The sequence below is a fragment of the Hippocampus bargibanti genome, linkage group LG04 (assembly GCF_051943395.1).
Source record: "Hippocampus bargibanti isolate YZ-2025 linkage group LG04, ASM5194339v1, whole genome shotgun sequence".
Taxonomy (NCBI): domain Eukaryota; kingdom Metazoa; phylum Chordata; class Actinopteri; order Syngnathiformes; family Syngnathidae; genus Hippocampus; species Hippocampus bargibanti.
The window spans coordinates 27787369-27922447 of NC_142737.1; the positions used below are offsets into that span (position 1 = coordinate 27787369).

The window sequence follows — 135079 nt, forward strand, 5'->3', positions numbered from 1 at the left end:
ATCTTGACTACTTTTAATGACTTTTTTATTACCCCAATGCCATGTTATCAGTCAAACCAACAAAAAGCAATTCAATATATTGTGGATTTTTTGACATTTTTCGTTCCCTAGTACTTTCTGTATTTTGTAGGTGTAAAAGTCATTGTTTTGCAATACTGGAGGAAACGCAAACACCTGAGGTCCAAATTTACGAGTAGCAAATGACTGAGCAATTCAGAGAAGCTCCTCTTACAACTAATCATGGCATCCACCTGTTTCCAGTTAGCCTGTGTGATTTTCCAAACAGGCGTTTGATGAGCTTCGTCTCTGACCACCTGCCCGAGCTTTGCTGCTATCAAATTCAAAATTCATGATTATTTGCTAATACAAAAAAATGTTTTAACTATTTAAAACTATGTCAGTTTGAAAGTTGCAGATATTTTCTCTGTAGTGTATTCAATTACATTTATGCGAAACCAAGTCATTGATTTCATTTTTTTTATTGCTATTCAACACAACACACCAACCGACACTGTAGGCGACTGGTTGACATGCAGTTCACCATGCAGAGGTGCAGGGTTTGACCCCAATTCCACCCTTCCTATGTGGAATTGGTATGGTCTCCCTTTGTTTGCATTGGTTTTATCTGGGTACTTTGATTTTTTCTTACATTCAAAGAACACACATTACGAGTGAATGGAACACTACAAATTGTCCCTTGGTGTTAGTATGGGGGCTGCCAGTTGTTTGTCTCTGTGGCCCTTGCCGAGTGTACCTGTTGACTGCTGGGATAGGCTCACTGCAATGGATAAGCACTCACCATTCATTTTGATGGAGGTAGAGAAATGGAGTCAAACCATGTCAGGAGAGCACTCAAAAACTGTGTTACCCTCTGTGGTCTTTTAACAAATGTCAAAAGACAAGAATATGGAACGAAACCAAAAATCCTGAAGATTCTAACAGGAGAGAAGTAGCAGTACCTTACTTTGCAGGGGTTTCTGAAAAACTACAAAGGGTCCTTTGGCAACAAAAAATTCCTACTTATTTCAAACTGATGAACACTTAAAGACAAAAGATAGGCTGCCAAATGAAAAACAAAGTAATGTAGTTTATTCAATACATTGTAAAAATGAAGATTGTAAAGAGCAATACATTGGGGAGACTAAACAAACTCTCCAAAAAAACTATCAACATCAGAGGGATAATACTAGTAGGCCTCAATCGGCAGTACATATGCACCTAAAAGCTAGCAACCACTCATTTGACCACAATAAAGTTGAAATCTTAGCGAAAGAAAATAGATGTTTGGAAAGGGGAGTAAAACAAGCTATTTTAAAAAAACAGCAAAACCCTTCACTAAATTGCCATGGTGGTGTGAAGTTTAATTTGGATTGTGCTTACAACACACAACTGAAATCGTTACCACATAGGCTTAGTTATGTTGATGAGGTGATACCAGAGCTAATGGGGCAATCAGGCTAGTCGTAGACCATAATCAGTCAGGACAATATAATTAATCAGTGTAGCGTCAGGAAATAGTACTCTGCTCTCCCAACTTTCGAGCAGGGACATATAGCAGAGGCTGGCACCGCCACCTCTGCACAGTAGGGATATCTATATATAGGGCCAGGGCTACCAGCAACATTTTATTTCGCTGCCGAAGCCTGTTGGATGAGAAGCGAAACATCCAAAACCTTCAAAGAAGTACAGATGACGGCTAAAGAAACCTTTTCATTGATTGGCGAATGTTCTTTACCTACTACAGCAATTAATTTAAATAAATTTCAGCGACCCATTCTGTGTTTGGCATTTGCTTTTTATTTTAATTTCAGCTAACCTAACCGTTTGTTTTGGCTTATTTGAAATATGCAGAATTTAATTGACGTTGAGAGTCAATTTTACGCCTTTTGTTGATTGTCACCATTTTAGAAATTTTTGGTGCTCTTTGAGTCAATTAATTACTCATATAGTATAGTCCCGGAAAGTGTCTTATAGTTTCCGTGCACGGACTTGCCTGGCTGTTGCCTCGCGTATGTTGCGATCCGGCTCGAACGTCCAAATAACACCAAACTGAAAATCACACAAGGAGAGAAGATATCCCTGTTGATTTCACTTGCAAGGACACGACATAGTACAGAGTACAGCGTTCTCATCTATTATAAACAATCCTCCTGCCCTTTTGCCTTCTATTAACATTAGTGACTGGCCTTGGTAGATAGTTTCTCGTAAGCAGGAAATTATTCTAATCAAAGTTTCAGCTGGGTCATTCTGGCAAGAATGAATGACTCTCTGTCTATGTGTTGTCATGTTATTTATTATTATTATTTTGTTTTTTTTTTGTTCTTTTGACTTCACGACAGCGCCGCGAGAGTGGCTGCCTTTCCACCAGCTCCTGTATTTTGTTGTTTTTCCTCATCTCTCACACGAGCTACATTCATGTCCTCTTTGACAACATCCATAAACACACCTTAGGTCTTCATCTCTCGGTCTCCTGCCTGGCAGTTCAAGGCTCAGCATCCTTCTTCCGATATAGTCAGTCTCCAAACCACCTCAGTCTTGCCTCTCTGACTTTCTCTCCAAAGCCTCTAATATGACTGATATTCATTATTGATCGTATTTAAATGTAAAGAAACTTTGTGGCTGTGAATCAGAATCACAATAATGTTTATTGACAATGGTATGTAAAGACACAAGGAATTTGTCTCGTGTAGTCCAGGATGCACTAGTGTCATTATGAACAAGAAAATGACAAATATGGATGGACATTCCGCAATGTAAGTGTACCGTTTTTCGGTGGTACCGCCGAAAAAAAATTCCCACCACAGCTGTGGGAAAATGTGCAAAGTATCAACCGGAGCTAAATTGATCAATGGTAGAATACAATGAGTTATACAGTTAGTGCAGAATATAATAAAGTGACCAGTAGCAATATTTGTGAGCCGATATATGTGGATTTATGCAGATACCCTGGAGCACTGTGTCTGGTTTTGTGGAATATATCGGAGTGACAATGGTTCAAGTAAGTACAAAGCTGGAGCTACAATGATTTTTGTGGCAATGCTGTTCCACAAGGTTGTGAAAATTTGTAAGAGCCACTATTCAAGTAGATTTTAGTTTAGGGAGCTGATGACTAGAGGGAAGAAGCTGTTTAAGTGTCCGCTGGATGGATCTGTTGTGTTAGCCTGAGGGAGAATCTGGAAAAAGGTGATGGGCAGGGTGCAGTGGGTCCAGTAGGATTTTCCATACCCTTGTCCTTGTCTTGTGAGTGTCCTCAAGACTAGGTAGGGTGGTACCAATGATTTTTTTCCCGCTCTAACTGTCCATTGCAGTTGGGTTTTGTCTTTTTTTGTGTGGCAGCCCCAAATCAAACTTTGATGAAAGATCACAGGATTCATTCGATGACTGCCGTGGAGGACTTGAAGGTTTCGACAATTGGCACAGGGCAGTCGGGTATTGTAAACGGCAGCTGTGGTAAAGGATGTTTCCTGAAGGAGAATCTAATAATACATGGCACACGCTTTTATGGTGTGTGACGATTTTTTAACCAGGCAGTGTTTGAAAGTTTTTTTTCCCTCTCCTATATTTCTTTTTAAATGTAGTGTATGTACTGTTCACCATGTGGATCGGGCATAAAGGAGGACCTTGGCCAAATTCAAACTCATGGCATATGCACTGTTAGCCGCATGTGCCAACCAATGGATAACCATGTTCGCCCAATTCTTTATGTTCACAAATTGAGATTTGAACACATTATTCAAATAAAGAGAGGACAATTCCAAAATATAAAGAGAAAAATGCCTTCCAAATACTAAATTAATCAGGTAAGCTAAGTTTGATGTCTGAAATGTACAGAAAAAAATGTGCACTTCGCAGTGACGTGCGGTGAGGTTCATGGCTGGTGAGGCACTGACGTCATCATAGTCAGATTTACAAACATATTTACTCTACAGAGTAGTTTATTCACCATTTGATTGGCAACAGTTAACGTATTTTGTTTACAATTTCATGTCAGCATTCTTTATATATACAAACGGTAGCATAGAAAAAAATAATTAAAAAACGTTTTTATCATGTTACCTTTACTTGTAAATGAAGTCCATGCGCCGCTCCTTCTGAAGAAAGGCATGGATAACTTCTTTGTAGAAGCCTTCCTTATCTTTCTTCAGTTTTAAAAGTCTCTCTGTCTCAACGGAGATCACTGCCAGTGAAGAAAGTCGTCCTTGAAAGACCTGTTCCGACTGTATGTTTTCAGTGCTGAGAATGACAATCTCGTCTACTTCTCCAGCAACAAATGGGGCTGCACCGATCTCCTTTTTAATGTCATTTCTAATGACATCGCCAACTGCTTCAATTAAATCGTTCTGTATTCTGTTTCACAGGCTAGAAACTACAGTGGATGTCCCAAAATGACTCGCTAGCGAAAGCATGTAATAGTTCAACATAGTAGCCACGATTAGCGGAGCCTTTACTTTCATCATTTCCACGAAATGCCAGCTGTTGTTTGGCAAGGAAGCAGGTGGCATTGATGAGATCTTTTAAAATCTCCCACTTCTCCTTTACCTTAGCATTGTGGATGATGATGTTGAGTCTTCGCTCATTTTTGATGAGGCTCCGTTGTAAATTTTTCAGGTCGCAAGATCCCATTTGAGTCCAGACATTGTCACAAGTTGAGAACAGAAGGCAGGAAAAGCAGAAAAGGCGGTTTCTTGCTGGACATCCACACAGCCAGCCTTTTCGTGTGGACCAGTCCGCCTGAAAAGAGCGAGTATTGTGTCCCGTTGTCTGAAGCAAACCTTTTAGCCCCGGTGTTGGTCTTCCTTTAATTATTACCTCCTGCTTCGATTGAAAGTCCAGTTTAGAAAATTCTTTCAATTTAGATATGTAATCCTCCATTCTGAAAGTGAGGCCAAGCAACACAAAAAAATGACTGCAGGGTTGCACTTTACTTGCTAACTGTTTACTGTAGCTTTCTGTCTCTAATTCTATTATTCTGCAGCCGCGGAGTCGGAAGTATCTCTGGAGTCACAAGCGCCCCCTGCCTGTCATGAGGCGGGAGAACTGTTTGCCTCACCTACGCACAGCGTTTTGATAAAAATAAAACAAAATAAACACTGTAGTACAGTGCTTATCATGTACAGTGACTCTACATTATATACACCAGCTAAACTGTAGAAATTTAGTTCATATACTAAACGTGTTTGAATGCTTTAATAGCGATATGGAGAAGGACAGCAATGCGGTCTCACTGCAGAGCAAACCAGCACAGTAAGCATAGTGATTGCGCAATCCATGGTGAGGCTCAGCCGGCTGGTGCCCCACTGCTCGTCTCTACTTAGTATTTGAACGGTAAATGTGAACATTCAGCGATTTTGAAAAAAAATCCTAAAACGGTGAAGTTAAATGGACAAGAACTTTAAAGTACAAATTACTAAATACATATAACTGTTTAATTTATTTTTTCATTTGATATTTCCATGACAGCTTTCCATGATGACAGGTGAGGCACTGCCTCCCCTGCCTCCACTGACTGCACGTCACTGGCACTTCGGAAAAATGCAATACGACCCCAACCTCCACCCTACCAAAAAAGACCACCCATCTCACAAATCCAGTATTGTTTGAAAAAACGTTTTATTTTTTGTAATCTGTATGTCGATGTGTGTATATATGTGCATATTGATATCTGCAAACTCTCATTCTTCTCATTCGCTAGTAACAGCGACTCACTTCGTTGATTTATTTCTGAATGGATCAGCTGTGGAGTTTAACTGTCACTTTTTAGGACGAGCGACGCTTACGTATTTTGGTCAATTGTGGTTGCTGTCGAGTGCGATTCAAAATCGACGGTCGTTTGCGCATGCGCACTAGAGACCGTGGAGGGGCGAAACAGATCGTGACTGTTTGGGCTGGGATCCTGCCTGTTACTTTATTCGTTTTTTTAACGTGTTTTTATGTTTATTCACAATGCCGTGTGACAGCCTGCGCTGGGAAACATTACAGGCTCTAAAAAATTCACCAAAGGGAAAAATCACATTCAACCCGTATTGGTTGGCGAGAGGTGAGGTAAGTGTCGGTTATTTATTTTGTGAAAGATCAGTTGAGCTCAACGGTGGGTCTGGAGGCTTTAACTCACATTTTTTTTTTGCATTTCCTTGCATCAATGAAAGTATTTGCATCCCTGGTACTTTGTTGTCGTGTTTTGTTGGGTTATTTTCTGTTACATTATCTTTTTTTGTTTCGGTGATGAGCATTTTACAAGCGTGGCACAAACAAACGGCTTAATGCACGGTTTTAAGAGCCCTCATCCATGTGATTTTTTTTTCTGTCTCAAAAATAAAACCTCAGCACGATATATTTCGTTTTTCTACTTCTTCCTTTCCGTTTCTCTTACTTTCATCACTTTGCTGTTGTGAAATGTAAAGTCTCCTTTGCGAGACTAATAAAGGCTAATCCAATCCGACCGAGTAATGCAGCTGTGTTGCATTGTGTAAGCGGGTTCGGTAAATGATACAACTTCTGAATAGAGTTGACGTTCTTTATTAGGACGCTGTGTTGTTTGGAGGGAGAAGGCAATTGACATGTGTGCCTCTCGTAGGCTCTCTTCAGACTGACTTGCAGCAGTGCGCATGCCCCTTTGGTCTATAGCCAGGCATCACTAGTTGAACATGCAAATACGATTTGCTCATATCATTACAGCAGCATGCTGGGAAAGTCTGCAAATGTTTATCCTCAAACATTTATTAATAAAACCAGTGCCAAATGATTTTCTGAAAACCTTGTGTAATTCTGTTTAATTCACTGAATTCATGTCATTTCCAGGAATGTTTTTTTTTAAATATCGGTTTTGAGTATTATAATATTTTTTACTCTTAAGTTTTGTGTTTTGCAGGACATTTTATCAGGTTATCATGACACGCTCAGTTTGTCATCACAGTCTGGAGTCATACTACAAAATCTCAACTGCAAGTCCCCACAAAAGGCAATTGGTTTGAGTTTTAACTCTGGTCAGTCCAGCCCTGGGCTAACTGCCTCTGTGTCCTCCAATGGATCGAGCCATGAAGTCACAGTCAAAGAGAACACCATCGGTGTAACACAACCTTTGAAGGCTGAGCAAGAACAGGCAAGTCTCATTTTGAAGAGGAGAAATAAAATAATTGTTTCTTTTACAGTGTTTAATTTGCATGACTTTTGTGTTTCATATTTTGATTTGATGAATAGAAATGTCCTGTGTATATCAAAATGTCACGACAATTAAAAATGGTGGTTGAAGTCAAGCTGAATATCTTGCCTGGTGATTATTTACATGAATGTCTTGTCTCCATGCTTTCACAACAGAATTATGATGAAAACTACCAGGCTCCAAAAAGCAATGACGATGAAATCATCAGTCCCTTGTCCTCACCAAGTTTGTCCTTACCCTCCCCTGAAGCCATTGCAATTGCTGGATGCATTGCTCGATTTGAAGAGAAGCAACATGAAAAAGCGAAGGTCCGAACCTTGTCATGTATTTTCCTCTCATTCTGGTTCATATGGGAATGCTGTGATTATTTTTACAGGAGGAGTTGTATTATTGAGTGAATGTTGATGTTTTTTTCACAACACATTGAATCCCAATGGTGTACGTTCATTTGTGTGTGGCTTAGATGGCAGTCACAGTACGTCAGGACCAGCTCGAGAAGATGGTGTGTGTGGTGGCGAGTGCTGAGTCTGAGCAGCTGAAGCGCTTTGAGGAACTCATGGAGTTAAAGCAGAGACAAGAATTCCAGAGCATGCTAGATATGATGGAGAGAGAGTGAGATTAATTGATCAACATATGAAAGTATGTCTGCTTGGCTTTTTTTCATTTTCTTTGAAATTTCTCACCTATAGAACAAAAGAGAGCATTGGACGTCAAGAGAAGCTGAAGGAAGAGCAACGCCACAGATTGAAGGTATTTTCGCAGTGTTTATTTCATCCAAGCCGAGTGTATCCACATGCGATGTATGAAATACTTGGAAGGGGTACGACAGGGGTGCTCACACTTTTTCAGCATACAAGCTACTTATAAAAACAACCAAGTCAAAATGATCTACCCACAACAAAAACGCAAAACATAATTATTTTCAAAGGTTTTAAGGATTCGTTGCATGTACAATGTATGTTGATGTACCTTGCATAACTGAATAAGCCAATATTACACAACACATATAATAACTACATATACATAACATCATAAATAACTATTAACATTTTTTGTAATTACCTGAGTTTACTTTGATGACTTGCACTGAATTGAATCAGCCAGGGATGCATTGTCCGTACAGTAGCTGCTGACAGCCAGCCTCAAGCACATTTCCAAATGTTCATCATTCATGGTGGAACGGTATTTGGACTTAATGATCTTCATGTAGGAAAAGGCTGACTCACATAAATAAGTGGAGCCAGTACTAACTCCGCGATCGACCAGTAGATCGCCATCGACGTAACGGTATTTGGACTTAATGATCTTCATGTAGGAAAAGGCTGACTCACATAAATAAGTGTAGCCGAATAATGCAGTCAAGGAGGTAGCACATTTGCTCATGTTAGGGTACTTTTCCTGTGTGAGTAAGTTACAGAACTGCCCATGAGCCCTGGACTTCAGCAGTGAGAACACTCACAATGTCCGATGTCTTTCCACATTTGCTGGGTTAAATCCTCAGCCGTGGCTTCACAGCGCTGTGTAACTGTATGTCTTGAGAGCTGCAGAGCTTTGATTGAAGATAATATTGCTGCCTTATTTTTAAAGTCTCTGAACAAGGAGTCAGCTGCTTCAACGAATGCTTCTTTTACCATCTCTCCGTCTTGGAAGGTCTTATTGTTTTTAACGATGGCGTGACTCACCCGGAACAATGCTTCGCTGGCGGCTTTCGCTTTTGAAGTATATTGAGTGAAAAATGACTGCTGTCCGGACAACTGGGATTTTAGTTCGTCCACCGTTCTCTTTCTCAGCTGGCTTTTCGGCTTTTACATGAACAGTCCGAAAATGCCGCTCCACATTTTCCCATTCCGTATGAAAGTAATATTTTTTGCCCCCTTACTTGATACAGCTTTTTCACTCATTTTGATCACCATATGTTTTAGCAAGGGCTTAAAATCTGAGGTAATTCGCTGACTAGCTTGTAAATTTTGCTGCGTTTAGCGCCGTTGTTTATGCATGCACGGCGACCTAAAGGTAAAAATTCAGTTGTCATCTGAATGGGTGCCCTGTATGTCAATCAAGTGACGGGACGTTTGATAGGCTGACAAATGTTTTTTACTGTCACGCTGCGATCGAGCCGTACTACCTCCGCGATCGACCAGTAGATCGCGATCGACGTAATGAGCACCCCTGGTGTACGATTTCCATCTAAATGTCTTGTGCTTTCACTCAAAGATCCAGAATCTCCGCCTGAGAGAGGTGGAGCAACAGCGTCTGAGGGAGGCAGAGCTGGAACGACAGCGGCTGGTTGAAGGCAAAGAGAGACTGCGGAACCTCAACTCCATTCAAGAGGAAATCCTGCAGCTCAATCAGCTTTTGGAGCCCTCAACCCAGACTCAAACCACTGTCCTATCAAGTGTTGGCACCTACAGAACTCGCGGGAACCAACTGTGCTCCCAGGTGTCCGAGGTTGTTCGAAAGACAGCAGAGGTCAGTGTAATACTTTTTAATAAATAAATAAATAACACATCCGACTTAATACAGGTCACATCCGACTGACGACCGGGTTCCGTTCTGACAATATTGTCTCAAGTCAATATGGTCGTAAGTCTAATTCCATTCAAATTGTTGAATAGAGACTTGGTGCTTAAATGACTTAAAAACTACCTGATTCGGGCGCCACAGGGGCAGGCGGGTGTGGGTCTGGGTCACCGGTGTTCTACCGGTTGCAATCTCCCCGGCCTTTGATCATACGACTTGTCTTATTCATTGAACTTTCTTTACAGGGGCAATATCCCAGCGTGGAAGACATGACTGTGGCGGAGCGGGCCCTACATGAAATGAGGACTCAGATCCGATTAATGCAGGAAGAAGCAGTCAAAGCTCAGGAAGAGGAAAAAAAGAATGAGTTGGCAGAGTCTCAGAGGAAGCTGGTGGAGCTGAAGATGCAGCAGGAAGCACAAAAGAAGGCGGAACAGTTGGCCAAAGAGAGAGCACAGAAGCAAGGTGGGAAAATCAACTAAATGTCAGACAGTACACAAAAAAAAAGTCGCTCTCACAGTGAATGTCGTGATCTGCTGCATAGCGTCATTGCATTGATCGTGTGATTGGCTGGACACCTATTACACACCCTATCCATAGCACACCGGCTTCACAGTGCAGAGGTCGCCGGTTTGCGTCCCGGTCCGGCCTCCCATCCATTTTCCGTATCGCTTAGTCCTCATTAGGGTCGCGGGGGGTGCTGGAACCTATCTCAGCTGTCTTCGGGCACGAGGCGGGGGACATCCTGAATTGGTTGCCAGTCAATCACAGGGCACACAAAGACGTAAAACAGTCACTCTCACACCTGGGGACAATTTGGAGTGGTCCATCTGCCTGCCATGCATGTTTTTTTTTTGACTGTGGGAGGAAACCGGAGGACCCGGAGAAGTCCCACGCGGGCCTGGGGAGAACATGCAAACTCCACACAGGGAGGCCGGACCGGGACGCAAACCGGCGGCCTCTGCACTGTGAAGCCGGTGTGCTAACCACTCGACTACCGGGCCGCCCCCCTATCCATCCATTCATCCATTATCCGTACCCCTTATTCCTTACTAGGGTCGAACATGCAAACTCCACACAGGGAGGTCGGAGCGGCGACCTCTGCACTGTGAAGCTGGTGTGCTAACCACTCGACAACCACTAGGCCCACACAGCCTATTGATTTAAAAAAAAAGACATCTAATTCATTTGCAGTGAGCTCAATGCGCTACATAGGTTCTCTTGTGCGCTGAGAATGTGCAACCAGTCCGCAGTTGCGCATCTTAGAAGGAACATTGGCATCGTTGCATCCCTGGTCAAAATAAATCTAAATGAAAAATCCCTTTTGCTGTGCTGGCTCACGTCGGAAACTTTGCTTGTCTCGATGCATAAGCCAATTATCTAGCTGCCGCTGCTCCCTGGAAAAGTACTACACGAATACAATGTCAGGCGATAAACCTCACAGGTGTACATCTTTGATAATTTTCCCTGGCACACATGATTTAACACTTATTTAGTACAATATTTTAAAATATTTTCATGGATGAATTTCTAAGGCGTATTATCCTTATGAAGCATTATACAGACACTCCCCACCTTACGAACGAGATGCGTTCCGAGCGGTCGTTCATAACGTGAATGTGGTGAAGTTGCTTCAGTGCTATATTTTGTATGGACTATATGTTTAAGTCAAACACTGAACGGGAATGTTTAAAACACAGACACTCTAACAGTTGTAATATATATTCACACCTACTGTAGTACAACGACATATCCTTGGGTCTTCAGTGAGCCATTACTGAAGCTGCTGGCACGTAATAACTGAATTAAATGCCAGTAGCCATTATCTTTTCTTATGCATCATGATTCGCCTCCTCCTCGTAGCCTCAACTGGGAAGAGGGACTTCTTCCCTGCCCACATACTCCATGCAACCAATCGTAAGCGATCACGACGGATCGGGGCATGAATTCATTGGCAACACTTGAGCATAGCTGATTGATCAGCCTTGGTCTCCATTGCGTAAACATCCAGCCTTGAAACCTCCGATTTGTCTGTGTGTGTGCGTGCAGCACAGTATGCAGCCAATCGCAAGCGAGCTCGGACGGGAAAATGCGCGCAATACAAAATGCAACTCATAGCATCTCTGTCCAAACATTTTCCGACATACAGTACCTGCAAAAATGTTCGTATGTACCATTTTTCATTACTAGAATGTACGTTGGGAGCGTCTGTATATCAAATTGTTAACTGAGTTTTTTTTTTTTTTTGAGAGAGAGAGATGAGAGATTTTGCGCTATTCTGCTAAACCAGGGGTCGGGAACCTATGGCTCTTTTGATGATTGCATATGGCTCGCCGATAAAACTAAATACATATTGTCGTTTTTTTCGCCGTTCATTTCCCGTTGGGGCCGCAGTTGGCGGAAAGCGCAATTTTGATTGGATGAAACTGACCTAGAACGGCCGAAAGCGCCATTTTGATTGGATGATAGTGGCCGTCATGTTGAAAGAGGTAAACGCCCCTTTAAATGAGCCCAACTAGTGCACTTCAGCGTGAATGCACCGGAGCATTACATGGAGAGAAAATGTTCTGATTCTAATTTGCAATTAAACAATACAATACAATACGTTGGTAGTTCAACAGCTGTAAACAAGTCATCACTTTGCTGCTGTGAAATGTAAATTTCTCCACTGTGAGACTAATAAAGGCATATCCAATCCAATCCAATACTTGCCATTACCCAAAACGTTTTTTACTTGGCACTGGCATAAAAGTGACTCTGTCCTTGACCAATGGGCCCTCCAATGTAATGTTGCAAACCACTACGCCAGAAATGCTTAACTGCTTAAATTCTTAGATTTGACCACGGTATTCTGCTAAAAGTACTTCATTCACAACATTCTTAGAGATGGAAGCAGGAAGTTGGAATAGTCCTGATATGACGAAAATATGGACATGGAAAACATGGGTGGGTGAGGCGTCCTGACAGAATGACACCCTTTGAGATATTGTCTCAATGAATACTGACAAGTGCTGGACTTTAAAAATCTATGCAGGCTTCTTGACATATGCAAACTCAAACCACAGTGAAGTAAAAAGGCCCAAGTGAGCCTTGAATGATTTCTAAACCGAAGTGATTTGAATATGTGGTCTAGAAGTGTTGGTAAGGTTAGCGCACTCAGATTTAAAACAGAAGCAGTGTCTGTGACTTGATGCTTCTGGGTTTCGAGTAGGAAAGGTTGAAGCCTGAGGCATAATTTTGTTGCTCATCACTGAAGAATCTGTGTGATGCGACTTGAGCGGCAAATGTGTCTGTGTCTAACGGACACTATTGTGTTTGCCGCTGCATCACTCAGAAGACACATGACTTTTTTTTGGTTACTGCACAGTCCTGCGTCCTGCCACTTTTTAACGCTTTTGTCAGCGTGACTGTAGAAACAACTGTATTCTTAACTGTGGTGAACACAGCTGCATGTTCTCATTTACGTAGTGGGTAGTTCGAGCCAAGTAAGCCTCCTCGTTCACATCAGTTGTTACACTCACTGCCATAGCTCGCTTTACTACCATGTTCACTCGTTCCTGTTCCACCTGGCACTTGTTGGGCACCATTTCTTTCGTGGTCTGAAAATTCAAACAAATCACGACATTTAAATTTCAGAAGGACTCAATTGCCAATATCAACCATTACGAAATGTAACTTCCACACAAACTCTTCTTGGTGGCAAAATATGATTGTTGAAGGACCTGAATCAGTTGACTCTCCACAATGCTGAGCGGCTGGCAGCCCTTGAGAATAATGATCAACACTGTCCCATCAAACAACTGCTGCTTGGCAGCTTGATTGTTAAACATGAAGTGGAGAATAAATCAATAATAGTTACAGATTCCCAATTAATTATCAACAAAACCACTGCAAGAAAGTTAGAGATCAGCTGACCTTATCCTGGGATCTTCATTCTCACGCTTGGACTGATAATTGCCTCAGCATTGAGGGGGTGCTTATGTTGGTCGAAAAGAGCTCAAAGAGCAAATGTTGCATTTCAGCCACATGAAAAATAATGCAAATAGCTTATTCTCTGTAAGGAGATTAAATTGGTCACACGGCAGAAAATTTTAGTTTCCCCTGGAGCTACTCCGTTGTCCAAAACAACATCCAGAAACAGTTGAATTTTGGATTATTCCAGAAGTTGCATCCCGTTGACAGATGCACTGTCAACGGGATGTCAACACTGCCATTGCCGAATTTATTCGGGAATTGAAAATGGAGCGCCATTCTTGAATTTGTTTGAGTTTTAGTTTTTCTTGCGGAGTGGTGCAGATAAAGCGCTGTTCAAACCTCTGGCAATGTTTTTCACTCCCATGCGGGGGCAGCATTTGCCTTTTGTACAGCCGCCCCCAATTGCACCTCATCTCACTCCAGACCCATATAACTTAATAATTCACTCTTTTTTTCTGATGGAAGAAGATAGTCTAAGGGTTTTAACACTGTATTGAATGTTTATGTGGTCCAAAAACCCAATATTTTGTGCACATTTTTGCATGTCTGGCAGTAAATGAGTTAAAAACAGTTTTCTGCGGTTTAGCCAAGTCCACGCAGATCTTTACAGTCTGAGCCATTATTCACAAATGTAAAAGGCTGGCTGTAGTGAGAAAAAACGTTATCCAGGACGGCAAAAAGGATTCATCTGGCATGGTTAAAAAAAATGAATGACATTACAAAATTGTCCTCAGTTAATGTCAGTTTTAAAGAATTGACCATAGAAATGACACTGAGCAAATAATGGCAACCTTGAAAATGTTACCAGGTAATTGAACATTATATTGTATTGTAGGAAAAAGAAACACAGGATCATCAACTGTTTGCCAAGAAAAATGTCAAGCAATGCAAGACTGAGAAATATTCTGTGAACAGACGAGACCAAAGTTGAACTGTTCCGTTGATGTGGGGCCTGTCTGATCTGGTGTAAAAATAATACATTTGATGAAAAGTACAGCATCTTCTTGAGTTCCTTTCACCTTTTCCTGTTGGGATTACCAAAATGTTTCATCCTTTTCCATCAAAGTCTATCTTTTGCATCCTCCTGTCGAACATCTCTCACTGCCCTCACGTCTTTGCTCACCACATCTGTCAACCTTCTCTGAGGTTTTGTGCTCGCTCTCTTTCCCGGCATCACCTTTCCCATCACATTTTTACCTGCTCGCGTTCTCACTTCAAAATGTGTCCAAACAATCTCTGCCTGTTTTTTGTAACTATGCCTTCAAAATATCTTACTCTGGGCTGCCCCCCTGATGAGTTAATTTTCAATTGCATCCAACCTTGCCACATCCAAAGAAAAACATCCATTTCATCCACGACATCCATTTCTGTTTACTGACATTGCTTCACCACCATATCTCTAAGCATGACGGGCCTCACCACAGTCTTTGTGGCCGCCATAGTTGTTACAACCGGGTATTGTTATGCGAGGGTCATTTCCGTCATGTATTAATTCATCGTTGACAATCTGCAATGTTTTTTTTTTTTTTCTTGGCTAGACTTTAATGTCAACCACAGTTTGAGCGGATTGATTCACACAAATGTCGTCCAATAGGGCTGCAGAACAATGCAGACAACACCACATTGAAGTGGTACAAGGAGGTACAGGAGTCTCTCGCTCAGTGCATTCAGTCCATTGAACAACTCAACTCAAAAGATGTCCAGGTTAGTCTGGGCACTTAATCAATGACGTTCTTTGAAAGCTAGCGTTGTTTGTAGTAATTTGATACACTCCTTACTGTTTGTGTAGACAAAGAAACTAAAGTTGGAGCTCCAGAAAGCCGCAACCATACCTATCAGTCAAATTTCCTCCAATTCTGGATCTCCGCTTCGAGAAATATTTGAAAAGGTCAACAAGCTGCTGTCTGGACATGCAGTGGTCTCAGGAGGGAAGTCAATTTCCACCTCCCAACACCCACAGGGCTTGGACTTTGTTTTTTGCAAAGTGGCTGAGAAATTTGTGGTGAGTGCTTTTTTTGGTCTGTTAAGAAATACTCGAAGTTTGCAACTTCCTACCCCAGCATGTGCTTTATTGTTTTAGAAACAAGGTGAGGAAGAAGTGGCGTCTCATCATGAAGCAGCCTTCCCTATCGGTGTGGCAGCATCTGGGCTCTGGCAGCTGCACCCCCGGTTTGGTGAACTCTTCCTCGGCCACCTGCACAAAAAATGTCCTTATGCGGTCCCACATTATCCCCGAATGAAGGATGGCACACCTGTGGATGAATATCAGAGGTCAGTTGCTCCTGCCACCCTGCGCATGTTAAAGGTTTTTCTCTAATGCCGCGCTTCGGCCAAGCTTTATCGCACGTATCTCACTTGCATTTGTTTGCCCGGTCACTTCAGAGAGGGGGTGTCCTTCCAGCAAAAAAAAACTCAAATAACAAATAACGATTGCCTGCTGATATTCAACAGTCCATCTGATATATTCAAAGGACAACCGACGTCACTTTTTTGTTTCTTAACTGACATCAGTAAAACGTTTTATAGCGTCTAAAATACCCAAAACACGCACTATGATATTTTTTATTCAAATGCAAAATACCAATAACAATGACTTAAAGTGTCCAAAATCTGCAAAAAAAATTGAGCTGCGAATTGGGCATTTTCAGAAAGTCCCGCCCCCAGTTTGTGACGTCACGCCAAGACATCTTACATTGCTTGAGAATCGAAACAATGGCTTCAGATTCGGAGAATATGCTTTCTTGTTACACCTCCAGTGATGAATATTATTCAAATAGGTCTGAAGAGGAAAGCATACATGTTTGCAATCGAAAGAATTTATTCCATGCCGTTTTGAGGCAACATTGGGGAGAAACGATCACCAGAAAAGAGGCACAAAATGGCGACCTCCTGGGGCCACCTCCGTTTCCACAGGCTGATAAATTCCTTATATGGAGCTTGGACACCCTCTTCTGGCTGCTTGTGGGTGCAACACAAGGTTTTCAGACCAAACAATATAGCAAAATACACTGACGTGATGGAAGGACTTCTACAACGTGCCTTTTTTTCGGTCAGGAGGCGTTTCTTTAGTGACGTCACGTACAGACTCGTCACCAACTCAAAAACAAGACTTCCTGAATATTCAGCGCGAGTCTTAAAACGTAAAATATAGCTATATGCGGTGGAATCTTTTTAAAATACGCTCAGTAGAAGTCATTTGAAGCCAGTCCGGAGACGTCGGTTGTCGTTTAAGGGATGCATGTGACATACTTCGTCGTTTGGTGGCACTTGTGTGCTCCATTGGCAGAATATGCCAAAGAAAAGCACATTGACCAGAGGTTTGAAATTAAGCGTAATTCAATGGGACTTACAATATAATTAGTTGTTTATTTAAAATACATATTTAAAGCAAAGCAGCTTGAAACAGGTTGAAAAGCAGCTTCAAACTCACCATGCTGATTACTTGAAGGGTTGTAATGGCATGCAGATGGTTCGCTGGCTTTGTTTTTTTCTTTAAACATATGCTGCATTCATTAATTATAAAAATACATTTTATTTATAAGTGCCTTTGTAAACACTCAAGAACGCTTCACAGTCACAAACATAAGAGCAGTAAAACCACAGATGATGCTATAAATAACAGAGGAGATCAATCTAAACTAAAAATGTGATTTTAAATAATTGGGTATTGAGATGGGACTTAAAGATGGGAAGAGAATCCATCAAGGATACAAAGAAGGGCTTGATGAAGAACAACTGCACACCAGATTAAAATCAACAAAGAATGTTTGAAAGATGTGCAACACAACGTGAGCTCGAGTAAACAACAGCCGTCAATAAGAATGGGTCGATAGATGACATGTCTCTTTTGAGCTGTGTGCCTTCACAATGCAAATCCTATGTCCATGCTTTCCATTGACTTTGTGTGGTCCCTGCCAAAATTGCCGTCAAGTGGGCATGTTTGTTTTCCAGATGCATTCTGTGTTGGAAATCGGTGACAACAGCGGCACAATTTAGAAATACCTTGATAAGTCTTTTCATATCGTTCATATCAAGTCTGTTAATTTCACCACAGCGCCAGTAAACCACAGTGACCAATTCTGGAAGAAACAGACTTTGACAGTTACTCTGCAGAGGGGCATTTTGCATTTACCATGGTCTGGCTCGTACATCTTAATCCCATTAAATCAGGGTCTGTAAAAATTGGGATTCTACTGCTGTGTTCTATCGCAAATTCACATTGTTCATTCATGTTCATCGCATTGTTCACTCCATAATGAAACATCCAATGTGTACAAGATTTTATTTTTAATGAATTGAAGGATGGAAGTAAATGTAATCTTACTTGTTATGCCTGAAAGTTACAGTCAAAAATATATGTGCTTTGTTGTTCATGCAGTCTGAAAACAGAACACATTTTAAAAGGCATCTTTTTCCTCAACAGAATTCTTGGTTACCGTGTTGATGACTCTGGGGTTGAAGGCCAAGACAGTTTCCTGAAAAGGATGTCTGGCATGATCCGCCTCTACGCTGCCATCATCCAACTGAAGTGGCCTTTTGACTCCAAGCATGCGGTAGGAACACGTTCATTTGTTTGGTTTGTCTATTTACACTTAGCACAAGGTCATCTATCAGTCATAATTATATCATTCACTGACATGTATCTTTGAATGTTGTGACTCGTTTAATTTGTTTCACTCAGGTTGGTCACATGATTTCTTTTTTGATGTCTTGGTGAGGGCAGAAGCTGCATCTTTTTCAAATTGTTTATATTTTAGTCACCCACTCATGGTCTGAATCATGGTTGGCGCTGGTTGGCTCAGATGCTCAACATGGAGCCGATTGCTGACATCACTGCGACACTACTGTTGGACTTTCTTGAGGTGAGTCCTACTTCCAAAGACTGCACAATTAATCCAAATGTAATGGTAAATATAATTTTGTCCTCCCACGATCTTTAAAACTTCATAATCAAAGAAAAAGGATTAATGTGCAGAACTGTGCGGTGTGTTTACAAGTTTCTATCCTTGTGAAAGGGCTGAAACGCACCATATTTCTTACATAGCATGTACATTTATATATATATATATATATATATATATATATATATATATATATATATATATACGGTGAGACCTCAGCTTACGGACTTAGTTGGTTCCCAGACAGTGTGTAAGCCAAAAAATGTGTTCACAAAACACATTTTCCCATAGGAAACCATTAAAATTGGAATAATTTGTTCCCAGGTTTGCATAAAATATACTTTTCAACAAAATTAGCCTTAAGACTACACACAACATACCTTATTTTATGTATAATAAATGCGCTATTGTAATGAAAGAAATACACTGCATAATAAAGTATAATAAAGTCACTTTATTTACATTTGTGATGGTCATTGATGGCTCTTAATTGACACCTGTTGTTTTCGGACGTGTAAGGTCTTACAAAACTGAGGCCTCACATTATCATTCATCATGTTGATGATTTGCATAGCCTTTTCTGGATGGAACTGTTCAATAAAAGCCTGCACAAATCAAATCCTCTGTGTTGAGGACCTCATTATGGTCAGCACCAAGCTCCTCGATGTCATCTGCATCCACTTCGAGTCCTGTAAGTACTGGCAGAGATTTTATTACAACAAAAGGCGTGAGTCCGATGATTCCACGGACGCGGAATAAAACGTGTCATTAGTCACGTGAAAGCATCGACTAAATAACGCCTTTTAGGCGAAGGATGATGGCAATGGTGGAAATGGAGAATGTTACTCTCAGGGTAGTGACACACAGCGTGAGAGATGTGTCAGGCTGAGATTCACATGACAGCCACAAATGCACACCGCGTTTAATTTTCATAAATTTTATGTTCGTAAAACGAAATGTTCGTAACACAAAAAGTTCGTAAGATAAGGTCTCACTGTATATAAATGTGTGTGTGTGCACTTTGTCACTTCGAAGTCGTTTGTTATTGTTCGATTGGTTCACCACTAGCCTACAACTTCTGTGTAAGCTCTCAGTCGTACAGGAGTGGTCCATCGATGAGAAGGTTTCTTCAGCCGTCATCTGTACAAAAGTGAAGGTTTCGGACGTCAGCGAACTAAAGTGACTAGTTCGCTGACGAAGCCTCTTGGATAGGAGGCGAAACGTCCGAAACCTTCACTTTTGTACAGATGACGGCTGAAGAAACCTTCTCATCGACAGCCTACAACTTGTACCTTATAATCGAGTGAACATCAAAACTTCTGGTCTCGGTCCACATGTCCCATCCAAGCCCAACATAACAATATCAACATTCAATGTTTGGGGATGTATGGATATGTGGCTATAATTAGTAGTTTCAGTAGTTGGATAAACCGCTTTTATATCAATAATCCTTTTCTGGATTTAAATCTCAATCTTCATCTCCCCACACACATGCACACAATACTCATACAGTCCTACGATTGCATTTTAGGTGCCATATTGTACCTGCAATACGTACCTCCATTTGTTGTTTGGATTCCAACCCTTTTCTTCACAGCACAGAGCTGGTGTGCCTCATTTATCTGTGTTTCTTTCAGGTTTGCGGTCATGCTTTGTTAAAAACCTATCAGGGTCAGTTCTGGAAAGTCCTCCTGCTTCTGAAAGAGCAATACTTACCCAGGTACTCACTCGCTTGGACTGTTAGTTTAGGGACGCTTGATCATTTTCCATGATAACTCAAGTCTGTCTGCCCACCTGTTAACAGAATTGAAGGCGTGACAAGCAGTGGACAGATGGCCTCGGTCTCCCGACTTAGAAAATTCCTTGAGGTAAGAGATGTCCTCTTAAAATTTGCTTCTGTGTGTTCGGCTCACTCTAAAGCAGGGGTCGGGAACCTTTTTGACTAAGAGAGCCATAAAAGTAAAATATTTAGAAATGTTTTTTAGCGAGAGCACACACATACGCGGTCCCGCGCACACATGCACACGCGGGCGCGCACACGCAGGCGCGCACACGCAGGCGCACACACACACGGTCGGGCGCGCACACACACACGCATGCGCACACACACACATGCAAGCACGCAAAACGCACGCACTCGCAGCCACTTTTCAACAAAATGTCAGAATGTATTATTTAAAATACCTTTGTGATAGTACTCACCGTTAACATGAATGGTATTCCGTTCCTCGTGATTGGTAAATATCCAGCCAAACGATCGGGTCCATCGGCGAAGTTACTGCTAGCTAGCCTACACACGGCTCATAAGCTTCCACACTTGCTATCTGCAATATACTTCTCACAGGAGTATATTGACGCTAACGTTAACATGGGGCTTGTTAAAATGTCACTGACATTCGACTGATTTATCGATGGAATTGTTTCATTGCAAATTAGAATCAACATTTTCTCTCCTCAAAGGCGAATGCTCCGGTGCATTCTAGCTGAAATGTACTCGTCGGGCTCATTTAAAGGGGCGTTTACCTGTTTCAACATGACGGCCAGTATCATCCAATCAAAATTGCGCTTTCCGCCAACCTAGGTCAGTGTCATCCAATCAAAATTGCACTTTCCGCCAACTGCAGCCCCAACAGGAAATGAACAGCGAAAAAACGAGAATATGTATTTAGTTTTATCGGCGAGCCATATGCAATCATCAAAAGAGCCATATATAGGTTCCTGACCCCTGCTCTAAAGAGACTACCACTTGAATGTTTTCTTTACTAATGGAATGCATGAGTAAGTGAAGTGATGCATTATAGGAACATCATATCTGAAAAGAGATCTAAATTGTTTCCCAAAAGAAAAACAAACCTGTCCTATTTATTAACCAATCTCTTAATTGGTTGATTTATTAGTTGTTCTCAGAGTTTCACTGTTTTTTTTCTCCATTTCAATGTGTTTCTTGTGTCCTATCCATAGAATGTGTTTCAAGAAGGACAGATCAGTCCACCCAAAGGACAACTGACATCCACGTTCTGGAGGTCATGAGGTTGGAAGAGAATGCATTGACTTTGGTAGAAGCTGACTGAAGCAACATTTGAAATATTGCTCAGCAACACAGTCACCTTCGAAGCCCATGGAAAGAGGATGCCAATTTTGATCTATGACATCTACAGGAAAAAAATGAACTAATATCTACTTCAAAGCCATGATGAATGCAGAGTTGACATTATCACTGACTGTATTCGTGGTTGTGTAATATTAATTCATTAAAGATATGGATCTTTTTTTTTTTTATCGGTTCAGAAATGTCAATGCTCCAATAAAGTTGTTCTAGGACTTTTCATGATTCAAATAATGAATCTTAGGTAACATCAAATTAAACTTTTCATTTGGAATTAAAGTCACGTGACGATGCAGCCAAACGAACGTTCGTTTGGCAATTTGCATACTCGGCAGCCAATCAGAAACCCTCTTCGGACTACACCCTGACCGAAAAGTGTACTTGAGAGTTTTGAAAGCCGATTAGAAAGAGGAGTCCACGTAGCTTTGAGCAGACAACAAAGACTTTATCAACATCGCAGGGATAATACAAGTGGGCCTCAATCGCCAGTACATATGCACCTAAAAGCTAGCAACCACTCATTTGACGACAATGAGGTCAAAATTTTAGCGAAAGAACATAGATGGTTTTAAAGGGGGGTAAAAGAAGCGATTCTTATAAAACAACAAAATCCTTCATTAAACCGGTCTGGTGAGGTTCAATTTGGATCGTACAATAGCCTGCTTAGGAAAAACAGGTTAGGCAACATTCGTAATGCTGATGAGGTGATACCGGAGGGTGTGGGGCAAATAGGCCAGTCGTTAGTCAGGAATGTAGGAACAATCAGTGGAGCCACAGGGAGTGTTCGTCTGCTCCCCCAAACCTGAGAGTAGGGACCTATCATAGCTGTGTCCGGCGCCGCCATGTCTGGACATTAGGGATATTTAAATAGGGCCGATACGACCAGTCAGACTTTAGTTCGCTGACGAAGCCTCTTGGATAGGAGGCGAAACGTCCGAAACCTTCAAATTTGTACAGATGACGGCTGAAGAAACCTTCAACCTTCTCATCGATGAGGGATGGATGTAAATCTCATGGACAGCTTCTCAGCTTTTTGGCCCAAAAGGATCTCATTGAAACACAAAGTTGCTCCAGCTCGTGCTCACTGTTCCAGCTACTACAGCATCAGTGGAGCGGTCATTCTCAGCACTGAAAAGACTGAAACACAGTCTGGACAGGACTGATCAAGGACGACTTTCTTCACTGGCAGTGATCTCCATTGAGACGGAGACTGAAGAAAGATAAGCAAGTCTTCGACAAAGAAGTTATCGATGCCTTTCTTCAGAAGGAGTGGCACATGGATTTCATTTATAAGTAAAGGGAACACGATAACATTTTTTTAATTCTTTTTTTCTATGCTACAGTTTGTATCCAGTATATAAAGAATGTTGACATGACATTTTAAACAAAACTCGTTCACTGTTGCCAATGAAATGGTGAATAAGCTACTCTGTGGAGTTTATATGTTTGTAAATCTGACTGTGATGACGTCAGTGCTTCAGCTATGAACCTCAACGCACGTGACTGCTGGAATTATACATATGCAAGATGGAAAACTGAATCGGTACAACATTGCTGGAGAACACAAACGGCCGAGAGAGGAAAAAAACAGCTGTGACACAGAAAAATGCGACTCTGATCAAGTTAACGTTCAAATTGAGTATATTTTACTTGACATTAAAACGGATGCACCGAATATTGGATTGATGTTAATTTAATTCTTATTCATTGTGTTATAATGTTATTTTTCAATGTTAAAAATTGTGTATACAAACAATATAACACTTGTTATACACGCTGGAGAGATCAGAATCAGAATCATCTTTATTGCCAAGTATGTAGAACACACAAGGAATTTGTTTCCGGTAGAACACGCTGCACTAGTATCGTCGTCAAAAAAACTGCTAAGTGGCACTATACAGTTCCATTTTGGCTACTGTTGAAAGAGTTCAAAGAGTTAATGGCTTGGGGGAAGAAGCTGTTTAAATGTCTGCTGGATTTGGTGCGCATGAATCGGTAGCGCCTGCCTGAGGGGAGTAGCTGAAAAAGGTGGTGGGCAGGGTGCGGAGGGTCCAGTAGGATTTTCCGCGCCCTAGTTTGGATTCTTGCAGTGTGCAAGTCCTCGAGAGTGGGTAGGGCGGTGCCAATGATTTTTTTCCGCCGTCCTAACTGTCCGTTGAAGTCAGATTTTGTCCATTTTTGTGGCGGCCCCGAACCAAACGGTGATGGAAGAATACAGGATGGATTCGATGACAGCCGTGTAGAAATGTTGCAGCACCTCCTGTGGCAGGCCATGCTTCTTTAGCAGCCTCAGGAAGTACATTCTCTGTTGGGCCTTTTTCAGAATAGAGTTGGTGTTGACCTCCCACTTCATGTCCTGGGAGACTGTGATTCCCAGGAACTTGAAGGTCTCAACGGTTGACACAAGGCAGTTGGATAGTGTGAGGGGTAGCTGTGGTGATGGATGTTTCCTGAAGTCCACAATCATCTCAACTGTCTTCAGCGTGTTCAGCTCCAGGTTGTGACGGCTGCACCAGAGCTCCAGCTGCTCCACTTGTTGTCGGTACGCAGACTCGTCGCCGTCTTTGATGAGACCGATGACCGTGGTGTCGTCTGCGAACTTTATGAATTTGACAGCTGGGTGCGTTGAGGTGCAGTAGTTCGTGTCGAGAGAGAAGAGCAATGGAGAGAGGACGCATCCCTGCGGGGCTCCAGTGCTCGTGGTTCGTGTTGTGGATGATATATTTCCCAGTCTGACCTGTTGTGTCCGTCCTCTCAGGAAGCTGAGGGTCCACTGGCAGATCATGGGGGACACACCAAGCTGGAGAAGTTTGGGGATGACGAGTTCTGGGATGATGGTATTGAACGCAGAGCTGTAGTCCACAAACAGGATCCTTGCGTAGGTTCCTGTGTTGTCAAGGTGGTCGAGGATGTGGTGCAGTCCAATGTTGACTGCATCCTCCACAGATCTGTTTGCCCGGTAGGCAAACTGAAGAGGATCAAGCAGAGGTCCGGTGATGTTCTTTAGGTGGTTCAACACGAGGCGTTCAAAGGACTTCATGACCACAGACGTCAGAGCAACAGGTCTATAGTCGTTCAGTCCCGAGGGTGCTGGTTTCTTTGGAACTGGGACGATAGTAGACTGTTTGAAGCAGGATGGGACTTCACACTGCTCCAGGGATCTGTTAAAGATTTGTGTGAAGACCGGAGCCAGCTGGTCAGTGGAGACTCTGAGGCAGGAGGGGGACACTCTGTCAGGTCCAGCAGCTTCTTGATCTTCTGCTGCTTGAAGAGCCGTCTAACGTCCGGTTCGTGGATCTGTAGGGCAGAGGGCGGAGATACGGTAGTTTCTGGTAATGGTGGGCAGACCAGGGAAATGGGGGTGTCCTTTTCAAATCGGCAAAAGTATGTATTTAACTCATCAGCCATACCATTGTTGTACACTGCTTGGGGGGAAGGTAAACGATAATTTGTTATTACTTTCAGGCCATTCCACACCGATGCAGAGTCGTTAGCGGAGAACTGTTTGTTAAGCCTCTCCGCATAACTTTTCTTTGCGATGTTAATTTCCTTCGTCAGCCTGTTTCGGGCGAGTTTGTAAACTGCTCGATCGCCGCTTTTAAATGCGGATTCTTTCTCTTTCCTAAGCTGCCTGAGTTTGGGAGTGAACCATGGCTTGTTGTTGTTGAATGAGCGGAAGGACTTTGTTGGTACACACTTGTCCTCACAGAAACTGATGTATGATGTTACAGTGTCTGTGTATTCATCCAATGTAACCGTTGAAGTTTCAAAGACGCTCCAATCAGTGCAGTCTAAGCATTCTTATAGCGATAACTTTGCGTCATCTGTCCATGTTTTAACTGTCTTGACTACCGGTTTTACACATTTGAGTTTCTGTGTGTATGTGGGAATTAAGTGGATTAAATAGTGGTCAGAAAGACCCAATGCTGCATGCGCAACAGACCGGTATGCGCCTTTGAGTGCTGTGTAACAATGATCTAGAATGTTTTCTCCTCTGGTGAAAGAGTCAATGTGCTGCTTATATTTGGGAAGTTCACAGTTTAAACGTGTTTGATTAAAATCGCCCAAAATGATCAGGGGTGATTCTGGATATTTTAGTTTGAGATGGTTTACATGGTCCGCTAGCGTTTGTATACACGCGTTAGCATTAGCTTGTGGCGCGATGTACACGGCAACGAGAATAAAGGAAGCGAACTCACGTGGCGAGTAGAATGGCTTGCAGTTGAGAGACAGCGATTCCAAACCAGGGCTGCAGTGTACATCGAGCATCGTGACATCGGTGCACCATTCTTCGTTGATGTAGAAGCATAGTCCACCGCCTTTGGATTTCCCCGATTGCTCCGTGTCACGGTCGGCCCGAAGGAGACGGAATCCGGGTAGGTGTAGTGCGGAATCCGGGTGGCGGTCACTGAGCCAAGTCTCAGTGAAGCACAGCGTAGCAGAGCGGGCAAACGTTTTATTGGTCTTTGTGAGAAGCAGAAGTTCGTCCATCTTGTTTGGTAGTGAGCGTAGATTAGCGAGGTGGATCGATGGGAGCGGCGTTCGAAATCCACGCTGCTGTAGCTTGACGAGCACGCCGGCTCGCTTCCCCCTCCTATGCCTCGCAGCTGGCCTGGTAAGGCCTCGGGATCCGCAGGATGAGCTAGAAGAGGTGCCTGGGGAGAGGGAAGTCTGGGCTTCCCTACTGAAGCTGCTGCCCCCGCGACCAGACCCCGGATAAGTGGCAGAAGATGGATGGATAGCACTTGTTAAAATTAGCTTTTTTCACATTTTTAGGTCTTGAAAGACTGCTTAAGAGATCGAAGATGCGGCACTTCCTCTTTTACATCACTTACGTCATAGTCGTGGATTTTTCAGCACAGGCCTACCTCTGTCTTTGTGGTTTATGTGAAAATAATGTGCAATGACTGTTAATTCGGTCTGTTGTAGAAATCGCATCCTTTACCAAACTTAAAACTAACCCAGCCATTTGTAATGCGGAAAATCCAGGAACAAATCTATATACATTTATGTAATTGAGCCAACTTCATTTCGCTCACAGGTGTGACATCAAGAGGCTGATAAAACATGATGGTCACTGCACTGTGTGTTATGCTGCCGACAATTAAAGGTCACTCTAAAATATAAAACCTTAGATGTCACAAAACAAAGGGTACGCCGAGTTAGCATGCGGACTGAAGAAATGTTGGCCATGACTGCGCATTTCTCGACCGTCCGCCGTCTTCAAAAACATTCATCTCGATTTCTCAATAGTGTTTTGATATGCCCCCTATCAGGTTGATAGATCGTCTCGCCAAAAGAGAAGTCACAAATAGTGACTTAGACGATTTCTGAAAAATATTTGCACGGTGAGAGTCCTTTTCTATTACTGTATGTGGGGAAAATTCCAGATTGGGTGTACAATGCAAAGTGTTTATAGTTGTGGTCAATAAAAGTATCCACAGCTTTGCACCTTCTCTCAACAATTTTAGCCTAAAAAGTATCAGAATACAGCGTAATGTCAATATTTCCAGAACTCGTCAAGCTCCATCAGGTTGGATGGAGAATGTTGGTGCACAGCTGTTTTCAGATGTCTCAAGAGATAATCAATGTGATTCACGTTTGGGCTGTCAAAAGTATGAAAATTGATTTGCTCACTCATAATGAACAACCCGCTTTCATAAATTTCCCTTCATTAGGCACCGCTGGAAAAGTAATTATCACACCTGTTTGAAGTTGATATCGCTAATCACAGGTGACAAGAGACACAATTTTTCTTGAGAATTAAATCTTAGGTTGTATTTTTTTCACCTCTGTACACATCCTACATAAATCTGACATGCACAATTATATGATGAGCGTAGCCTTTCAAGGAAGCGCTCCACTTCCAAAAATGTTCCTGTCAATATTAGCACACATTCTATTTTGTGGTGACTTTTTTAATGACTTTTGAGCACAAAATAATCACATTCCCAACCCACCTATTCTCTTTCAAACCATTTAGCTGAAGCCCATTTTGACTTGGCCTGTTCATCTCAGCATCAAAAAAAGTCAAAAAAGTCAGCTTTATTGTCAAATATGCTAATGTGCATGACATACAGCACAGATGAAATTAATGTCCTCTCAGACCCAGCATGCAAGGCACTTATAACGTGGCTAAAAAGACATACAATTGACAACAGACAATACATGTAATTTCTGAATCTAAGTGAGCTAGTGTCATCTGGAAAGTGAGGTAGTGACATATATAAAGTGACGTAATCTAGTAATGCAAAAACAAACAAGGGTTGAAGTGAGGTCTTGCAGAAAAAATGAGAAAGAACAAAAAAATACAGTTCAGGATGATAGTACAGCATGTAGTGTGTACTCAGAGTTCGGTGAGTGTGGCGGTGGGAAGGGGCAGGGTGGGCAGGGCTGGGAGGGAGGGAGTTGAGTCTCCGGACTGCCTGGTGGCAGAAACTGTCCTTGAGCCTGCTGGTCTTGGCTCGGAGACTCCGCAGTCTCCTACCCGATGGCAGCAGGCTGAAGAGGCTGTGGGAGGGGTGGGTGGGATTGCCAGCGATCCTGATGGCTCTGCGGGTGAGGCGGGTGTTGTAAATTTTATTTTTATTTTTATTTTGTTATGCTTAGAATATCTTGTTTTCTATCCTTTCACTCCCACCCCAACCCCATCCCTCTTCAATTGCTGCTGTGGACTGCAAATTTCCCCATTGCGGGACGAATAAAGGTATTCTGATTCTGATTCTGATTCTGATTCTGAAATGTCCTGAAGGGGGGGAAGAGAGACACCGATGATCTTCTCAGCTGTCCTCACGATGCGCTGCAGAGTGTTACGGCAGGACACGGTGCAGGCTCCTTACCACACGGTGATACAGCTGGTAAGGATGCTCTTGATGGTACCGCGGTAGTAGGAGGTCGTGATGGGGTCGGAGCTCCAACTCTTTTAGGCTTGCGGAGGAAGTACAGGCGCTGGTGGGATCTCTTGGCCAGTGTTGCCGTGTTGTGGCTCCAGAACAGGTCTTCGGATATGTGCACTCCCAGGAACTTGGTTCTCCTCACTTTCTCCATGGCAGCACCGTCGATGATGAGTGTAGCATGCTGGGGGAGCACTCTCCTGAAGTCCACAACAATCTCCTTCGTCCTCTCCACATTCAGACGGAGATTGTTGTCCTTGCACCACGTGGCCAGGCGGCTGACCTTGTCCCTGTAGGCTGTCTTCTCATCGTTGTTGATGAGGCCCACCACAGTTGTGTCATCCGCAAACTTTATGAAGAGGGTGGAGCTAGGTGATGATGGTGGTCTCCCCGTCAGGAAGTCCAGCAGCCAGTTGCACAGGGAGGTTTGCTCAGTTTGTCGGTGAGCTGTTGGGGGATGATTGTGTTGAATGCTGAGCTGGAGTCGATGAACAGCATTCTGACGTAGGAGTCTCTGGTCTCCAGATGGGTGAGCGCTGTGTGGAGAGCAGTGGAGATGGCCTCATCGGTCGAGCGGTTGGGCCGATATGCAATCTGGAAAGGCTCATGGTTGGGGGGCAGGGCAGCCTTGATGTGGTTCATAACTAGCCGCTCGAAGCACTTCATGAGGATGGGAGTGAGTGCGACCAGGCGGTAGTCATTGTGGCAGGTGGGGGACGACTTCTTAGGGACTGGGATGATGGTGGTGGCTGTGAGGCACGTGGGTATAACAGCCTGGCTCAGAGAGGTGTTGAAGATGTCCGTGAATACATCTGTGAGCTCCTCAGCGCACTCTCACAACACGGCCAGGAATGCCGTTGGGACCTGGGGCTTTGCGTGCGTTGGTCCCTCTGAGGGATCGCCTCATGCTGTCCTGGGACAGTGTCAGCACCTCTTCACCGGGAGTTGGTGGGGTCTACTGTGCTGGAGTTCTGCTGTCTGGCTCAAAGCGGGTGAAGAAGTCATTCAGCTGGTTCAGCAGAGTGGTGGAGTTCTCACAGGTCTGTGTAGAGGGCTTGTAGTCTGTGATGGTCTGTATCCCACGCCACAGGTTCCTGGTGTCTCTGCTGTCTCTGAAGTGGTTGGCGATCCTCCTGGAGTGCTGTCTCTTGGCCATCCTGATGCCGCGTGACAGGTTGGCCCTGGCTGTCCTCAGGCCCAGCTCATCGCCAGCTTTGTAGGCAGTGTTCCGAGCCCTAAGGAGCCTGTGGACTTCACCCGTCAGCCATGGCTTCTAGTTGGCCCGGATGGTGACAGATCTGGTGACAGTCACGTCATCCATGCACTTCCTCATGTAGGAGGTAACAGAGTCTGTGTACTCTTGGAGGTCTGTGGTGTTGTTGTATGTGGCCGCTTGTCTGAACATGTTCCAGTCGGTGTTGGAGAAGCAGTCTTTGAGTGCCTCTGACGACCCATCAGGCCACACCCTTATCTGCTTCTTGACTGGTTTGACGACTTTGACCAGTGGCCTGTATGCGGGCATTAACATGATAGTGGAGTGGTCCGAAGCTCCTAGGTGGGGGAGGGGGTAGGCTTTGTAGGCTCCTTTGTGTGCGGTGAAAACATTGTCCAGAATGTTGTTACCTCTAGTCGGAAAGTTAATGTGTCCATGGAGTTGTGGAAACACGCTTTTCGGGTTCGCATGGTTGAAATCGCCAGCCAGGATAAGGAAAGCATCTTGGTGGGCTGTCTGTTGCTCGCTGATGTGTTGGTAGAGTTCATTCAATGCTCAATTAACCACAGGAGCGCGTCCTGTGGTTAATTGAGCTCGGAGGGATGTAAACTGCTACCAGCAGTATGGAACTAAATTCCTTCGGCAGGTAAATTGGCCGACATTTTATGACCATAAGCTCCATCAGTGGTGAGCAGTGTTTGCATACCACAACAGTGTTGCGGCACGAGGCATCACTGATGTAAACACAGAGTCCCCCGCCGCGAGTCTTCCCTCCCTCGACGAGCGCTCTGTCTGCCCGGAAGCTAGTTAGCTGGGCTAGCTGGATGGCACTGTCCGGTGTGCTGTCGGTCAGCTATGTTTCCACAAACACAAGGGCACAACACTTGCCCACGGTCTTGGAAGTTGAGCGGAGAAGTCTTATGTAGTCCATTTTATTGTCCAGCGAGCGCACATTAGCCAGGGTGATGGTAGGAATGGTCGGCCGGTGGGGGCTAGCCGCGAGCCTAGTGCGTATACCTTCACGCTTTCCCCTCTTCTGTTTCCTCATACAGCGCTTGTGGCGCCTCCACTCTGGGTTGGGTGCAGGAGTGGGGGTCGGTGGAAGAGTGGGGGTCAATGGACGAGCCTTCTCCCTGAGTAATCCATGCTTGCATAGCACTTCTGCTTCAGCTGGTTTTAAAAAAGTCAAAGTCAAAGTCAGCTTTATTGTCAAATATGCTAATATGCATGACATACAGCACAGATGAAATTACTGTCCTCTCGGACCCAGCATGCAAGGCACTTATAATTACTTTAACAAACATAAACATGAAAACGCCAATTTGCCGGGAGAGGGGAGCCGCTGCGTGTTCACGCGCCGCCATCTTGGAAAAAAAAGCATTGTATTTTTGTTTCCATACTTCAACATTCCTGCTGCGTTTGACCTTTCAAGCTGTCATGAAACGGGAACCCACACAAACACACTTCTGAACATGTATAATTTATTCTCACTGAGCCGCAAAAAGCACTGGACCTTGAACAGACCCTGAAGGGTGCATGTTTCTCAAACTCAAGCGTGTGCGTGCACCCCCTCACTCTGTGCCATTTATTTTGAATTCTTTCAACCAGTCTGATATGTTTCAGATGGCTTTAAAGACTCCAAAAGCAAAATTTGCTGTTTTAAGCCTTGAAACTTCCACCCAGCACTTTGCCTACCGCCTTTTGTTGCATTGCTCTTTTTGCTGGCACACATCGATGTGTCCCATTTCAACATACAAGATCTCAGCTGCTTGCTTGTCAGTCATCTGATTAACATTTGGTTGTAGCATCAATCAGCAGGAGCTCACTGTTAATACCAGAGGTAGAGGAGAGGCATATTGTAAATATTACTCGTCACTTTAACACTTTCCTAAAGATGAAGGAAAAAAGTGAAAGGCCTCTCATCTACCGATTGTTGTTTGGTAACTGTAAAATAAAACATTTTGAGGTGGCATTTGCATAAATCATTGGGTTTGAGTGAAAATGTTTACATTTTAAATGGTATGAAATGTGATTCAAACACTCATTAGTTTAGGTTCATTAGTTTGGATCATGAAAATTGTATCAGCACCCATTGAAAAGCACTTTGAATACACACACACACACACACACACACACACACACACACACACACACACACACACACACACACACACACACACACAATTCAAATTTCTCCACTGCGAGATTGATAACGGCTAATCAAATCCAACATTCTAACTATATCTTGCAATCTTAAAGCCTTTCTCTATAAAAAAAAATATCCCAAATACCACTGTCTACACTTTTAAATCATAGATAATTTTAATTTTGTAATCTTGAAACTCATCAAACGTTGATGTAAACTCTGGTTTGTAATCCAGTGCATTATTCATTTCCACATCAACTGTATTTATGTAGTTTACAGCAAAAAATATAAGACGTGCCAATGTTTTGTCAGTGCTAGTTCGTTTTAGCCACCAAAGACAAAATATTTGGGTTTGGATTTGGATGTAACTTTATTCGTCTCGTAGAGGAGAAATTTACATTTCACAGCAGCAAAGTTATGAAAGGAAGAGAAAATGAAAGAAAGAAGTAGAAAAACAAAATACAGGAGCTGCTGGAAAGGCAGCCACTCTCGCGGCGCCATCTTGAAGTGAAAAAAAATACTAAATCACAAATAATATGACAACACAAAGACAGAGAGTCAATCATTCTTCAGCACTTTCTCTACCCTCTTTGTGACATGAAGCAGTTCTAGATGAAAGAGGAGTGGATCAAAGGCACCCGAGACATTGGAGTTCCTGTCGAAGTGGTGAAATTTTTGGAATGTGCACGTCTACTACAAGCTAAATGTTGAAAGCAAACACAAAGCTGTAGCATCCATTGACGAAAAGAGATTGCCTCACATCTCCCATTTCTGGTGTACCCCTTTTGAACGTATGCGTTTTCAAGAAAAAATACATGAACAATTCTATTTTGAATGCCCCAGTTCCTTTTTTTGTTGCAAATCCCGATCATTTACCTATTTATATGAGCCCACATCCAAATTATCTCAAGTATAATAGTGATTTTATTTTTTATGATTATTTGAATAAAGGTATCCCAAGATGATACATGTTTATGTCCCGGTAAATTAGCAGTGGTTCTAATCGAGTTAACAGCTAAAATATGTTATACTTTCTTAACATGTAAAAATGCAATCTTTTTAAGCGATCCTCTGAAATTAATGTGATCGGGCGGGGATTGCCGATCATGTTGATGAGATTGGGACAGTGTTGTCTCATCATCATAAAAGTCAGCCAGGAAGCTCCGCTAAGTCAACAAGTCCACAATGCCTTCTGCTCATGATTTGAAAGCTCTGCTCTTTGTATTCAAAGGCCGTTTTAAGCATCGTTGTCTTGGTTTCTGATGACACGAGATGTCAGCTGTCAAATTTCACCTTGACTGAATTATAAACTGAGTCGCCAAGTGGATCAAATGGAGGAAGAATAAACTACATCGACAGATGTGACTCTGTCTTCAGAGTTGGTTACAAGCCAAACCCTTTGTCGACTTTGTTGACAAAAAATAGCAGCATGTTATCATCTGCGCCTAACGATGAGAAGGTTTCTTCAGCCGTCATCTGTACAAAAGTGAAGGTTTCGGACGTTTCGCCTCCTATCCAAGAGGCTTCGTCAGCGAACTAAATGGGGCCGATACGACCAGTCAGACTCCCTGTGGCCCCACTTTAGTTCGCCCCCCAGTTTGGGGGGGGGGGGGGGGGGGGGGGCCCAACCTGACGCTGTGTCCGGCGCCAAGTCTGGACATTAGGGATATATAAATGGGGCCGATATGACCAGTCAGACTTTAGTTCGCTGACGAAGCCTCTTGGATAGGAGGCGAAACGTCCGAAACCTTCACTTTTGTACAGATGACGGCTGAAGAAACCTTCTCATCGATGGACCACTCCTGTACGACTGAGAGCTTACACAGACATCTGCGCCTAATTAGACATGGAAAAAGACAACAAAACTAAAGTTGCTGTGTACAGTATACTCTCCTTTCAATCTGTGTATATACATGAAAGTGTCAGTAAAAAAGTAAAAGCGGCCATTCGGTATTTTCATTTTCGAAAATATATCAAATATATTTGTCTCATTATGGCGGCCTTGTCGCAGGTCGATGAAATATGATTGCCTCTTAATCTGGTCGATGTTGTTCATCCGATGCCTTAGTCGATTCATCTCCTCGTCAGCTCAGGTCAAAGGTAGATGTGATTTTGGCGGCGGTTCCAGACGCTCGGCGACTTCGCCCAAGTCATCTAGCAACTCTGTGAATGCCGGACGTCTGAAGGACTCGAGCTAAGGGACAAAGAACCATGGTGAATGAACATCAATGGGACTGGCAAATAAAAGATTAATATATAGGATATGAACAGCAGCTTGCATCCCAATTCTGATGCAGATTTATTCTAAACGTAACACCCAGAATTACTGAGACTAAGTCCTCAGACTTCCGCTTTCATGGCAAATACTCAAAATGGCAGACAAACTATGATAACATTTGACAGCATTTGAAAAAAATACAAGCAAAATGAGGAAAACTGGTGCCTTTCCCTCACGATAGCCGCTTCTAATTGTGACTAATTGGGGTGGGTTTCATAATCAGACATTTATCAGTGTATGAAGCTTGGAATCAAAGTAAAATGGCTAACTTGCATTGGTATGAGCAGGGTGGAACATGAATGATGGCCTAATGGTCTCAGGGAGCACAGCATAGTGTTGTGCACTTCAGTCTTACTTGGGACCCTCACACTTTGCATATTCGATTCAGCCTATGTGTGAGTGTGTGTGTGTGTGTGTGTGTGTGTATGTGTGTGTGTGTGTGTGTGTGTGTGTGTGTGTGTGTGTGTGTGTGTGTCTGTCTGTGCTTGTGCAAGTGTGAATGTGTGTGTGTTTGTGTGTGTGCGCGTGTGCATGCACGCACGTATGTACGTATTTTTTTTATTTTTTTTAATTCTTGGTTTATTTTTAGGATGCAAAGGGGGGGATTGCAATGGAATTGTAACATTTGACACAAATGTTTGTACCACTGTGAATGTCGACCATGTTATTTGCAGATAAGCAAATTTGCTTGATCATGCAGACTTGACTCTGTTAACTAAAAAGTGTAGCTGCCCACGGTGCTGATGGTGCCGCATGGCCTGACCTAAACACCCCCCCCCCATAAAGCGAAAAAACCACCACATCTTAACTCATTCACTGCCATTCACAAATTTATTTGGGAATCGAAACTATGACGATGAGCGACATTCCCGAATTTGTTCGGGTTTTGTTTTTTCTTGTTTGGGTGCCGATAAAGCGCTGGCCATGGCCTCTGGCAATGTTTTTTTTTATTTCCACAAGGGGGTTGCATTTACTTTTTTCCCCATGTTAGCGCTTTGTTCCAGCTTTAGCCAATCTTAACCAATATGTATGTACGGCATTGTATTTTGCACAGCCACCCACATTCCAAGCTCATATAACTGCATACCCGTATAATTTAGGAATGAACTCATTTTTTTCTGATGAAAGAAGAGAGTCTAAGGTTTCTTACACTGTATTGAATGTTGATGTAGTCCTAAAACTCAATGTTCTGTGGGTCCTGGAATTCAAGTGACAATGGCAAAAACCCTGGCACTGGAGTGGACACATTTCTATCAATGAAAAGTCTTCTTCTTGTTCTTGTTCTTGTTCTTGTTCTTGTTCTTGTTCTTTGTTCTTGTTCTTCTTCTCGCTCTTCTTCTCGTTATTGTTATTGTTATTATTGTGGTTGTGGTTGTGGTTGTTGTTATTGGTGTTGGTGGTTGTTGTTGGTTGCTGTTGTTTTTGTTGTTAGTTGTTTATTGTTGTTATTCTTTGTTGTTGTTTGTTGTTGTTGCACATGTCTGGCGGTGAATGAGTTCATTCATGGAAGCTTAACAGAGCCACTACTCAAAAAGTCTTCCACTGTGCGGCCCTTCACTCTGCTGCCTACCTCAGCCCTCCCTTGGATTGGTTTTCCTCACTGCCTTTGGGCCGTGCCTCTTTGACCTGCCTTGACAATAAACCGAGACAGAGTTCATTGTGTCTGCCTCTCGGACCTGTGCTTGCCCTAACCTAATATTAACACGTTAATATTCAACACATGCATCATTTTCGATAAACTGATTTTCTAACTTCGCCAGGAACACCAAATGTCTCGGGTGCAGACACAGCATCCACAAGTCAGTCAGTTTTTGTGGCTATTGAGCCCAAACCACCTTTGTCAGGTTGAGTCTGTGACTCCAATGACTGAAATTGCTTATCTAGCCCCCAGTAGTTGCATGAACAAAACTGGCACCCACCATACAGCAGCTGGCTGCCAGTTCCAAGAGATGTTGGGGACAGTCTGTCACCAGCTCCTTGAATGCATTTGTATCCAAGCCATAGTCCTAAAACATATATAATAATAAGTACACATTATTTGCATTTCACAATGTTTTGACACTCATCGTAACATTTTGATTGTGCATGTCAATCATGTAGCTGAACTGCCACCAAACTGTTATTCAAAGGAAAAAATAACAATAAAATAATGAATACATCTGTAATCTTTGAGCATATTTATATGCCTTTGTCTACACTACACGAATGCAAAGAATAAGTACTCAACCTGTGTTCTCGGCAGGATCTCAGGGTCAGCAGGGATCCTGGCCAGGATTTCACAAAGCACAATTCCAAATGAGAAAACATCCACCTAAGAGGGGTAGCACACTTGTGTTACATTGAGGAATGAGCATAACAAAGTGTGGCGATGAAGAAACAAATATTTCATTCGAATATTATTTTCAAACCCTTTGGATAAAACAATACAAACAATCATTATTACCCAATTAAGGGTATTCATCTTGGAATAAAGTATCATCCAAAGGACATATTTTAGTATTTTGTGCATGGGCAAATTTAAAACTGATTTAATCTCATACCTTGCGGTCATACGGCTCCCCTCTGAGCATTTCCGGAGCCATCCAAAACGCAGAGCCCACCAATGAAAGCTTCCTGTCAGGGCTTTTGACAGGAAATTCTACCACCTCTCTCGCAAGACCAAAGTCTGTCACCAGCGCCTCTCGACCTCGGGATGTCATCCGGATCAAACAATTCTGCAGGGAAACAGCGATATAATATTTGACCAGCAGAGGACATAGTAAGGCAGGTTTTCTCATTAACAATGACCACTGCCTTTGTGTTGTTCAATTTGCCTTTTAGTTACTCCCCATCTTTTGAATGTACATCTATTCACCCCCCCCCCCCCCCCCCCCGAAATAAAGTAATTCATGTTTGGACTTCCAAATAGCTTTTGATATTGTTTCATCAATTGTTTATCTCTGATGTCACAGTATATCCTGTGCACTGAATTATTCACTTACACACAGGGTGTTAAATTTATTATTATTATTTTTTTGCTGCGGGCCACATTGTAGTTACGGTTTCGTCTCGGGGGCCGTTATGAATTTGGCAAACCCATTAGAATGTTCAATCCCCTCCACATATTACATCCAGAGCGCACAACAAATGAATAAATAACTAGTTTTCAAATTTGAAGTAAAAAATAATGTATGTTGTTGTGGTCAACATAGACGTTAGCAAGCATCATGGAATTTCACATGTTTGATTTGCTTTTGCGGGCGTAATAAAAATATGTGGCGGGCCAGATTTGGCCCCCGGGCCTTGACTTCGGCTCCTGGGACTCACACCATCTGTGGACTGGCCCAAAAGAGAAAAAAAAGACCATCTACTGTAGTGTTTCAGGTGAACTGCGGCCAATGTCAACTTCATGGGCGATGAGCAGCTAACCGATCATAGGATAAAGTCAACTAACTTTTCACCCTCACAATGGCACCTATGGACGATTTAGTCTCGTCAATGAGGTTAACATCAAGATGCAAGGTTTTGGAATGTTGTTTTGGTGGCATTTCCTAGGAAAATCGATCATGCAGACGAGTGTGATGCACATTCCACACAGGTAGACCAGAGCCCAACCACAAGTTCTGATCTGCCATAAACTGAATAAAATTAAATTTAGTGGAATTGTGCTTAGGCTGGACACGAACCTAATGTCTAGCACCTTTATCCCACAAGTCAAACCTTTCTGTGTAGAATTGTTATAGGCTCCATGTGTTTCAAATTTGCCTTCATATTTATGATCATTGGAATTTTTTTACATTTGACAATTTCGTAATGATACTTTAATCACCTTAAATAAGATTCGGATTGTCAAGGGGTTTGAAACAAAGCTTTTTTCTGGGTATGGAACATTTAAAGTGTACTGCATGCAGCAACTGTTTGAGAGGATCGGTGCCTGACCGATACAGAGTAATACACACAGTCTGGGCCCGGACTTATCAATGAATGAACAATCAATTTGCCCCGGGGGTCTTCAGCCATGGTACAGACAACTGCTGTAATTTTTCGACTGGACAAAATGTTAGGCCAGCATGTAAGGACTAATGAGAGGCTCTCATAGAACAAATGTCACTGTTTGCGTTGGCCATTCATAGTACCTATACATTACCACAGTTTTGTGAACTGTGACTGACAGACTGACATTTCACAGTGAATTTTTGTCCCAATGGCTTTTTCCTTCATTTTATTGTTGCTAGTTCTGATAACATGATGTTAATGAATCTTCAATTAGCACTATGTGATTTACCTACGAAGAGAATAGGCACTTTAGAGCACATGTGTCAAACTTAAAGGACAACCGACGTCTCCGGACAAGTTGTGTCCATAATTTGTAAAATGGCTTCACATGACTTCTACTGGTCGTATTTTAATAAGATTCCACCGCATATAGCTATATTTTACGTTTTAAGACTCACGTTGAACATTCAGGAAGTCTTGTTTTTTTTTTTTTTTTTTTTTTTTTTTTTTTTTAGTTTTAAAGACCGGTATCACAGTCAAAAGCCTAGAAGTCTTGTTTTTGAGTTGGTGACGAGTCCGTACGTGATGTCAGAAAAGGACCGCCTCCTCACCGTAAAAAAAGACCCATTGTAGCGTATTTCCATCACGTCAATATATTTTGCTGTACAGTTTTTTTTAAACCATGTCTTACACCCAAAAGCCGCCAGCAGAGGGAAGCAAACTCCATGGAAAGAATGTATCAGAGCTGTGGAAACGAGCTGATTCATTGCTCACAGGAGCTGGTCGCCATTTTTCTGCCTCTTTTTGAGACATCCCCCCCCCCCCCCCCCGCCCGTTTGCCTCAAAATGGCCCAAATAAATTCTTTAATCGATTGCAAACATGTATGCTTTGCTCATCAGGACTATTTTAATCATATTCACAACTGGATGTGTAACAAGAAAGCATATTCTCCGAATCTGAAGCCATTGTTTTGATTCACCGTCTTGGCGTGACGTCACGAAAGGGGGGCGGGACTTTCTGAAAATGCCCAATTCGCAGCTCAATTTTTGGCAGATTTTGGATACTTTAAGTCATTTTTATTGGTGTTTTGCATTTGACTAAACATATCATACTGCATGTTTTGGGTATTTTAGATGCTATAAAACGTTTTTCTGGTGTCAGTTAAAAAACAAAAAAGTGACATTGGTTGTCCTTTAAGGCTTGGGAGCCAGATCTGGCCCGCCACATTATTTTATGTAACCAGCGAAAGCTGGCAGGTCAACTTCCATGACACATGCTAACGTGCAACAAGTTTTGAATTATCATATGTAAGCAATCATCGTGTTGACCTCCTGTAGGTGTGTTCTTGTTTTACATTATTACGGAAACTTGAACAACATTGGCACAATCTAGTCTCTTTGACTTCTGACTTCAAAATGATCAATCTATTAATTGTGGAGTGCGTATGTGATAATAGAAATAGGTGATGAAATATTTGTTTCACAGTCATAATGGTAACTATATTGTGGCACGTGACAAAAATGAGTTTGACAACCTGGATTTAGAGTGTTCCATGAAGCATGTTTTTGGAATAAGGGAGGAAACCAAAGTAACCGGTAAAAACATGAAGAGAACATGCAAACTCCATACAGGAAGGGTGAAGGCGGAATGAAATTCGGCACCTTCCCAATGTGAGGCAGACACGCTAACCAGTTAGCCACTAGTTGGGCCACGCTTATTTCAATAATAAATATTAAAATTAACTATTAAATTAAAAAAATAACTAATTAAAAAAAGGTTTTATCAACATTGCAGGGATAATACTAGTGGGCCTCAATCGGCAGTACATATGCACAAACAAATTCCTTGTGTGTTCTACATACTTGGCAATAAAGATGATTCTGATTCTGATTCTGATTCTGATTCTGATTCTGAAAAGCTAGCAACCACTCATTTGACGACAATGAGGTTAAAATCTTAGCGAAAGAACATAGATGGTTTGAAAGGGGAGTAAAAGAAGCGATTTTCATAAAACAACTAAATCCTTCATTAAACCGGTTTGGTGGGGTGAGGTTCAATTTGGATCGTCATACAATAGCCTGCTTAGGCAACATAGGATTAGTAATACTGATTGGGTGATACCGATCGAAGTGGGGCAATCAGGCCAGTCGTTAGTCAGAACAATATGAGGTCTTTGATACTCTCTACAAACCCTGTGGTGTTCTCTCCGTGATATTCTGTGTTACGAACCAATGGAGCTAAGATAGTTTTTAAATATTTGGCTACATTGTATTACAGGTATATCTCCAATTTTTAATTAACCAAATCAATTTGGAGAAAGGGATAATTTGTCAAAGTCCTAATTAATAAATAGGATCCAACATTTCTTGGACAAAAATATTTTCGTTTCATTAATGCATGGTGTATTTTAGTGCCCAGATAAGGTGCACATTATGCACATTCCGTTTTGTTGTTGTTTTTTAAATTGACCCCAACCAAAAAAACATAAAAATTGGATTTCTTTAATTTCATCATGGCAATGAAGCACACTTCAATTAATTTCTACTGTAATTCAGTTAATATTAAAGGACAACCAACGTCTCCAGTTGTGTCCATAATTTGTAAAATGGCTTCAAATGACTTACACTGAGCGTATTTTACAAAGATTCCACCTCATATAGCTATATGTTACGTTTTAAGACTCGCCCTGAATATTCCGAATATAATATTATATAAAATTCTGAATAGGAGTCCAAGATGGCGCCTGAGTAGGCAGCCGTCAGCAAGTGCTCTCATGAGCCTTGCTTTTTTGTTGTTTTTGTCTTGTTTTTGTGTTTTCTTTTGTCAGTTTGTGTTGTTGTGCGTCGCGTGGAACGCATACCGATTGTTTTTCAGCATTTTTGGCCACGACAATCATCAAGGAGGAGACTGTGCTGAGCGGTTGCGCCTTTTCGGCAGCACGAGTATGCCAGTACTGTTTTTGAATGGGAGGAATGTCGGTGCCATTCGACTGTCATCGCTGGACACCACTGGGTGTGGTTTGGATGCTACAGCTGCGTGTTTGCGTTCAACATTTAGCTTGTAGTTGACGTGCACATTCCACCATGATGTCCCTGATCCACTGGTGAAGAGACGCTTTGATCCTCTCCTCTTTCATCTGGAACTGCTTTATGTAACAAAGAGGGTACAGAAAGTGTTTAAGAATGAATGTCTCTCTGTGTCTTTGTTTTGTCATGTTATTTGTTATTTAGTTTTTTTTGTTCTTTTGACTTCAAGACGGCGCCGCGAGAGTGGCTGCCTTTCTAGCAGCTCCTGTGTTTTGCTTTTCTACTTTCATTTCTTTCAGAACTTTGCTGCTGTGAAATGTAAATTTCTCCACTGCGAGACTAATAAAGGCAAATCCAATCCAATATAATATTGTTTTTGAGTTGGTGACGAGTCCGTACATGACGTCACTGAAGGAACACCCCTGACTGAAAAAAAGGACACATTGTAGCAGTCCTTCCATCACGTCAATGCATTTTGCTGTGTATTACTGTGTATTACTGTGTATTGTGTATTACTAAACAACGTAGTCATTTTGATAGTAGGCTAATATAACAAATATAGCGCATACCGCATGTGTTGCTTCCATTATGTGGCCAATATAAGGCTTTTAATTTTTTGTGGATCCAGGTTTTTTTTTTTTGGTCTAATATGGCTCTTTCAAAATTTTGCGTTACCAACCCTTTACCAAACTTTGGTAAGAAGCCCCCTCACTTTTACTGTTTGGATTGGATTGGGTTGGATTTGCCTTTATTAGTCTCACAGTGGAGAAATTTACATTTCACAGCAGCAAAGTGATGCAAGGAATGAAAGTACAAAAACAACATACATGAGCTGCTGGAAAGGCAGCCACTCTCGCGGCGCCGTCTTGAAGTCAAAAGAAAAAAAACCTAAATAACAAATAATATGACAGCACAAAGACAATATGACAACACAAAGTTCATTCTTCAGGACTTGCTGAACCCTCTATGTGATGACATGAAGCAGTTCTAGATGAAAGAGGAGAGGATCAAAGCGTCTTTCCACCAGTGGATCAGGGACATCATGGTGGAACGTGCACGTCGACTCCAAGCTAAATGTTGAACGCAAGCACGCAGCTGTGGCATCCATTGACGAAAAGATATTGTCTCACATCTCCTGCATCCATCCAGCCGCAGACTGTCCAACAGCACCAACCTTTCCGCTGAACAAAGCAGGGCTGTGAAGATGCTGCCCATTACAGGCGCAAAAAGCACAATGGCCCCTTTAGTGTCCAGCGATGGCAGTCGAACGGCACCGACATTCCTCCCATTCAAAAACAGTACTGGCATATTCATGCTGCCGAAAAGGCGCAACCGCGCAGCACTGTCTCCTCCTTGATGAATGTCGTGGTCAAAAATGCTGAAAAACAATCCGTATCCATTCCAGACGACGCCCAACAACACAAAGTGACAAAAGAAAACACAAAACAAGACAAAAACAACAACAAAAAAGCAAGGCTCATGAGAGCACTTGCTGACGGCTGCCTACTCGGGCGCCATCTTGGACTTCTCTAAAAACTTTGGTAAAATTCATCCAAATGGAACCTCTGATTTTATTTGATGGTTATTGTGAAATTACTTTTCGATCAAAGGCCTGTACAAAAGTTTCAAATCTGAATACGTAGTTCAAAGATCAGATAAGGAAAGTCAACTGGTTAATATACATACTGTAGAGTGGCTTGGAAAAATATTCAAACCCTTTTAATTTTGCTCCAAAAACCTAAATTGTTTTTGAGGCTAAAGAAAACAAAAAACAATGAGGATAAAAGTGAAGATTAATGTCAGTTGTGAAGACGATGCGTTTGTATTACTTTGGAGTTGAGATCTCTGTGGTAAATATTCTTGTAATGCAGGTAGATCATTCCCCTGCTAATATCACACGAAAGGTCCACTTTCTCTTTCCAGGTCAGGGGAACATCTTTCCGAGCAAGGAGCTCCTCAAGACAGCCGCCGTTCACATGCTAACAGAGGTGAGAAATGAAGTTATAGGAATACACTTGACAAAAACTGGAGTTTGTAACACTTTATTTTTTATTTTTTTTGGAGCACGCCACTATTGTTTCTGTCCCTTTTTTGCATGAGAGAATTCAAAGAAATTGATTAGAAATTTCTCTGAGTACACAAAAGGACAATTTCTCTCAAACGTGTACCGGATTTTCCGGTGTATAAGGCGCACCCCCAATGAATGGTGATTGTTTCATTTCATTTTTATTGTACAATATTTCGGTTCTTGTGTCGTGTTTCATTTGGCCGTGAGCGTCAGTGGCGGGTCGAACTGTGCCGCCATTATCCAGCGCACTAGGTGTTCGCGTCGACCGACCGTCTCGAATTTGATGCGTTCAGGAACATCATGTAAATAACATTGAACTTGTGTTGTATTCTCATTTTCTGTAAATAACCCCAATACGATCACACGTTGTTCATTCTGTTTTGTTATCTACAATGTTTTGCATATTGAGAACTACTTGGACGAGACTTATGTTAATCACAAGCCGAAACCCATCCGACTTCACCCATCCCTTCTGCCATACTGTGTTGCAGCAATAAAAGAAACAAAAAGACGCATCCACGCGTCTGGTATTATTAATATATATATATATATATTATATATATATATATATATATATATATATATATATATATATATATATAAAAAATCCTCGTCTCACCCACCATGGGTGGTGTCTGTCCCCATTTCAGCTCGGGTCCTCTACCAGAGGCCAGGAAGCTTGAGGGTTCTGCGCAGTATCCGTGCTGTTCCCAGCACTGCGCTTTTCTGGACCGAGATATCCGATGTTGTTCCCGGGATCTGTTGCAACCACTCGTCGAGTTTGGGGCTCACTGCCCCAAGTGCTCCGACCACCACAGGCACGACTGTCACCTTTACCTTCCAGGCTCTCTCCAGCTCCTCTCTGAGCCCTTGGTATTTCTCGAGTTTCTCATGTTCCTTCTTTCTGATGTTCCCATCACTCGGGACCGCGACATCCACGACAACGGCTTTCCTTTCCCCTTTATCTATGACCACGATATCTGGTTGGTTGGCCATTACCATCTTGTCAGTCTGTATCTGGAAGTCCCACAGGATTTTTGCTCGGTCATTCTCCACCACCTTGGGAGGTGTTTCCCATTTTGACCTTGGGGTTTCCAGTCCATACTCCGCACAGATGTTTCGGTACACTATGCCAGCCACCTGGTTATGGCGCTCCATGTAGGCTTTCCCTGCCAGCATCTTACACCCTGCAGTTACGTGTTGGATTGTCTCAGGTGCCTCTTTGCACAACCTACACCTTGGGTCTTGTCTGGTGTGGTATATCCCTGCCTCTATGGCTCTGGTGTTCAGGGCCTGCTCTTGGGCAGCCAGGATGAGTGCCTCTGTGCTGTCCTTTAGGCCAGCCCTCTCTAGCCACTGATAGGACTTCTTGAGATCAGCCACTTCTGCTATGGTTCGGTGGTACATCCCGTGTAGGGGCTTTTCCTCCCATGATTGTCCCTCTTCCAGCACCTCATCCTCTGTTCCCCATTGACTGAGACATTCTCTGAGTACATCATCCGTTGGAGCCTTCTCTTTGATGTATTCATGGAGCTTGGATGTTTCATCCTGGACAGTGACTCTCACACTCACTAGTCCCCGGCCTCCTTCCTTACGGCTTGTGTACAGTCTCAGGGTGCTGGACTTGGGATGGAACCCTCCGTGCATGGTGAGGAGTTTTCGGGTCTTAACATCCGTGGTCTGAATCTCTTCCTTTGGCCACCTTATTATTCCTGCAGGGTATCTGATCACTGGCAGGGCATAGCTGTTTATTGCCCGGGTCCTGTTCTTGCCATTGAGCTGGCTTCTGAGGACTTGCCTCACCCGCTGGAGGTATTTGGTCGTAGCCGCTTTCGTCGTTGCTAATTTGAGGTTGCCATTGGCCTGTGGTATACCGAGGTACTTGTAGCTGTTTTCAATGTCTGCTATTGTTCCTTCAGGGAGTGAGACCCCTTCAGCGTGAACTACCTTGCCCCTCTTAGTCACCATCCGACTACATTTCTCCAGCCCGAATGACATTCCGATATCACTGCTGTAGATCCTGGTTGTGTGGATCAGGGAGTCTATGTCCCTTTCGCTCTTAGCATACAGCTTGATGTCATCCATGTAGAGGAGGTGACTGATCGTAGCTCCATTTCTGAGGCGGTATCCATAGCCTGTCTTGGCGATTATCTGGCTGAGGGGGTTCAGTCCTATGCAGAACAGCAGTGGGGAGAGTGCATCACCTTGGTATATGCCACATTTGATGGACACTTGCGTTAGTGGCTTGCCATTGGCTTCAAGTGTGGTTTTCCACATCCTCATCGAGTTTGCAACGAAGGCTCTCAGGGTCCTGTTGACCTTATACAACTCCAAGCATTCATTGAGTCATCGAGTCATATGCTTTCTTGTAATCAATCCAGGCTGTGCACAGGTTGGTATGTCGGGACCTGCAGTCTTGATCGACTGTTCTGTCAACCAGCAGCTGATGTTTGGCACCTCTAGTATCTCTACTAATGCCTTTCTGTGCTTTGCTCATGTATTGATCCATGTGTCCACTTATTTTAGCCGCAATGATGCCTGACATGAGCTTCCATGTTGTGGACAGACAGGTTATTGGCCGATAGTTGGAAGGAACTGCACCCTTTGCGGAATCCTTCATGATCAGGATTGTTCGCCCTTCGGTTAGCCATCCTGGGTGAGTCCCATCCATCAGCAGCTGGTTCATTTGTGCTGCTAGGCGCTCGTGGAGAGCTGTGAGTTTCTTTAGCCAGTAGGTGTGGACCATATCCGGGCCTGGTGCCGTCCAGTTTTTCATACCTGAGACTCTTCCTTGTATATCTGCCGCTGTGATGGTAACTGGGTTCTGTTCAGGGAGGTTGCTGTGCTCCTCTTTCAGAGTCACCAGCCATTGTGCACTGCTGTTATGTGCGACCTCCTTCTCCCATATGCCTTTCCAGTATGTTTCAGTTTCCAGCCTTGGAGGGTCTGCTCTGCTGTTAGAACCCTGCCACTGAGCGTACACTTTCGCAGGTTGTGTTGCGAACAGCCTGTTTATTCTTCTGGCCTCATTCTCTTTCGTGTACCTCTTTAGGCGACTGGCCAAGGCCTGGAGCCTTTGTTTGGCAGTTTCGAGTGCTTCAGGTATGGTTATCTGCATGTACCTCTTGGGTATTGGCCTTTTATTCACACCTCTCTGGGTCTCCGTCAATTGACTCACATCTTTCCGAGCCGCCTTGATCTTGGCCTCCAACCGTCTTTTCCATGGTGGGTAATGAATCTCGTGGCTCTCATGGTTGCTCTTGTAGCCAAGCATGTCTAGGATCACTGATGCTGAGGTGTATATCAGCTCATTGGTTTCCGTGATCGTTCCGGTCGGGATCGTTCTCAGTGCTGCATTCACAGTTTCCATGAGACTTTCAGGTGGTACTTCACATAGCCGTTGTAATCGGTGCCTTCGTTGCCCAGTTTTCATTCTTGCCATGATCTTATCTCTCAGGTCATTTGCTGCCTCGCTCAGCATTTCATTTATTGGGGCTGGCTTCCCAATCTCATTATTCATTGGGGCTTGCCTCCCAATCTCTGGTTGAACCTCTTCCTGTGATGTGGCAGCCTGGGGCCCTTCACCTCGGAATTTGTGTTGTACCTCATCAATCTCAAGTTGTGATAGCAATTGCCGTTTGTGGATATTGGAACACTGAGCTACTAGTTGTTTCGTGGTCAACCGTGACTGTGGGTTTCGAAGTAACCATTCAGCCCCCATTCTCCGCATGTAACCCCTCTGACTAGGGTTGCTTGAGTAGTAGCATTCCAACAGAGCCTTGTTATCGCATCTCGTCCATCTCCGCTTTGTTCCAGTAGCCCATTTTTCATCAGGGTGCTCTGGTTCCCCAGCACCTGACCTTGTTTGTGTCATTCCATTTATTGTCTCTCATCATTGTATGAGGTAGGCATTAGCGTGAAGGGTCTTGCCCAAGGACCCACACTGGATGATGTCATTGTGCTCATTTCTGCTCATTTTCTCTGCCACAAGTGGGATTCGAACCCTCGTCTCCCATATGCCAAACTGATGCCTTATCAACTGAGCTATCCAGCCGCTATATGTATGTGTGTGTATATATATATATATATATATATATATATACACACACACACAAACACACTCACACACATAGGCCTAGCAAGAAAGCAAATAATAGGTTAAACTTACCTCTAAAATTGGATAGAGTTTGTCTTCTTTAACACATATTCCCAGATATCTAGAACAAAAGACATGCGCGTCATTGATTTACTCTACTTATAATTTGTATTATAAATCATGAAGTGGTAGGTTAGTCGTAAAAAGCAGGGGTAGAACCAATGATTTCAGGCCCATTTATTCCATGATCAAAATTGAAAATACAGTTCAACCCTGAGTTACAAATTTCCCTTTTTACATACATTTCAAGTTCATCTCATTTCATTTTCCGTAAAACACCAAAAATGTTGGTCGAGTGAGAGAGAGAAAGAGAGAGGGAGACTTAATTTAAATTGAAAAAATCATTAACCCTGTGCATTAAACCGTCTTTCTGAAAGACTCCAATTTACTTTTCGCTGCCACCAGTTTGTAACTTAAAGCACTGCCATTATAACTTCTCAGGGCATGAGGGGGGCGGGCAGGGTTGGTCTTGATGAATGTGATCTTTGAACCCATCCTTTCTTGGTCACTTGTAGAACTGTGGCAACCACAGAGCTCCACAGAGCTGAATCAGCATGTTCTCATCCACTGCATACGTATCCGTCTATCCAGCAGACTCCAGCGATCACCAACCGTCCCTGTTCCTGCAGTGCATGTCCTGCACCCGCTACTGGGTGATATTTGGGGCGTCTGGGATGAGGTGATTTCATGATTCTGCTTTTGTCGAATTTATATTTGGTTTTGTGTCATAGTTTTGTTTCCTACTTTGGTTTTGTTTCCTTCTGTTGTTGTCATACAAGTCTCGTGTCAACCCCTCAGATCCACCACCCTCTGTGTCTTGTCCAGGTTTTCCTTTGTTTTCTTAGTTAGCTTGTATTTAGACATGACAAAATATATCATTCCACCATTTTTCATTCCAGTGTTTTTGTTCTTACTCGTCTGAATATAAAAGGCAATTACTGTATAAATAAGTTATGAACGTCTTCTTTTCCTTTCGGCTTTTACCTTCAAGGGGTCGTCACAGCGAATCAGTGTCCCCCATCTTCAGAGGTTTGATTCGCATGTTTGTTTTGGCTAAGCTTTTACGTCGGATGCCCTTCGTGTCACAAGCTTCTGTATTTTTCCGGGCTTGGGACCGGCACAAGAAGACACTGGCTTATGTCCCTTTGTGGCGACAGAACAAGCAACTCTATGAACGTAATAAAGATGAAGATGCTCAGTAAAATAAGTTATGAACTCCAAGACATCATCCATCCATTTTTAACACAGCTTTTCCAGAACAGTGTCATAGTGAGACACTGGAGCCCATCTCAGCTGACGTTGGGCGGAAGGATCAGACCCTAACCTGCTCGCCACTCAGTCGCAGGGCAACTTCAAGACTTGCTTGAAAAAAAAAATATTCGTATCAGGCAAACATTCTCTTTGTTTTGTTAAAAGCTGATATTGCTCGAGTCAAAGACTGGAGCGTTTTGAAGACACTGAAAACAAACATGTATTCGGTAAAAGTACATGTCAATTAAAGGACAACCAACACCACTTTTTTGTTTCCTAACTGACATCAGAAAAACGTTTTATAGCATCTAAAATACCCAAAACACGCAGTCTGATATTTTTAGTCAAATGTAAAACACCAATAAAAATGACATAAAGTGTCTAAAAACTACTTCAAAATGAACCCGGAAGTGGCCAGTTTCAGAAGGTCCCGCCCCTTTGTTTGTGGCGTCACGCCAAGACGTCTTGCCTTGCTCGAGAATCAAAACAATGGCTTCAGATTCGGAGGAGATGCTCTCTTGTTACTCATCCAGTTATGAATATGATTCAAATAATTCTGAAGAGGAAAACATATGTTTGCAATCGATAATTTATTCCGCGTCATTTTGAGGCATCTGGAAAGAAATGTAGCACCCAAAAAATGCAGAAGATGGCAACAAAGCTCAGTGGAAATTTGTCAGTGAATATCAAATAATTGTCTCGGTGCAACACACAACGATTCACCATCGCGTTATTTATGTGTTTTCCTTCAACACGGATCAACACGAAGTTTTCAGACCAAACAAAGTACCGCAAAATGCATTGTGTGTCCTTTCACGGTCAGGGGCGTTCCTTCCGTGACATGATGTCAGGAATCGTCACCAACTCAAAAACAAGACTTCCTTAATATTCAGCGCGAGTCTTAAAACGTAAAATAGCTAGAATCTTTGTAAGATCCGCTCAGTAGAAGTCATTTGAAGTGATTTAACAAATTATGGACACATTTTTGCTGTGCACACACACACACACACACACACACACACACACACACACACACACACACACACACACACACACACACACACACACACACACACACGCCCACACCCACGCCCACACGCACGCTCACAGGCGCACACACACAGTAGACGCGCACACACACACACACACACACACACACACACACACACACACACACACACACAAATACACGAAAACACAATTGACAGTTGTGACTTCTTATAGTGAGGGTATAGAGCAGGCAGAGGGAGCCAACCAGTCAAAGACAAAGAGCCATTGTTTTTACTGTGTTACTGCAAAGAGCCACATAAGGCCCATGGCCACACATAAACATCACTGCATCCCACATTATTTCTGACCAGACATCATATTTCTGTGGCCTTTAGCCGTGGTTTTGACGTATATGTGTGCTTGTGTGTATGTGTATGTGTATGTGTATGTGTATGTGTATGTGTATGTGTATGTGTATGTGTATGTGTATGTGTATGTGTACATGTGTGTGTCAAAGTCATGGCCCGCGGTCCAAATCTGGCCCGCCACATCATTTTATTCAGCCCACAAAAGCAAATCCAGTATGTCAAGTGCCATGATGCTTGAGAAAGTCAGAACCAAAATTTCAAATTGTCCCATGTAAACCACAATAACAGGAATTATTTTTTACTTCAAATTTGAAAACTAGTTATTCATTATCTCATTCAATACCAGACAATGTGCAAAACTGTGTTTTTGTCATTTTCAGTCAAATACCAGGACCCACAGAATATTGAGTTTTAGGACTACATAAACATTAAATGCAGCGTCAGAAACCTTAGAATCTCTTCTTTCATCAGAAAAAAAGAGTTCATTCCTAATTTACATCAGTCTGGAGTAATATGAGGTGAAAGTGGGGGTGGCTGTACAAAAGGCAAATGCTGCCCCCTCGTGGAAGAAAAAAACATTGCCAATGGTCTGACCAGGGCTTTATCGGCACCCCCCCCCAGGAAAAACCAAAACCCGAACAAATTTTGGAATGAAGCTCCAAACCAAGTTGACAGTTGAGACAATTGACTGTTGAATCTCAACTGTTGAGACAGTTGAGATAAATATGACCAAGCTCCTTGGTCATATTTTCGATTCCCGAATACATTTGAAAATGGCAGTGAATGAGTTAATTAGTGTGCGCTCCATATGTCATATGTGGAGTGGACGAAACATTCTAATCAATGGCCCGCAGCAAAAAAAGAGTTAGACACCCTTGCTTAAGAAGCTCATGTATTCTGATTTTCTTTTCCTAGTAAATTGATGGCTTGGCAGGTTTGATTGCAGAGCAAGTTGGAGATATCAACTTGCTACAATCTGTCTGTTGTCTTGTCTTCCTTCAATGTTTGTTCTTTATTAACTATTGTGGGTTGCCTAATCCTAACACGTGCCGTGTTTATCCTTTTCACACTTGCTGAAATGAGGTCGGTGTCGGTGTGCTGTCACTTCATGATAAATGTTTCAAGCCAACTTGAAGAGACCCCTGTATATAGACTCTTCTTTTAAGATAACTATTCTGATTTCTTTCTTTCAGGCATGACTGTTCTACTTTCCTTGACAGTCTTCATCTTGATGGTTGCTGAGATTATGGCCGCTACTTCATATTCCATCGCACTCATGGGCCACTTTTTTTCATTTCTTTGCAATTTGACACTGGTCAAAATGGATTTTCAGGCAAACTGACCTTGTTGACTGTGTCGGTCTCAGGTCAATATTTTGCCACCACTATGGTGATTGTTGAAATGTCCGTTGTGGCGACTGTCATTGTCCTTCTGCGACTGTCATTGTCCTTCAATTCCATCAAGAACACCAAGAATGGGCAAGTACCATATGGGGGAGTTTAATCATTCAGGTTGTTACCTCAACAAAGACAGCTCAATTGTGAGACTTGTTGTTTGTGTTCTGTTTTCAAGCCATTACATGGCGATGCACAACACAAACGTGTATTGGTGAAACTGAGGAGGGTGATTGAAGCACATCTTTGGTTGGCAATTTAGGGTGGTTATGATTCAGCATAAAAACTCTCAATAGGTGAGCTTTTCATCTAATAGCGGAGTTTAGGTTCTTCAGAAGAAAATGGTGAAACATACAGGTGATGGAATTGAACAAGAGCTTGTCCACAGCAGGGGAAAAACTCAGATAAAGAGCCTGTCTTCACCTTCTGTTACCACGATTACCACCCATCTGACCACAATCCTCCCTCAGAGCCTCTCCTCCTTTTGAGCTAGGCTGACTAAATTCCACGACTCAGCACCACATTTGTGCAATAATCTCTCACATGCCATCCACATAAAACTCAGCCCTAATTTGTATTCTCAATTGAACGGGCATCTGTTCTACATGGGGCCTTTCTATCCACAGCAGAAGGCTCCTACGCACTAGACAGCAAAGATGGGGAAGCATTAGACGGAGGGGCAGATATGCCGAGTCATTAACATATTTCATTTGGCAAATCGCAGGAAACACCGTCATCACTAAACCTTAAATCAACAACCGCATCTCTGAGGTCAGGTCGATTTGATGCCGGGATGGGCTAAGGGGGCGTTGACCGCTCAAATTCCCTAAGTGAAGTAGTCTGAATGGAAGCAGGGCAGTGAACAAACAGCTCAAGGCTCTTGTCACAGAAGTGCAGTTCTTCGTAGAACGGGTTCATGAGCATGACCGGTAGCTTGGTCTTGCGCAGCAATGGCAGTTCCTCATCCGTCATCGACCGCCTGTGTCTGATTGGATTCTGAATTTTCACCATCATCTACAATTTCACCAATCTCATGTCTACAACCAACTTTGGAGAAGCTCTGGTAAAAGACTTGGTCTGATAGCCAACCAGACAGACTGGACAAAGCAAGCACAATTGTGTCTCTTGTGTTTTTGAAGACACGTTTGCCGTTTGCTGTTTGACCAAGCAACAAAAAATGAAACGTGAAAACATGAGAATTATAGATTTTTTTTAACTTCTTTCCATGCAGGGAGAGAACAGACCTGCACTGCCTTCTGTGGTCTTTGTAGGCTAACAATTAAGCAGGATAAATGATGGGATGGTGAAGACATGCACTTCGCAGTATGGTTTGTGGCTGTCATTGTACATAGTTAACAGCAGTGACGTGCGGTGAGGTTGATGGCTCGTGAGGCATTGACGTCATCACAGTCAGATTTACAAACATATGAACTCTACAGAGTAGCTTATTCACCATTTGATTGGCAACAGTTAACGTGTTTTGTTTAAAGGACAACCGTCATTACTTTTTTTGTTTCCTAACTGACATCAGAAAAATGTTTTATAGCATCTAAAATACCGAAAACACAAAGTATGATGATGCAAGGTATGTCCTTTCTCGGTTAGCCACGAAGCGGCTCCCCTCTCCCGGCAAATTGGCGTTTTCATGTTTATTATGTTTGTTAAAGTAATTAGTAATAAGTGCCTTGCATGCTGGGTCTGAGAGGACAGTAATTTCATCTGTGCTGTATGTCATACATATTAGCATATTTGACAATAAAGCTGACTTTGACTTTTGACTTAGGGGCGTTCCTTCAGTGATGTAGGGTAAGGACTCGTCACCAACTCAAAAACAAGACTTCCAGAATATTCAGCACAAGTCTTAAAACGTAAAATGTAGCTATATGCGGTGGAATCTTTGTAGAATACGCTCAATAGAAGTCATTTGAAGCGATTTTACAAATTATGGACACAACTTGACCGGAGACGTCGGTTGTCCTTTAAAATGTCATGTCAGCATTCTTTATATAAACTGTAGCATAGAAAAAAAGAATTTAAAAAAACCTTATCGTGTTACCTTTACTTATAAATGAAGTCCATGCGCCGCTCCTTCTGAAGGAAGGCATTTATACCTTCTTTGTGGAAGCCTTCCTTGTCTTTCTTCAGTTTTAAATGTCTATTTCTTTCAATTTAGACATATAATCCTCCATTCTGAAAATAAGGCCAAGCAACATAAAAAAAATACTGGATGGTTGCACTTAACTTGCTAACTGTTTACTGTCGCTTGCTTTCACTAATTCTATTATTCTGCAGCCGAGGAGGCGCAAGAAGAATCTCAGTAATCACCAGCGCCCCCTGTCATGAGGCAGGAGAACTGTGTGCCTCACCTATGCAAACCGTTTTGATAAAAATAAAATAAACACTGTAGTACAGTGATTATAATGTGAAGTGACTCTACATCAGTCATGGGCAAACTACGGCCCGCGGGCCACATACGGCCCGTTAGGCTTTTTAATCCGGCCCGCCGAACTTGCCCAAATTATAGTAAAATAAGCGCAAAGTATATTTTTTTTTTAAATCAAGAATGTACCTACTACAAATGCTATCTTGCTTAATTTACGGTAAATGTGCATGGCTGTAGATTTTGCTGCAGTAGTGGATTGTCATTGTGGTGCACAATGCAACGTTTGCATTGCTTCCTACGAGCCACTAAGCCCCTTTCATAAGTCTCACATACACTTTAGAGCAGGGGCGTCAAACTCATTTCGCATCGCGGGCCACATACGGCCTAGGGAGATGTCAAGTGGGCCGGACCATTAAAATTATACCATACTCTGCTAAAAATAGCAAAAATATCATGTATTTCCTTTGTTTTGGTGTAAAGAAGCACAAGAACATTAGGAAAATATTGACATTTAATGAACTATCCTTTTACAAAACATTTCATGAAACACCTCATATTAATGAAACACCTCCTTAGACAAATGTGCAATTTACTTTTATGATATGTGAAACGCTGGCTTGGTGTTCCACGCTGTCTGTCCAACATCGGCCTTTATGGCAAAGGGGTCCTTGAGCTTCCAATCACAAGCCTCACCGAAGAGTACAAGTGCGCTAAAGTGAGACTTCAGATGACCCTCACAGACTCCAGAGACCGGAAGATCAGTCAAGCTGCACCCCCCCTATCAACTGGACGGAAATGGATGCCATCCATCGCGGTGCAGCAGGCCACAGCAGCCCTAAGGCACAGCGACATTGTGGGACACGTTCAGCTAGGAAGAGGGGGGTCTGGCCTTACAAACAAACCTTCTTGGTGTAAGGCTTCAACATCGGGAAAAAAGGAAAATGGTGATAGCAGAGGTGCGCCGCCAAGAGGAAGCTGAAAGAACTGCACGGGCTGTCTCTCTTGCCAAGCAGGGACAATGGATGAGGTGGGAAGGCCTGGAGAAGAGAAGGCTCAGCTGGAAGGATCTCTGGGAAATGGAGGCAAGCAACATCAGCTTCATCATCAGAGCTATCAATGACGTGCTCCCATCTCCAAAAAAAACCTCCACCAATGGTACGGCGAAGATCCAACCTGTGACCTCTGTCGAACTCCAGGAACTCTCAAACACATCCTGACCGGTTGTAAGACCAGCCTCACACAAGGCCGCTACACCTGGAGGCACAACCAGGTGAAGAGTTTGGCAGTTTTCCTTGAGAGCAAGAGGAATACCATCAACTCCTTGCCAATGAGAGCCACCACGTCCAGCACAGCACCATTGGCTTTCATCCGAGAGGGACAGAAAAAGCCCAAACATCCTACTGCCAAACCAGAAGTTGGACAGCTATCCGGGGCCCGCGATTGGGAGATGCGGGTTGACATTGGCCAGCAATTGGTTTTCCCAGTGGAGATTGCAGCCACCACCCTCAGACCAGACTTGGTGCTCTGGTTCCCTTCACTCAAGGCTGTCTACATCGCAGAACTCACAGTCCCTTGGGAAAACTCTGTTGAAGAGGCCTATGAGCGCAAGAAGCTGCACTACACAGAACTCGCAGTGGATGCGCAACAGCGGGGATGGAAAACCAAGGTATATCCAACTGAAGTTGGATGCAGAGGGTTTGTGGCTTCCTCCACCATCAGGCTGCTAAAAGACCTGGGTATCCATGGACACGCTCTGCGGCACACAGTTAAGTCACTCTCTGAAGCGGCAGAAAGAAGCAGCCACTGGATCTGGATGAAGAGGAAGGACCCTTGTTGGGCTCATAAGTCAGCAACCTAAGACCCCCCCCCCCCCCACCAGCTTCTGAACATCTGATTGGGCATGGGACACAAGCGCAGGCGTGATCAACCTGTCGCTGGCCACCATCGATGAGGATGTCTAGTGATTAAAAGGCCGAAACACCCAATGATTCTTTGGCACACGACTGACGATGTGTCCCAAATTCACAACCTCCCATCCCTGAGGCACAGCTCCAACATCACGTCCAGTGGTTCATGATTCTCTTCTCTCTCTCTCTCTCTCTCTCTCTCTCTCTCTCTCTCTCTCTCTCTCTCTCTCTCTCTCTCTCTCTCTCTCTCTATATATATATATATATATATATATATATATATATATATATATATATATATATATATATATATATATATATATATATATATATAACGGAGTTGTGCACTTAGATTATTAAATTATGAAGGAAGTGACGCAACGGCGCACAGTGTGGCACTATGTCCCGCCTATAGTTTCCAGAACAATCTCGAGGAGATTCAGGGTGAGTCGCAATTTTCTGTTGGTCTTGATTAACGCGCATTTTCATGACAATATCTTATTTTGTTTCCCCTTTTGTACTGTCTAGTGCAGAGGTGGGCAAACTTTTTGACTCGCGGGCCGCATTGGGTTCTAACATTTGACAGAGGGGCCGGGCCAGGAGCATTTGGAGGAGGTGTTTGGGCCGGAAATACTCCGAACAAGTTATGTCCATAATTTATAAAATCACTTCAAATGACTTCGACTGAGCGTATTTTACAAAGATTCCACAGCATATAGCTATAGTTTACGTTTTAAGACTTGCGCTGAATATTCATGAAGTCTTGTTTTCGAGTTGATGACGATCCCCATGTGACGTCACATTTGGACCGCCCCTGACCGAGAAAGCGACATACAATGCATTTTGGGTACTTTGTTTGGTCTGAAAACTTCGTGTTGATCCGTGTTGATGGCGAAATTAGAAGGAAAACACATAAATAACGCCATGGTGAATCGTTGTGTGTCGCACCAAGACAACTATTTGATATTCGCTGACACAAATTCCCAGCTGACAAATCAGCCCATTTCCAACGGCGCTTGGGCGCAATCTTCTGCTTTTTCTGGGTGCTACATTGCTGTCATTGGCGGCTCGAATTGATACGGGAGGACTCCTAGAATCAATTGCAAACATTTATGCTTTCGTCTTCAGAACAATTTGAATCATATTCATAACTGGATGAGTAACAAGAAAACATCTTCTCCGAATCTGAAGCCATTGTTTTGATTCTCGAGCAAGGCAAGACGTCTTGGCGTGACGTCACGAACAAGGGGGTGGGACCTTCTGAAACTGGTCATATCCGGATTCATTTTGAAGTCATTTTTATTGGTGTTTTTCATTTAACTAAAAATATCAGCCTGCCTGATTTGGGTATTTTAGATGCCATGAAACGTTTTTCTGATGTCAGTGGGAAACAAAAACAAAAAATGGTGCCGGTTGTCCTTTAAATGTAGTATGTACAAACCTCATAGCACAGTAAGAACACTACAACCCAATTTATTAACTGTCTTTCAAATGTGAAAAATATCCCTGATCAGTTAATAATTTGTCTCAAGGAATATGCCGTTTGCATACTATTTCGCAGATACTTGGAGGAGGAAATGGAAATAGATTAAAATAACATATGCACTGTGATTAATCAAGACTGCGTCTGTTTTTAAGTTTCCATCGAAGGGGCAAAGTTAAAGAAATCAACATTTATTGAACAATGAAATCACTTTCAACATTCAATACATATTATTACACAACGAAATATTCAAGCTCAATAATACCTACTTGTGTTAAATTCCGCCAAATCATAGATGGTTTGTCCTGACCGCGCGCTCAACAAACTCCTCACTGACGCTCTCGCCTTCACGCGCTAACAATACACGTGTACCGTCGCCGAGCACACAAACATAGACGACCTGCAGTTGAAATTTGCATACTCGGCTCGGCAGCCAATCAGAAGCCTGCTTCTTTCTTCCGGACTTTCGCAAGCGTTACAAAGTCGTGCAATTGCATGTCATTTTCCAAAATAGATGCACAGAACCTCAGACTAGAAGAAAGATTCAAAAGAAGCTAACAACATATGTGACGCTACAAAACGTAAATTTACATTAAACCGTGACTGTAAATTATACGTGAGACTTATGAAAGGGGCTTAGTGGCTCGTAGGAATCAATGCAAACATTGCATCGTGCACCACAATGACAATCAACTACTGTAGCAAAATTTACAGCCATGCGCATTTGCCGTAAATTAAGCAAGGTAGCATTTGTAGTTGGTGCATTCTTGACTTAAAAAAAAAAAAAACTTTATACTTTGTGACAATGTTTTTAATGGGATTGGTCTCATTTTGCTTGAAGTTGTGAAAAATGGGGCGGGCAACTTTTCATTTATCTGCCCTGTTGTTCGCTGGCTTTTTGTCATGAGTTTTAGACACTGTTTGTACTATAATTTGGGCAAGTTCGGCGGGCCGGATTGAAAAGCCTAACGGGCCGTATGTGGCCCGCGCGCCGTAGTTTGCCCATGTCTGGTCTAGTGTTATCTAATTAGTTCCCTTATTCATTTCGAGTCCAGATTACTTTTTGTGTCATTATTTACTTCACGTTTTGACGAGTGGAACTTTGGAGCACATGTGCTTTTCTATTGCGCAATTAATCACAAGACGAAACCCATGCGACTTCACCCATCCCTTCTGCCATACTGTGTTGCAGGTAATAATTGTTTCATTTCGTTTTTGTTGAACAATGTTTGGTTTCTTGTGTCGTGTTTCGTTTGCCCGTGGGTGTCCGTGGCAGGTTGAACTGTGCGCCAGACATTGCAGGCGCGCCGCGTGTTCTGCCGAGTCTCCGCCCATGATGCGTTCAGGGACATCTTGTAAATAACAGAGAACTTGTGTTGTATTCTCTTTTTCTGTAAATAACCACTATACGATCACACGTTGTTAATTCTGTTTTGTTATCTACAATGTTTTGCATTTGAGAACAATCTCGAGGCGATTCAGGTTAATCACAAGACGAAAACCATGCGACTTCACCCATCCCTTCTGCTATACATATATATATATATATATATATATATATATATATATATATATATATATATATATATATATATATATATATATATATATATATATACACAGTTTTGTAGTGCAATCCAGAGTGGTGTAGTTTGATAGATAGAGTTTGATAGATAGAGAGAGCGATATATATATATATATATATATATATATATATAGGTCATGTCAGGCATCATTGCGGCTATATATATATATATATATATATATAGAGAGAGAGAGAGAGAGAGCGATATATATATATATATATATATATGGATATATATATATATGCTAAGTGATCAGATACCCTGCAGGAATAATAAGGTGGCCAAAGGAAGAGATTCAGACCACAGATGTTAAGACCCGAAAACTCCTCACCATGCACGGAGGGTTCCATCCCAAGTCCAGCACCCTGAGACTGTACACAAGCCGTAAGGAAGGAGGCCGGGGACTAGTGAGTGTGAGAGCCACTGTTCAGGATGAAACATCCAAGCTCCATGAATACATCAAAGAGAAGGCTCCAACGGATGATGTACTCAGAGAATGTCTCAGTCAATGGGGAACAGAGGATGAGGTGCTGGAAGAGGGACAATCATGGGAGGAAAAGCCCCTACACGGGATGTACCACCGAACCATAGCAGAAGTGGCTGATCTCAAGAAGTCCTATCAGTGGCTAGAGAGGGCTGGCCTAAAGGACAGCACAGAGGCACTCATCCTGGCTGCCCAAGAACAGGCCCTGAACACCAGAGCCATAGAGGCAAGGATATACCACACCAGACAAGACCCAAGGTGTAGGTTGTGCAAAGAGGCACCTGAGACAATCCAACACGTAACTGCAGGGTGTAAGATGCTGGCAGGGAAAGCCTACATGGAGCGCCATAACCAGGTGGCTGGCATAGTCTACCGAAACATCTGTGCGGAGTATGGACTGGAAACCCCAAGGTCAAAATGGGAAACACCTCCCAAGGTGGTGGAGAATGACCGAGCAAAAATCCTGTGGGACTTCCAGATACAGACTGACAAGATGGTAATGGCCAACCAACCAGATATCGTGGTCATAGATAAAGGGGAAAGGAAAGCCGTTGTCGTGGATGTAGCGGTCCCGAGTGATGGGAACATCAGAAAGAAGGAACATGAGAAAATCGAGAAATACCAAGGGCTCAGAGAGGAGCTGGAGAGAGCCTGGAAGGTAAAGGTGACAGTCGTGCCTGTGGTGGTCGGAGCACTTGGGGCAGTGACCCCCAAACTCGACGAGTGGTTGCAACAGATCCCGGGAACAACATCGGATATCTCGGATATATATATATATATATATCGCTCTCTCTATCTATCTATCTCTCTCGCTATCACTATCTCGCTATCACTATCTGTCTCTCTCTATCTCGCTATCCCTCTATCTATCTATCTATCTATCTATCTATCTATCTATCTATCTATCTATCTATCTATCTATCTATCTATCTATCTATCTCTATCTCTATCTCTACCTACCTCACTACCTACCTCTCTACCTACATCTCTACCTACCTCTCGATCTCTCTGCCTCTCTATCTCTCTACCTCTACCTCTACCTCTACCCTCTCTATCTCTCTACCTCTACCTCTATCTCTAACTCTACCTCTCTCTATCTCTATCTCTCGATCTCTATTTCTATCTGTTTATCTCTAACTCTCTCTCGCTATCTCTCGATCTCAATCCCTATCTATCTCTCTCTGTATCTCTCACTACTGACGATGGCACACTACTGACGATGATAGATAGATAGATAGATAGATAGATAGATAGATAGATAGATAGATAGATAGATAGATAGATAGATAGATAGATAGATAGAGAGAGTTATATATATATATATATATATATATATATATATATATATATATATAGAGAGAGAGAGAGAGAGAGAGAGAGAGAGAGAGAGAGAGAGAGAGAGAGAGAGAGAGAGAGAGAGAGAGCTAGAGAGATAGCGATAGAGATATATAGACAGAGATAGAGAGAGAGAGAGAGAGAGAGAGAGAGAGAGAGAGAGAAAGAGATAGAGAGAAGAGAGCACTTTAAGATTAAATGAGACTTTTAAAGAAAACCACTTACACATACGCATATAAAATCTAAATGTAATCCCTGCGTACACCTTACAAACGGAGAGTGATTTTAAATGTGTAATGAAGAAAGTGTTCACCTGTCCTGTAAATCTGTAAACTTCGTACATGAAACATACATACACATACAATACATACTGAACATTTATGGAGTTGTATGAACAGTAGAATTCCATCACAGAACTTTTGTTTTGAAGCTGCTGACTAACATTAAAGTGTGGTATGGCAGGCTGTGGGTGATGTTGCTGTCGCTGAGAAGTTTGTCCAACTGACGATGGTTCAGACCTCTGGACCGGATGAAATTTACAGAGGGAACAACCACCTCCATGACGTGGTCCATTTTCAGCGACTTGCGACACAATGCCTCCTGGTGCAAAATACAGTGAAATGTCCAGAAACAATCTCCTCCATTAAGGGCTTGTACTTTGTCTTTGAACTTTGTCGCGACACCTGCTTTCTTTCCGAACATGGATCTGTAGCCAGGCTGACAACGCAGGACCGGTCCACTCCAACTCTGTCCAATACAGCAACGACAGAGCCGAAAATGTCCTCGGCTGTTGTGGTGTCCATCATTGGCACCAACTCAAGAAACTCTTCAGTAACAGTCAATGTCTCATCAACTCCTCGAATAAATATGGCCAGTTGGGCCACGTCTGTGATGTCAGTGCTCCCATCAATTGCCACGGAAAATGCAATAAATCCTCTCTGCTATAGTAATAATAATAATAATAATAATAATAATAATAATAATACATTTAATTTACAAGCGCCTTTCTGAACATTCAAGGACACTTTACAACAAAGACAACACACAAAACAGTAAAATCATGCATAAAACAATAAATAATAAAACAGCAGAATAAATTAGACCATGAAAGCAAGTTTAAACAGGTGGGTTTTCAGGTGCGATTTGAAAGTAGGAAGGGAGTCAATGTTGCGGATGTTGGGTGGAAGTGAGTTCCAGAGTTTAGGTGCGGAGCGGCTGAAAGCTCTGCACCCCATCGTTGTGAGACGGGCAGAGGGCATGTAGAGGTGGAGGGAGAAAGAGGATCTGAGGGCCCGAGAAGGAACGGAGATTTGAATTAGGCCAGACAGATAGGTGGAGGGGGGGGCAAGGTTATGGATGGCTTTAAATGTAAACAGAAGTATCTTGAATTCAATACAGAGTTTAACAGGGAGCCAGTGGAGCTGTTGGAGGACAGGAGTGATGTGGTGAAATGAGTTTTTTTTGGGGTGTGTGTCACGCCTAGAGTGGAGAGTCGTTTGAGCAGGATGGGGTGAGAAATGGTGTCAAAGGCCGCAGATAGTATTCCTCGTCAGGCTAATATTGGCAAAAGCTTGTCGCTTCTCGGAACATACAAGTTCAGCCGCCTTCATCATGCATCGTTTAACAAAGTCACCGTCGAAATGTCGAAATACGGCTTCGATGCTAATGCTATTTCGCTAGCAATGAGGTAGCTGGCTTTTACCGCTGCTTCATTGACTTCTCGGCTCCGGATGAAAGTTGACTGCTGTTTTCTCAGACCCGCCAGCAATTCGTTAATCTTTTCTCCTCTTAGTTGTCCTTGCAACCCGTCATATCTTTCGCTGTGATGAGTCTCGTAGTGGCGTCGAATATTATATTCCTTCAATACCGAAACTTGTTGCAAACACACCAAGCACAAAGGTTTTGCGTGCATCTCTGTATATAAATAGGACGTGGTCCATTTTTCTTGGAAAATTCTACACTCCTTATCTACTTTTCTCCGTTTGGATAACGACATTTTGGCTAATGAGGGTGTAGCGGAGAGGCAGAGAACAATGTATTAACAACGTCGTAACAAGCAGCAGATGGCGCATTGACACCGTCTGCTGTTTTGAGTCTGTCTCAGTGATGCGGCGTGTCTTCTACTCTGATGGAACGAGTGCGCCCCTTAGAGGATAAGCAATGTCTTTTAGTTTTCAAATGAAAGACATTCATCAAATGTCTTTGCATTTTTCCCCTTTCAAATTATCCTGCGGGCCTGATTGAACCTCCTTGGGGGCCGGTTCCGGCCCGTGGGCCGTATGTTTGACACCACTGCTTTAGAGTCACGGTTTAATGTAAATTTACGTTTTGTAGCATCACATATGTTGTTAGCTTCTTTTGAATCTTCCTTCTGGGCTGAGGTTATGTGCATCTATTTTGGAAAATGACATGCATTTGCACGACTTTATAACGCTTGCGAAAGTCCGGAAGAAAGAAGCAGGCTTCTGATTGGCTGCCGTGCCGAGTATGCAAATTTCAACTGCAGGTAGCCTATGTCTGTGTGCTTGGCGACGGTACACGTGTATTGTTTGCGCGTGAAGGCGAGGGCGTCAGTGAGGAGTTTGTTGAGCGCGCGATCAGGACAATCCATCTATGATTTGGCGGAATTTAACACAAGTAGGTATTATTGAGCTTGAATATTTCGTTGTGTAATAATGTTTTGAATGTTGAAAGTGATTCCATTTTTCAATAAATGTTGATTTCTTTAACTTTGCCGCTTCAATGAAAACTTATTAAAAACAGACGCAATCTTGATAAATCACAGTGCATATGTTATTTTAATCTATTTCCATATCCTCCTCCAAGTATCTGCGAAATAGTATGTAAACGCCATATTCCTTGAGACAAATTTATTAACTGATCAGGGATATTTTCACATTTGAAAGACAGTTAATAAATAGGGTTGTAGATGTTCTTACTGTGCTATGAGGTTTGTACACACTACATTTAAAGGACAACCGGCACCATTTTTTTTGTTTCCCACTGACATCAGAAAAACGTTTTATAGCATCTACAGTACCTAAATAAGGCAGGCTGATATTTTTAGGTAAATGAAAAACACCAATAAAAATGACTTCAAAATGAATCCGGAAATGGACAGTTTCAGAAGGTCCCACCCCCTTGTTTGTGACGTCACGCCAAGACGTCTTGCCTTGCTCGAGAATCAAAACAATGGCTTCAGATTCGGAGAAGATGCTTTCTCTTTACTAATCCAGTTATGAATATGATTCAAATAGTTCTGAAGAGGAAAGCATAAATGTTTGCAATTGATTCAAGGAGTCCTCCCATATCAATTCGAGCCGTCAATGACAGCAATGTAGCACCCAGAAAATGCAGAAGATGGCGCCCAAGCTCCGTTGGAAATGGGCTGATTTGTCAGCTGGGAATTTGTGTCAGCGAATATCAAATAGTTGTCTTGGTGCAACACACAACGATTCACCATGGCGTTATTTATGTGTTTTCCTTCTAATTTCGCCATCAACACGGATCAACACGAAGTTTTCAGACCAAACATAGTACCCAAAATGCATTGTGTGTCGCTTTCTCGGTCAGGGGCGGTGACGTCACATGGGGATCGTTATCAACTCGAAAACAAGACTTCATGGATATTCAGCGCAAGTCTAAACTATAGCTCAGGGGTCGGGAACCTATGGCTCGCAAGCCATATATGGCTCTTTTGATGATTGCATATGGCTCGCCGATAAATATTACATATTATAATACATATTGTCGTTTTTTTCGCCGTTCATTTCCCGTTGGGGCTGCAGTTGGCGGAAAGTGCAATTTTGATTGGATGACACTGACCGAGAATGGCCGAAAGCGCCATGTTGATTGGATGATAGTGGCCGTCATGTTGAAACAGGTAAACGCCCCTTTAAATGAGCCCAACTTGTGCACTTCAGCGTGAATGCAACGGAGCATGAGAGGAGAGAAAATGTTCTGATTCTAATTTGCAATGAAACAATACCATCGATGAAACAGTTGAATGTCAGTGACATTTTAACAAGCCCGATGTTAACGTTAGCATCAACATACTTCTGCGAGAAGTAGATTGCAGATAGCACGTGTGGAAGCTTATATGAGCCGTGTGCAGGCTAGCTAGCAGTAACTTCGCCTCTGGACCGGCAAATTGAATTTCATTCCGATCGTTTTCCTGGATTTTTACCAAACACGAGGAACGGAAAACCATCTATGTTAACGGTGAGTACTATCACAAAGTTATTTTAAATAATACATTCTGATATTTTGTTGAAAAGTGGCCGCGCGTGCGCGTGTGTGTGTGCGCGCGCGCACGCGAGCGTTTGTATGTGCGCGTGCGCACGCGAGCGTTTGTATGTGCGCGCGCGTGCGTGTGGCTCTCGCTGAAAAACATTTCTAAATATTTTACTTTTATGGCTCTCTTAGTCAAAAAGGTTCCCGACCCCTGCTATAGCTATATGCTGTGGAATCTTTGTAAAATACGCTCAGTAGAAGTCATTTGAAGTGATTTTATAAATTATGGACATAACTTGTCCGGAGGCGTCGGTTGTCCTTTAATGCTTTAGGTTTAGTATTTCCGGCCCAAAACACTCCCTCCAAATGCTCCTGGTCCGGCCCCTCTGTCAAATTTTAGAACCCAATGCGGCCCGCGAGTCAAAAAGTTTGCCCACCCCTGCTCTACATTATATACACCAGCTAAACTGTAGAAATTTAGTTCATATACTAAAAGTGTTTGAACACTTTAACAGTGATATGCAGAGGTACAGCAATGTGGTCTCACTGCAGAGCAAGCCAGTACAGTGAGCATAGTCATTACGCAATCCATGGTGAGGCTCAGCCGGCTGCTGCCTCACCGCTCATCCCTACTTAGTATTTGAACGGTAAATGTGAAAATTCTGCGAATTTGAAAAAAAATGGTGAAGTTAAATGGAAAAGAACTTTAAAGTACAAATCATGAAATAAATATAACTTTAATTTATTTTTTCATTTGATATTTCCATGATGACAGGTGAGGCACGGCCTCACCTGCCTCCCCTGACTGCACGTCACTGGTTAACAGTAAATCAAGTTAAATATTGCTCTTTACTTGTATTGGCCAAGATGAAAGAGCGAAAACTAAAGTCAGTCAGTCAGTCAATGCATGGAGTAACTTTCATGGACATGAATTATGGTTTATAGTAACTGTTTAATGGATATCCATTGAGTTACCGCTCATGGTAATAAAGTGATATCAAAAAGTGTGAAAAGCGTTAACTACATGCTGGTGTGTTGTAGTACTATTTCATGTAAAAAAGTTCATGTAGTACTCAGCTGCTGCCATTCCAAAATTAATGTTCTGATGTGTTAAATTCTGCCCAAGTCGGCGTGATGTGTTTTAAGCTCTACTGTATGCATTCTGAACAGTATATCATCGTATGATGAAAAATATAAACAGTATTTGTGGAACATCACTTGACCAAACCTATAAAAGATTCAAATATATTATATGTGACCACAATATCTTGATTAATGTGTCCATATAATATAAATTACACAACACATCTATTTTCAGTTATCACATGGCACTGTCATCACAACAACACTTCCATTTAAGCTTAAATCCTAATTCTTATTCATGAATGCAAAATTAATCCGATTCGGTCATTGATATTGTCTGCACAAAGAACATGTTACTGCAAAAACATGATTATTATTTGTATTTTTATTTTTGGAGTTCTCATTTAACCTGTGCTATATTTATTTCATGGAAACTTTTAGTTTGATCATCTCCATGCGTTTCTTAACTCATTTCCTGGGACCACATTATATGCCAGCAGCGGTCAATAACTATTCAATGCATTGCAATGGGGAGTTGATGCGGGTCGATAAGGAACAGCCTTTTCTACGCTCTTGGATATTTGTCTCCCTCATCTCATTAAAGGGAACTCGGAGATGAGTTGTATGAGAAGACAACGGATTGAGAATGGCTTGAAAGAAGCAGGTGGAAGGACTGGCGGAAAATCCCCCAAACAGAATCAAATGCTTTTATTTATTTGTTTATTTATTTATTTTTTGAAATAATACTCAACAATTTCTTACAATAAGTCAGAGCGGACCAACCAGTCAGAGACTAAGCCATTTTTTTAATCAGTGAAGAGCCCTATCATGCACAAGTTCAGACAAAGATTGCACCCCTTACACACACACACACGCATGCATGCATGCACGCACACGCACACACCAACACATGCACGGACACACACACACATGCACAACACACACACACACACACAAATGCACACACACAAATGCACACACACAAACACGCACGCACACACACACTGCACTCACCCAGACTCGCACAAAACATATACATGTGCACAAGTGCACGCACGCTGAGATGCACAACATCACTAAACATGGAGGAAATCAAAACACACAGACACGCAAAGGTTTTTTTCCCCATTCCATTACCTCCTCCATACCCTCACAGTCAACTTCGAATCAGTCCACTGGCTCCCCGGTCAATTGTGATTGACGTATTGTGCACCCTTGCCTTAAAATCAGAGGTAATCACCGACTAACTTAACACCGCCGTTGTTTGTCTTTGCGCTTCTGACTGGCTGCCCTGTATGTCAATCAAGTAACAGGATTGATGATGTGTGGACATTGGAAATTGTGCTGCACATCGCACCATTGTTTGAATGTCGCCACAGCGGAAGAGTTTTCAACGCTTGTCAAGTGAAAGCACGAGAGTTCAAAAGGCTTTCAAAGTGAAAGCCCGATATCAAGTGTACTTCAGGTCAATTAATGAGGGATTGGGTCGAGTAGAAGGAAATAAAATTTCCTGAAGGTCCTCTCAGAATAGGTTTCTATGTTGAAAACCGAAAAAACTTGAATATACAAAACCCTATTTCATGACGTGCACGCCTGCCAAACCACTGCATAGTATTTGTGATGAATATTCTACCAAAGTGGGATGGAAAAGGTGATAACTATTACCTGACAATATTTGGATGAGAGAGTTTCTGAAGAAGGCTGATTTCCCGTACAATGCTGTCTTGGTCCACGTCATTTTTGTATATCTTCACAACCATCACCTTGCGGCTAGTAGTGTGTATCACCTGAAATAAAGTTACAGCTTCAGTAGTACACTACTGATGATGCAAGGCTCGAAATAAGCGGTCTTACATCGCAGGTTGCAGGTATAAATATGGATTTTACTGGTCATATTATCACATTGAAAAGCAACATTGAGTAGGCATGCTTATGTGACAGGAAGTCCGCATGGCTTTGCACTTGTGTCCTGCAGTCTTGCATGCCCACAAACGTTTTCTTGCTGACTGCACCCTTTTTTTTGCCGTGTCTTCCAGATTAAGTGGGCAGTTGGACCATAGTCTTGGTTGCTGCATGTGTGGTCCGGTCAGTGCCACACTTATGGTGGAGCCCTATTATGACAACATATCCTGGAATCTAACAAAGTGACTGTCATGAGTTAAAAGTCAAAAGTTGTTTTGTTTTGTCTGAGCTCTGCATTTTCACACCATTGTGCACAATACTGTATTCATATACATTCACTGATTCTTTTGAACTGCTGATTCCTCACTAGAGTCGCAGGGGATGAAGGAGCCTATCTTCGCGCATATAACATGGTCGTGGCGTCCCTCGACCAACCGACAACACATTGCATGATGCAACTTCTGCGATGCGGGAAGTACGACTCCCCCACATATTCTTTCGCCAGCTACCACCCGAGGTGCGCACCGTGCTAGCTAACTACACGTGCGTAGCCACCGGCGACTATCGTGGTTTGGCGGAAGAAGCAGATCGAGTGCTTCTGGCGACACGGCGGTTAGCCGTGCAAAGCGTGACGGCCAAACCTCTCGGCGAAGTGGCATCGATCCGACCGTCGTGGCCGGAGTGGGATCGCAGAAGCGGCAACGAAAGCGAGCTGCTTTTCATCACGGACTCCTCGTCAGGTAGACGTTTTCTTGTGGACAGCGAGGCACAAGTAAGCCTGCTGACGGCCACCGCCGCGGACAAGACGGCAGGTGGATGCGGGCCTCCCCTGCGCGCAGCGAACCCATCGCCAACTTTGGCTCCAGGTCGGTGACTGTGCGCTTACACGGACGGAAAATCAAGTGGAACTTTATTGTTGCCTCGATCACAGTTTCGATAATGGGCGCAGATTTTTTATGTGCTCACGTACTACTTGTGGACATTGCTAACCGTCGTTTGATTGACGCCATCTCTTTCGCGACTTTCCCGTGTGAGGCTGGAGGGCTCGGAGCGTTAACACACGCAAATTATTTAACGTCAGGTAACGTTTACGAACGTCTGCTGACCCATTTCCAGTCGTTAAGTACCCCCGCCTTTTCAAATTCCGATACGAAACACGGGGTAGAGCATTTCATTCCCACGGTCGGCCCGCCAGTGTTTGCCCACGCTCGTCGCCTCGACGCGGCAAAATTGGCAATGGCGAAAAGGGAGTTCGCTACGATGGAGCGCTTGGGCATCGTGAGGCGTTCCAACAGCCCGTGGGCCTCACCATTGCACATGGTGCCCAATAGTGACGGTTCTTGGCGGCCGTGCGGTGATTTTTTGTCGGCTTAATAACATAACCACACATGACCGTTACCCCATCCTGCACATTCAAGATTTTTCCGCACACTGTGATCTTTTCTAAAGTAGATCTAGTTCGCGGTTATCACCAGGTGCCGGTACGGGCAGAGGATGTGCCCAAAAATGCGGTGATTACCCCCTTTGGCCTCTTTGAGTTTCTCCGCATGCCTTTTGGCCTGAAGGGGGCGGCACAGACCTTTCGAAGACTGATGGACTCAGTCTTGTGAGGCCTTGATTTTGTATGTATCTATCTAGATGACATCCTTGTGGCCAGCCCTTCACCGGAGAAACACCTGTCACACTTAACTGAGGTTTTCAAGCGTTTTTCATTTCTCCACAGGGCGCCATCCCCTTCCCCGCCAAAGTGCAAGCAGTGGTGGATTTCCCCGCCCGGCCACAGTTCAGGCTCTGCAGGAGTTTTTGGGCATTATTAATTTTTACACGTTTCTTCCTCACGTAGCCGACCTCCTACAACCCCTCTACGGTGCCTTGAGAAAAAAAGAAGACGAACCACCCCGTCGAGTGGGCCCCGCAACGAGCACAGTCCTTTTAACGAGCCAAGCTTGTGGAGAACGAATGGAAGCCCCTTGCATTTTTAAGTCGGAAGCTGCAAGATAACAAACGGAAGTATAGTGTTTTCGACAGAGAGTTGTTAGCACTGTATCTTGCAACGCACCATTTTCATTTCCTCCTCGAGGGGCGCCGGTTCACCGCCTACGTAGATCATAAACCCCTAACATTCGCCATGTCAAAGGTGAACGAACCGTGGTCGGCCCGACAGCAACGGCATTTAGCGGCCATTTCCAAATTCAGAGCAGACATTCCGCACATGGCCGGCAAATGTAACCCTGAGGCTGATTGCTTGTCACGTGCGCTCGTGTGTCAAGTCCAGCTCGGGGTGGATTTTTCAGAGATGGCCACCGCCCAATCTAAGGATCCGGACATCCACAAACTCAAGGCAGCAGGCACGGCCTTGAAGCTTGAGGAGGGGGCACTGTGTGAAGAGGCTCCCGCTCTCCTCTGCGATGTGTCGACGGGTCGCACTCGTCCCGCGGTTCCGCAGGAGTGGCGTCGGCGAATTTTTGATTCTATTCATTCCCTCTCACACCCTGGCATCCGGGCATCAGTCAAACTACTTGGGGCCAAGTTTGTCTGGCCTGGGTTACGAAAGGACGCCAGGAAGTGGGCAGCTGCATGCGCGGCATGTCAGCGCGCCAAAGTCCAAATGCACCACCGGGCAAGCCTGTAAACGTTTCCAATTCCGGCCAGGAGATTTGACCACGTCCATGTGGATCTGGTCGGTCCCCTCCCTCCTTCGCAGGGTTGCACACATCTCCTCACTATGGTCGATCGGACCACAAGGTGGCCGGAAGCAGTCCCCCTGTTCTTCACGACCTCAGCAGATATAGCACGCGCATTTCTGTCGTCCTGGGTCGCGGGTTTCGGCACGCCATCCGACATCACTTCGGACAGGGGCCCCAGTTTGTGTCCGAGCTCTGGTCGGCCATGGTGCAGTCCTTGGGTGTGCAGGTACACCGCACTATGGCCTCCCACACGCAGGCTAACGGGATGTGCAAACATTTCCACCGGTCACTTAAAGCCGCGCTACGGGCCGCGCTATCGGACGGTAACTGGGTCGACCGACTTCGGTGGGTCCTACTCGGGTTACGTTCGGCCCCAAAGGAAGACCTTAACACCGCTTCGCCAGAGGTAGTGTTCGGCCAGCCGCTCCGCGTCCCTGGTGTCCCTGGCGTCACTGCATTTTCTGTTTGTCTCAGATCCACTTGTTAGCACTTGGAATAAACACGTCTCCACATTCAGTCGTGTGTGCTCTTTCCTCAACGGCTACAGAGGAACCTTATTTTTTAGGTTTCCAGACATCATTGATCAATGAAAATGGTCCTCTAAGGAAAAAAAGTGATTATGAGCCTTGTAATCTTATAGAATTCTTGACAATAGAAGCAGTTGTTAAAATAAAATTTATGAATTGGTTCTTTTGAGTTACCTTTGACCAATCATTTAGATTTTATGTTTTGCAAAGTTTTTCTTATATCACTGTCCAATCTTTCTGGTTAATTTAAGGATTTGAACAATTTAAAAATAGAAATAACCTTTTTTGGTCCCAAACACCATTATATAATATCTCAGCTGTGGACGGTATTGTCCCCGCCAGAGTTCCAAAAGGACGTGGGCCAATCATGGAATGGTAAAAATGTCCTAATTAATGGCTGCAACAAAGCATGCCTTGATGGTGCCTCACATGTAGGCTGGTACACAGAAAGAAAGTGGGCAAAGGACACTTGAATGCACACCTTATAGACCTTTGAGAAGAAGCCACTTCCAATTAGCTCAGTGTTGAAGTTTTCCCAGAACTCCAGTTTGCGCACGGCGGTGCGCAGTTTCTGCCAACGATCCTCATGATAGTACTTGTCGGAAGACTCTCCGTACAGGGTGGGACTAGTGGGCTCTGATACATCAACATCGCACATGCTGGAGATTCTTGCTGAGGGAGACAAAACATTTTTGACATTAAAAAAAACAATAATAATCACACACACACACACACACACACACACACACACACACACACACACACACACACACACACACACACAAATATATATATATATATATATATATATATATAAAGGAAATAAGATATTTGGTACATGGATAGACTGTGTTGGTCAGGCTTAGAAAAAAGATACAACCCCATGAGTGCCATAGAAAAGGGCACATTGTGCATTTCAATAAATCAGAGGGCACTTAGATGAAAGAGAGGCTCATAAAAGGGATCGCCATCCCACACAGTGGACTCCAGAGATGAGGAAAATCACATGACACACTTCAACCTGAAACAAAGACAGTGCCTAATGTGTGGGCAAAAAATAGAGGGCTAATGGATAACAGAATCAGTTAGTGGACACAAACCATCCTCAATGTTGATGTAATCTCATTTTTGCTCAGACCTGAATTGAATCGACGGATCTGCATGTAAATGTTCATTTCTCACCTCTCAGTTACTGGATATAACAAAATCAACTTAGAGAAACAGTCTTTAAATTTAAATCAACCTTCGTCAATATATAATGCACCATATTAAACAAATTGATGTTGTCGTAATCACATCTGTTTTATATACTTTCATTTAAACCATGCTTCCAAAAGAATTCTCGAACAACATGGTGAATTGATTTCATTTACTTTTATTGACAAAAAATACATTTTGTTTAGTGAGTAAGAGAGTAAAACTGGGAATGTATGGGGGCAAATGTAATGTGCAATCCCATGATGTCCCATGAGTTTCCAATAATTCATTCACACATCGTTTTTCTGGTGGGAGGGTGGGGAGGCGGTCTGGTACTAATTAACCATTCAACCAAAACAAGGGATTATTGTACTGCACATTGAAAATAATCCCCAACCATCTCTGTTATAAACAACTTCTCAATTTTTGTGTTACTGTATTTGTCGATTGTGAAGTTGTGTAGAGGGTTACTGTGTCATCTCATGACGTTGGTTTCCGGTAACCTATTTTCCTTTTCTTATTTCGTTAAACATTCAGGTCAAAATATTTGAACAAACTTTTAGTGTGATACAGTGAGACCTCAATTTACGAACACCTTATATTACGAACTTTTCATCTTACGAATGTCAAATGTATGACAATTAAACCTAAAATACATTGGTTTACGAACGCGTTAGTTAATGAACTTTTCCTCTTACAAACATTTAATTCGCGAGAATATAATCGTGGCATACGAACTAGTTTTCGGGAAACACACGGAGCGCCACAATGGCTGGCGCACTAGTTTTCGGCGGAAGCACACCAAACCACACGGCCGAACAGCGCCGCGGTGGCTGCCGGACTACTTTTCCACACCCACTTTCTTTGACTGCACTCAGTGCAGATGTGGTTTGTTATGGAGTGGATACTTTTGCTTTTTTGGGACCGAAAAATACCCCACCACAGGCTTGTGCTCAGCTGAAGATGACACAAAACAAAATTACGGTCGAGCAGAAGAATGGGATCATCAAAAAATATGAACTTGGTGCGCGTTTGTGCGACTTAGCATCGCAGTACCAGTATGCTAAGTCGACCATAGCTATGTGTGGCTAAGGGTGTTTCTGTGTTGTCTAAGCAAAGGTCTCCGGCAATAGAAGAGGTTGAAAAACCTCTGTTGATTTGGATTAATGAAAAGCAGCTTGCAGGGGACAGTGTGTGAGGGTATTATCGATGAGAAGGCACAACAACATCACTCGAATATCATCAAGTGGCAACTACACCAACAACCATCACAAAGGTATATAAAACAAGTTTATTATATAGTACAGTTTATTTCTCTAATTACAATACAAGAGTACATTTATTATACATAAAATAAGGTATATTTTGTGTCGTTTTGGATTGTATTGTATTGGATTTGCCTTTATTAGTCTCGCAGTGGAGACATTTACATTTCACAGTAGAAAAGTGATGAAAGAATGAAAGTAGAAAAACAAAATACATGAGCTGCTGGAAAGGCAGCCAGTCTCCCGGCGCCGTCTTGAAATCAGTACAAAAAACTGAATAACAAATAATACGACAACACAGAGACACATCGAGTCTTTTTCTTTTCCTTTCGGCTTTTCCCTACAAGGTCATTCCTTCTTAAGCACTTTCTGTACGCTCTTTGTTACATGAAGCAGTTCTAGATAAAAGAGGAGAGGATTAAGGATTATTTAATAGAAAATTATGTTTTATGGGGACCTGGAAACGGATTATTCTCATTTTTAATGGTTTCTTATGGGAAATTAATGTTTGGAATACACACTTTTCACCTTACACACACACTTTCTTGGACCCAATTAAGTTTGTAAACTGAGTTATCACTGTATTTTATTACTTCACTACTTTATCAGTAGATCTAATGACTCATATACACCCCATATTTTCACAACTGACCACATTTGCAGATTCTTAACACCCACATGTTTGTTTTGTGCTGATGTGTGTTGGAAAGATTTAAAAATAGTCAGAGTGAATTATTTGTATACATTGGAGTCTGGAAAAGTATACAGCAGGTCAAGTAACAAAAGAAAAGAAAAATGAGTAAGCCTGCTGCAGTCTTGCATGTAATGGCATCATTTTTTTCTTCAAAACAATATTGTAAGTGGCCTCTGACCATAAAAAAAAGAATCAATCGTCTTTTTTAAGAAAAACGTCATTTTGAGCTGAGCGACATTTACAGTTCCGGAATGGGATTCTGAACTGGTTCTGTCCCATGCATTGGTGTGACAACACTTAAAGGAGTTGACCCCAGCCCTCTTATACTTGATAAGAGCCTGTGCGGTGATGCCGGTGGACAGCACACACTGACACAGTAACACAATTGGCAGCGGTTTCCTCATCCAGCTGTGTCAACTCAGCCCCTCTTTTCATGCTGCTTTTGTTTCTTCGACCAATAACAATTGTCACACTTTCAGCTCCAGCATTGCCTCTCTGCTAGTGAGGTACTTACAAATGAAACATTATCATGAAGTTGTAACACGTTCTTCTATGACTTCATCGTGTTTTTTTCATTTCCTTGTCTCTGAGAGGAAGATTAGTTCCAAAAAAATATGATTTTTATGAATGAGATATAATCCCAATTGGATGCAAATGAATGTGTCGATCAAATTAAAGGCAAATCCATTGATACAGCCTTGGGTTTTAATCTGCTACACTGAAGCACGACTTTCAATGAATACTGTGCTGCAGTGTTTACTGAAAAGGATGAATGATAGTACCATTTGTTGTTGCTGCAAAACTCCACACGTAATAGTTTAGCTGCAACACATTTTCGAGGAGTAGATATTTCCCACACTGAAAAGCTGTCCAATGAATGCCCTATTTTAAAACTGTTTTCAGACATACAGGAACACCATGATAAAGCACATAGAATAGAAGCTACAATAGTGTGTGGTATTGCATTATGCATCCGCTGGATAGGGCCACATTAAAGGTCATACAATGCTGTATATAGCTTTCACAATTGCTGCAGCTGAAACAAAGCACTTTACAGGACATAAAAAAATACTACATCCAAGATATCAGAATATTGATCATGTATACAGTTCGACGGATAATGAGGATTACTGTCAGCTTTTGAGACAAATGAATATGAATGAATATCTACAGAGCAGAAAATAAGGTACAGTAATATCTCAGCTTACAAACTTAATTGGTTCCCAGAAAGTGTGTGTAAGGCCAAAAGTACGTCTGCCAAACATTTATTTCCCATAAAAAATGAGAATAATCCGTTCCCAGGTCCCCATAAAACATAATTTTCTACTAAATAAGCCTTAAAAATACAAAAAAATATATCTTATTTTATGTATGATAAATGTGCTCTTGAATTGTAATTAAAGAAATAAGCTGTACTATAGAATAAAGTATTTTATTTAACTTTGTGATTGTCATTGATGTAGTTCCCTCTTGATGATATCCGAGTGAAGTTGCCAGTTTTCTAGTTTGCCAGCCACTGTGGTGCTGTGTGATTTGGTTCGTCCGACGAAAACTAGTTTGTATGCCAAGACTATATTCTCGCGAATTTAATGTTTGTAAAGTGAAAGGTTTGTGAGCTAAAGCGTTCGTAAGTCAAGGTATGACTGCCTTTATACTGTTTCTCTGAAAGGACAACTGACGGCTCCGGACAAGGTGTGTCCATAATTTGTAAAATCACTTCAAATGACTTCTACTGAGCGTATTTTACAAAGATTCCTCGGCATATAGCTATATTTTACGTTTAAGACTCACGCTGAATATTCAAGAAGTCTTGTTTTCGAGTTGATGACGATGCCTGACGTGACGTCACGTCTGGAACACCCCTGACCAAGAAAGCGACACACAATGCATTTTGGGTACTTTGTTTGGTCTGAAAACTTCGTGTTGATCCGTGTTGATGGCGAAATTAGAAGGAAAACACATAAATAACGCGATGGTGAATCGTTGTGTGTTGCACCAAGACTACTCTTTGATACTAGTTGACACAAATTCCCAGCAGACAAATCAGCCCATTTCCAACGGAGGTTGGGCGCCATCTTCTGCATTTTCTGAGTGCTATATTTGCTGTCATTGATGCCTCGAATTGATATGGGAGGACTCCTTGAATCAATTACAAACATTTATGCTTTCCTCTTCAGAACTATTTCAATCATATTCATAACTGGATGAGTAACAAGAAAGCATCTTCTCCGAATCTGAAGCCATTGTTTTGATTCTAGATCTAGAGCAAGGCAAGACTTCCTTGCGTGATGTCAGGAACAAGGGGGGCGGGACCTTCTGAAACTCGCCAACTTCTGAAACTCACCCGAGGTCATTTTGAAGTAGTTTTGGGGCACTTTAACTCATTTTTATTGGTGTTTTGCATTTGACTAAAAATATCAGCCTGTGTGTTTTAGGTATTTTAGATGATATGAAACGTTTTTCTGATGTCAGTCAGGAAACACAAAAATGGTGTCGGTTGTCCATTAAGACATTATAATCGATTTCTTGATTTTTATTCTAATTTTCGTACTTTTTTTTTGCAAAAAGAACCCCTTCTCGTGGGTCAAGTAAAAATTAAAATTATTATAAAACTATTGAAGACTGGTAGTTTTACATTCGTCATCAAGACAGATTATTTGTCTTGTGTGGTACATTTCTACTCAGTTTGCATTTTTATGACGCTCTCCAGTAGGCTCTCTATAAGACAGCTCAAAAGACACAGTGATCATAAACTGTGGAAAAATAAATCTAGCACATTTTTGAAATCCTCATGCATCTTTCTGCAGATTGTGAAGGTAGGATTTTTAGTATACCATATAATCATAGTATCATGCCTTGCATTAAATACAGCTGACCGCTGTTTTTTTTTTTTTTTACAAACGAACTGTGGATGTTGAGCATGGTAATATGACACTCATGCACACAGAAAAAAATGATCACAACCAACTGAGAATTTCCGATGAGAAGGATCATCTACACAACTATGGGAGCTGACCATCACCATGCTGACGTCAGCTTGTTGATATGGAATGCTGCTCACAGTGAAAGTCAGGTCACACGCAAGCAAGATTTTTCACCACTGGACTTTATTTTTCAACCCAAGTCCTCTCCCTCAGGAATGTTGAAAATATTTGACACAGGTGTGACTTTGGCAAGGTTTATGTTCTGTGGATCGATTGTTGTTTGTGCACATGTATCTGATTAGACCTAAATAAAGACTATACAAGTTCACAATGTTTCCTCTGTTTATTTATTTCTTTTTTTAATATCATTTAATGGATGTAAGTGTCCCTTACATTCGTTCGTTCCTCAACAACACACTTGTACACACAGAAAGACACAACCAAGTAGGGGTATTGTTTGCGGTATTGTATCCTCAATGACTTGTAAGGCTAGAAGCACAACTGCACCACAGCACAGTTTATTTACCTCTATAAGCTTTCTGGTCGTGACATTTTTGGTCAGGGCTTAATATGTTAACGCTGAACACTTAATCAGGCCTGAGTCAGGCCCCCATTATTATAATTATTTCATGCATTTTCCACTGCGTAGTGATTTTTTGCCCTCAACTCCGGTTTCATCCGCGCATATTTGACATTTCTATTACTCTGCCTGCCTTGAACGATGCCATCATGAATTGGTGAATATCATTCATGGATGCCAGGGCTCAAGTACAGCAAGTACGTTGGCAACAGACAAACGCTGGTCACAGCCAAAAAAAAGGTAGCCCATTGCTCTATTTCAGTGGTTCTTAAATTTGATCCAGGCAACAAACAGATCATCTGCACATTCACTGAACCTTTCATTTGTGGAAAATGGGGTCTAGAGAGAAGAGAGAGAAAGAGAGAGAGAGACAGAGAGAGGCAGAAATAATGTGATGATGTAAATTAACAAATGACATTCAAAATTGTTAGAGTGATAGTCAGCACACAAAGTTCGTTTTCAATATGTTTGAGTTCAAAATTCAGGTCACATATTTCAGTTTACATGCAATTATTTATTTTATCTTTTTGCAACTAAGTTCATCATTCGAAGTGGAAGTTCTTTGCCATTGGCATTTCTTTATTTTTTGAAAATTTATTCAATTTTATTTTCCCATCACCTGCACATATGTGGAGCAGGTATGCTTTGAATCAACGTGGCAATTCAGGTTGATGTAATTGAATCCACATTTGCTTATTCAAACTGGGTGGGCAAAGGTTACATATGAAAAAAACAAACAAACAAACAAGCATAAAACCATGTATTTATTTTTCTCATCTTTATTCTGATTGCGTATGTTTGAGTCGTTGACATTTTTCCATTTTGTGTTCTTTTCTTTTCTGGATCAATTTTTTCACAATGCAACTGTTTGATGGTAATGGTGCTTATGCTGAATTAAGGCCTGTTCATTATGCGTTTAGCCTCTGGAAGAAAACGGAGATGCCCTTTCAAAAACCAATGAATGGACCACTAAAAAGTGAGAAGGGAAGTTCCATAGCACTAACTATGAGCATCGAAGGCTTCGATACGCCCGAAAAGAGTTGTTCATAAAACGGGTCATGAAGAAAAAAAGAAATAAAGTTCAGTTCAAAATATGGAAGAGTTCATTAACTCGTTCTGGTAAGAGACAAACTCCCACCTTTTAAAGTGACCCTCAATTAAAGTTAAGCCATTATAATTTACCTTTCCTGAATTTGATTTGTTCAGGTTTTTTTAGGAGATGTCTGAAGATTTTGTGCTAATGCTGATTTGTATTCAGAATTGTGCATTGTTTCCTTTACTTTGACTCTGGCCTCAGTTAAAATAGATCGCCTCAAAGGATTATACCGTTACCCCCTATGCTTCTCTATATGATAGATTTGATGTCTTTTTGGTTGTGTGAGCAGTGCTGTGTTTGTGTCAAGCAAAAACCAATGGGATTATTGCCAAAAAGTTCAACCTTAATTTCATCTGTCCATAACAAATTTTTCCATGTGCGGTCGGAAGATTTCAGCTGTGTGTTTTTGCAAAATGTAGCCAGCCTCGGATGGTCTTCTTTGCAATATCAAGTTTACATCGTCCTACTCTACCCCGTTGCCCTGACATATTTATGAAGAACATGGGTGATTGTGGTGAGGTGAACTAAAAAGCGATACTTCCCGGAACTTTTTTTCAGCTCATTCAATGTGTATGTCAGCCGTTTGGCAGCCTCCCTGACCAGTTTGCTTCTTTTCATCAATTTTGGAGGAACAACTGGTTCTTGGCAAAAACATTGATGTGCAATAGTTTATCCACATCTACCGTATTTTCCGGTGTATAAGGCGCACTTCACGCAGGAAGGTAGGAGCCGGAATCGAACTGTGTGCCTTTGCAATTTAAGGCCGACGTGATAACCTGTCGAACACCGGGCCGCCCTAGAACATATTGTCGCGTAAGATTTTTATTTATTTATGTAGCTATGTATTTATTAACTTGCCCTGTAATGGTGGTTTGCTGTTCTGCAGTTTTGTGCCGGCCTTCAACATTGATTTTTAAGCACAACATCCCTTTAGAGTGAGTTTAGACCAAGGGGTTGGGGGCGAAATATGGTGATTTTTCTTCCTGTATTCTTCCTCTTAGTAGGAGTTCCGGCTGAGCTTGCTTGCGATTGGCACATGCACTGTGCTTCATGCACAGACACATTAGGGGTTGCAAGGGCTGGATGTTTACATGGCGGACACCTCCTTCTTTTCCTTTCGGCTTTTCCCCTTAGGGGTCGCCACAGCGAATCAATGTCCTCCATCTATTTTTGTGCATCCTCTTCTCGCACACCAGCTACCTTCATGTCCTCTTTGACCACATCCATAAACCTCCTCTTCGGTCTTCGTCTCGGTCTCCTGCCTGGCAGTTCAAGACTCAGCATCCTTCTCCCGATACAGTCACTCTCTCTCCTCTGGACATGTCCAAACCATCTCAGTCTGGCCTCTCTGACTTTCTCTCCAAAGCCTCTAATATGAGTTGTCCCTCTAATGTACTCATTCCTGATCCTATCCAACCTGGTCACTCCCAAAGAAAACCCCAACATCTTCAGCTCTGCTACCTCCAGCTCTGCTTCCTGTCTTTTCTTCAGTGGCACTGTCTCCAGTCCAAACATCGTGGCTGGTCTGACCACGGTTTTATATACTTTTCCTTTCATCCTAGCTGAAACCCATCTATCACATGGCGGACACCAAGGCTGTTACTAATCAGCGCCTGGCTATGCTGAAGTGTTGCCAACGAGTTCAGGCCCTGATCTGCCAAACTCGCGTACGATTGACTGCGTCAAGTATGTGGGCGGGGAGGAAATCCCTTTTCCCAGTTGACGCTCCAGGAAGAGTAACAAAAAGTAATGCCTGCTGCCATGTGATTCAGTAATTACGTGCCAGCAGCATCAGTAATGGCTTACTGAAGCCCAATGATGTATGTTGTCGTACCACAGTAGGTGTGAATTGATTTTACAACTGTTCGAGCGCCTGCGTTTTATACTTCCCCATTCAGTGCTTGACTTAAACCAGGCGTCGGCAACCAGCGGCTCCGGAGCCGCATGTTGCTCTCTCACCCCCCTGCTGAGGCTCTATGCGGCTTTAGAAAATAAATAATGAGTATTTAATTCAATGTATATTATTTTAGTTCGTTCGTTTTTAAAATGTAATTCTAAAATTGAAGATTATGGTGATTATAAATAATACAAAATAAAACGTATTCCATTTTTTTTGTAGCTCATAATATACGTCACAACCATCGACAGTGGACGTATATCCGGTCACAAACGGAATTGCGCACGATTTCTTGATTTTTTCAACCCCCAGGTAGGCCAACTATGGATAAATCTAAGAAAAGAAAAGTGTCTGAAGAAAACAGAACGTTTAATGATACGTGGGCAGATTTGTTCGCCTTAAAAACAGACATCGCTCACGCCTTGCAGATGACAGCTATCAGTCCTGTGTGAAGATGAAGGTAACGTCATACAGCCCTGATGTGCAGAGGCCGTACGCTGAGGTGCAAGAGCAGAAATCACATTAACCAGGTGATAAATATTGTATTTGCCATTTTGCAAATATTCTTTTTTTTTTTCAAATAGACATTGAGTATTATATTTGAAAGTAATGTTCAACCCAACATCTTTTTTTCAGAGTTAAAAAGGTTTTTGTTGCGTGCAGAAATGTAATTTTGCTTCTCTGTAACAATTCATTGATTTATAAATGCAACACACTATAGTTTGTTTATGCATATATAAAGGTAAAAAACGATGATGAAAAGATGCAGTGTTGTCTTCATTCTAAATGTCAAAAGGATTTTGTGGCTCCCAGTGTTTTCCTTTCTGTGGGAAATGGGTCCAAATGGCTCTTTGAGTCGTAAAGGTTGCCGACCCCTGACTTAAACATACATTCCATACAAAATATAGCACTGAAGAAACTTCGAGGCAAATGTTTCTTCAGCCGTCATCTGTACTTCTTTAAAGGTGTTGGACGTTTCGCTTCTTATCCAAGATGCTTCTTCAGCAGTTCGATGAAGAAGCATCTTGGATAAGAAGCGAAAAGTCGATGGACGTTTCGGCGAAATGATGGCGAAACGTCCATGGACCACTCCTGTGCGACTGAGAGCTTACATAGACGTATTACTGAAGAAACTTACAAATGAATTCAACGACCACTCGGAACATATCTCGTCCGTAAGAAGGTGAACGTCTGTATATGCAGCAAACTGTAGCATAAAACCAGTGACGTGCGGTGAGGTTCATGGCTGGTGAGGCACTGACGTCATCACAGTCAGATTTACAAACATATGAACTCCACAGAGTAGCTTATTCACCATTTCATTGGCAACAGTTAACTTGTTTTGTTTAAAATGTCATGTCAGCATTCTTTATATACTGTATACAAACTGTAGCATCGAAAAAAATAATTTAAAAAAATGTTATTATCGTGTTACCTAAGTCCAAGTCTCTTTGTTCTTCACTGGAGATCAAGAAAGTTGTCCTTGATCAGTCCTGTTCCGACTGTATGTTTTCAGTCTTTTGTGTTGAGACTGGGCGCTCCACTGATGCTGTAGTAGTTGGAACAGTGAGCACGAGCTGGAGCAACTTTGTCACTTCAGGAATAGTTTCAATGAGATCCTTGGTAACTGTTTACTGTAGCTTTCTGTCACTAATTCTATTATTCTGCAGCCGAGGAGTCGCAAGAAGAATCTGTAATCACCAGCGCCCCCTGTCATGAGGCAGGAGAACTATGTGCCTCACCTATGCACACAGTTTTGATAAAAATAAAATAAAATAAAATAAACACTGTATTACAGTGTTTATAATGTACAGTGACTGTGCATTACATACACCAGCTAAACTGTAGAAATTTTGTTCATATACTAAACGCTTTTCAACACTTTAACAGCGATATGCAGAGGGACAGCAATGCGGTCTCACTGCAGAGCAAGCCAGCACAGTTGGCATAGTGATTGCGCATGGTGAGGCTCAGCCGGTTGGTGCCTCACCGCTCGTCTCTACTTAGTATTTGAACGGTAAATGTGAAAATTCAGCGATTTTGAAAAAAAAAAAAAAATGGTGGTTAAATGGAAAAGAACGTTAAAGTACAAATCACTAAATAAATATAACTGTTTAAATTATTTTGTCATTTGATATTTCCATGATGACAGGTGAGCCACAGCCTTACCTGCCTCCCCTGACTGCACGTCAATGCATAAAACATATTCTTGTATGCTATTTAACCTCCAGACTGTATCTCAAATTGTCATCCGCATGCTTTGCCTGAGACCATAACTATGTGAAGATCCATACGAACCTCTAGTGAAAATCAATGACTTTGAATTCAATCCTGACTAATGCAATATTGACCATGCCATGCAAACGGTTTTACAGTAAATCATGACAATAATAGCAATGTGGTGCATTTCCTTCTCTCTCACTAATTTTCTCTGTCAATGTTGTGCAAAATACTGTACTGTAGCACTGCTGAAGCACAACTTAATTTCAGGTAATGAATAGAGCATGATACAGGTTCAAGGGTAATGCAATTACTGCCTGCCCATGAGGGCTCCAATTGGAGGATCAGGTGAACGGTGCAAGATGCCCAGTAAGTTACACAACAAAACAACAAGCGGAATATGGCAAGGCATCATATGAGTCCTGAAATGTTGCAAACATCTGCAATTTGTCAAACAAGAGGAATTAAATGGTCAAGTTGATCAATGTTTTAAGTAAGTCCAGTGATTGCATCATACTGTATATTTAAATCATTTTGACCACGTTAGACTGTCGAGGGCAGTCTAACGTGGTGGTCAAGTGGTTTGCGCAGAGGTGTGCAGAATTTTTGGCTCCAGTTATATAGTTTAAAAATCTGATAGGCAGGTCGGGTCAGCACTAGATGGGGTTAAAACATGCATATGTTGACAGTCCATAAAAAACATGAACAGAACAAAACCAAGTACAGTGGCACCTCAGTTCTCGTACGCCTCACTGTTCGAACAAATCGGTGTTCGAACAAAATATTCGAGATATTCTTGCTTCGAACGCCAATACGACGCGTGAGTGCGTATGCGAGGGTGGGGAGCTGAGCGGCGCACGGGTGTATCGCTCTGTTCGTGACCAACTGTTGTCGCTAGCGGACGTGCTGTGTTTTGCTCTAGCGTTTAATATAGGTGTATGGAGAGTTTTAGCCCCTAATCATGCCTCCAAAGAAAGTAAGTGCTGCTTAAAGTGACAAAAGAAAAGTAGTGCATACAACTATTGCATTTAAGAAAGAAATAATCGCAAAATATGAAGGAGGTGTGCGAGTGTCTGATCTGTCGAGGGAATACAGCGTGGCGAAATCTACGATCAGTACGATATTAAAGAATAAGGAGGCTGTGAAATCTAGTGATGTGACTGTGGGGGTGAGAGCAAGTGTCATTGGATAGATATTTTAAGAGAAAAGAACATCCTGTAGCCGAGTCATCCGAAGCTGCCACATTCCGAGCGAGAGTGACGGCAGATGACTCGTCGGAACGTAGTGGAATGTTTGGGATCCCAAAACAGACACGTACTAACCAAGCAGGATGTTTATTCACAAATCAAAGAAAACACAGCGAGTAAGAAGGCAGGCAGTGATCTGACCCGCTTACTACGCCAAAAATCAAATGGCACACGAGGGTGGAAACTCGTACAGTACAGGTACTGTATATGTCCTGTATGAACATCCAAGTATGTTAATACCACCGATGTGTGACTATACATGCAACAAAGTGCAACAATAATGCTAAAAAAACTGCAGCATCCAGTACGGGTATATAAAAAATACTAAATAAAAATATATACAAAAATAATACAAAGTTAAGACTATTTGCTACAAAATGAGACAAGGGATCCCATGGCTTTTCTTTCCACTCACTCACTCACTCACTCACTCACTCACTCACTCACTCACTCACTCACTCACTCACTCACTCACTCACTCACTCACTTTCTGGAACCTCAATCAGCACACATGTCAGCATTGCTCAGCAGATATGTGCAACCAACTTTTGAAGCCAATCACGGGACGCATCGAAGCCTTTGATGCTCATAGTTAGTGCTATGGAACTTCCCTTCTCACTTATTAGCGGGCCGGTTTACGCAAAGCGTTTAACACAATAACAGTCAAACCATTCTAGGAACCATTCATTTACTCCACTGTCCGTCGAGCCACAAGTAATTCACTATGAGCATGGATATCATCAGAATCGGACTAAGCAAAAATTGCTTCCTTGTTTTTCAAAGTCTTTACGACTCCAGGTGTCTCCTGAATGTTTCATAGTTGATAACCCGCTTTGTTTTTTCAGATAGATATTACTTTCTCTTCTGCGGTCATTACTGTTCCTCTTCGTTTGGATACCACGATCTACAGAACATAAAAGTATATGAATGAAGTTAAAAACTGTTGTGATTCCAGTAAAGCTCACTGTAATCAAGAGTCACTTGCATGTTGTTGTCTTGCATTCAAGAGGTAGACAAGATTTCTTCCTTATCTCCCCCTCTCTGTGCTCTACAACTTGACGTATCTGTGTCGCCCAGCGTTGAAATGCCTGTCATTATAAGTCCAATGAAATGAATGCAATTGTTCATATTGAACCTCGATTGTTTACTAAACTTTGGCGCGCTAGATTAAAAAGACCAATGGACAATGGAAAAACGTTTTATAGCATCTAAAATACCCAAAACACGCAGGCTGATATTTTTAGTCAAATGCACAACACCAATCAAAATGACTTAAAGTGTGCTAAAACTGCAACAAATTGAGCTGCAAATTGGAATTTTCAGAATGTCTCGCCCCCAAATTGTGATGTCACGCCAAGACGTCTTGCCTTGCTCGAGAATCACAACAATGGCTTCAGATTCAGAGAAGATGCTTTCTTGTTACTCATCCAGTTATGAATATGATTCAAATAGTTCTGAAGAGGAAAGCATAAATGTTTGCATTTGATTAAAGGAGTCCTCCCATGTCAATTCGAGCCGTCAATGACAACAATGTAGCACCCGGAAAATGCAGAAGATGGAGCTCAAGCTCCGTTGGAAATGGGCTGATTTGTCTGCTGGCAATTTGTGTCAGTGAATATCAAATAGTTGTCTTGGTGCAACACACGACGATTCACCATTGTGTTATTTATGTGTTTTCCTTCGAATTTCGCCATCATCACGGATCAACACGAAGTTTTCAGACCAAACAAAGTACCGCAAAATGCATTGTGTGTCGCTTTCTCGGTCAGGGGCGGACCAGATGTCCAATGAACTCAAGACTTCCTGAATATTCAGCGCGAGTCTTAAAACGTAAAATATATCTCGCTATATGCGGTGGAATCTTTGTAAAATATGCTCAGTAGTTGTTTTTACAAATTATGGACACAACTTGTCAGGAGGCGTCGGTTGTCCTTTCAGTGTTCAGAGGTTCAGATAATGGATAGATGTTTGTAGTATGTTTTCTGTATAAATTGTGTTTTGTAATCAAATAGAGAAAAGATGAGAGTGGATTGCCATTTGTTTCATGACAGGAAAGGTACTTCAGTAAGCAGTATGCAGCCCACATCCCTCTTGACAACCCCTACGCACGGCAGGTTTGCTGAAGTGCAAGAGTCAAATGATTATTCTTCTTGTATGTGTGTGCTTATGCATGTCTGTGCTTGTGCATGCGTACATGTGAATGTGTCTTTGTGTGTGTGTGTGTGTGTGTGTGTGTGTGTGTGTGTGTGTGTGTGTGTGTGTGTGTGTGTGTGTGTGTGTGTGTGTGCGTGCGTGCGTGCGTGCGTGCGTGTGTGTGTGTGTGTGTGTGTGTGTGTGTTTGCGCGCAGGTGGCAATGGGCTGATCGCCAGAGGTTGGTTGATTGAAAAGTCGATCTTCAGTCCAATAAGCAAAGATGAAAGTCCTCCGGATTTTCCCAGAGTTACGCATTCTTAAAAATTTCATGAAATTTCCTCAGGAAAATTGAGGAAAAATATATGTTCATAACATTGATCAAACACGCATTTGAGTTCTTTGTTTTGTTGTTGCGACAACACTCAAGCAAAGCCTGCCTCAGGACTCTATAGTCCGCTTCTCTCTGCTGTGTTTCCATCACTGCAAATATGTACGCAGGTGCATGTCTTTTCAACAAATCTGTGCTGATGCAACCTGTGTCACGATCTGGTTGACGACGTAGCATGGCCAGTTTGCCATTGTGTGTGTGTGTTTGCGCGCAGGTGGCAATGGGCTGATCGCCAGAGGTTGGTTGATTGAAAAGTCGATCTTCAGTCCAATAAGCAAAGATGAAAGTCCTCCGGATTTTCCCAGAGTTACGCATTCTTAAAAATTTCATGAAATTTCCTCAGGAAAATTGAGGAAAAATATATGTTCATAACATTGATCAAACACGCATTTGAGTTCTTTGTTTTGTTGTTGCGACAACACTCAAGCAAAGCCTGCCTCAGGACTCTATAGTCCGCTTCTCTCTGCTGTGTTTCCATCACTGCAAATATGTACGCAGGTGCATGTCTTTTCAACAAATCTGTGCTGATGCAACCTGTGTCACGATCTGGTTGACGACCAACGGGGGGCGCTGTCGGCCCCGCCTGCACCTGCACAGGTGCTGGTCATCCCGATCAGATTGGCGACCAACGGGTAGCTACGTCAGCCCTGCCGGCAGCCTCGCAGGTGCTGGTCGTTATAATCACTGTCACTTAAAAGGACACCCGGCACGACCATCCGTTGTCGGTTCATTGTTTGCTGCTTGTTTGCTGCAGGCATTGTGTACGTGTTTGTTTAACCTTGGCGGACTTTTACTTTTTGTCTTCTTTTGCTACTTTGTATTTTTTCCATTCAGATGATTTTGATGTTTTACATTTTGTTCCTGCTGATCTTTATTTTAATACAATTTGTCAAACAACCTCCTGCTCCCTCCTGCCTGCTTTTTGTGATCTGTACCCGCCATCACCACCTCGCAAACCGTGACAGAATGAACCGACCAACCATCGGATCCCGCAGGTACATCGGACCCGTCTCGTTTCCACCCTGTGCCTGGCAATGCTACGTCCACGTTAGCCCGAGCCTCGTCGAGTTTGAATTGCGTCACTCGACGAGCCGTAACGTCCACGTAAACGTCTGGCTAAGACCTCCTTCCAGGTGGCCGTCCAGGGTGACACTGGGTGTCTGGCAGTGCACGCCCACGTCCAGCCACGCTGCTGCGTCTTCGTCCATCCCAGGCCGAGTCCCGTTCCCATCAGGCCGCCGCCCGTCGTATGCTGGAGAGGCAGCGGTTGCCCTCTCCACCGACCGTTCCCTGGCGAGTGGACCTTTTGGGAGACTGTTGGGACTTCTGGAAGCAGCCCCTTGAAGGGGGGGTACTGTCACGATCTGGTTGGCGACCAACGGGGGGCGCTGTCGGCCCCGCCTGCACCTGCACAGGTGCTGGTCGTCCCGATCAGATTGGCGACCAACGGGTAGCTACGTCAGCCCTGCCGGCAGCCTCGCTGGTCGTTATAATCACTGTCACTTAAAACGACACTCGGCACGACCATCCGTTGTCGGTTCATTGTTTGCTGCTTGTTTGCTGCATGCATTGTGTATGTGTTTGTTTAACCTTGCGGACTTTTACTTTTGCTCTTCTTTTGCTACTTTGTATTTTTTCCATTCAGATGATTTTGATGTTTTACATTTTGTTCCTGCTGACCTTTATTTTAATACAATTTGTCAAACAACCTCCTGCTCCCTCCTGCCTGCTTTTTGGGATCCGCACCCGCCATCACCACCTCGCAAACCGTGACAACCTGTGGTCACAGATCGAAGAAGCTTTGAGCTATGGTAACAGCAAAGCTGGCAAAGACAACATGACTCTAAAGGTTCGACAGACACCTTTTTGTGCTAATCTGTGTTTCTAACTGTTCACATTTTGCTTTCAGTGGAGCCATGTTGACGGGTAATAGTAACACCCCTCCCCTCGCATATCTTGGAGATATCGAAATTACGGAAGCAAAGCAAACAATGGGTCACGCTGCACACAAAAGGCAGATTAAACATTGAACGTTGAGTATTTGAATACCGTGTTGTGTAAGCTAATTCATGCGTAAACGACCACGTCCCGCCCCAGCACAATGATCAAACAGGTACACAGGCAAGCTGGTATAGTGCAATAGAATATATAGATTCATTCATCCTCTGGACTGCTTAATCCTCATGAGTGTTGCGGGGGGTGCTGAAGACTATCCCAGCCATCTTCAGGCACTAGGCCCTCCCGCCAGCCCGCCCGTCCGTCCAACCATCTAGCTAGCTAGCTAGCTAGCTATCTCGCTATCCATCCATACAAACAAACACTGTAAACCCGAACAGTACTACTGACTTAAAGTCATTGAGGTCAGTCAACTCAAAAGCCAATTTTTTTGTTTCAAAAACTCAAACGTTTTGAGTTTTTGAATGAGTCCTGCGTTTTTAATTTGCAGTAGATCAATACTTTTGAGTTCATGGCAATCGTTTACTCAAACATTTTGATTTCACGGCAGGAAGCTGCGTGATGACGTCACTGCGTGCTCTCATTGGACGCCATTTGAATTCTCAACAGCTAAAATAGCTCGCAATATCCGAGGTCCAGTTCCCCAAGACCTCATGGCAATTCTGCTTGCTGAATTCGAGTCTCTGCGGCAACTAATGAACACAAGAGCTGATGCCCGAGAGGCTATGATTAAGATGAACTCAGTGACTATTGCAAAAGTACAAGCAGAGAGTAAAGAAAATACAAAACAAATAAATGGCTTGAAAGTTTCTCTGGACCAGATGCACGCAGAAACGGTTGCAATAAAGGATAGATTGGGAAAACTGGAGTCTCACCCACGCAGTTTAAACAAAGACATGATAAACCGCATTTCCAAGTGGGAGACCTATCATCGACGTTGAAATCTTATCCTCCATGGACTGGAAGAAAACAACCAGCAGAATATCCGCCAGGAGACCATACAAGTGCTTCAGGGTGTGCTGCCTGAGGCCAAGGACAAGATCCCTGGTGTGGTGGACACCATACATCGCCTCGGCCCGAGACGCCTAGACAGCTCCAGGAGTCGCTCTATAATGATCCAGTTTGCCATCAGGATCCACAAAGAAGCCATCTGGGCAGCAGCGAAAGCGGGTAACTCCTTCCTCCAGGCTAAAGGTCTTCGGCTATCCCTTGACTTCCCACCAGAGGTACGTGAGAGGAGGCGTCTGTTGTGGCCCCAAGTGGACAAGGCCAGAAAGGAACATAAGCAGGCCCATTTTGTGGGAGGCCGTGCCTTTGTGGATGGGGTTGAGATCTTCCCTCCCTGATATTTAGGAGGTTCTGACTGACTTAACCTCTAAGTATTCTCCAATACCTGTAAATAATTTTTGATTTACTAGGCTGTTAAACTAATAGTATTAAAAGAATAATAAATAAATAATGAATAAAGCAGTTGCTCTCGAAATAGAAATTTAATATTCTACACGTTATGATACACATTATACATTATGGGCTTATTATGTGTAAATGTACTACTTTTGGTTATTCAGCAGTCCTTAGTCTCTATTTCTTTTTCAATAGAGGCTGTGCTTCACCAAATCTTTGGTGTGAGCACTTTGTTTTTGAAGTGATCCCGTGGATTGCTGTTTGAGTTTTCTATATTAGTTCTTATAAAAAAAAAATAAAATAAATAAAAAAAAAGAATTCTCAACGGCTGAATCTGGCAGAGACCGACGGATTATTTATTTTAAATTAGGGTGGAAAGACAAACAATCGTATTTAATATACAGTAAAGTCTCGTTATATCGATATTCAAGGGAGTCCGAAAAAATATCGATATAACCGGGACTATCGATATATCCGACCCTGTTTGCATGTAATTTTCTCCGTGCGTGCATAGAAATAGCATCGATATAACCGGGACTATCGATATATCCGATATCGATATAACGAGACTTTACTGTACTATATATGTATACTACAAGGACCCAGTGTGTCAATGCTATAGTCGCTCCACAGGAAAGGAATATTTTGGAAAGTCCGTTTGGGGCATTATATCCGTCGCTCGAGCCAAGGAGTTCTCCTAATGTTACGAGCTCTTCTGTGGTAAGTAGGAATGTTTCTTAAACGTCTCTTGTTTGTTGAAAGACACAGCAGGGTTATTAGGAGAATTGTACCGCGAAGGTTTGTTTGGGCGGTGGTGGAGTAATATCTATCACGCAGTGTTGCGAGTTATGTATGTGTCCGCGAAGGTTCGATAATAATAGTCAAATGGGTGTTAAATTAAGTTTTATATGAACTTCAAAAGTTGTATGGGTCACCCGAAATCCACCACACAGATGCTGTAACGCCAGCAGGTTGGTGCTTTGAGTTAACTTTGTTTTAAACGGCAGCACAATAAATCATGCTAATTCAACGTGCAACAGTTGTGCTACCGTTTTAAGAAGGCACTAAGTAAAGAGAATGCTAGCCAAATGAAATATCAATCTGTACAATTGGTGTAGTTTTAAATGGTCATTCATGTGTAAACATAAAACTTTTTAAATGTATTTTTGAAACTGCAAACACCATTTTTCAAACTGCAAACACCTGACTGGGTTGATGGCATCATTTAATCTGGTAAATTAGATTATTTGTTCAATTTAAAAAGTAAACATGGATCAAGGTGTTTTATTAAATTAAATGATTACATTTGTTGTCTGTTTTTTCTATTCAACCTTTTAGCCCCAGGGTGGAAATTGAGTAACACCGCCATTATCTAAGGTATGTTTACATTTTTATTAATGCGACATGATTAATTACCCGAATCATATTAAAAATAATACATGTATGTATTTTTTATATTGAACAGAATTTTACCTAAACTTAATTCTCCATAGGTCTCCATAGGCCACACTGTCTTGGGTTTGAGATGCTGAAGACAAGTACTGCAATGTTAAGCTCTTGTCGCTTTCCCCAAATTAAAACTTTGCTTTTTATCTCCTCTTGCTTTTGATAAAGAACAGCATGATATACACGAGACGCAGTCTGGCCCTTCGTGCTCTCCATGCATACCTACGAGAAGATGACTCACAGTTCTTCAAAACATGCAATGTATGTATTGCCCGACTTAACACAAATGTCTATTGATGTATTTTGCAGTGGGAAGAGGATCCAGACATTGAAAACATTCCTGTCGCACTTCTCTCTGCGACAACTGACAACTAGCGCCATCTTGTTTAACCCCAACAGCATTTCTGTTGTGATAGAAGATGGCATTATTGTCAGATGTCTCCCCAGGTTGGCTGATACACACCTCCTCTTGTTTGGTTTAATGTATGCACTGCATTTAGATTCTCCCAAAAAATTAATCCACACATTCACCTTCATTCAGAAAACACTGCTGTGTCTTGATGATAACAGACCACTCAAACCACGCCTACTAAGTTTAAAAAATGCTTTGTGCCGCAATATTGAAGGCCTCCAATATTACGGAACAAAGCAACACTGGATAAGTATTTTCATAGTTTTAGTCTGCTTTGTATACCTAAACATTGATGTACTGTTTGTGACTGATTTTCTATTCATAATTTGATGTGTAAACCTGGATTTCACCAAAATGTCTTTTTTCATTTCATGAATACTGTTTGTTTTAGTAAGTTTTACTTTGATTTGCACCTTATGACGAGTACATTGAAATGTATTCTCTCATATTTATTCAAGTATATGCTTGTCGGAGAATTTATTTTTTAACAGAACAGCACAGTATAATTTGTTGTTTTTTTCTGTTTTGTTTTGTTGTTGTGTTTATTTCACATCTTTATTACGATGTTGTGTTAATTACTAAAAAAGAACTGCTCAGGGGTTTATTTGTTGTTTTGGTACGTGGAAATGCTGTGCATTTGATACTGTTATCATGAATGTTTTATCAAAGGTTGTTTTAAACCTTAATAAAAAATTGTGCACTAAAACAGACATGTGAGGTGGGTTTTTGTTTTTAGACATAGAAGGCAAATGTAAGTACAGTATAAATTTTGAGTAAACTACTCAAAAATTTTGACGTAATCAGTTGCCATAAAAATGTTGAGTACTTTCAACTTGTTGGGTTTTACAGTGTACATACATACATACATACATACATACATCTATCCATACATGTATCCATTCATGTAACCATACATGTCTCCATCTATCCATCCAGATGAATTCATCTGAATAAGTTTGGCCACCCCTGATTCAAGCTATAATGCTATCATACACTATATAAAATCTGCCCATGCACCACCCAAAAGAATATAATGCATATTTAAAAGTTTGTCAATAAAGTAATGCAACCATCACTTTCCCATGAAACTAATTACAATTATGAAGGAGTAAACCAGTCCCAAATTCAAGCAGTTTTTGAGAAGAAGAATTTGTTACTGGAACAGCTTATTTTCTTAAAGTCATTCCACAGCATTGTACTCTACACAGGAATATTTTAGTACAATCCCTAGAATAAAGTATTTTGTCTGAAGATGACAATTTTAATCTCATCGTACTTACTCAATTGTTTTAGTAAGCTATTCATGTGCATCTTGTGGGAGCTGGAACAAACCCAGAAGTCTTGCAGACACTGAGGAGGAACCACATACACGACAGCAAATAAGCAAAGTGCAGTCACAAGACTCCAATACTGAAAACTGTAGCATATATTTTCAGTTTCTGGATCTGTACTTTATTTCATTTTTCTTTTTTTACACCTCTACACCGTTTTTTTGGGTTGGGTTTTGATTTGGTTTGACGCTGCCCTTAATATATGGGGGGTGGAGGAGGGGGTGTCACAATTCTTCTGTTGAATGAAATTCAAACAGTGGATGTCACATTTGCGAAGGTTTTGTGGAATGGTCAGGCATAGTAAAGTATATTATTTAATTATTTCTTTATGTATTTAATTTTGATGGATACTTTCCCCATGTTTCTGGTCAGCTTTGGGTTTAGTGCCCTCCTTTTGTCGGAAGTCCATTAAATCTGAGAAACACATAACTCTCTTCCCCAATAAGCCTGTCCTATTTTTTAAAAACAGTGGAGGGAGTTTCTTTTAAGATGCTCCAAGAAAACAAAAACACAAGAAACAAAGTCCTCTATTTTTCCCCAAAACATTCACTTGTGATGCATTTGTGGGTTGTAATCAATGTTGTGAACTGCTGTGCTCTTCATCAACATAATATAGTGTGTGGGTAAAACTTTCTTAGCTATATATTCATACAGATGTACTAAGATACTTGCTTGATATTTAGTTATGTGCCATTCCTTCATCCGTCCATATGCATTCAATAAAAATCCACTTGAAGTCAACCACTTAGAACACTTGAGGAAAACACACGAAAACATAATTTACTTACCTGAATGATTATCTGTTGTAAAATGAAGGTTAAATTCATGTGGTGGGTTGCTGCATCATATATCCTCTCACGTTTGCTGTCACAAGAGGAAGTGTGGCTAGATTCTCTCTCTCTCTCTCTCTCTCTCTCTCTCTCTCTCTCTCTCTCTCTCTCTCTCTCTCTCTCTCTCTCTCTCTCTCTCTCTCTCTCTCTCTCTCTCTCTCTCTCTCTCTCTCTCTCTCTCTCTCTCTCTCTCTCTCTCTCGGGTTTTAGGAATCAGTTTCCCCCGCAGCTTCTGTGAAAGCGGTATCACTAGTCAAGTGGGATGCATGTTTCATGCGTTGTCTTAGAAACCAACTCCACCAGCCGTGCGTCGGTGGACAGAACTCCACCCACGAGGAGGGAGGTGGGGGGGGGGGGGCTAGCTGACTTAATTGCTGCTAGAAGAGTTTTGCGGTGGATGCAGGTTTTCACTGGTCTTTGGCAGCAGGGATCTTTACCTCTAGTAACAAAAAAATTGGGATGACGATTGGAACAGCATTACAAACTGTTCTCGGAGCTGCATGTGTTGATGAGATTTGTTCAGACAAAAGACTGCACTGAGTGGGGGACGAGTGTTAATGTGTTTGTGTGCGTGTGTTTGCGTGTGTGCGCGCGCGGTACATTCACCCGTGTGTTACTGTGCAACGATGATGAGCTCAGGCCCAAAGCATAGACTCCTCTCAGAATGTGTGGGGAATGAATTGATTCAAACGCAAAGCACAAACAAAACAGGCAAGCAGCAAACTGTTTTACAAAACTGTTACATGTTGCGTCTGTGTAAGCTCTCAGTCGTACAGGAGTGGTCCATCGATGAAAAGGTTTCTTCAGCCGTCATCTGTACTTCTTTGAAGGTGTGGGACGTTTCGCTTCTTATCCAAGAAACTTTGTCAGCAAACTAAAGTCTTACTGGTAGTTTAGGCCCTATATATATATCCCTACTGTTCAGACATGGCAGTGCCGGACTCTGCGATGATAGGTCCCTGCTCTCAGGTTGGGGGGAGCAGAGGACTACTCCCTGCAGCTCCACTGATTGTTCCTATTGGTCTGACTAACGACTGGCCTGATTGCCCCACTTCGACTGGTATCACTTCATCAATATTACTAATCCTATTTTGCCTAAGCAGGCTGTTGTACGAACGATTCAAATTGAATCTCACCCCACCATATCGGTTTAAAGAAGGATTTAGCTGTTTTATGAAAATCGCTTCTTTTACTCCCTTTTCAAACCATCTATGTTCTTTCGCTAAGACTTTAACCTCATTGTCCTAAAATGAGTGGTTGCTAGCTTTTAGGTGCATATGTACTGCCCATTGAGGCCCTCTAGTATTATCCCTGAGATGTTGATAAAGACTTTTTTTTAGAATTTGTTTAATCTCCCCAATGTACTGCACTTTACAATTTTCATTCATACAATGGATTGAATAAACTACATTACTTTGTTTTTCATTTGGCAGCCTATCTTTTGGATGCACTAATGTTTGCCTTAAAGTGTTTATCGGTTTCAAATAAGTAGGAATTTTGTGTTGCCAAAGGACTTTGTAGTTTTTCAGAAACTCCTGCAATGTAAGATACTACTACTCCTCTGCTATTTGTATCTTCAGAATTTTTTGTTTCATTCCCTATTCTTTTTTTTTCTGACATTTGTTAAATGACCACTGAGGGTACCCACAGTTAGTGAGTGCTCTTCTGATATGTTTTGACTACTTTTCTCTACCTTCGACGCTAGTCGGTATTACTTTAGCACTATGCTGGAGGGTTCTGATAATTCCTAGTTTGTGTTGTAAAGGGTGGTTAGAATCGAAAAGTAAGTATTGGTCAGTGTGCGTAGCCTTCCTAAAGACTTCTGTTTTTAGCGCTCTGTACTCTTTCATAATTACTTTACAATCCAAAAAGGCTACTTGGTTCTCTTTAATGTCCTCATGAGTAACTTCAATGTTGATATCTAGCGAGTTGTGGTGATCTGTGAAGGATTGAATTTCTTGTTTTGTTTAATTTTGACAAAAGTATTGTCCTTCTTTAAACCGATAGTGTGGGGTGAAGTTCAATTTGGATTGTTCGTACAACAGCCTGCTTAGGTAAAATATGATTAGTAATACTGATGAGGTGATACCGGTGGAAGTGGGGCAATCAGGCCAGTCGTTAGTCAGAACAATAGGAACAATCAGTGGAGCTGCAGGGAATAGTCCTCTGCTCCCCCCAACCTGAGAGCAGGGACCTATCATAGCAGAGTCCGGCACCGCCATGTCTGAACAGTAGAGATATATATATAGGGCCTAAACTACCTACTGACAAAGTTTCTTGGATAAGAATAGAAACGTCCGACACCTTCAAAGAAGTACAGATGACGGCTGAAGAAACCTTTTCATCGATGTTACATGTTGCATATTTCATACTGGCACTGATTGACGGAGATTACAGGTATGTGATTATAGTGGAGCACTTTAGAGGGGGAACATATCTGGGTAAAATATACAAAATAATAATAACAGGAACAAAAAAGCATTTTAATAGTTTTTAATAATTTGTAAACATCACATTTACATGTAATAGTCACACTCATTTTGTCATTGAGCTTTGTAAGTATTTTCATTATTACATTTTATTGATCTTGATCTTTGGTTTTACATAATTAGAGATTTAATATTTGGACAGCGGTACCTCTACTTTTGAAAATAATTGGTTTCTGAAGAAATTACTTCACAAGAAAATGTCTTAAGTAGGGAAGCATTTCCCCTGTAAATACTCTAATTGCTTTCAGGCCCCATCAAAATTCAAACATAAATGTCTCTAAAACCATAAAACCACATCAGAGTATTAACAAATACATAGTGCAATTAGATTATTGCACAATAAATGAGAGTGGCGCACAATGTAAAAACAAAGAAGAAATCAACCAGATATTCTGATCATAGAAAAAAGGGCAGAGGAAAGTTGTTGTGGATGTAGCGATCCCGAGTGATGGAAACCTCAGAAAGAAGGAACACGAGAAAACAAATAAACACCAAATGCTCAGAGATGAGCTGGAGAGAGCTTGAAAGGTAAATGTGACCGTCATGTCTGCAGTAACCCCAAACTAAATGAGTGGTTGCAACATCGCATATCTCGGTCCAGAAAAGCGCAGCGCTGGGAACAGCACGGACACTGCACAGCACCCTCAAGCTTCCTGGCCTCTGCTAAAATGGGGGACGGACACCACTTTAGGTGTGTGTGTGTGTGTGTGTGTGTGTGTGTGTGTGTGTGTGTGTGTGTGTGTGTGTGTGTGTGTGTGTGTGTGTGTGTGTGTGTGTGTGCCTGCGTGCGTGTGTGTGCATGTGCGTGTGTGCGTGAGTATTTGTGTGTGTGTGTGTGTGTGTGTATGTGTATGTGTATGTGTATGTGTATGTGTATGTGTATATGTATGTGTGCGTGTGTGTGTGTGTGTGTGTGCATGTGTGTGTGTGTGTGTGTGTGTGTGTGTGTGTGTGTGTGTGCGCGTGTGTGTATCAGCCAACTGTCTTTGGGAGATAGGCAGGGGACACTCTGAACTGGTATCCAGCCAAACTGCTCTTTTCATCATCATCATCAAGTGCGATGTTTTTGAGTTGTGCTCTGAAAGTGCATTCGTAGTTGCAGTATTTGCTGCATAGTGTATTGGAGCATCCATGATGTTCCAAAAATAGATAATCATTGCAGCAATGAACGAATGGCCTTTTTATTTGTTTTTGCTACATTCAGGTTATCTCATTCATTTAGCCCTCCCATTTAGTACAGTGGGGCCTCGGTTTACGAACACCTTGCCTTACGAAATTTTCGGTTTACAAACGTTAAATTTATGAAAATTAAACCTTAGATTAAGCACTACTTTTCGGGATACACACAGAGCACCGCCCCATCACGGCTGGCGGAGTAATCTTCGGCGGAAGAACACCAAAGCACACGACTGAACAGCGCCCAGCACACGTCGATCATCTTCACTGATTTTTTACAGATAATTTTGCTGTTATGGGACCGAAAAAGACCCCACTACAGGCTCTTTGACCGACTTCATGTGGCTCTTCAAGGGCTTTCACATGACAAGCGTCAAAAATGTTTGGTGCTGGCGCTTGCGGATAGACAGCAGGGGGCGGGGCCGCGCCTCCCCGCTTACACATTTGCTGTCAACGCCGTCATCGACAGACGCTGTGTATTTATACGGGTCACGGTCATCTCGCGAGTGCCGGATTATTGATGTTAACCTCGTATCTCACCCGTATCCGGTCTTTCTCAGCTTCGGTGCGTGTGTTGATCTGGTACGAGCCCCCCCCCGCGTCCTGTAAATGTCTGCCTTCTTTTGGGATTGTGCCTATTTTTGCACCACCGCCGGTTAGTTTATTTGTGACCATTCCACTGGTTCACCTGTTTTTGGACCAGTGCCATTTGTTACATTAATAAACACCCTGCAATGATCTTCTGTCTCTGTTGCCTGCTTGGGGATCCAAACAACCCACTTTGTTTCAACAAGTCGGTTACTTTCTGCCTCGTTCGAAACGTGACACCATCCATTCACTATATACCGTATTTTCATGACCATAGGGCGCACTGCACATTTTGGAGGACATTTAAGACTTACAGTCGTGAAAATACGGGAGCAAGCTCTGTTGCTCGTCGTGCATGCAATGTTCGTGTGTGCATGGTCGTGTATGTGTGTGTTCGTGTCTGCGCATGCGTGTGTCTGCATGTGTGTGTGCGTCCGCGCATTGTGAGTGTGTGTGTGTATGTATGTGCGTGTCCGTGTGGCTTTTTGCAGTAATATAATTTAAAAAATGGATCCTCATCTCTGACCGGTTGGCCACCCCTGGTCTGGGGCAAAAGAAGAGGTTGATTCTGTCTGAAGTCTGAACCCCATTCCATCAAGCCAGCAAAATAATTTTTATTTGTGTTTTTCATTTGACTAAAAATATCAGCCTGCGTGTTTTGGGTATTTTAGATGCTATAAAACGTTTTTCTGATCTCAGTAGGAAACAAAAAAAAATGGTGCCGGTTGTCCTTTAAATGTAGTGTGTACAAACCACAGCACAGCACAGTAAGAACACTACAACCCAATTTATTCTTTCAAATGTGAAAAATATCCCTGATCAATTAATAAATTTGTCTCAAGGAATATGTAAGTTATGGCATTTACAGACTATTTCGCAGATACTGGGAGGAGGAAATGGAAATAGATTAAAATAACATATGCACTGTGATTTATCAAGATTGCGTCTGTTTTTAATAAGTTTCAATCGAAGGGGCAAAGAAATCAACATTTATTGAAAAATTTAATCACTTTCAACATTCAAAACATATTATTACACAACGAAATATTCAAGCTCAATAATAGCTACTTGTGTTAAATTCCGCAAAATCATGGATGGTTTGTCCTGACCGCGCGCTCTACAAGCTCGCCACTGACGCCCTCGCCTTCACGCGCAAACAGTACACGTGTACCGTCGACAAGCACACAAACATAGACTACCTGCAGTTGAAATTTGCATACTCTGCACGGCAGCCAATCAGAAGCCTGCTTCTTTCTTCCGGACTTTCGCAAGCGTTATAAAGTCGTGCAATTGCATATCATTTTCCAAAATAGATGTACAGAACCTCAGCCCAGAAGAAAGATTCAAAATAAGCTAAGAACATGTGTGACGCTAAAAAACGTACATTTATATCAAACCGTGACTGTAAATCGTACATGAGAGTTATGAAAGGGGCTTAGTGGCTCACAGCAAGCAATGCAAACATTGCATTGTGCACCATGCTGACGAATGACTACGGCAGCGCAATCTGCAGCCTTAGATATTTACCGTAAATTAAGCAAGGTAACATTAGTGGTAGGTACAGCCTTAATTAATATAAAAACTTAATACTGAGTGACGTTTGTTTTTTATTGCGATTGCTGGTCTTATCCTGTTTCAAGTTGTGAAAAGTGGGGCAGTCAACTTTTCAGAGTTGTCTGCCATTTTGTCCGCTACCTTTTTGTCATGAGTTTCAGACACCGTTTTTACTATAATTTGGACAAATTTGGCAGGCCGTATTAAAAAGTCTAACGGGCCGTATGTGGCCCGCGGGCCGTAGTTTGCCCATGGCTGCTCTAGAATCAAAACAATGGCTTCAGAATCGGAGAAGATGCTTTCTTGTTAGTCATCCAGTTATGAATATGATTCAATTAGTTAGTTAGTAGAGGAAAGCATAAATGTTTGCAATCGATTAAATAAGTACCTGTATATCAATTCGAGCTGTCAGGACTCCAATCTAGCGTTCCAGAAAAGGCACAAGATCCCGCCCAAGCTCCGTTGGAAATGGGCTGATTTGTCTGCTGGGAATTTGTGAAATCAAATAATAGTCTTGGTGCAAAACAACGATTCACCATCTCGTTATTTGTGTTTTCCTTCGCTATCAACACGGATCAACAAGAAGTTTTCAGACCAAACAAAGTTTTTATTTTATCATCACAACACCCCTGGGGACACGCTGAGGACCACATTCTATATTATTTTTATTCCTGGGACAGAAACAGCATTCATACATTTGAGGCTGAACTTGTCAACTCACACCAATCAATCAGCAGTAGTAACAGCATAAACAAAAGTGACATGATATTGCACATACAAGACATTATTAGCACAACAAACATATTGTATTTCAAAACCACTAATTAGCAGTCACTCATGAATTCATTGTCCATATCGTTTAAAATGGCAAGGTTTACAGCAGGTGAGTTGCAATCGAGCTCAGATGATATTGGGTGAAATAAGGAGATAGTGGTCTCCAGCGAAGTGCAGGCCAAATCATTGAGAGTGAACAGAGTGAACAAGTTATCTATTTCTACCAGTGACGTGCAGTCAGTGGAGGCAGGTGAGGCAGTGCCTCACCTGTCATCATGGAAAGCTGTCATGGAAATATCAAATGAAAAACTAAATTAAACAGTTAGATGTATTTAGTGATTTGTACTTTAAAGTTCTTGTCCATTTAACTTCACCGTTTTAGGATTTTTTTCAAAATCGCTGAATTTTCACATTTACCGTTCAAGTAGAGACGAGCGATGACGTCAAAAAATGACGTCAGTGCCTCACCAGCCATGAACCTCACCGCACGTCACTGAATTTTCTACGTACAGCAATAAGGGTACAACAATATGAAATAAGGTACAACAATAAGGTACAGTACTTACATATTGCAGTCAGCAGCAAGAAAAAAGGCAGTATTTAAAGGCATCAGACAGTTTTCTTGTTTTTTGCTTTCAAGTTGAGAGCTCATGACAGGTAGCAGTTGAACAAGGACCAGAGTCTCCCAGTCCATACTGCCACTACATGGTCACAGAGTCAAACAACAGCAAAACGGTCGTATTAAAAAAGGCACAGTGACCTCGCACGCAGCATGGGAAGGGGGGTGGGCGTCAAGTTTACATCGTTTTGATACAGTGATTTGTCTTGTTTAATACTTGGTGGATTAATACAATGTCACACAATATTAAGTCATGGTGATTTTGTGCAAACTTTAACTTGGTGTGGAGAACAAAAACCCACTGTGTGTGTGTGTGTTTTACTGTGGTAAAAGAGGCACAGAAATATAACAGCACTCATTTGGATTAATGGACACACGCACGCACTCAGAAAGCACGAACGCACGCACGAACGATCGCTAGCACGTACGCGCGCACGAACGCACGCACGCACAAGAGTACGTTTCGGGGGAGAGGAGCCTGTGCTCTTCCACGGGAAGGGGGCTTTGCTTCGTAACTTCCTCAACAGTTGCATTTCGAAGAGCAGACCGAACTATCAGGAACAAAATGGTGAAAGTGAGAAGCTTTACACGCGAACGCAAGAAACGCGAATGCAAGAAACACACCCGCATTGCCCACGAGACCTGGACTCTCATACTATTCAACTGTTTCTCAGCGTTGTTGCACACGGATATGAATATGAACGTCACTGTGACGAGGAGGAGCGATAACAGCCATAAATGGCTACGTCTCAATTCAACCTGTATTATATCTGAGAGGTTTCCTCGCATAATCCAACGTCCGAACCTGTATGTACCCTTTCCTTCCCTGTTGCACTGTCACGATTAGATCAATGAGGACGAATGTGTATGTTCTTTCGTCCCAACACAGGATAGGATCGTTCGCTTTCGAATAAATTCGACTCCACTTTTCCGAACTGACGTAATCGTGCAAATACGAGACCAGCAGAAAAAATATTAACCCAATAATAAAATCGATGAGAAGGTTTCTTCAGCCGTCATCTGTACAAAAGTGAAGGTTTTGGACATCTTTTGTACAGATGACGGCTGAAGAAACCTTCTCATCGATGGACCACTCCTGTACGATTGAGAGCTTACACAGACGTATTGCTGCCAATAATAAAATGAAATCTATACCTATAGCAATTGTTGTCTTCGTGATGGATTTTTGTTACGCATGTTGTCTTTGTGACGGATTTTTGTTACCCAATCAGATCCCTTTTCCACTTAGTGGTCCAAGTGTCGTTGATTTATATTACCTGTTGTTGGTACTCACTACGTCGTCAGTGTCACTTCAAATAACCCAGACGTGCCTGTTCACTCAAGGTGGTGGTGCTCTTTTTGTCTCGTCAGTGTGTTTGTTCTTAGTTATTTGCTTTATATTGTCTTTGTCGTTTCGTTGGATTAGTCACGTCTAATTGCTGTTTGTTGGCTGTCTCCGTCCACATCATGACCGATCCCTCATAAATAGGGCCGATACGACCAGTCAGACTTTAGTTCGCTGACGAAGCCTCTTGGATAGGAGGCAAAACGTCCGACACCATCAAAAAAGTACAGATGATGGCTGAAGAAACCTTCTCATCGATGGACCACTCCTGTACGACTGAGAGCGTACACAGACCGATCCCTCATGTTTATTTCCTTTTATTTGTGCTGTTGTGGACTTATGCTTATTTATGCCAATTTTTAATACGACGGACATCTTGCAGGGTTTCCTGCTGTCAAGTTGATCTTACAGATGATTTATGACATGCTTGCAAACTGTGGCCAGTCAGTTATTGAGGCCTGGATGAACAGAAGTTCTTTTATCTTCAAATTAAAGCAGAGATTGAGTTCATTGTTGGAATTACTCCCACGCAATTTGACCAGAAATTTTAGAAAATTCTGCATCTGATTGTTTTCTTCCCTGTCATATGAATGAATGACTTCAAGGTTCATACTTGCGGGGCACAAAAAAGGAATAAAGGAGTCATAATAAAAGGTTTTGCGGGTTAGTTTTGATATCAACTTAGTTTCTGAAAAACTTGCCATTGCAAATTGAAGAGTTTAGAAATAACTGCTTCATTTATTTATTTATTTATTTATTTATTTATTTATTATATGACTGGAAGATAAAGCATCTTAAAGGACTTAAGTTCTATTTGTGATGCAATATAGGGAAATATATATATATATATATATATATATATATATATATATATATATATATATATATATATATATACAGTAAAGTCTCGTTATATCGATATTCAAGGGAGTCCGAAATAATATCGATATAACCGGGCCTATCGATATATCCGACCCTGTTTGCATGTAATTTTCTCCGTGCGTGCATAGAAATAGTATCGATATAACCGGGACTATCGATATATCCGATATCGATATAACGAGACTTTACTGTATATATATATATATATATATATATATATATATATATATATATATATATATATATATATATATATATATATATATATATATATATAGTGATGTCACGAGAGGCTGTGTCCTGGAGGGCAAATACATCCCCCTAAGATGGCTCCACCCAGAGAGAGTCTTGGCCCCATCTGGTGGAAGGCAGCAATTAAAACCACACACCTGCAGCTGATCAGGGCGTGATTGGCAGGCAAGGCTCTTAAGGCTAGAGAGCCTCTGAGTGTGGAGTTTTGGGGAAAGACAAGCTCGATTGTTGTGCTCTGTGAAGAAGTTGATTGCTGCGTGGAACTCATTGCCAGTTGGGACCACACGACTGGACACTGGATTTGGACCTAGCTAAGGTGGCTAGGCTACATGAGGAGGACGTCAAGAGGGGTGAGGCCTAGAGACTCTTGGAAAAGAACTCCTTCTTCAGTTTTACCTCAGAAGAGACTTTATTTTGATTTAAGTATTGGAAGAGACACTATTCAAACCTTTGTTGCTTGTGAATTCCCCCTGGAACCCACTTAGCAGTTTTTTTTGGACGACGATACTAGTGCAGCGTGTTCTACCAGAAACAAATTCCTTGTGTGTTCTACATACTTGGCAATAAAGATGATTCTGATTCTGATTAAAACCTTTGTTTGTATCCAAACCTGTCGTCCATTGCACTTCTTGTCCTGTCCCGCTGAGAGCTAGCCTCTCATGATATCACATATGGTGGAGGATGCGGGTACTGGACAAGCGTTAGTAAGTGCATGGACATTGATGGTTTGTGTTATGTTTTTTCTGAATTGAAAATATCCTCAATTACAAAAAAAAAATGGAAGACATTTTGAAAACCCTGCTTGCAAGTCAGGAAGCCCAATATCAGGCCAATTTGGCTCTCTTGGAGGAGCAAAAGAGAGCCAATGAACTGAAGGCAGAGGAATTGCTCTTGCAAAAACAAATGGCCGCCAAGAACATGCCCCGGGTGAAGGCGGGTGATTTTTTAGCCAAGATGGGGGTGACGGATGATATTGAGGCGTACCTGCATACATTTGAAGCAACAGCCACTCGAGAAAGGTGGCCCAAGCAGCAGTAGGTGGGATTGCTTGCTCCCTTCCTGACAGGGGAATCGCTGAATGCTGTCCTGGACTTGACCGCAGACAGAGAAGAAGACTACGACTATTTAAAAGCTGAAATTTTCAGCAGACATGGGCTCACCAAGTTCGGGATGGCACAGCGCTTCCACACCTGGACTTTCCAGCCAGATCAACCTCCATGGGCACAGATGCACGAATTGGCCCGCATCGCACGGAGGTGGCTGGAACCGGAAAGGAGCACGGCAGCTGAGGTGGTCGAGGCCAGTGTCGTGGATCGCTACTTACGAGCCCTGCCCTATGAGGGAAAAAGGATAATCAGTCAGCAGTCGCTGACTACTGCGTGTCAAACAGTGGCAGCGGTGGAGCAGTACCAGGCCACAGCGGAGATGCTGCGAACGACCAAGAGGGAAACCGGCAACACATCCCCACCCCGGACTGAAATGGCCCGCCCAAAGTTGCCCAAGCCAAGATAAGAGCATTGTCATCAAATGGTGAGTCATTGCTCTTTTGAATGTTGCTGTGCCGATGACCATTTTGTGTTTGGGAGCCTTTTGCTGAGCGAGTTGCTTGTTCTGTAGCCACAAAGGGACAAGTTTTCTTGTGCCGGTTCCAAGCCCGGATAAATCCAGAGGGTTGTGTCAGGAAGGGCATCCGACGTAAAAGCTTGGCCAAAACAAACATGTGGATCAAACCTCTAAAGATGGAGTACACTGATTTGCTCTTTCCTCCCCTTGAAGAGAAAAGCCGAAAGGAAAATAAGGACTTTTATTTTAGTATTTCTGATACACCCCACCTCTTTATCTTTTGTGACTTTTCATTCTGATTTTTACACAGATTTATAATGTCCACTGAATTTCCTCACAAACAGACTGGGGCATCGGGCGGTGCCCCTTTTCTAAGCGTTATGGCTGTGGAGCGCCACGCTGGCTGGTGGACTAGTTTTCGGTGGAAGAACACCAAACCAGACGGTCGAACAGCGCTACGGTGGCTGGTGGACTAGTTTTTGCCACCCCATTTCTTTTAAGTGGAGAGGTGGTTTGTTATTGAGGATACTTTTGCTATTATGGGACCGAAAAAGACCCCACCACAGGCTAGTGTTAAGCCGAAGAGAACACAAAAGAAAAACGTGTTGATTTGTTTTAATGAAAATCAGCTAGCAGGGGACAATTTGAGTGGGGGTACTATCACTGAAAAAGCATGGCAACTTCACTCGGATATCATCAAGAGGCAACCTGGAAGTTTGTCATATGTTCGCCAACATGAACGTGGCAGTCTGCCACTGATCGGGACGACCAGCACCTGTGCAGGTGCAGGCAGGGTTGACAGCGCCACCCGTTGGTCGCCAACTAGATCATGACAGTCTTGCTTCATTTGGGAGAGTACAGTGATGCCTTAGCTTACGAACGCTTTAGCTCACAAACTTTTTGCCTTACGAACATTAATTTTGCAATCATTTAATCTTGGCAGACAAACCAAACCACACGGAGCGCCACGGTGGCTGGTGGACTAGTTTTCGGTGGAAGAACACCAAACCAGATGGTCGAACAGCGCTACGGTGGCTGGTGGACTAGTTTTTGCCACCCCATTTCTTTTAAGTGGAGAGGTGGTTTGTTATTGAGGATACTTTTGCTATTATTGGACCGAAAAAGACCCCACCACAGGCTAGTGTTAAGCCGAAGAGAACACAAAAGAAAAACGTGTTGATTTGTTTTAATGAAAATCAGCTAGCAGGGGACAATTTGAGTGGGGGTATTATCACTGAAAAAGCATGGCAACTTATTCATCATCTTGGTGTCTCACAGTATATGTACTTAGATTACAGGTACTCACTAGATATTAAATAATATACGATACATTTTTATTTATGTTGCTAGTAAGTGAAACTGTGTCCGCTCTTGTGTGTCTTCTGCATCCAGCCCTACTCTCTGTGGCTACTTTATTTTCAGTGATTAAACAAGTATTTTTCTTGCGTGTCATGTCTGCTTTAAACTGTTATGTCCAAACACAAGTCGAAGACAAGTCTTCCACCTGGACTTTCCAGCCAGATCAACCTCCATGGGCACAGATGCACGAATTGGCTCCGCATCGCACGGAGGTGGCTGGAACCGGAAAGGAGCACGGCAGCTGAGGTGAGTCGAGGCCAGTGTCTGTGGATCGCTACTTACGAGCCATCTGCCCTATGAGGGAAAAAGGATAATCAGTCAGCAGTCGCTGACTACAAATGCGTGTCAAACAGTGGCAGCAGGTGGAGTCAGTACCAGGCCACAGCGGAGATGCAGCGAACGACCAAGAGGAAACCAAGAGCAACACATCCCCACCCGGACTGGAAATGGACCCCCAAAGTGTGCCCAAGCCAAGATAAGAGCATTGTCAATCAAATGGAGTCATTGCTCTTTTGAATGTTGCTGTGCCGATGACCATTTTGCCTGTTTGGAACGACCAACACTTGTAGGCTGCAGCAGGGCGACAGTTGCTATCCGTTGTGTCGCCAACATGAACGTGGACAAGTTTTCTTGTGCCGGTTCCAAGCCCGGATAAATCCAGCACCTGTGAGTGTGTCAGGCAGGGCATCCGACGTAAAAGCTTGGCCAAAACAAACGTGTGGATCAAACCAACTAAAGATGGATGTACACTGATCTTGCTCTTTCCTCCTTGAAGAGAAAAGCCGAAAGTGAATAAGGACTTTTATTTTACGTATGCTTCTAGCTACACACCCACCTCTTTATCTTTTTGCCTTTCATTCTGATTTTTACATTAGATTTATGCAATGTCCACTTAATCTTGGCACAAACCAGACTGGCATCGGGCGGTGCCCCTTTCTAAGCGTTATGGCTGTGGAGCGCCACGGTGGCTGGTGGACTAGTTTTCGGTGGAAGAACACCAAACCAGATGGTCGAACAGCGCTACGGTGGCTGGTGGACTAGTTTTTGCCACCCCATTTCTTTTAAGTGGAGAGGTGGTTTGTTATTGAGGATACTTTTGCTATTATGGGACCGAAAAAGACCCCACCACAGGCTAGTGTTAAGCCGAAGAGAACACAAAAGAAAAACGTGTTGATTTGTTTTAATGAAAATCAGCTAGCAGGGGACAATTTGAGTGGGGGTACTATCACTGAAAAAGCATGGCAACTTCACTCGGATATCATCAAGAGGCAACCTGGAAGTTTGTCATACATTGACAGCTACCATCACAAAGGTAAATAAAACAACTTTATTATACAGTATAGTTTATTTCTTTAATTACAATACAATAGCAAATAAAATAAGGTATATTTTGTGTGGTTTTCAGGGTTATTTAGTAGAAAATTATGTTTTATGGGGACCTGGGAATGGATTATTCAAATTTTAATGGTTTATGGGAAATACATTTTTGGAAGAGGAACTTTTTGGCTTGCACACACTTTCTGGGAAACAATTAAGTTCGTAAGCTGAGGTATCACTGTAGCTGGCTCCCCAAAATAGCAGACAGAGACAGTCGTACCGATGTTTAATCTGGTATGCAAATCCGCACAGACAAACATCAATTTAAAGCGGTGGTCAAAAAAGGGCCAGGGAATACAAACTACACAAAAACAAAAAGCACTAGCACAAAGGCGAGGACAAAAAAACCATCAAGGGTATACAAAACGAAGTTTGACATACCAAATTCACAAATGCACAGAATGGTGAAATAACAAGAATAGGAATCATAAACACAATGGAAGGACACAAACAAGAACAAGATCGCAATATACCAAACCTGGGGCACAAGCAGTGGTAAGGTGAATAATTCACCTGCAAACAAATGACAGACTGACACTTCTTAAATACCCCGATGAATAATTAGAAGATTGATGCATGTTTCTTAGGGTCCAACTCCACCAGCCGTGCGTCGGTAGATGGAACTCCACCCACGAAATGGGGAGATAGCTCGCTGACTTAATTGCTGCTAGAAGAGTTTTTTGGTGAATGCAGGTTTTCACTGGTCTTTGGCAGCAGGGATCTTTACCTCTAGTAACATAAAATTTGTGATGACAATTGGAATGACAATTGGAATCATAAATGTCTCTAAAAGCATAAAACCGCATCAAAATATCTAACAAATACATAGTGCAATTAGATTATTGCACAATAAATTAGAGTGGTGCATCATGTAAAAACAAAGAAGAAACCAACGAAGAACCAAGGAAAGTTGTAGTGGATGTAGCAATCGCAAGTGATGGAAAAATCAGAAAGAAGGAACACGAGAAACCAAAGAAACACCAAATGCTCAGAGATGAACTGGAGAGAGCCTGAAAGGTAAAAGTGACCGTCATGTCTGCAGTAACGCATCGACGACTAGCCGTGCAACGTCCGCGTCAACGTCAGTCCGAGACCCCATTCACCTCTGGATCCCGGAGCGGCTCAGGACTGGTCTCGTTTCCCCGGTGCTGGGCAGTTCACGCCCACATCGGCGTCCGGCCGAGACCTGTTCCCATAGGGCCGTCCGGGGTGCTACTCTGCGCCTGGCAGTGCAACGTCCACGCCGCGCCATGCGTCATCGCGTGAACGTGCGAGAGGGATCGCACTCACGCCCACGACGAGCCGTGCCGCGTCTTCGTCCACCCCAGGCTGAGTCCCGTTCCCCTCATGCCGCTGCCCATCATATGCTGGAGAGGCAACGGTTGCTTTCTCCACCATCGTTTCCGGGCGAGTCGGAACTTTCGGGAGACTGTTGGGACTTCTGGAAGCAGTCCCTTGAAGGGGGGGTACTGTCATGATCTGGTTGCTCGACCAACGGGGGCGCTGTCGGCCCCACCTGCACAGGTGCTGGTCGTTTCCAATCAGTGACACTCAAAAGGACCCCCGGCACGACCATTCGGTGTCGGGTAATTGTTAAATGTCATTGTATGCTGTTGAACACATTGTATGCTGTTGTATGCAATTGTATGCATTGTGTGCAGTGCATGTGTGCAGGTTAACCTTGGCGGACTTTTAATCTTGTTTTTTTTTTTTTGATACTTTGTATTTTTTCTGTTCAGATGATTTTGATGTTTTTGATTTTGTTCCTGCTGACTTTATTTTAATATTATTTATAAAACACAACTCTCCTGCTTTTTGGGATCCACGTCTGCCACCACCACCTTGCAAAACGTGACAGGAACAACATCGGATATCTCGGTCCAGAAAAGCACAGTGCTGGGAATAGCACGGATACTGCACAGAACCCTCAAGCTTCCTGGCCTCTGGTAGAGGACCTGAGCTAAAATGGGGGACGGTGTCCGTCCCCCATTTTAGCTCAGTGTGTGTGTGTGTGTGTGTGCGCCAACTGTTTTTGCCAAACTGCTCTTTTCATCATGTGAATAAGTGCGATGTGTTTGAGTTGTGCTCTGAAACTGCATTCGTAGCTGCTGTATTTGCTGCATGGTGTATTGGAGCATCCAAGATGTTCCAAAAATAGATGAACAGCAACATTCTTCACTAAACCGATATGGTGGGGTGAGGTTCAATTTGGATCGTTGTACAACAGCCTGCTTAGGCAACATACGATTAGTAATACTGATGAGGTGATACCGGAGGAAGTGAGGCAATAAGGCCAGTCGGACTAGCATAGCACCGCCATGTCTGGATATATATATATATATATATATATATATATATATATATATATATATATATATATATATATATATATATATATATATAAAAAAATCCTCGTCTCACCCACCATGGGTGGTGTCTGTGTCCTCATTTCAGCTCGGGTCCTCTACCAGAGGCCAGGAAGCTTGAGGGTTCTGCGCAGTATCCGTGCTGTTCCCAGCACTGCGCTTTTCTGGACCGAGATATCCGATGTTGTTCCTGGGATCTGTTGCAACCACTCGTCGAGTTTGGGGGTCACTGCCCCGAGTGCTCCGACCACCACAGGCACGACTGTCACCTTTACCTTCCAGGCTCTCTCCAGCTCCTCTCTGAGCCCTTGGTATTTCTCGATTTTCTCATTTTCCTTCTTTCTGATGTTCCCATCACTCGGGACCGCTACATCCACGACAACGGCTTTCCTTTCCCCTTTATCTATGACCACGATATCTGGTTGGTTGGCCATTACCATCTTGTCGGTCTGTATCTGGAAGTCCCACAGGATCTTTGCTCGGTCATTCTCCACCACCTTGGGAGGTGTTTCCCATTTTGACCTTGGGGTTTCCAGTCCATACTCCGCACAGATGTTTCGGTAGACTATGCCAGCCACCTGGTTATGGCGCTCCATGTAGGCTTTCCCTGCCAGCATCTTACACCCTGCAGTTACGTGTTGGATTGTCTCAGGTGCCTCTTTGCACAACCTACACCTTGGGTCTTGTCTGGTGTGGTATATCCCTGCCTCTATGGCTCTGGTGTTCAGGGCCTGCTCTTGGGCAGCCAGGATGAGTGCCTCTGTGCTGTCCTTTAGGCCAGCCCTCTCTAGCCACTGATAGGACTTCTTGAGATCAGCCACTTCTGCTATGGTACATCCCATGTAGGGGCTTTTCCTCCCATGATTGTCCCTCTTCCAGCACCTCATCCTCTGTTCCCCATTGACTGAGACATTCTCTGAGTACATCATCCGTTGGAGCCTTCTCTTTGATGTATTCATGGAGCTTCGATGTTTCATCTTGGACAGTGGCTCTCACACTCACTAGTCCCCGGCCTCCTTCCTTACGGCTTGTGTACAGTCTCAGGGTGCTGGACTTGGGATGGAACCCTCCGTGCATGGTGAGGAGTTTTCGGGTCTTAACATCCGTGGTCTGAATCTCTTCCTTTGGCCACCTTATTATTCCTGCAGGGTATGGGGAAGATAGCTCGCTGACTTAATTGCTGCTAGAGAGTTTTTTGGTGAATGCAGGTTTTCACTGGTGTAGGCAGCAGGGATCTTTACCCTAGACATAAGTGTGATTGGCAGGCAAGGCTCTTAAGGCTAGAGAGCCTCTAGAGTGTGGAGTTTTGGGGAAAGACAAGCTCGATTGTTGTGCTCTGTGAAGAAGTTGATTGCTGCGTGGAACTCATTGTGGGATCAGTAAAAACAAGAAGAACACATTTAGGACCTAGCTAAGGTTGTAGTGGCTGTAGCATGCAAGTGACGAAAGAGGTAAGCGAACTCTTGGAACCAAAGAAACTCCAAATGCTCAGAGTAACTGGAGAGAGCTTAATGGTAAAAGTGACCGATGTCTGCAGTAACGCACTTTGCGTGAAGTCCGCTAACGTCAGTCCGAGCCCTTTCCGGACGGATACTGGAGCGGCTCAGGAACAAATTCCTTGTGTGTCTTTGGCAATAACGCCCACGTCTGTTCCGGCCTGAAAACCCTTTGACCTTGGTATCCCGGAGCGGCTCCATTGTTCTTGTCCTGTCCCCGGCTGGGCAGTTCACTCCTCATGATATCTAGGGCGGATGCCGAGACCTGGATCAACTTGTAAGTGCATGGACATTGATGGTTTGTGTTATGTTTTTTCTAAATTGAAAATATCCTCAATTACAAAAAAAAATGGAATACATTTTGAAAACCCTGCTTGCAAGTCAGGAAGCCCAATATCAGGCCAATTTGGCTCTCTTGGAGGAGCAAAAGAGAGCCAATGAACTGAGGCAGAGGAATTGCTCTTGCAAAAACAAATGGCCGCCAAGAACATTCCCGGGAGGGGGATTTTTGCAATTGGAGAGTGACGGATGATAAAAAAAAAAAAAAAAAAAAAAAAAAAAAAAAAAAAAAAAAAAAAAAAAAAAAAAAAAAAAAAAAAAAAAAAAAAAAAAAAAAAAAAAAAAAAAAAAAAAAAAAAAAAAAAAAAAAAAAAAAAATTCGTAGCTGCTGTATTTGCTGCATGGTGTATTGGAGCATCCAAGATGTTCCAAAAATAGATGAACAGCAACATTCTTCACTAAACCGATATGGTGGGGTGAGGTTCAATTTGGATCGTTGTACAACAGCCTGCTTAGGCAACATACGATTAGTAATACTGATGAGGTGATACCGGAGGAAGTGAGGCAATAAGGCCAGTCGGACTAGCATAGCACCGCCATGTCTGGATATATATATATATATATATATATATATATATATATATATATATATATATATATATATATATATATATATATATAAAAAAATCCTCGTCTCACCCACCATGGGTGGTGTCTGTGTCCTCATTTCAGCTCGGGTCCTCTACCAGAGGCCAGGAAGCTTGAGGGTTCTGCGCAGTATCCGTGCTGTTCCCAGCACTGCGCTTTTCTGGACCGAGATATCCGATGTTGTTCCTGGGATCTGTTGCAACCACTCGTCGAGTTTGGGGGTCACTGCCCCGAGTGCTCCGACCACCACAGGCACGACTGTCACCTTTACCTTCCAGGCTCTCTCCAGCTCCTCTCTGAGCCCTTGGTATTTCTCGATTTTCTCATTTTCCTTCTTTCTGATGTTCCCATCACTCGGGACCGCTACATCCACGACAACGGCTTTCCTTTCCCCTTTATCTATGACCACGATATCTGGTTGGTTGGCCATTACCATCTTGTCAGTCTGTATCTGGAAGTCCCACAGGATCTTTGCTCGGTCATTCTCCACCACCTTGGGAGGTGTTTCCCATTTTGACCTTGGGGTTTCCAGTCCATACTGCGCACAGATGTTTCGGTAGACTATGCCAGCCACCTGGTTATGGCGCTCCATGTAGGCTTTCCCTGCCAGCATCTTACACCCTGCAGTTATGTGTTGGATTGTCTCAGGTGCCTCTTTGCACAACCTACACCTTGGGTCTTGTCTGGTGTGGTATATCCCTGCCTCTATGGCTCTGGTGTTCAGGGCCTGCTCTTGGGCAGCCAGGATGAGTGCCTCTGTGCTGTCCTTTAGGCCAGCCCTCTAGGGGCTTTTCCTCCCATGATTGTCCCTCTTCCAGCACCTCATCCTCTGTTCCCCATTGACTGAGACATTCTCTGAGTACATCATCCATTGGAGCCTTCTCTTTGATGTATTCATGGAGCTTCGATGTTTCATCTTGGACAGTGGCTCTCACACTCACTAGTCCCCGGCCTCCTTCCTTACGGCTTGTGTACAGTCTCAGGGTGCTGGACTTGGGATGGAACCCTCCGTGCATGGTGAGGAGTTTTCGGGTCTTAACATCCGTGGTCTGAATCTCTTCCTTTGGCCACCTTATTATTCCTGCAGGGTATCTGATCACTGGCAGGGCATAGCTGTTTATTGCCCGGGTCTTGTTCTTGCCATTGAGCTGGCTTCTGAGGACTTGCCTCACCCGCTGGAGGTATTTGGTCGTAGCCGCTTTCCTTGTTGCTAATTCGAGGTCGCCATTGGCCTGTGGTATACCGAGGTACTTGTAGCTGTTTTCAATGTCTGCTATTGTTCCTTCAGTGAGTGAGACCCCTTCAGTGTGGACTACCTTGCCCCTCTTAGTCACCATCCGACTACATTTCTCCAGCCCGAATGACATTCCGATATCACTGCTGTAGATCCTGGTTGTGTGGATCAGGGAGTCTATGTCCCTTTCGCTCTTAGCATACAGCTTGATGTCATCCATGTAGAGGAGGTGACTGATCGTAGCTCCATTTCTGAGGCGGTATCCATAGCCTGTCTTGGCGATTATCTGGCTGAGGGGGTTCAGTCCTATGCAGAACAGCAGTGGGGAGAGTGCATCACCTTGGTATATGCCACATTTGATGGACACTTGCGTTAGTGGCTTGCCATTGGCTTCAAGTGTGGTTTTCCACATCCTCATCGAGTTTGCAACGAAGGCTCTCAGGGTCCTGTTGACCTCATACAACTCCAAGCATTCATTGATCCATGTGTGTGGCATCGAGTCATATGCTTTCTTGTAATCAATCCAGGCTGTGCACAGGTTGGTATGTCGGGACCTGCAGTCTTGAGCGACTGTTCTGTCAACCAGCAGCTGATGTTTGGCACCTCTAGTATCTCTACTAATGCCTTTCTGTGCTTTGCTCATGTATTGATCCATGTGTCCACTTATCTTAGCCGCAATGATGCCTGACATGAGCTTCCATGTTGTGGAGAGACAGGTTATTGGCCGATAGTTGGAAGGAACTGCACCCTTTGAGGAATCCTTCATGATCAGGATTGTTCGCCCTTCGGTTAGCCATCGTGGGTGAGTCCCATCCATCAGCAACTGGTTCATTTGTGCTGCTAGGCGCTCGTGGAGAGCTGTGAGTTTCTTTAGCCAGTAGGTGTGGACCATATCCGGGCCTGGTGCCGTCCAGTTTTTCATACCTGAGACTCTTCCTTGTATATCTGCCGCTGTGATGGTAACTGGGTTCTGTTCAGGGAGGTTGCTGTGCTCCTCTTTCAGAGTCACCAGCCATTGTGCACTGCTGTTATGTGCGACCTCCTTCTCCCATATGCCTTTCCAGTATCCTTCAGTTTCCAGCCTTGGAGGGTCTGCTCTGCTGTTAGAACCCTGCCACTGAGCGTACACTTTCGCAGGTTGTGTTGCGAACAGCCTGTTTATTCTTCTGGCCTCATTCTCTTTCGTGTACCTCTTTAGGCGACTGGCCAAGGCCTGGAGCCTTTGTTTGGCAGTTTCGAGTGCTTATATATATATATATATGTGTCAGGAAGGGCATCCGACGTAAAAGCTTGGCCAAAACAAACATGTGGATCAAACTTCTAAAGATGGAGTACACTGATTTGCTCTTTCCTCCCCTTGAAGAGAAAAGCCGAAAGGAAAATAAGGACTTTTATTTTAGTATTTCTGATACACCCCACCTCTTTATCTTTTGTGACTTTTCATTCTGATTTTTACACAGATTTATAATGTCCACTGAATTTCCTCACAAACAGACTGGGGCATCGGGCGGTGCCCCTCTTCTAAGCGTTATGGCTGTGGTTTCCTGTCCCCCCTTCTTGCCTCTTTCATCGTGACTTTGTGACTCTTTTATGCTTTGTATTCTTATTCATCATCTTGGTGTCTCACAGTATATGTACTTAGATTACAGGTACTCACTAGATATTAAATAATATACGATACATTTTTATTTATGTTGCTAGTAAGTGAAACTGTGTCCGCTCTTGTGTGTCTTCTGCATCCAGCCCTACTCTCTGTGGCTACTTTATTTTCAGTGATTAAACAAGTATTTTTCTTGCGTGTCATGTCTGCTTCTGTTATGTCCAAACAAAGCGAAGACAAGTCTTTGTCATGGTTTGCAAGGTGGTGTTGGTGGTGGATCTCAAAAAAGCAGGTAGGAGGGAGCAGCAGGTTGTATTTGAGAAATTGTATTAAAATAAAGTCAGCAGGAACAAAATCTAAAACATCAAAATCATCAGAACAGAAAAATACAAAGTATCAAAGAAAACCAAGAGTAAAAGTCTGCCAAGATGGAAGAACCTTTACAGTGTGCAAAAAAACATGCACAGCATACAATGCAAATCCCGACACCGAATGATCGTGCCGTGAGTCCTTTTAACTGCCCCTGATTGGAACGACCAACACTTGTACGGCTGCAGGCAGGGCCGACAGCGCTATCCGTTGTTCGCCAACATGAACGTGGCAGTCTGCCACTGATCGGGACGACCAGCACCTGTGCAGGTGCAGGCAGGGTTGACAGCGCCACCCGTTGGTCGCCAACTAGATCATGACAGTCTTGCTTCATTTGGGAGAGTACAGTGATGCCTTAGCTTACGAACGCTTTAGCTCACAAACTTTTTGCCTTACGAACATTAATTTTGCAATCATTTAATCTTGGCAGACAAACCAAACCACACGGAGCGCCACGGTGGCTGGTGGACTAGTTTTCGGTGGAAGAACACCAAACCAGATGGTCGAACAGCGCTACGGTGGCTGGTGGACTAGTTTTTGCCACCCCATTTCTTTTAAGTGGAGAGGTGGTTTGTTATTGAGGATACTTTTGCTATTATTGGACCGAAAAAGACCCCACCACAGGCTAGTGTTAAGCCGAAGAGAACACAAAAGAAAAACGTGTTGATTTGTTTTAATGAAAATCAGCTAGCAGGGGACAATTTGAGTGGGGGTATTATCACTGAAAAAGCATGGCAACTTCACTCGGATATCATCAAGAGGCAAACTGGAAGTTTGTCATACATTGACAACTACCATCACAAAGGTAAATAAAACAACTTTATTATACAGTATAGTTTATTTCTTTAATTACAATACAATAGCAAATAAAATAAGGTATATTTTGTGTGGTTTTAAGGGTTATTTAGTAGAAAATTATGTTTTATGGGGACCTGGGAATGGATTATTCAAATTTTAATGGTTTATGGGAAATACATTTTTGGAAGAGGAACTTTTTGGCTTGCACACACTTTCTGGGAACCAATTAAGTTCGTAAGCTGAGGTATCATTGTAGCTGGCTCCCCAAAATAGCAGACAGAGACAGTCGTACCGATGTTTAATCTGGTATGCAAATCGGCACAGACAAACATCAATTTAAAGCGGTGGTCAAAAAAGGGCCAGGGAATACAAACTACACAAAAACAAAAAGCACTAGCACAAAGGCGAGGACAAAAAAACCATCAAGGGTATACAAAACGAAGTTTGACATACCAAATTCACAAATGCACAGAATGGTGAAATAACAAGAATAGGAATCATAAACACAATGGAAGGACACAAACAAGAACAAGATCGCAATATACCAAACCTGGGCCACAAGCAGTGGTAAGGTGAATAATTCACCTGCAAACAAATGACAGACTGACACTTCTTAAATACCCCGATGAATAATTAGAAGATTGATGCATGTTTCTTAGGGTCCAACTCCACCAGCCATGCGTCGGTAGATGGAACTCCACCCACGAAATGGGGAGATAGCTCGCTGACTTAATTGCTGCTAGAAGAGTTTTTTGGTGAATGCAGGTTTTCACTGGTCTTTGGCAGCAGGGATCTTTACCTCTAGTAACATAAAATTTGTGATGACAATTGGAATGACAATTGGAATCATAAATGTCTCTAAAAGCATAAAACCGCATCAAAATATCTAACAAATACATAGTGCAATTAGATTATTGCACAATAAATTAGAGTGGTGCATCATGTAAAAACAAAGAAGAAACCAACGAAGAACCAAGGAAAGTTGTAGTGGATGTAGCAATCGCAAGTGATGGAAAAATCAGAAAGAAGGAACACGAGAAACCAAAGAAACACCAAATGCTCAGAGATGAACTGGAGAGAGCCTGAAAGGTAAAAGTGACCGTCATGTCTGCAGTAACGCATCGACGACTAGCCGTGCAACGTCCGCGTCAACGTCAGTCCGAGACCCCATTCACCGCTGGATCCCGGAGCGGCTCAGGACTGGTCTCGTTTCCCCGGTGCTGGGCAGTTCACGCCCACGTCGGCGTCCGGCCGAGACCCCATTCACCGCTGGATCCCGGAGCGGCTCAGGACTGGTCTCGTTTCCCCGGTGCTGGGCAGTTCACGCCCACGTCGGCGTCCGGCCGAGACCTGTTTCCATAGGGCCGTCCGGGGTGCTACTCTGCGCCTGGCAGTGCAACGTCCACGCCGCGCCATGCATCATCGCGTGAACGTGCGAGAGGGATCGCACTCACGCCCACGACGAGCCGTGCCGCGTCTTCGTCCACCCCAGGCTGAGTCCCGTTCCCCTCACGCCGCTGCCCATCATATGCTGGAGAGGCAACGGTTGCTTTCTCCACCATCGTTTCCGGGCGAGTCAGAACTTTCGGGAGACTGTTGGGACTTCTGGAAGCAGTCCCTTGAAGGGGGGGTACTGTCATGATCTGGTTGGCGACCAACGGGGGCGCTGTCGGCCCCACCTGCACCTGCACAGGTGCTGGTCGTTTCCAATCAGTGACACTCAAAAGGACCCCCGGCACGACCATTCGGTGTCGGGTAATTGTTAAATGTCATTGTATGCTGTTGAACACATTGTATGCTGTTGTATGCAATTGTATGCATTGTGTGCAGTGCATGTGTGCAGGTTAACCTTGGCGGACTTTTAATCTTGTTTTTTTTTTTTGATACTTTGTATTTTTTCTGTTCAGATGATTTTGATGTTTTTGATTTTGTTCCTGCTGACTTTATTTTAATATTATTTATAAAACACAACTCTCCTGCTTTTTGGGATCCACGTCTGCCACCACCACCTTGCAAAACGTGACAGGAACAACATCGGATATCTCGGTCCAGAAAAGCACAGTGCTGGGAACAGCACGGATACTGCACAGAACCCTCAAGCTTCCTGGCCTCTGGTAGAGGACCTGAGCTAAAATGGGGGACGGTGTCCGTCCCCCATTTTAGCTCAGTGTGTGTGTGTGTGTGAGTGTGCGCCAACTGTTTTTGCCAAACTGCTCTTTTCATCATGTGAATAAGTGCGATGTGTTTGAGTTGTGCTCTGAAACTGCATTCGTAGCTGCTGTATTTGCTGCATGGTGTATTGGAGCATCCAAGATGTTCCAAAAATAGATGAACAGCAACATTCTTCACTAAACCGATATGGTGGGGTGAGGTTCAATTTGGATCGTTGTACAACAGCCTGCTTAGGCAACATACGATTAGTAATACTGATGAGGTGATACCGGAGGAAGAGAGGCAATAAGGCCAGTCGGACTAGCATAGCACCGCCATGTCTGGATATATCAGGGATATATATATATATATATATATATATATATATATATATATATATATATATATATATATATATATATATATATATATATATATATATATATATATATATATATATATATATCCCTTCTTCCATCCCCTTTTAAACTTAGCTATAAACGTCCGACACCTTCAAAGAAGTACAGATGACTGCTGAAGAAACCTTTTCATCGATGGACCACTCCCGTACGACAGAGTTTACATAGATGTACTCTACATGATAACAAACCACGTCTGCATTCAGAGGGGGGGTGAAAAACTAGTCCGTCAGCCACCGTGGCGCTGTTCGACCCTGTGGTTTGGTGTTCATCCGCCGAAAACTAGTTCATATGCTAAGATTATATTCTCGTCAATTTAATGTTCGTAAAATGAAAAGTTTGTTAGCTAAAGCATTCGTAAACTGAGGTATCACTGTATAAGGCACAGCTTATTTTAAGGCGCTACAGTAGAGGCTGGGGTTACACACTTCTTCTAAAGGGGGAAATGGAGTACGTGGCTGCTGACAATAGTTGCGAGACCTGTTGTGGCTCAATATTACTTCACATATAAGGTGCACCAGCATATAATGTGCAGGGCCCTCTTTTGAAGAAAATCAAGGCTTTTGGGTGCACCTTATACACCGGAAAATACGGTACATTCTTGTGCTGAAGTGCAACGTCAAGCAGCCTGTGCTACTGCATTTTGGTACACTTGGAATTTTTGGAATATGAATGTGAACTGCATACTCACAATCTTGACATTCTACATTGATATTCATTCCTCTCATCACAACACCCCTGGGGACACGCTGAGGACCACATTCTATATTATTTTTATTCCTGGGACAGAAACAGCATTCATACATTTGAGGCTGAAATTGTCAACTCACACCAATCAATCAGCAGTAGTAACAGCATAAACAAAAGTGACATGATATTGCACATACAAGACATTAGCATAGCAAACATATTGTATTTTAAAACCACTAATTAGCAGTCACTCATGAATTCATTGTCCACGTCGTTTAAAATGGCAAAGTTTACAGCAGGTGATTTGCAATCGAGCTCAGATGATATTTGGTGAAATAAGGAGATGGCGGCCTCCAGCGAAGTGCAGGCCAAATCATTGAGAGTGAACAAGTTATCTATTTCCACGTACAGCAATAAGGGTACAACAATAAGCAATAAGGTACAATACTTTGGTACATATTGCAGTCAGCAGCAAGAAAAAAGGCAGTGCTGGGAACAGCACGGATACTGCGCAGAACCCTCAAGCTTCCTGGCCTCTGGTAGAGGGCCCGAGCTGAAATGGGGGACAGACACCACCCATGGTGGGTGAGACGAGGATTTTATATATATATATATACAGTAAAGTCTCGTTATATTGCTATCGGATATATCGATAGCCCCGGTTATATCGATACTCTTTCTATGCACGCACGGAGAAAATTACATGCAAACAGGGTCGGATATATCGATAGTCCCGGTTATATCGATATTTTTTCGGACTCCCTTGAATATCGATATAACGAGACTTTACTGTATTTAAAGGCATCAGACAGTTTTCTTGTTTTTTGCTTTCAAGTTGAGAGCTCATGACAGGGAGCAGTTGAACAAGGACCAGAGTCTCCCAGTCCATACTGCCACTACATGGTCACAGAGTCAAACAACAGCAAAATGGTCGTATTAAAAAAGGCACAGTGACCTCGCACGCAGCATGGGAAGGGGGGTGGGCGTCAAGTTTACATCGTTTTTATACAGTGATTTGTCTTGTTTTATACTTGGATTAATACAATGTCACACAATATTAAGTCAGGGTGACTTCGTCCAAACTTCAATTTACAGTGTGGAGAACAAAAACCCAGTTGGCACTGTGGTAAAAGAGGTACAGAAATAAAACAGCAGTCATTTGGATTAATGTACACACACACACACACAGACACGCGCACACACGCACACACACACACGGACATCCATTGCCACCCACAGCTGCATTTTGCCATGATTTAAGAGTGTTCCATTAACCTGGCATGCATTCTTTTGTAATGAGGGAGGAAATAGCGGTACTGAGAGAAAACCCACACAGGCAGGGGGGATCATGCAAAGTCCACAGAGGAAGGCGGATGCCAAAATCAAACCCCACACCTCTGCACTGTGAGGCGGAAGTGGCCCGCCCGTTCATTTATGATGATTAGCATACTTGTTATAGTGTTGTCATTGTCAGTTATAATGCTAACTTGAAAAAAATCTATAAAAATGTTGCTGTCAGGCGGAGTTGTCATACCTCCAAAATAACCATGATTCGGTCAATTATAGATATGACACTAATTTAATGCACTTCATTGACTTGACTTTTATAACGATACTCAGACAGGTGAGTTTCCAAGAATGTCAACTGATTTGTTATCAAACTATGGTACATTCAACATTTTGAACAGGCCAGTAATGTGAAAAATTAACAGACAAAACCGGCCCAGATCAATAGAAGCAATTAGTGTAGAATGTATACAATCATAAACAATATGAGAAACGTAGTTTCCACCTGACAGCACGGATATGGTGTTTCTAAAGTAAGGCAGACAGTGTATTTTTAACAAGGGTAATGAAAATAGGTCATTTTTACCCTTCTTCCATCCACTTTTAAACTTAGCTGTTTCAAACTCAGACGAGAGATCCAACTCTGGAGAACTTGTGTCAAACTCAGCAGCTTTTATAACCTTGTGAGAAATCCTTCCAAACTTGCCGCAACCAAAAAGGCTGAAAGCCATTGACGAGAACAAGTCTGGCAAAAGTGCACCTGTCATAGTCCAGATTCCGGATTTCAAAGAGGTTCCTTCCAAATACCAGCCAGCTTCTCAAGGGGACAGGCTGTACACCAAGCACGCGCAGACACAATCCTACATAGGCATCCTCGATAGGGATCCTTCGGACAAACCTGGAAGCCCATGAAACCTTGGCGGCCATGTCTATTGAGAAGACGTACCCAGCACCTGACACATATGAAGGGAAGCTGTCCTCGGGGTACAGCTGCTTTGACAGATGCCACTTGCTGTTGTGGTCTCTCCTTGGCTTGCCGTCGGATATCACAGATCCTGCAATGTAATTATTCCTGGGAGAGCTGCTTAGTAATCTGACAAGAAAGAATACATTCACAAATATGTCGGCATCCACCTTCATGGCATAGGTGGCGTTGGGGCAGTGGCTCGCTAGCCAGTTCATTATCATCATGCTTTTGATTGTGAGATTCTCATAACTGTCCAAGAAGTTCATCTGGATGACATCTGAATAGTTATTGCTCTCTTCCTCCAGCTTGTCCCGGATGCTTCTCGTCTGTCCTTCCTTAGGCACCCCCATGTAAAACAGTGTAATGGTGGACTGACTTGCAGCACCCCACGTTTCCCTTATGGCATCCCTTGCTGAGGAATCCAGAGGTGCCACTGGCACCATAAACACCAGGAAGGGATTTCTATTCTTACAAGCGTCACGTTGATTGAAAATATAAGAGTACGTTTCAGGGGAGAGGAGCCTGTGCTCTTCCACGGGAAGAGGACTTTGCTTCGTAACTTCCTCAACAGTTGCATTTCGAAGAGCGCACATAACTATCACGACCAAAATGGTGAAAGTGAGAAGCTTTACAAGCGAACGCGAGAAACACACCCGCATTGCCCACAAGACCCCGGCTCTCATAATCAACTGTTTGTCAGCGTTGTTGAACACGGAAATGAATACGAAAGCCACTGTGACGAGGAGGAGCGATACCAGCCATAAATGGTTACGTCTCAATTCAACCTCTAGTCTGAGCGGCGGGACAGGTCCGCACCGCGGCTTTGATGTCTTTCAAGCCCTTTGAACCCGTTGATGTGAGTTTCAGCCTGACACATTTCCCACACTTGGAAATGGTATAAAAGCGCATATGACAACTGAAGGAAATTATATAGCCATTTTAAACATTGAAGGATGAACATTATAATAGTGAGTTAATCAGTGTGAGTTCATAAGCAATGGTGCTTTGTTTCCAGTGGATGGGTGAAGGAGCAAATGTGGAATGTGTGTCGGAGTTCTGTTTTTGCAGGTACTAGGGGGTCAAGGGGTCAGCTGGTCCTCAATCGCCCAAGGAAGTAGAAAAGTTACGACTTGGCCAACGCTGCACAAAGGAGGTGAAAGGTTGCGACCTGACCAAACGCTGACCTGGCAGGAGCAACTCGAAACGTCTCCAAGCTGATTCGTATCACCAAAAGGAGAGGAAAAGTTACGACCTGACCAAGGCTGAAGGAAGGAGGTGAAGGGATACAACATAAACCAACGCTATCTTGGCAAAGGCAACTGGAGCCGTCTCCACAACACCCCACCAAAAGGATGACGACATCAGAGGAGAGGGATCCAATCAACTGCTGATTTCTTTGTTTGAGCTAAATTTGAATATGCATGTGGGACACCTTTAAATCTGGGCTGCTCAGTCTCAGTCTTTGTCTTTCGTCTCTCTAACTGATTTGGGGCACACAAATATTTTCTGTGTCAGGGAGCTGAGACCCAGAATTCTGCATTAGATCAATTTGTTAGGAATAAATCATCTGTGAGTAACGTGCCGGTTTCTTTGGTGATCTCTCTCACAACGAACATGCCAATTCTTAGGTTATAATGTTGCGCAATAAGGTAAATATTTAATTCCGTTCAAAATTGTTAATAAGATGAAATGCAACTGTTAATGCTAATATTAGCTTGTAATATTTTAACCTAACACAACTAACATTCTACAAATAAAGAGAAACATCAAACTCTTTATATGTCCAAGGTTTCTCCACAGAAAATCCAACGTCCGAACCTGTATGTATCATTTCCTCGATCAATGGAGACGAATACGTATGTTTTTTCGTCCCAACACAGGAAAGGATCGTACGCTTTCAAATAAATTTGACGTCACTTTTCCGAATTTACGTAATTGTGCAAATTCAAGACCAGCAGCAAAATATTAACCCAACAATAAAATGAAATCTATACTGTACCTATAGCAATTGTTGTCTTTGTAACTGATTTTTGTTACCCAATCATATCCCTTTTCCACTTAGTGTCTGGTCCAAATGTAGTTGATGTAAAGAGTTTGATGGTTCTCTTTATTTGTAAGTAGGTTCGTTGTCAGATCTCCCCAGGCAGGTGACGCGCAGAGCTTACTCGTAGCGTGGAGTCCGTCCGACGCCCGGCATGGCCGGGCGTGCCTGTGCTGGTCTTTGCAAGTCTCTTTGAGTCTGTGAGTCTGTGAGTCTGAGATAATTCTGCCCCGTGGTTCGCCCAATCTCTCTGACCCGCGACAGCTCCTTTTATACCATTTTCAAGCGCGTGCTATGCGTCAGGGTGAGACGCACATCAAGGAGATCAAGGAATTGTAAGACATGAAAGGTTTGAAAGGCGCACTTCAAAATCATACACACATGTGACGCCACAGATGTATATTACCTTTGTTAGTGCTCACTACTTTGTCAGTGTCACTTTTAGACGTGCCTGTTCACTCAGGATGGTGGTGCTCTTTTTGTCTTGTCAGTTTTGTTGTTCTTAGTTCTTTGCTTTACGTTGTCTTGGTTGTTTCATTGGATTTGTCATGTCTAATTGCTGTTTGTTTGCTGTCTCAGTCCACATCAAGACCGATCCCTCATGTTTATTTCCTTTTATTTGTGCTGTTGTGGACTTATGTTTATTTAGTATTTCTGATACACCCCGCCTCTTTATCTTTTGTGACTTGTCCAATGAATTTCCTCACAAAGAGACTTGGGCATTGGGTGGTGCCCCTTTTCTAAGCGTTATGGCTTTACCCCCTTCTTGCCTCTTTCATTGTGACTTCGTGACTCTTTTATGCTTTGTTTTCTGATTCTGCTGTGTTGTCTTGGTGGCTCACAGTATATATACTTAGATTACTGGTACTCACTAAATATACGAGACATTTTGATTTATGTTGTGTATGAATTTTTCATTGTCGTCCTGGAACATTTTTTAAAAAGTTATATAAACAGAAGGTACCTACAGATTTAACTGCGTCACTCAGAATCTACCAAGGAAGTATACTACCGCCTTTTGGTTTGCTTCACAGCTAAAATAAATGCTTGCAGTAATTACTGCAAGCATTTATTTTGAAGATCAAGCAGAACACCAACAGATCTGGAGAGACAGTTTGACCTATCTGATCTGAGAAGTCTGTGCAACAGCCCTTCTCCAGAGAGGTCAAATACTTCTCTGTCTGTCTAATCTCGTCTCTCATTTTTATTGTGAACTTGTTGACAACAGTTAAGACTAAGTGTGGTTGCGGTTTACAAATATCAGCATGTGTATGTGAGAAGTGCAGGTGTTGCTCCACTGTGGTTCGTCCCATGAACAGTTGAGATGTGTCCCCAGCTGTTGTTCCGGTTTTTCGCTCATCGTCTGTCTTGGTTCCCTGTAAACTGGTAAGCATCTGCGCTTTTTTGCTCAAGCTCGTGGCTTGCTCAAGCTATGTGTGTGAATGTGCATGTGAGTTGGCTGTGAGCTGGCTGTGAGCTGGCTGTGACCTGGCGGTGACCTGGCTGTATCCTTTTCACCTCACGTTTGAATACATTGTTATTAAGCATATGTGATTATTGCTATTATGATATATTGCTATTTGACGAAATGATATTTTATCTACAGTTGCCTGTAAGTAAAACTGTGTCCGCTCTTCTGTGTCTTCTGCATCCAGCCCTACTCTCTGTGGCTACTTTATTTTCAGTGATTATAAAAAGTATTTTTCTTGCGTGTCACATCTGCTACTGTCACGTCCATCAAAGCGAAGACAAGTCTTGCTTGGTTTGGGAGAGAAGTAAGTACAGTGATGGTGTGGCGTCACCGGTGCGCACCGCAGCTTTAGTGTCTTTCAATTCCTTGATCTCCTTGATGTGCCTCTCACCCTGACGCATATCACACGCTTGAAAATGGTATAAAAGCAGCTGTCGTGGGACAGAGAGGATCAGACTGATCTCGGACTCACAGACTCGCAAGGACTCGCACAGGCACCCGCACAGGCACGCCCGGCTTTCGCCGGGCGTCGGACGGACATCACGGCACGACTCGCTCGACTCCACGCCACGATCAAGCTCTGCGTGTCACCCGCCTGGGAGATTTGACAACGAACCTACTTACAAATAAAGAGAAACATCAAACTCTTTAATGGCTTAGCTTACGAACGCTTTAGCTTGAACTTTTTGCCTTACGAACATTAAATTCGCGAGCATATAATCTTGGCAGACGAACTTGTTTTCGGCAGACAAACCAAACCACACGGAGCGCCACGGTGGCTGGCGGACTAGTTTTCGTAACCCCCTTTCTTTGAGTGGAGACGTGGTTTGTTATCGAGGATACTTTTGCTATTGTGGAACCGAAAAAGACCCCACCACAGGCTAGTGTTAAGCCGAAGAGGACGCAAAAGAAGAACTTTGTTGATTTGGATGAATGAAAAGCAGCTAGCACTGGACAATGTGAGTGAGGGTATTATCACAGAGAAAGCACGGCAACTTCACTCGGATATCAACAAGTGGCAACCTGGATGTTCGTCATCTATTGACAACTACCATCACAAAGGTAAATAAAGCAACTTTATTAAACAGTGCAGTTTATTTCTTTAATTACAACACAATAGCAAATAAAATAAGATATTGTGTGTGGTTTTAAGGGTTATTTAGTAGAAAATTATGTTTTATGGGGAGCTGGGAAGGGATTATTCTAATTTTAATGGTTTCTCATGGGAAATAAATATTTAGAAGATGAACTTTTCGCCTTGCACACACTTTCTGGGAACCAATTAAGTTCGTAAGCTGAGGTACCACTGTAGCTGGCTCCCCTAAATAGCAGACGGAGACAGTCGTACCGATAAAATGTTTTATCTGGTACGCAAATCTGCACAGTCAATCATTAATTTAAAGCGTTGATCAAGAAAAGGTCAGGACATACTAACTACGCAAAAATAAAAAGGATTAGCACAAAGGCGAGGAGAAGGATATTCAAAACAAAGTTTGACATACCCAATTCACAAATGCAGAGAATGGTGAAATAACAAGAATAGGAATCATAAACACAATGGAAGGAGACGTACAAGAACAACTAGGATACGAATAAGATCACAAAACACCCAACCTGGGTCGCCTGTTTCACCTGCAAACAAATGACAGACTGACACTCCTTAAATACCCCGATGAATAATTAGAAGATTGGCAGCAGGTGTGTTACAAGCTGGGAAGCAATAACACATCACCAGCTGCCAAATCCGATCATTCTAGGACTCACTTTTTTAAAGTAGTGTATGTTTAATTGTCATGTTTGAGTGTATGTGTGTGCGCATGCGTGTGCGTGTGTGTGCGTGTGCGCGTGCGTGTGCGTGTGCGTGTGTGTGTGTGTGTGTGTGTGTGTGTGTGTGTGTGTGTGTGTGTGTGTGTGTGTGTGTGTGTGTGTGTGTGTGTGTGTTATGATAAATTAGAAAAAATAAAACTCCAATAGGTTTGACTGAGCAAGATTGTGCAATTTTACTTATGCCTTGCTTAACCTACATCAAATAAGTATTTAACTCAATTGAAATTGAAGGGAGAATCCTCCTGGTTGGACGCTGAATTGTGGACGTTATCATTTACCTTTTAAATGTTATTTAAGTCTTGGCATCATCATGTACTGAATGTGTCTTTGTTGTTATTGACAGGCAGGTGGCAGCAAAAACTAATAAATGTTTTTCATCACCAGCGCGGCTGACTTGAAAGAGTTTAGTGTAACCACCAGACGTCTACGTTTGCATATACAGTATTTCCACATTTCTTTAAGTATTGGGTATTGTTAACCCAAGTGACGCATACACTTGATCTGAAGCGGCACATCATACAGCACTAGACCGTTCTTGAATGTAGTTAAAGCAGTTAAAGCAGTTAAAGCATGAGATGCATCCTCATGAGTTCACGGCAGAGACATACATGAGTTAGCATGCAGGATTTAACTGGGAGATGCCACATGCCTTTGCATGTGCACGCACTTGCACTAATGATAATGAGCATTTTGCATAAAACTCAACAAAATAAAGGCATGCAACATTGTACAAAGGTATCACAATAACACAGTTTTACAGCATGTATTGTAATGTCATATTGAAGGCAATACTTTTTTGTGGGTGGGAGGATGGGGGGGCATAGGGACTAATTTAGATTTTCAATGAACAACATGTTGTCCAATGCCTGCGAGGGTTTTCTCTGGGTACCACGTCTCTTACTACATTTCCAATACATAAATGAAAAGGTAATGGAAAATTCAAAATTGTCCATCAGTGTGATTTTATCTTGCTATTAGACATTTCGCCAATGCTGTGGAATTGTAATATGAGATCACAGTTGGTCAGGGCCCTGGTAACAACCCGTCACTGTTCAGCTCTCTAGTGTTCCATGATCAAACTCAGAAAACAAGTAATCGTGATCATCATAATAATCATTATCCTCTTAGTAATGTTGTAACTTTGTGAAGCATCATACAGTAAAGTCTCGTTATATCGATATTCAAGGGAGTCCGAAAAAATATCGATATAACCGGGACTATCGATATATCCGACCCTGTTTGCATGTAATTTTCCCCGTGCGTGCATAGAAATAGTATCGATATAACCGGGACTATCGATATATCCGATATCGATATAACGAGACTTTACTGTATTTGTTTTCACCAGCCTGGACTACTGGAAGAAAATATTGGTAAATCCTGCTATCAAATTGCCTTGTCATCTTCTATAGTTGGGTATTCAACAATCATGATCAAGAAAAGTATGCTAAAAAATTACGATAGCATCATTGCTGGTACCTCATAAGCATCACTTACATCACAAAACTAAAAACAATTAGCCAAAAAATATGTAAGGGTAGTCAAATGATTATTTAATAAATTGTAACTCTACATTCCTAAATTACTAATTCCATACTTGCCATGGAATGTGGACACACTCTATACATTCCTATTTATTCCTTGCCATGGCCCAATAGCAACACCTTAAGATCAATATCTTCTTTCCGCTTGTGTCTGATGTTTTTTTCCCCCACCTCAATGCTGATTTAGTTTTTTCTGTTGTACCGTGTAGGTTGTCATCCTTTTTGGGGCAAAATCATGAGAAAAACAGCCTAATTGTGCTTCCGTGTAACTGGCCCTATTCAATGTATCGCACATACCATTTTCAAGAAAAATGTATTGAATGGTCATAAACAAGAGACCTAGTTCACTTTATCCCTCCTTGATCATGTGCGTTTGATGGGGTTGATGTAAGGACACTGCATGCCCAAGTGAAATTCTTCAACACCAAACTATACTACAACAATGTGTTTAGGTACTGTATCTATTTACGGTGCAATTGAGGAATGTTTTCCCCTATTCCAACTCCAATGTAAATAAGTGTTAGAACTTATTGGGCATGGTCATATAAGCATGATATAATGACTTATATAAATACTAATACAGACGCTCTCCAACTTACAAACATTTGAGTTATGAAAGAACAGTACATAAGAACATTTTTGCCGGTGCAGTATGTTTGGACAGAGATGCTGTAAATTAGATTTTGTATTGCGCGCCTTTTTACGACCAAGCTCGCTTGCGATTGCCTGCGTACTGTGCTTCACACACACAGATACATTGGAGGTTTCAAGGGCTGGATGTTTACGCGACGGACACCAAGACTGACCAATCAGCACGATAGATAACAAAAAGTAATGGCTGCTGGCACGTAATTCAGTAATTATGTGCCAGCAGCTTCAGGCATGGTTTACTGAAGACCCAAGGAAATTTGTCATCGTACTACAGTAGGCCTGTATCTATTATATGACTGTTAGAGCTTATGTGTTTTATCAGAATAAGTGTTTGACTAACCATCCATTCCATACAAAATATAGCACTGAAGCAACTTACGAACAAATTCACCTTACGAACGGCCGCTCGGAACGTATCTCGTTCGTAAGGTGTTGAGCCTCTTTATAGTGGCTTGGCAGCATAGTGATTGTGGGTTTGAATCTAGCACCCGCGTTCCTGTGTGGAGTTTGTATAAACGCCCCGTGCCTGCGGGTACCCCAGTTTCCTCCCCTATTCCAAAACAAGCATAGTAGCTTGATTAAACACTCTTAATTGTCACGAGTTGTGGGTGTAAGTGTGGATGGTTGTTTGTCTCTTTGTGCCCTGTGAATTGCTGGCGAGTGGTTCAGGGTATCCTTCACCGACTGCCCATCTAGGCTGCAGCACGGCCACGACCCTGGTGAGGAAAATAGGATCAGATAATGGATAAGCAGTAACGTGCGGTGAGGTTCATGACTGGTGAGGCACTGACGTCATCACCGTCAGATTTACAAACATATGAACTCCACAGAGTAGCTTATTCATTATTCATTATTGGCAACAGTTAACGTGTTTTGTTTAAAATATCATGTTAGCATTCTTTATATACTGTATATAAACTGTAGCATAGAAAAAAAGAATTAAAACATTATTATCGTGTTACCTTTACTTATAAATGAAGTCCAAGTCTCTCTGTCTCAATGGAGATCACTGCCAGTGAAGAAAGTCGACCTTGATCAGTTCTGTTCCGACTGTATGTTTTCAGTCTTTTGTGCTGAGAATGACCGCTCCACTGATGCTGTAGTAGGTGGAACAGTGAGCACGAGCTGGAGCAACTTTGTCGCTTCAGGAATAGTTTCAATGAGATACTTCTTGTCCAAAAAGCTGAGAAGCTGTCCAGGAGATTTACATTCATCCCTCACCGTTTGTGACTGTACAGTCCGGTGTTGGTCTTCCTTTAATTATTATGTACTGCTTCGATTGACAGTCCAGTTTACAAAATTCTTTCAATGTAGATATGTAATCAGCCATTCTGAAAATAAGGCCAAGCAACGCGAAAATATGACTGGATGGTTGCACTTAACTTGCGAACTGTTTACTGTAGCTTGCTCTCACTAATTCTATTATTCTGCAGCCGAGGAGTCACAAGAAGAATCTGTAATCACCAGCGCCCCCTGTCATGAGGCAGGAGAACTGTGTGCCTTACCTAGGCACACAGTTTTGATAAAAATAAACTAAAATATACACTGTAGTACAGTGTTTATAATGTACAGTGACTGTACATTATATACACCAGCTAAACTGTATAAATTTTGTTCATATACTAAAAGCTTTTGAACACTTTATGCAGAGGGACAGCAATGCGGTCTCACTGCAGAGCAAGCCAGCACAGTTAGCATAGTGTTTGCACAATCCAGGATGAGGCTCAGCCGGCTGCTGCTTCACCGCTCGTCTCCACTTAGTATTTGAACGGTAAATATGAAAATTCAGCGATTTTGAAAAAAAATCCAAACACGTTGAAGTTAAATGGAAAAGAACGTTAAAGTACAAATCACTAAATAAATATAACTGTTTAATTTATTTTGTCATTTGATATTTCCATGATGACAGGTGAGGCACAGCCTCACCTGCATCCCCTGACTGCACGTCACTGCTGGATAAGTGAATGGATTGACGAGCAGCTAATTTGGCATTTAATATTTAGAAACTCAATTTGTCCCACGATTCGTATAAATGCTAGTGGCTAGACAAATTGCGGATATGAGGAAAAAAAATTATGGATTCTCACAAAAGCCCAAATGAGCCTATCATGATTTTTTTTAGTTTAGTGAACATTCTGCCTTTCCGTGCTCACTTCCAGAGCTCACATTTCCCTACTGATGTTGTGCTTTCTAAAAATACTTTTCATTATTTCTTGCAAGAACAAATGCTCGCTTTCAAAGAGTACACAGTCCACGGCTGGGGGCAATGGAACAAACAAGACGCAGCAGGAGTTAAAATATTTTCCACACCTTCAAGAAGTTAAACAACCTGCTATAATTGGCAATAACATAAGCAAGTAATCCATGAAGGCATTGCAGTTCTACTATGTATTACGTTTTCAATAATCATTGTACAAACAGGACGTCTGTAAAAAAATATATTTATTGAGGTTTTCCCCATATTTCAAATCAAATAGAAACACCCCAAGATCGATCTTCTGCTTGCAGCAGAAATAAATTGCTAAAAGCAATCAAAAAGAAGCAACAACAGAGGAATTAATTTTCCACCTGTTTGAAAATGTCAGTTTTATGTTTTTAAAATGAAAAGAAATCTCACAATGACCCTATACTAAATCTTTAGTCTACCTTCCAATGTGACCACTCACTCTCGCTTGAGCTTCGGCACTTCCAAATAAAACAGTATGTACATATGTACGGAGACTGATAAAATTCCTCTGATGACTAAATGGACCCAAGCAGGCGACAAGGTGCCCACAGGAACCACATTGCAACTGTGATTGCAATATTTCTTCCCATTCAGTCATTAGCTCTGTTGATAACTGTAATTTATAAAACAGTTTGGGTTTACCCGTCACCCAATAATAGCACTTGGCAAGCATGTAACAATCTGTACAACTCAATATCTATAATAGTAATAATAGTATTCTATTGTTTGTTTAAATATATAGAATGTATACGTTAATGTGGTTGTCAAGTGAATCTCTATGTCCGAAGAAGTTTTGAGATGATCAATTGTGATAAACTTTGCGAATGCGGTAATGCTGAAGCTGCATTCCGCTGACTAATTTTTTGTTGAAATATGATTCCGTGGAAATTGCAGGAGGGCTGAAACCAAAAACCTATACATATTTATTGTAATACTGCATGCTATTTTTGCATGCTATTTTTGTTAGATTCCAGAAAATAATGTTCCATCGTCTGAGTACTGTATGTGGTGTGAGCACCCAAGTGTACAGAGGATAGTTCAAAAGCTTATTAGTTCAAGAGTTTATTTCAAGCATGGCAGCACATATCCTCAAATGCTGGGCTCTGGCAGCCAGGAAGGCAGTGGGGCAAACTCAGCAGGGCCTTGAGAGAACTGACAGCCTTAGTAGATCTGGTGCAGGTACAGACTGGCCTTTGTAGGCAGGTGCTTGCACTCGGTTCCAGCTGATGCACCTTCCATCTTGTATGCACACACACAAACACATGCAAACGCGTACACACACACACACACACACACACACACACACACACACACACACACACACACACACACACACACACAAATAAAACACAACTGCCGAGACCTCTTATCATGAGGAGGAAAAGAGGGGGGCAAGTCTAGAAGGGGAGAGACAAGGGCCGTGTATACTGTACACCCCACTTCCTAAGGAGGCCAGCAAAAGTCTGATAGACTTAGGCGCTTCGGGATGCAGTTCCAACCCTTAGGTCCAAAACCAACCCAATTGACCAAGTACAGTTTGTTGTCAGTGTATGCAGGAGGACCATCTTTTCAATGTTCCATTCATGGTGGGGGCATTGAAGGTGAAAGTGGGGACAGAGGTTCTGCAAAAATGGTCTTTAATCCACAAAATATGAAGTGGTGGGCGAACTTGCAGAGTGACTGGGTGTTACGGCACAATGGAAATTATGTGTTCTATCTTGTATGAAGATGGGAGATTACTATGTGATTTCTCTCATCAATGGAAGGCTCTTCGCTCACAGTTCAGGGTGAGAGGTGATGGTTTGTATCTGCTTGGGAGCTTTTAAAATGGAATAGGGCAAGTGCATTTCGGAGCGTGACTGGGGGGTGGTATCAATTTCTCCATCTCGCATAAGGGAAACAGAGGAAGTTGACATATACAGGTTTAGGCAGAGTATTGTTTGCCGTACTAGTTTAAACTTAACTGGGAGGAGGTAGGGTTGGCATTTGTCATGCAAAGCACAATTTGAAGGTGTGAACTGGTACGTTCTGCCTATCCATTTGTCTAGGGGTGGTCACCGGAAGTCATCTTGACTGAAATGCAAAAAAAAAGACTTCCAGACAAGGGACGTGAATTGTAGGCCTCTACTGGAAACTAAATCTATAGGAATTCCATGGAAACAGGAAACATGTTGAACCAATAAATCAGAAGTTTCTGTGGCAAAACAGTGTGGCTAGTGCGATAAAATGTGCGGTTTGGAAAATGCATTAACTATCGTGAGTATGACTGTATTACCTTTGGCTGGAGGATGGCCAGCTTTGAAATCCACGGCTTTGTTGGACCAAGAGCAGCTGTGAATGGGTAATGAGCAGAGGAAATCCCACCTGAGCTGACTTGCTTTTTTGTTTTATGTATTGACAAAGACCCGAGTGTCTGTCTCAACGGTTGGCAGCCAGACACGTTTGCGCAGGATGTCCAAGATTCTTTCGATCCCTGGGTGGCAGGTCAGAAGGTAAATATAAATTCACTGCAATATCTGTGAGTAGACATATTTCAGGAGAAAAAGAGTTCTCTGAGACTCACCGATGTGTGGTCCCGTGTGTGTTCTTCACAAATGACCCAGTCACCGTTTCCAGGGAGGCCACGCAAAAAGGTGATGGACAAATGGGCTTGACATTTTGGCTTTGTTGATGGAAAACTGGTGGGGCAATAAATCTAGATGTTTTTGACCATGGGATGTGAGATAAGATTAAGTAAAAATTCCAGAAGAGAGCCCATCTGGCTTGTCTTTGGCTTTTTGAGGTAGTCGAGGTTTTTGTGGTCTGTCTACACCACAAACGGTTGTTCTGCTACTCGCAGTAATTTGCGCCATTCTTCTAAGGACAATTTCACTACCAAGATTAAATGATACCAGCAGCCAGAGAACGTGTGACAGACTTCTCTATTGCTTATCTCTCTGTTAATGAAATGTTGAATCTTTCTTTGGGGTGAATGATCACAACCAG

General features: G+C 42.6%; 3 protein-coding genes across 3 annotated transcripts; 1 reads left to right on the forward strand and 2 right to left on the reverse strand.

Annotated features, from left to right (window-relative positions):
* Positions 1–5863: 5863 nt before the first annotated feature.
* Positions 5864–21881, forward strand: gle1 (GLE1 RNA export mediator). Its single transcript, XM_088995557.1, has 15 exons — positions 5864–6042; positions 6869–7099; positions 7315–7467; positions 7623–7771; positions 7849–7909; positions 9374–9628; positions 9925–10144; positions 15249–15358; positions 15444–15656; positions 15735–15925; positions 18078–18207; positions 18412–18516; positions 20193–20275; positions 20360–20423; positions 21517–21881. Exons 1-15 carry the CDS (start codon positions 5944–5946, stop codon positions 21583–21585), a joined length of 2133 nt encoding a protein of 710 aa, XP_088851683.1. The 5' UTR covers positions 5864–5943; the 3' UTR covers positions 21586–21881.
* An 11832-nt stretch (positions 21882–33713) lies between these two features.
* Positions 33714–94289, reverse strand: LOC148899606 (dual specificity testis-specific protein kinase 1). Its single transcript, XM_088995558.1, has 10 exons — positions 94010–94289; positions 93171–93240; positions 71512–71702; positions 67580–67701; positions 47430–47478; positions 43023–43172; positions 36732–36905; positions 36419–36502; positions 36111–36197; positions 33714–34107 (listed from the first exon to the last, which is right to left on the reverse strand). Exons 1-10 carry the CDS (start codon positions 94046–94048, stop codon positions 34003–34005), a joined length of 1071 nt encoding a protein of 356 aa, XP_088851684.1. The 5' UTR covers positions 94049–94289; the 3' UTR covers positions 33714–34002.
* Positions 94290–120699: 26410 nt separating this feature from the next.
* b3galt8 (beta-1,3-galactosyltransferase 8) lies at positions 120700–123040 on the reverse strand. The gene has a single exon (XM_088995559.1). The coding sequence runs from the start codon at positions 123014–123016 to the stop codon at positions 122030–122032; it is 987 nt and encodes a 328-aa protein (XP_088851685.1). The 5' UTR covers positions 123017–123040; the 3' UTR covers positions 120700–122029.
* Between the last annotated feature and the right edge of the window lie 12039 nt (positions 123041–135079).

Coding starts and splice junctions, on each gene's coding strand:
- b3galt8 (XM_088995559.1), bottom strand. CDS start 123,016: ATGAGAGCCGGGGTCTTGTGGGCAATGCGGGTGTGTTTCTCGCGTTCG.
- gle1 (XM_088995557.1), top strand. CDS start 5,944: ATGCCGTGTGACAGCCTGCGCTGGGAAACATTACAGGCTCTAAAAAAT. Junction 15,926..18,077: donor CCTGTGGATGAATATCAGAG/GTCAGTTGCTCC, acceptor TTTCCTCAACAG/AATTCTTGGTTACCGTGTTG. Junction 20,276..20,359: donor AAAGAGCAATACTTACCCAG/GTACTCACTCGC, acceptor ACCTGTTAACAG/AATTGAAGGCGTGACAAGCA.
- LOC148899606 (XM_088995558.1), bottom strand. CDS start 94,048: ATGAATTTAACCTTCATTTTACAACAGATAATCATTCAG. Junction 36,906..43,022: donor ACAGAGATCTCAACTCCAAA/GTAATACAAACG, acceptor GTTTCCCTGCAG/AATTGTTTGATCCGGATGAC. Junction 36,198..36,418: donor AGATCCTGCCGAGAACACAG/GTTGAGTACTTA, acceptor TATATGTTTTAG/GACTATGGCTTGGATACAAA.